General features: G+C 32.7%; 2 protein-coding genes, 1 long non-coding RNA gene and 1 pseudogene across 6 annotated transcripts in view; 1 reads left to right on the top strand and 3 right to left on the bottom strand.

The window, feature by feature from the left end:
• Nucleotides 1-27,451: 27,451 nt before the first annotated feature.
• Nucleotides 27,452-101,246, bottom strand: LOC134265961 (uncharacterized). 4 transcript variants are annotated; one of them, XM_062748158.1, is made up of 8 exons: nucleotides 101,035-101,246; nucleotides 32,663-32,760; nucleotides 32,100-32,509; nucleotides 31,306-31,988; nucleotides 29,760-29,781; nucleotides 29,309-29,545; nucleotides 28,679-28,926; nucleotides 27,452-27,535 (listed from the first exon to the last, which is right to left on the bottom strand). In XM_062748158.1, the coding sequence occupies exons 4-8, from the start codon at nucleotides 31,900-31,902 to the stop codon at nucleotides 27,470-27,472; spliced, it is 1,170 nt and encodes a 389-aa protein (XP_062604142.1). In that variant the 5' UTR covers nucleotides 31,903-31,988; nucleotides 32,100-32,509; nucleotides 32,663-32,760; nucleotides 101,035-101,246; the 3' UTR covers nucleotides 27,452-27,469. The 4 variants fall into 4 exon arrangements, with proteins under 4 accessions (XP_062604142.1, XP_062604140.1, XP_062604141.1 ...); XM_062748156.1 differs by having other exon boundaries at nucleotides 31,306-32,509; XM_062748157.1 differs by lacking the exon at nucleotides 27,452-27,535 and adding an exon at nucleotides 27,615-27,701 and having other exon boundaries at nucleotides 31,306-32,509.
• Nucleotides 45,833-75,835, bottom strand: LOC134265957 (uncharacterized). The gene is made up of 9 exons (XM_062748155.1): nucleotides 75,676-75,835; nucleotides 72,840-73,531; nucleotides 72,056-72,364; nucleotides 69,906-70,178; nucleotides 69,465-69,767; nucleotides 67,381-67,665; nucleotides 64,805-65,089; nucleotides 64,143-64,187; nucleotides 45,833-46,959 (listed from the first exon to the last, which is right to left on the bottom strand). The coding sequence occupies exons 2-9, from the start codon at nucleotides 73,456-73,458 to the stop codon at nucleotides 45,875-45,877; spliced, it is 3,204 nt and encodes a 1,067-aa protein (XP_062604139.1). The 5' UTR covers nucleotides 73,459-73,531; nucleotides 75,676-75,835; the 3' UTR covers nucleotides 45,833-45,874.
• Nucleotides 101,247-138,083: 36,837 nt separating the features above from the next.
• On the top strand, nucleotides 138,084-139,675 carry LOC134265960 (uncharacterized; annotated as a pseudogene).
• A 4,443-nt stretch (nucleotides 139,676-144,118) lies between these two features.
• The window catches only part of LOC134265956 (uncharacterized), a 3,159-nt gene continuing 3,098 nt past the window's right edge, over nucleotides 144,119-144,179 (bottom strand). The window contains exon 3 of the long non-coding RNA XR_009991871.1: nucleotides 144,119-144,179. This exon is cut by the window's right edge and continues 917 nt beyond it. This is a non-coding gene — a long non-coding RNA (uncharacterized LOC134265956).

Here is a 144,179-nt window from a genome sequence, read left to right as displayed (position 1 = left end):
ATTAAGTGTTTAATTTTTAAACATTTTGTGTTTTTAAAGTGTTGAATATTAAACATTATGTGTTTAGAATTTAAACATTCTAACGTGTTTATTTCTTAAACACTTCTTGAGGTGTTTAAATTTTAAACATGTTGAAGTGTTTATTATCTGTTGCAATATGGTGTTTATTTATAAAACACTTATTTTTTACAGTGTATCTAAAGCGAAGGAAATCATGGAATATGCAGACATCAATAAATTTGAAACTCATTCTTCTTCCTTTTAAGAATTTGATTTAATTTGTTATGTGTCTCTAATTTGTAAATATTTCGATTAAATCAATTGCATATAAAGTGGAATTAAAATACAAAAATATAAGGTGGAGATAAAATACAAAAATGAGAAAAAGTGTACTCATCCCCGGCTTAAGCAAGGAAAAAAAATAGAAAAGAGGGAGTGGGTCATGCATATCCTACGTGCCTGTAGTTATTTTCAAGAGGTCAATGCCTCTCAAAAATATTATTAGTTTTTGTTTCATTTGTATCTTAGCAGTTTTTAATTTTTGCCTAAGCTGTATAGATTTTACAAATTTTCCTTTTTTTTAAAATAAAGGTTTAACTTTTAATGTTCCAGTGCATTGGCGATGTTAGATAAAATGACTTCTTATTGATTATGAATGGGGCAAAGAATTTCATTTGCTAAAAATATGTATTTAAAATTACATAGGAACACTCCATGGTGTTTTAATGAAAAATAAGACTTCATAAAATTTTATTTATTCAATGCAATTTTAAAATATGGAGTAGATTTTTTTAAACACGTTCATGTTTCGGGAGTAGACCTATGTTCAATCTCCAATGGACATCACGCATTTAACATGCGCAGTAAATTGTGTTGATTATATAGAGCCGAAAGCGAGGCTACTATGACGAACAACTTACTCTGATGATATTCAACAGAATACATGCATACACATCTGCCACAAATAGTTCATGTTATTTTCTCATGAATTGATCTAATTTTTATAATTTGAAATGTAAGTAAATGTCATGATAAAGTAATCTTATTTTGAATATTAGATTTCGTTCAAAGTAAAAGTAAATTATAGAAAACCTCAAAAGTTTTTCGTAATGGAACTCATTTTTAGTGTAGCGTCATCTAAATACACTGAAAGAGACACGAACGACAACTCTATACATACTGACAGCAAGCGGTTAATCTAGTCTTCTCGACGCCCAACTGCCGACGGTCCAGGGTTTTGGATTTTTAGCAATATTTTTTTTTACCGGTGCACCGGATTTATTCAAACTTTTCATGAACATTTTTTGGTTTCAAATAAATTCATCAATGCATAAAACTTTATAAAAAAAATGAGTATTTATTACTAAATCAGCAGTATCACCCGCCAAAAAGCGGTAAATCTAATGCTTTGTTACAAATGTTAAAACCAAAAACGGACACCGATGTTTTCGTAGAATCGCGATTAAAAACAACAAAATGAAGTATATATTTTTTTTCAAAATAAAAGTAAAAACCTTTGTACGCACACAAACCCTCAAACATTCCACTGTTTTTATGTATGGTCATTTCAAAACATTTGTTACTTAAGCCCTAGAGGGGCTTGAGTTATCTAAAACGATGCTAGGTCATCGATTTAATAAGTTTTAAAACACGAAAAGTTATTATTTTGGTAGATAAAAATATTTCTAGAAACAAAAATGAAGCTTATCTTGAAAACTTTTGTATATTAATAGATATTAAGTGTTTAATGTTGGATTTTTTTTTCTATGGTGTATGAACAACGAGTGAAGCCCCGCAGCTGCAACAGTTTCTATACAGAAATTTCTCGCTTTCCTTTGCGTAGGAATCTCAGGTAACTTTCAGTCGCCGACGTTTCAATCGCCGACGAAGCATCCATGGACGAGTCCACTGGTGACTCTGAAAGGTGACAAAGGTTACCCCATCGTTTACAAATTCTACAATATGCATGGCCAGAAAATGCCCTCCCCCAACTGATATTGTAACTCACTTGCCTGCAAATGATGTGTACTTTGAGTGACAATAAAATAATAGCCCAAATAAATTATTAATGATAAATTTCCCGTTATACATACGTTTGTGTTAATAAAAAATAGCATTATCGTCAGTTTGGTAATGGAACCTATATAATTTCTTTTGGATTCGTACGGAATATTTATTGGACATGCCGCACAGCTGGATGCATCCGTAGTCACGTGGATTATTTGCAGCCCGCCCCCCCCCCCTCTGAAAAAACTTTCCTACAGGCTTGTAACAAGCTATTTGGATTGATGTGTATTAAATGTTGTCATAGGCGTCGGAAGCAAACTGAAAGTGGGTGGAGGCCTAATTGAAAAAAGGGGGGGGGGAGCTAAACCAACAAAATTACGTAAACCCCAATTTTCAATGCCAGTTCCGACGCCTATGGTTGTGATGTATGTTATTAAGCAAAAAATTAAAAAACTGTTTATAGATTCAGCCGCAGATCCAGAATTTTTTCCAGCTCAGTCAAAAAAAAAAATCCTATCCCAGAAATTTATTGACAAGCCCCAAAAAAAGAGTATAACTTGCCTAAACGTCAAAAACCTATTTCGTGGGGGGTTGGGAGTGAGAGTGTAGTACTTTTCAAACCCATTTTACAAATATTGATATTCGTGTTTACTGGGGGGGGGGGGTTCTGCGTTTTCCATAGAAGGTCCTTGGTAATTTTTCTTTGTTTTAGTATATACATTTTTAACCTTGTAAAATTAATTCTAGGGGGAGGGGGTCCTGACCCCCCATCCCCCCTCTAGATCCGCGCATGAGTTTTAAGTATATTAAATGTCTACATAAACAAATATTTCATTGAATTGAGAAACGGCAACTATCCCCTATAAAATATTCCTGAAAGTGTAGAACGTATTCAAGTTCATCTTAAAAATTAGTACGATTAATTATATTCAATATATGAATTTTGTTTTTATTACCTGTATTTTATTCAACAGAAGATTGAACTCAGTAGCCCTCATCTTATACCATTTTAGGATATTAATTAATGACACTTCCTAGCATACTTTCTACAGCTTGAGTATCTCTGACGTTTTGTTGGTATATACTTGTTTATAACTTAGTTCTGACTACTCAATGTATAATGTTTGTGTAATTGATATAGATTTATTTTCACAGAGAAGTTTTATATAACAAACCTGCTAGCTCTTAATTAATAGCTAGGATGCTGTGTGAAAACACACATTTTATCATCATTGATATTATTCCTGTGAAACTGAAATTTTCATAACACAATGAAAAAGGTGCCAAGGAAAAATATATTTCAAACTTGAAGATGAAATAAAGGTACTGTGAGCAGTGAATAATATAAATTATTAACCGACTCTAAAATGAATATAATGGCAGTGTCCATGTTTTGCAACTGGAAACCCAAAATATGTGTAGGATGAAAAAGTAACAGAAGGTGCACAACGCCAATATGTAATAAAGATTCTTTGAAAATTTCATTTAGTGATGTAAGAGAAGTTGCGGATAAGAGATGGGTATATCTAAAGCATAACAAACAGATGGACGGACATCCCCATTAATAAATACCCTCCCGCTTTTCAAGAAGGGGTACAAGAAAAGGACAAATGTAGGCAGGCCAGCATTATTGTTATGAATTTAGGTGGACCTGTACCTTGTGACAGTCATAGTTATTACTTATGATTATTATTTTACCTTAGCATGGATATTTACACATCACTACGGAGTGTAGATACGATAATTCAAGTGATTATATGTGTTTATGCCGATTTATTGATAATCTATTAGCTTTGATTGAAAGCGAAAGTAGAAACATGCCGTTTCACAAGGACTGAATGTGTTGTTTACATTCGTTTGGGATGTTGTTCTCGACCCTTGTGGCATTAAATATGTGTCATTACGCACAGAAGTGCTTACCTGTGTTTATTTCATGTTTTTACAATCCACCATAAGCGATATTTTATCCATAATCCATGTTTACAACCCTAATGTGCTTCGATTTCCCTCCGTATTTGATTACTTCGGCTTGAAGTTTCGCAGGCGCTACCTTGGTTGTTAGACGCTCGCTGATTGGATAATTACGTAACTCTTCTGTGTTTATAAACAGAGAGGCCCGTTGAAGGTGCCAGTTGAGAATTTACATTTACCGAGTTCAGATTATTATACCAAACCCTTAGAATGGCCCAGAATATGTGCTTTTGAATAACCCTTCCCAGTTACAGAAGGTGACTATTTAATTGTAATAGTGTGCACCTTCTCCAGTTACCAGATTTTCCCTTATATACTCCTGACATATATTTGTTTACATTAGCAACGTCTGCTACCGCCCCTTCATTTCCATAACGTTGCACCTTCGCTTTCAGAGTGGTGCACCTTCCATTTTTACACCTTCCCAAAGTATCCTGGAGGTTTCAAAGATCGCGTTTGTTTTATGTACTTTTATACAATATATTATTACATGTTTCTTTTATACAAAGACTTTCTTTTGTTTTGTTGACTGTCTAAAGATACAGAGCCCACGCATTATTAAAACGAAAAGCTGTATAATCATTTATACCGGGTCTTTTACAAATACTTTATGGCACGGCATATTTATTTATAATAATTAATTATATACTTTTCGTTACATTGGTGTCAAAAGTGGGATCCTAGAAAATTGCTTGAATTCTTTTCTGTACTTTGCAGTTGACAAACAAGACTAAGATCACAAGAATATTTTTATAATATACAATTAATTACCCCTTGTGAGGTCAACATGGTGAAATAAGGACCCGAGACCTGGCCCACGAGGTGACCTGCCCTGACCGAGGCCGCGTAGCGGCCGAGGTCAGGGCAGGTCACCGAGTGGGCCAGGTCGAGGGTCCTTTTTTCACCATGTTGAACTCACAAGGGGTAATTAATTGTTTTATTATACCGATATATATTGAAAAGTATGAATCTCTAAACGTCATCAATTCTTCCTTTGATCGGGATCGGGATTCGCTACAGACCGGAGAGTGAAGTTGTTTACATCGACATCTGCAAGTCGTGTAAGTTTTTGCATCATGATTTGCTGATTAAAACAATATCTGCTTGATAGCGACATACATTGTTATAACTAACGATTACTTTTCCTCTGCACAACCAAAATGTAACACAGAATTCAACTTTTAAAAAGCCGCCTCTACATTCTATTGAACTGAATTGTAACGATATAGGCCTATTGAACTGTTGAAACGATATATTGTTACGATAAAATTTTACCGTATTCTGAATGGCAAAACAGATCATGCACAATTTTAAAAACATGTTGTTTTTTTCGAATAATTATTACTTTATGCATTAACTTCACTCAAAAACGAATTTTTGGTTAAGCGGTCATTTTTAGCGGTCATTAAAAATAATGACCGGGTCATTATGTCCCACGTGCGATGATTCCTAGGTCAGTTGCTGTAAACAGTACCATTTGGAGTCATTGTTGTGTTTTAAAGTTTTCTTACCAGCCAATCAAATTCGAGTATTATCAATAGAGGTATAATAAACATTTTTATTATTCCAAACCATTTTTACAATGGATATTTCCAATGAGTCCAATGAAGTGATCTTTAAACCAAATTATGAAAATCATTTTACCATGAATGATAGTGACCCAGAAATCACCCCTGTTGACCGCAGCATCTCTGTTGGTGCTGGAGAAGGTGTCCAATTACCAGTTGACCCTACCAAAAATATTACTAAAGCTTTAGTAAATGAATTTAAAGAAGTGCAATGTGAATTGACAAAGCAATTCAGAAATATTTGTGATGAAACCAACAGAAATATGTTTAAGGTTCAATTTCAAATTACCAGAGATGTAAATCAAATGAAAAATGATTTTGATGAGCAACTCTCAAATATGAAACAACAGAAGGTTGAATCAGAAAATTCCAAACCCCTGTCTTCTCCAATCAGTCCCCAGGTATCTTTAAATAAAAATGCATTGAATCCTCCACCCATTTCTTACCCAGAAATTTCCACTGAACAGACCTTACCACACCATCATAGCCAAGTTGGAGGATTTCCACAAACCAAACCACAATGTTTTGATGGGTCTGAGGACCTAGATAAATATTAAGCCAATTTGAAATTTTGTGCGAATTAAATGGGTGGGATTATCATCAAAAATCATTACACCTAGCTAGCTCCTTAAAAGGTAATGCCCGTGCCACCCTTAGTGAGTTGTCTAGTACAGAGAGACGTGACTATAACCATTTAGTCAAAGCCCTTACAACACGTTTTGGATCCCATTGCAGAGCCGAGATTTATCGTGCTCAACTCCAAACTAGAGTAAGAAATAAAGATGAATCAATCTCTGAACTTGCCTATTAAAAAGTTAACGAGACTCGCGTACCCTGAAGCACTACCCTCACTTACCAAGATTCTCGCTAGGGACCATTTTATTGATTCCATTCCTGACAGTGACATTAGACTGAGAATCAGAAAAGCCAATCCAAATGACATTGATGAGGCAGAGGCCGAAGCCATTAGACTGGAGACACACCGTTTAGCAGACACACAACGAGGTTCAAACCGACCAGTTAGATTTGTCAATGAAAAACCAAACAAGACCAATGACTGTGATTCATCAGACCTTATTAGAAAAGTTTTTTAGATGTTAAAAACGAGATAGGATCTCTAACCAGGGAGATCAGAAAATTAGTAAATGTCAACTCACATTCCCAATACGGAAACCCTTACCAAAACCAAAATGAACAAAGGCCTGTTCAATCCAAATGGAAATCAAATAACAAATACTTTAACAACAACAGACAAAACCAGCCAAGACCTGACACATGAAATCAACAGAATGCAGGAAACGAGATGAGGTCGCATCTGGGGGCCACAGATCGACTTCTTCTAAATGGCCCTCAACAGTGTTAGTAAATGTAACCATGTCCGGGGATGAGGGATTGTTCATTGCTGCCAAAGTGAAGGATACCCCTATGTCATTACTACTGGACACTGGATCCAGTGTTACCATTTTGAGTGAAAGATCATTTAAAACCATAAATCCCTCCAAACTCCCAAAATTACCCCGGTCAATGCAAAATTGGTTACTGCAACTGGGACCACTTCCTATTTCATTGGTTAGACTCGAGTTGAAATACAAATTGACCAGCACAAATTGTCCCATGACGTCCTTTTGGCTGACATAAATAATGATGTCATCCTTGGTATAGATTTTCTGACCTCCAACAAATGTGATATGCTATTAAGCAAAAGTTGTCTTGATGTGCAAGGCGATTAAATTCCATGCTACAGATACTCTAATGAAGTACCTGCCTGTTGCAGAATTACTGTGACAGAAAATGTTGTTGTTCCCCCTGGAACTGAAATGATAGTTCCTGGTAGATCCACTGGTCATGTCAACAAATGTGCTGCCCTATTGGAGCCAACCAATACTTTTGTTGAAAAACAAGGTCTTATGATTGCTAGGTCCTTAGTAAATCCTTGTAAAGGTATTGTACCACTACGAATACTAAACTTGCAAGATGAGCCTTGCAAAATGTAAAAAATACCATTGCTGCCACCTGTGAACCAGTCAATGACAGTGACATACAAGAAAAACCAAATGCTAAAAATTTCGACAATGTGCGTATGTCCTAACTTGAAACAAAAATCCCTGATCTGCCTTCCCAATTGAAAAATTTGTACACCAGAAGTACTGCAAAATTACACGAGAGTGAGTGTGCCTCCCTGAGAAATCTTTTAATAGAATATCAAGATATATTCTCTAAATCTGACAAAGATATAGGTCACATCAGTATTATAGAACATACCATTGAAACTGGAAATGTATATCTAATACGACAAAGACCCCGTCGAGTGCCCTTATCAAAAATGGCTGAAGCCGAAGCTGAAATAAAGAGTATGGCTGATCAAGGTGTCATTGAACCATCCACTAGCCCATGGTCTTCAAACATCGTCCTTGTTAAAAAGAAAGACAACACCTTAAGATTTTGTGTTGACTTCCGTCAACTCAATGACATTACTAAGAAAGGTTCTCACCCCTTGCCCAGAATTGATGATACTCTAGATGCCCTTTCTGGTGCCGAATTTTACAGTACTCTCGATTTAAAGTCCGGGTACTTGCAAGTTGGTATTTCTGAGGCAGACCGCCCAAAAACAGCATTTTCATTCCCAGGCGGAGGACTTTGGCAGTTTACTGTCATGGCCTTTGGCTTATGCAATGCGCCAGCCACATTCGAAAGACTCATGGAGAAAGTTCTCAATGGCCTCTCCTGGAAAGTGTGCCTAGTGTACATAGATGATATTGTTGTATTTTCCAAAGATTTTCAAGGACAATTACAAAACTTGAGAAAAGTTTTTGAGTTCGACTTTCCATCAGCAAGCAGAGTTTTGACGCTGTTTACGGATATAAAAGAACGCAAACACATGCATGCCATATATATATATGACTGCCGTCACGAGAAAAGGGCCCTTAAGATCAAATTTTCATCAATTGACTTTTTGGTAGATTTTGATTGCCGGACTCTTTCTGAATGCAAATACACATAAATTATGAGAATATTTCATTTTTACAGTATTTTATAAGCATTTTAGTAAGGGCACACCAAAATAACTTTGACGTTACTTACGGAAAAAGTAATGACGTCGCCTGTGTCTATTTTAAGGATGTACAACACACCTACCCCCCAAAAATTCCTGTCGTTTAATTTTCGTTATTTTTGTATATTTAGTACATGACTATATTTTCTGAATGTATGCATATTTTTGACAAAATCGTTCGAGTATTTTGGGACAGGAACTTCCGAAAGTTACCCCTTTTATTTGTTTACAAGGAGAGAAAATTAATCAATGAACTACTTAAACCTTGATTTTCAATAAAACCAGGTTAGATATAAATGTCAAATAGCGTTTGACGAAACGTCGTTTACAGTACAAATATACTGGTATTTCGTCAAGGATCCCGGAGGTATGCATTAGTTTTTTAATTCATGAATGCAGAATAAATATGGACTACTCTTTTTTATGTACAGTGTATCAGGAAAAAAATACTGAAAGATTTTAGTGTTTAGTCCATATACGTATGCGTTATGCATTCCATATCACAGGAAATCTGGACACGAATTCAATACAATTTGTTGAACTTGAATACGTTGATTTTAATTTTATTTCTTTACATGTAATTTTATTCATTATAAAAATGCTGTATGTTCAACTCTCATGTGATATAAACAGAATAATTGTAGTTTCTTTCATGTCATATTTTCAAACAAGACAGTATGTGGCCGTGGGGATACATCGACATTTGCATTAGATGTACACCCCTCATGATATTATACGCATTCTTTCAATGTCTTCGCTTCTAAAGTTAAAATGAAAATTCCGTATTTGTCCACATTAACTTCAAAATATCAAACATTAAACCCTTCATCTTTTTCAATTTATATCAAATCCAACGGGTCCACGGCCATGAAAGGTCATCTCTTCATCTTCCTCCGTGACATCGGCTAACCTGACACCTGGGGTTTTCACATTCCGATGCGATTTTATTAAGCGAAAATGGAATATTACATCCAACACACGCTTATGTTTTTTGTACGAGGCGATGCGGTTTAGTATTAACCTACCGCTCTTACACCTTTCTCTTAAATATTTAGGCAAATTATTTCTTCTTAATTATTAATTCAAAACACACTACTTTCTCCATATTTCAAAATTGAAAAAAAAACTTTTTTTCGCCAAGCTGTTCCCACATAGCAAGAGGAGGGATAAGGGATAAACAAGAATAGATATGGGTTACCCCATATCCAAAGATATTCGGCTTTAAGATTTAATATGTTTATTAGTGTTTATAATGACGTTAAAAAACTACACTGTCTAATTATCATGATTATGGAACTGTTGTAAATTTCGTGAGTCCATAGCATTACAGTCACCCAGTATCCTTACAAACAGTACACATAGGCCTGCATGTACCTGTGTCCGCAAGACCAACATTAGCCTTGGTCTACACACTTGCGATGGAGCTGTCAAACGCATCCAGCGAGCTCGGAGAAACACGTTTTGTTTTGCCGAGAAGCTACGGTGGCAGACAAAACTTTTCTTTTCTTAATTAGATCAGATGAATACGAATTCTGTTGAATAAAAATTATACAATCCCTGTTGAACTTTATATAGTTTGTTCTAACATTTACATCTGCAACAAATTGTGTTTAAAATAGCCGGGTTAGGAAAATCAGGAACGGGTCGGAAAATTCTAAACTGGGAACCTTTTTGTTTTGAAAATTACTGAAATATACTAATGTACGTATTAGTCGCAGAAATTACTTACATAATTCAAGTTCTATATACATGTAAAATTGTATGCTGAACTTCAACACGAGCCCGAATCCCCAACCCAGTTCTCGTTCTGACACACATACCCTACAGTTTACAAAGTGTACACACAAGTAAAATGCGGCCAGAGATTGAAAATCCCGTCATTTAATAATACACACATACAGAATGATTAATTTATTCTCAAGCCCTAGAGGGGCTTGAGTTATCTAAAACGATGCTAGGTCATCGATTTATTAAGATTTAAAACACGAAAATTTATTATTTTGGTAGATAAAAATATTTCTAGAGACAAAAATGAAGCTTATTTTGAAAACTTTTGTATATTCATAGATATTAAGTGTTTCATGTCGGATTCTTTTTTATGGCGTATGAACAACTAGTGAAGCCCCGCAGCTGCAACAGTTTCTATACAGAGAATAGCCCAAAATAAATTATTAATGATAAGTTCTCTCTCATACGTACGTTTGTTGTTTCTTAAAAATAGCATTATCGTCAGTTTGGTAATGGAACCAATATAACTTCTTTGGGATTCGTACGGAATATGTATTGGACATGCCGCACAGCTGAATGAATCCTTAGTCACGTGGATTATTTGCAGCCCGCCGCCCCGCCCCCCCCCCCCTTTTGAAAAACTTTTCTACAGGCTTGTAACAAGCTATTTGGATTGATGTGTATTAAATGTTGTCATAGGCGTCGGAAGCAAACTGAAAGTGGGTGGGGGCCTAATTTAATAAGGGGGGAGCTAAACCAACAAAATTACGTAAACCCCAATTTTCAATGCCAGTTCCGACGCCTATGGTTGTGATGTATGTTATTAAGCAAAAAATTCAAAAACTGCTTATAGTTTCAGGCGCGGATCCGGACTTATTTCCAGCTCAGTCAAAAAAAAAATCCTATCCCAGAAATTTCTTGACAAGCTAAAAAAAAGGAGTATAACTTGCCTAAACGTCAAAAACTGATTTCGTGGGGGGTGGGAGTGTAGTACTTTTCAAACCCATTTTACACATATTGATATTCGTGTTTCCTAGGGGGGGGGGTGTCTGCGTTTTCAATGGGAAGTTCATGGTAACTGTTTCCTTGTTTTAGTATATACATTTTTAACTTTGTAAATTCTGACCCCCCCCCCATGATGGGCCCCATCCCCCTCTAGATCCGCGCATGAGCTATAAGTATATTAAATGTCTACATAAACAAATATTTCATGAAATTGAGAAACAGCAACTATCCCCTATAAAGTATTCCCGAAAGTTCAGAACGTAAGTTCATCTTAAAAAGTAGTACGATTAATTATATTCAATATATGAATTTTGTTTCAATTACCTGTATTTTATTCAACAGAAGATTGAACTTAATAGCCCTCATCTTATACTATTTTAGGATTTTGATTTATGACACTTCCTAGCTGACTTTCTACAGCTTGAGTATCTCTGACGTTTTGTCAGTATATATTTGTTTCTTTAAGAAGAAATTGTATGATAATTAACGTACTATAAACATGTACTTAATACAATTGTTGATATAGTATTATCAATTGATCGGTGAAAAGATATGAATCGAAGAATGACCTAAATATTCTCTGTTATCAAACATGTAAAAAAAAAAAGGCTGAGGAGGGAGCGAGCGTAGGAATATTGATATTTTTTATTTGCGTTTCGGGGGGAAAGTGACTTTCTAATAATATTTTGACGTTATTTTTGATTTCTTTAACGTATGACATACACAACTTTAATCTTATCATGAACAATAATGTTGTATCTACACTTGTACTTATCATGATGGAATTATTTTGGTCGGACCAATTTCGTGTGAGCCGCCGCTGAATACAGTAATATATCTTGCATAAATAGTGGGGGTGGGACTGTCTTAACTCGAAAATTCAATTTGGGGGGGGGGGGTTAAGTTCAGACTCTTTATTGTCTTGTCCTGTTGTGCGCGAATTTGAGTATTCTGCAGCAAAAAAGGGGGCAACTAAATTTTAATGTACCCCCTACCCCTGCTACTTTCGTGTGACTATATAATAGACAATATTATTCTTTAACAGTAAGAATATTTGTGTCTGTTTATTAATTCCTTTTCTTAAAGCCATATTAGGATTATGAAATTGTCTTATTATATTTTGATTACAACGGAAGAAATTGATCTCGAGATATGCGGGGTATTTAGATACATGTATCGGAGTTGAGACTCAGCGTCCAAGATTTCATTAAAAATGTTCTTAAGGTTTTATGAGTGTGAGCATTTACATAACAAAAATTGGATCGAAAGTTGTAAACGTTGCATTCAGAATAATGTCAGTAAAAGTGTTTATATCATTAAGTAATTAATAATATTGTACATTCAAATTTACTACTTATTTTTTTCTGATTAAAAATGAGTATTAAAATATCTGCATTATCATCGAATACGTCTCGTATTTTTACGACAACTGACCCGTTTCCGATATCCATAGTAACGACAGCGCTGGATTTCCCAAAATGACGAAGAACGGAAAATGGGACGTGCTGAGGGCGGCTTTGCCACTCGCAAACGGAATTTTTAAATACAGAAACCAGTCAGAAGCAGAAGATGATGAGGGTCTATTCAAACACCGGTAAGAAAAAAAGTATCAGATACATGTAACACACCAAACACGGTTACGGGGGCTCAAAATGACATGTGTCCTGAGACTGTGTGCCGATATTTCGACAGTCTATCGAGAAGTGTCGGTTTAATATATCCCAGAGGCTAGACAATATGCTAAATAAAAAGTTTTTGGAATTAGGCTGCACAGATATAAGGCCTAATATCATCGAGAAATCAACTATATCAAGATATGCTGAGCGATTCAGTAATGTTCATAATATTTTTTCTTCGAGATATTCTTAGAGTTATTCCCCGTTGTGAAATAGAAAGTACATAACCCGGCGTTTTATATGTAAACAAACTGCTCGGAGATTGCAAAGAAACTAACCTGTAATGTAAGTTGAAGCAAAAGTTTGAAGAAATTTAGATTCAGGTATGGATAGGAGAGATTTTCTGTTGGAAAATATGTCTTTAAAATTGAATAAATATAATTCATTATCTTCAAACGAAAACGTGTCAATGCTGCATCTATATTTACGCATTGTGATTATTCAAATAAGGCCATAAGGGACACACATCTACATATAAAAAAAATAATGATAGGGTTGTGGTGGCTGGGGGGAAATATGTTGGTATGCATAAATTTAGTGCACGTTTTTTATGGTAAGGGGTTTTATTTTATTTGATCATTTGATACATAGCACAATTTCTAGTCATGCATTTGATTTTATTCATAAGTAACATGGAAAGTCAAGAAAATTCAATAGAAGTCAATTCCTATTGAGTGTCAAATCACATTCGAGGTCATATCAGTATAATTTCAAGAAACCTGTAGTCACTGTGTTATTTAAAAGTATACACGCTGTAACTTGCGCCAGTTAAAATACTATTGGAAATTGATATTATTTGTTTATCAATAAAAGTTACGAAAATATTGTAAATTACACCATAGAAATTAAACGCGTTACAAAGTTATCAAATTATGATTATTTATTATCCTGCAAGGAAAGAAAAATAGCTATTTTTAAATAAACCCATCACGTGACGCCGTCGCTACTTTTAGTTTGATAAACACACGTGGCGTAAAGAAAACAAGGTAGGCCGTTTGAAATACTACTCACTTTTGACGTGGATGGCAAGGGTCTTACTTAATGGTACTTAGTTTGTTTTAAGTGTTTTCAGTACCAACCATCTTCTCTATTATGATGCATATTAACCATATATTAATAATTGTTGTCAAAATGCAACATACCTCGTTGTCAGTGATTTCCCGTGGACATGTGTTTCTATATATAGGCCTACTGTTTACGCACTTCCTTTATCAATATTCATGAAAATACTGAATTCTGAATTCCTATATATTATTTTATTGTTTTGTTATTACAACATCTATAGTACAATTGTGTGGAAGTATTATTTTTCGTTACACTTCATGTGTTTTAAATTATTTACCATTTTGTTTCACACAAAATTTGGCGTCCATATAGCGTATATGACTTTAATTTAAAATACTTAATTCATTCAATAAGTGATAATTGTGTATGTACAGGTATGATTTTTTTCCGAGATAGGGATATGATATCAGTAACAAGGGAGGGCATACTGCTTTGCAGCTGTCTGTTTACAGCTGTATGTCTGTTGGTCGGTCGGTCCACCACCAGGTTCTGTTTATTGTCCCCCGCTTGAAAAGTGGGGGATATTAATTTGGGTTTGTCCGTCCGTCCGTCCGTCCGTCCGTCCGTCCGTCTGTCCGTCCGTCCGTCCGTCCGTCCGTCTTTCTGTCTGTCTGTAACGCTTTCGTTTCCACACGATATCTCGAGAACCCTTTGAGCTTTTGCAATGAAATTTAGCATAGCAACTCCCTATGGACTAAAGAAGACCCCTATTGATTTTGAGGTCAAAAGGTCAAAGGTCAAGGTCATAAATAAGCAAATTCTGTCTGTTAAAACACTTTCGTTTCCACACGATATCTCTAGAACCATTTGAGCTATCGCAATGAAATTTTGCATAACAACTCCCTGTGGCCTAAAGAAGACCCCTATTGATTTTGAGGTCAAAAGGTCAAAGTTCAAGGTCGTAAATTTATACATTCTGTCTGTGCGTAACACTATCATTTCCGGGCGATATTTCAAGAAGATTTTGAGCTTATGCAATGTAATTTTATACCAAAACTCCCTAGGACGTCTCTCGCCCCTCTCAAAGTGCCCCGCCCCGTTTGTTTTATTAGTATTTATAGTATTACATGTCGCTATTTTTAGCGCAGGGGCATGAGGAGAGTTATTGCGTATAAAACAGGTTCTCGGCGGACTTTATGTTCTTATTACATCTATTAGAACTGTTTAATAAAGGCTAAATAAATCAAACACCATGGAATGTGTAAAATTTTGAGAATACCGAACATGAAAACATGAATATATACATGTATGTGACTTCAGTTCTGCATATACTTACTTCCGCGTAAAGCGACTCCGTGGTCTAGTGGTTATGTCTCTCGCTTCAAGTGTGAGAGGTCCCGGGATCGAATCTCGGTCGAACCTTTCTTTTTTTTTTTTTTTTTAATACTTTTTTTTTTTTTACTAAATGATAGTATTCATCATGTGAAATGAACAATTTATGAGGTTATAAAATCATCATTACAGTGTGATAAATATTTCATATAAAAAGAATCTTCTATACACATAATAAAGAATAAGCAATCAAATCTTTATATGCATATTGACATACATGTATTTTATTTGCTTCAGTATACATGTATACTTTTAATAATTCTACAAATTCAGTCCGGGGGATCCGACTTTTTCCCTAAGCGGGGGACACGAATTCTCTGAATTAGCTTGTTTTCTTTGCAGAGGTTGCATGTATTGAAACGTAATTTGGTATACGGATCTTAAGAATATCTAGGTCAAGGTTTGTTTTGGGTAGGTAAGATCAGGGATTTTTTTACAGAGTTATGTCCAATCGACTAAGAAAAATTCAAATTATCTGGGGTAGTGGGCAATAAGTGTTTTACAAACATATCTTGTTCAAGGACTTGTTAATCTTCAAATATCTTTGTTGTTTCACAGGCAGCAGAATACGTCTACAAATGAAGTTCAGAAAGGAATTTTGCGGGCTTCTGGATGTGCTGTGGAGGAGTTCTCATGATAAAGAGAAATACCAGCAGTGAGAGGTTTTTTATTGGTTAAATCTTTTACCTTCATCGTGGAATTTGTCTAAATCTTGGAATAACTTTAACCCAGGGCATGCTAATTGAATTGATTTTGACATTTGACCTTTTTAAAAAAGTCAAGTCTATAGTGGATAATTTTTAAATGAGAATGATGCATATCTTATATGTATTCTTTTGAATTGTACATGTTTCTGTTGTACCGGAATTTGGTAGGGGAGTATAACGTTTATTTTACCATACATCACTTCTAGTTAAGTTTACCTAAATAAATGAATACATAATTAATATAATTTATTTCATTTTAGCCAGAGCATATGCTACACATATACTACCAATTTTAGCCATCAATGGAGAAAACCACTTCTACCAGTACATATTCACATGTACTACTAAAGACTCCAATTCATCCCAAAGTAAGAGAGATAACTGGAATTAGGAATGGGGGAAAGAAAATGTACCACAATGACAAAGAGTGAGGTTAAAACATGAAACATAAGGACAGGTCCTACAAGTTTTATGGAATTTTTGTCTACCAATGACAGTGTGGTGGAACTTGGTCAAAATATAAGAAATTATGATGTTCCTGTACTTTTCATACATTGATATACTGTCCTGAGAAATTATGGAAAACATGTCACACAGGTTCATTATAACAGGTTTCTAGGACACTTTTCCATTATTCAAACTAGTTAAGTTTTGTCTGAGCTCATAAAACAACAGTCTGAGCTCATAATACAACCTAAAATTATTGTTTTATATGCTTGTAATGAAAGTTCAGGTATAATAATTATAATTTCATAAAAGAGTCATAGCGCATTTGATAGTCACTTTCGCCTACTCTAGTAGTGATTTTTAAATACATTATTTAACCAATTTTTTTGTCATACAATTTTAGTTTATACATACCTTAAAGCAAATCACACAAAAATAATATTCAAATATTGATAGTTCCCTCATATGATAGATATAAAAATCGTTCAGTTTATATGGAGAATATAGTAAATACTGAGGTACCCCCCTTAACAATGTGAATTTGTAGCTAAAGACCACCCTTAACCAGATATACAACTTCTGAATAATTGTATTTGGATATGACTGCACTTCATTACGCTTAGATAATTTTGGTTAAAGGTGGAATTTATATTGAAAATGTTGAAAATATGTTTTTAATTTTTCTTCTAAAATTATTTCAAAATTCAACAATTTGTCTTAATTTTATCCAATTGATTGCCAAGACTTCGTGGCATAGTGGTATGATTGCTGGGTTGAAGATATAATGATCGTTAGTTCGAGTCTCACTGTGCGTGTATTACGATTTTATTTTTTTTTCTCGTGTGCGTTTTCCTATTTTTTCTTTTATTATTTCATAATACATGTATAAATAGTTTTTAAAAGAGAAATATGATGCAGCATTACACATTGAAAGTTTATCTTGGAGAAAAACAGTCTTAATTCAATGATCCAAAATCATACCTGCTAGCCTGTTTTATTTTTAAAATTTCCAAACAATCTTGTTTAAAATAAAAGTATATTGGACAAATAAAATTACTGTCATGCAACAAACTTGCAACTATGAAAATATAACACTGGTTCACAAATGTTTACATACATGTAGATTGATTTTGATTTGAAAAGGTACATGTATCTATAAATAGAAACAGGTGATTTCCTTTTAAATACTTGTGTAGTTCGAGTCGTCGGTAAGGCAGCTATGGCTCTTTGTACAATATTCATTTCAATACATATTGCATAATTGTGTTATGTTATTGGAATAATTCTATCATTAAACATGAAAGTTTTGCAGAAAAAAGATGTTCAGAGGAAATTTGGGCTGAATATTTTCTAAATAATTCCACTCTTTTTTTGAAACTTGGATTCATTGATTGATTGTTATCAATTATGTCATGTAAAAGCTATGCATTTTTTTTTTCAATTACTCTGCATGTAGTAACATATGTGACAAGAATTCATATTTCTCATATCTCGTTGTTGGTCAATGGACGATAATAGCTGGCATTGTAAGGTCGTACACTGTACACTTTAACTTTATTTCTTTTTTATTTTACAAACGAAGGTTGTTCAGGTAATTTATAGATCATAAAATTGTGCCATGTTCATTTTATATTTAGATTGTTTTTGTTGAAATGTAACTGATTTTAGAGAAGTCGTAAGCATGAAAATTTTGCAGAGAAAAGGAATTTTGGGCTAAATATTTTCAAAATGGCTCCACTCTTTTACCTGAAATTTAAACAAATTGATTGATTTTAGGTATTTTTTATAAAAATAAATTGTTTTTTCTGATTCAATTTTTCAATCTATGTTTTATAATTTGATTAAGATCCTCAACTTATGTATTTTGGTCAGAAAAATTAGACGTCATAGGTGGCGCCGCAAGCACTGTTTAGAATTTGTTTAAAAAAAGTGGTTTTAAATTTTAGAACAGATGTTCCTTGTTAAATAAAAATTAACATTTCAAAATTTTGCATAATCTTTGACCTATTTTTTTAAGCTGGTGTGCAGACTATATTTTTAAGGAAAATATCACTAAGGGAGTTAGATCCCTTAGTTTAGCAACCGTAAGAGGGCAAACGGCTACACTCTTTTTCTTTTTATCATAATCATGCATTGCTTATACATATATGTATCCATTAATACCAAAATTTGTTTTCCATTACTTTGATTTGACACTCGTACTACCTTAAATTTCATATCATAATTACAATAGTCAGTAAAATATATTTTACATTCTTGAACGTTTTACACAAACCTTTTTTTCCGCATTTAACATCACCAGTGCTTACATTTATTTTTTAATCTTTCTAAAATTCAGAATGCTTTAATTTGTTGTCAAAGGTTTGATGTTTATGTGGTTTATGATTTAAACGTTTTCACAACTTTCGGAAATTACATCCAGAATCCCTTGTTTTTCGCTTGATATGTACTGTTTTATTTTTCTTCTTGTTATAGATATTCTCATTCATAATATCACTGTCGACGTAAAATTGTTAATTTCTTCAACATTGGGTATATTTGCTTTTGGGAAAAGTCTACGATAGCTGTATTTAATTATTAAATATATTGCAGTTAAGTTTCGAGTGGGATTCCATTGATCGGAACAATTAAAGAAAATTAAAACAATAGCCAATTTTACCGTACGTTTATTTTGCATGTACTTACATGTATTTCGTCATTTCAAATTAGTGTTTGAAACAGAATTTATTTTTAGCAAGCTTTTAATAGCATCCCCACCCTCCGTATTTTTTCTCTATTCTTAGCATATTAGAATATGCTTAGCATTTTCTTTCATTTTTAATTAAATATAGAATTATTTATTGCTTTTGTAGAAGGTTTTAATCTCTCATGTTACAAGTATCCACGAGGGTTGTCCCAAAAAGTCGTAGACAGGTAAAACAGTTTAATTTCCCTTTGCTTTATTAAATTTCTTTCATGTCATAGAAAAGAGTAACATTTTATGAGCATGCACTTTCATGATGATATCACATTTTATAAGTAAATTATGAAAAAATAAAGAAAGAATATAAGTGTACAACGGCGCACGAAAGCAAGCTTAAATTACGTCTCTTATAACGTCATGATCTCTTTGTCTGCGTCAGTAGCGGGTATTAACATTCAATAATGTTTTTTTTAAGTGAAAGACCACTCTTGATCAACGGATATATTTAAATTTACTACTTTCCGTTTGTGTTTTACTTGTTTTTTTATAAGCTGATTTAAAATTTAGTCGAAATTTAGTCGAAAGATTGCCTTACATTGTAGGCAGCATAGAATACAAATTGTTTGACGTCGTTCGCAGTCCAGATTTTCAAACATTACTCTACTTCCTACATGCCGTAATTAACTATTTTAGCTACAAAAGAAAACCCCTCATTGTATATCGTACAATTCAAAAATAACTTCTCTATTAAAATCTGGTGTGTAATGTCACTTATGTACTCTTTTTTTCCGTCTCCTATGTATATTAACCATATCCAACACAATTTATTACATCTCCATGCTCCGACTACACGTTTGACGACTTCATTTTCTTCAAACTCAATTTCAACGATACTATGAAAATCATGACACAAATCGTTTGTTTCTTATGATATTTATATGTAATTTTGACATAATATTAAGATTTTTATTCTGGTTTCAGTGATTAAATTTGAGTTCAATGTATTACAAATTACTAAAGAATTAAAAGCAACTGTAATAGTTATATGCGTAAATAATTCCGAATTTTGTCCGTGCACCGACAGGCCTTATCGGCCTTCATATAAATCGTGCTAATATTCTTAATATGAACGATATGTATTTAAAAATTCACAATTTTAAAGAACATTGACTATATTATGTCTTTGCAAAATATGGAAAGTATTGGTCGCATGATTAGAAAATTATAAACATTGTCTACGACTTTTTGGGACAATCCTCGTATATCAAATCAAAGAGTAGATATGTTTTAGCTTGAAGTTTAAACGCTTGTCTTTTTAATATATTCGATCAGTGCATACTATTTATGCAAGATATATTACTGTATTCAGCGGAGGCTCACACAAAATGGTCCTACCAAAATAGTTCCATCATGATAAGTAGATACAACATTATTGTTCATGATAAGAGTAAAGTTGTGTATGTCATACGTTAAAGAAATCAAAAATAACGTTAAAATATTATTAGAAAGTCACTTTCCCCCCGAAACACAAATAAAAATATCAATATTCCTACACTCGCTCCCTCCTCAGCCTCAGCAGAAGAATATTTCGGTCATTCTTCGATTCATATCTTTTCACCGATGAATTGATAATACTATATCAATAATTGTATTAAGTACATGTTTATAGTCCTTTAATCATCATACAATTTCTTCTTAAAGAAAAAAATTATTATTCTCTGTGTGTGTTTTATTAAATGACGGGATTTTCAATCCCTGGCCGGATTCTGATCGTGGGTACAATTTGTAAACTGTAGGGTATGTGTGACAAAACGAGAACTGGGTTGGAAATTCGGGTTCGTGTTGAAGTTCAGCCTACCATTTTATATAGAACTTGAATAATGTAAGTAATTTTGCGATGAATACGTACATAAGTATATTTCAGTCATTTTCAAAACAAAAAAAGTTCCCAGTTAAGACTTTTCCGACCCGGTCCTGATTTTCCTAACCCGGCAATTTTAAACACAAGTTGTTGCAGATGCAAATGTTAGAACAAACTATATATAGTTCAACAGGAATTGTATAATTTTTATTAATCAGAATTCGTATTCATATGATCTAATTAAGACAAAGAAAAGTTTTGTCTGCCATCGTATCTTCTTGGCAAAACAAAACGTGTTTCTCGGAGCTCGCTGGATGCGTTTGACAGCTCCATAGCACGTGTGTAGACCAAGCTAATGTTGGTCTTGCGGACACAGGTACATGTAAAATTCCCTACACCAGCTTTGCCTCGTCTCACTTCACCAAGATAGTATTGTTGTAAAAATCGGAAAGATAATACAACAGCATCTATTGGTCCTTCCTTCCAGTTGTTAAGATCTTTCATTAACCAGTTAAAACCCTCACTTTGGTTAGATGTAACACCATTTTCGGGATGCATTTTAACAAATTTTTCTACATAGGCTCGGGCAAAATACTGTATTTTGGAGTGTACATGGGACTGGAAATATTCAACAAATCTTTGACTCCAGTTGCCTTTTCTTGATTCAATCTCGTGGTCAATAGCTTTTTTGTTGGGCATTCTAAGAATTTTATAAATTTTTTCCACATAAAAACTGGCATCTGATTTATTTCCACCACATGAGAAAGTGTACCTTTCTATATCTTTCCTTAGATGACGCCAACATCCTACTATTTTCAGGTTTGTCTCTGCCTCAATGGCATTCAGTATGCCCCGTTCCATATCAATCGCTGTCGGGTTATTAGCCAGGTTAGTCTTGCAATATTTCCTTAGGATGTCGAAGACAAGCTCGTGGTGAGACTGAAATTTACGTTCGTGAACCATGAAGAGGGCAGGCAAAACAGGTTTTTCTTCAAAAGCTCGGTGTTTAAACAAAACAACCGAAACATAAAAATTACCCATAGAGAAGGTGGTGCCATAACTCAGGAGTTGTTCATTTTTACTGTTCATTTGGAGACTGTCATTAAGTTCTTTAAGCATTTCCTCCATTCCAATAATTGCAATTAAATCTGGAAATGTGGCAATGAAATGAACAAATCCTTTATCTTCATAGGCAATAGCTTGCAAGTTTATTAAGGCATCTTTTGTTGGCCTTTCATCTGATTTCACTTTTCTTTTATGTAGTGAATTTGCCGAACAATTCTTGGCATGTCCGTGATTTGCGCTTTCTCATCCGTGACAACTGATTCTTTATAAATTTTGTGAGCGCTTTTGTCATTGGTCTTTACATTTTCTTGAATTTTTTTGATCACGGAGGGTTTAATTTTCACGGAAATTTTTGTTTGTTTTGTGCTATTTCCGTGCGCCTTTGGTTTTGAGAAAGATGCATCTCCAAGATAATGTATCACGGCAATGTTTTTAAAGTTTGATGATAAAGGAACATAAACTTCTTTCCGAAAACTTTTGTCTGTAATTCTTTTTCTCCCCTCCGTAGCAATATGCAAATAGTAATAATACTTTTTTAATTCTCCGGAGTTTCCTTTCACTTTCCGGGTTCCTTCACATGAAAAGCTACGTACAAGAAAGGAAAGAAAGAAGATCAGAGATAGCAGATAAAGAAGAGAAAACAGTAGATAGAATTAAAAAAATATAAGAACACTTTTTACAGCTTTATATTTATTAATTATAAATCTTTGAAACATACCTTTGTCCATCTGCAACCCAATCTCTATTCTCCATTTCATTTTCTGGATGAAAAACATAAACTTCGCCACCTTTTGGACGAAACGGCATTTGTGAATTACTGTAAAATCACATATTTTTGTGGGGTCAAATTTTCGTGGTTTGAAGAAAATCTCTTGGTTCGTGGGGATTTGATTTCGTGGATCAAGAATTAATGAGTACTTATGTGTGTGAAATTTTACATTTCGTTGTGGACATGAATTCGTGGGTCTTGTCATACCACGAAAACAACGAAAATTAACCCCCCCAAGAAAATTTGTGATTCCACAGTATGTTCTTTATATAAAATTAAATGTTCGACATCTCTAACACTAAGGCTAGAAAGCCTATTCGAAATTATAGGTTGAACTTCTGTAACTTTATCAAATTATCATCATCCATCTCGCGCCAAATCCTAGCTCTATTTGTGACGTCACCGTTGATACCATTGTTACGTATACAGTAAAGCTATACGGATTTCCGTAAACTCAGAAAGTAAACTGATAATAATTACTGCCGAATAACAGAAAACAATGTTATCCGTAATTTAAAGTTTCCGTATTCTGTACATAAAACTCTATCCGTGATTTTCCGTATTTTGTAAAGTTATTTCCGTATTTCCGTGCATCCGTATTCCGTGACTTATCCGTGTTTTGTCAACCTCCTGTATTGTCTAAAGTAGGTCATATGCCATGTGTTACACAAGAAAAGTTTGCAAAATTATTTAGTAAATGCAGTGAATGACTATCGAATGTGGACGTTATTTTAACTTTTCTTCAAAATTAAATACAAAGAGGTGAAGAAGGGAGTTTTGTCAAATTCCAAATCTTCTAAGTTCACACCTGCATATTGAAAACACCAGAGGAGATGGACCAAGAATTCCCCTCCAAACAGAACATGTGAAAATTTGAAAGCAGGTCATTTGATTGGTCAAGCTGGTGCAACGCTACCAGTGTTATACACAATGCATGTACACGTAAGTACATGTAACTACAATTTCTGATACACAATATAATAATATTTGTTCGTAGAGTTACGAGTAGATGAAATTATTGAAAAAGAATTAAATCGAAATGAATGTAAAAAGGTACAGTCCAAACTCCAAAGACTATATTAAAGCATATCTATCTACATGTGTAGGTCTTAGAAGTGGGTAAAATAGCTACTTTGGGTAGCTTTAACCTACATACATGTACATTGTAGCTATTAATAGCTATGTGGGTAGAATAAGAAATAATCTTTGGACTTGACCTTGTAAATGTCATTTTCCTTGTTCATCTTGAACACTCTATAATGATGTATGCATTTAAAGTTTAACAAGATATTAATTAAAAAGTTTCTCCAATTTGAATTATTTTACACAGTTATTTATTTTAGATCTGTCAACATATAAAACTAAATAAAAAGTACCGTTAAATATGTGGTGAATGCCAAAAAAAATTAACTACTCATTCTTATATAATTGTGCTTTAATTAGTACCTGTATATTGATATAAGAAAGAAATTTTTGAAAAAGTATTATTGTACTAGGCCTAGTGTCTTTAAACTAATTCAGCTGTTAAGTTCTCATAATATTAAAGATCTCGTAAATTTGGGCAAATTTTTAAACGCAGCAACAATGTTAAGAAAAAATAAAATTGATGTATAGAATTATTCCCATGTATGTGTTCTTTACGTTCACTCTCTCTGTATGTTTTTTTATTTTGTTATTATCATGTTTGTTGTATAACTCTGATGGGCCAGTTGGCTTAAAGAAATAAAGAAACTGAAAAAGATCATTCGTGGAGCCTTCAACATCGTATTAAAACCATTTTTTAATCATAAAGAGGTATAGTGTCCATGTACTATAATTTTGACCCAATAGCCTTGACTTCTATATCTTTCAAGAAATTAGACATTGGTAATACATTTTGGAGGATAGAGGATGCAGCTTCCATGTTCCATATATTCATTAACTACTATTATTGACCCACTTTTCAAGGAATGTAAACGTTCTGTGATGTTCCAATTTTTACCCATCTGAAATCATCCTAATTATTCTATACAAATATTTTTTACCTCAAATTCAATTTTTGTGCAATAAGAAATTAAAAAAAACTACACTGTAAAACTTATTCATTTTATTCATTAAAACATGACCCAAGTTGTTATTTTCAAAAATTTTGACAAGAGTTTCTACCACTTTCCTTAAGAAACCTCTCTACACTGAACACTAAAGAGTTACGATTCTGTCCTCAAAAGAGAAAAAAAACAAACTCTACAAAATATACCATATACAATGTATAACGCAGTTTTCCAATCCATATCTGAGGAAATTCGGGATTATGGGTTATTTTCATTTTGATATTTCCCGAGTTATCTAAAAAACACATGTTTGGAATCTATATGAAATGAAAGACTATAGTATATATATTTGGAATAAACAAGAAGTTTAAAAAACCTATCTTGGGATTTAAAGATAAATGTAATTGAAATAAAGGGTAAAATGGGTTTTTCTGCATTTTGAAAAAATCATGAAATTTGATATTTTTAGCTTTCTATCAGCTTGAAACGCCTCAGGCAAAAGATTTAATTCTTAATTATTTTAATTATATAAGAATGCATAAAATAAATTATATAATTGAAAGTTATCATTTTTTTCATGTTTAAAGGAAATATGGGGTTTAAAAATGCTATATTTCATGAAATAGAACCTGTCAAAATGGCCATATTTGTGTTAGTTACGGTTGCCATGGCAACGGACACACCGAAACATGAACTAAGGTGGTTTTCTCAGTTAGACACCTGAGTACACTCTAAATACAAAAAATTATGTATTTCTGAGACATTCGTTTTTACGGCCCCCTTGGATTCTTTGGTTTTTACAGAGAATGACTCTTAAAACTTCTAAACATAAATATGTAAATTGCTCAAAAAACAAATATGCAGCATTTTTTTTAAAGATTTGTTCCTAGTAATGTGCATGTCCAATGTCGCGTATATCAACATCATGTTTCACTTAATTAAATAGAATTATGAATCAGTGAACTCACGTATTAAATAGTTATGATTTAATAATAATATTATATATTTAAAAAATGTCCGAATCAAATACAGATAAAATTTTAATAACACTTTGAAATCCAATTTTATTTTTTGTGTACGAAAGATATTCGACAACATTATTCTACTTCAGTATTTTCAATACCCCGACTTTGACGTCGTTTTATGAGCATTTTGACATCAAAAGATAAGGGCCCTTTTCTCATGACGGCAGTCATATGGTTGGGTATATGAATTATCATAGAAGACAATGGTTATAAAAAAAAATGTTAGTGCATTTCCTCTGAAAATGTAAATGAGTGCGTTTCTTAGGGGGTACCGAGTGTAATGTGGAGTTAAATTCACTGTGTTATAATAATACTAAGGTTTAAAATTTATTCCCGAAACAAATGCATGTGCTGTCAGAAAAGACCAGAGAAGATGCGATTGCTATAATGTACAAATTATGAAACGCTTTCTAATACTTTCAGTGTTAGTCATTCAAATCGAAATTGGCCTTGATTTTTTTAATACTTTCAAAATGTTCTATAAATACTGTTACACAAAACAACCAATTTCAACAAAAGTTATTGCTTAGATAATGCTTACGTTTTATTTTTTTTTAATTACAAAAGGACATTTTAAAGAAATATGTTATATTTGAATATTTTGATCTCGCTGATGGAGTGATCAGATATTAGATAGCATTTTCAATTAAGGTGTCTTGGTTTTGTTCATTGACTTAAAAAAATGTCTGTTGTTGTTTTATGTGAGTTTTTAAACATGGGTCCCAGCAGAAAATATTCTCTGTCGACTGAATCGTTAGATAATTTACCTTTCAATCTCAAAGACTTCTTTTAAAACAAAAAGAAAATAGTCGTTTCGTAAATAATTGAAAAAAAAGACTTTTTGATTAAAAAAAGAATAGAAGCAACACAAAATCCTTATTACACAATGAATTTTATTGTATTAAAATACTCAAGGCATTTATTTTCTTACAGAAATCTAAACGTCGACAAAATGTAACTTACATTTCATAATGTTTCTGTACCAAAAAATCCACTTTATAAAAATGGCGTAAATAAAAAAAATGATAAGCACAATTTACTATTTTACAACAAACAGACATTAGAAATTGCTTTCAATTAAGTTCAAGGAGATTATCAATGGCTACAAATCACTAGACATAACTTTGTTAGATTCATATGTTTACAGGTAAAGAAACTTCAGACATTACATTGCAATCACTCTTGCATGTTGGGCTCTATCAGTGGACTAATTTGGGTATCATCGACAAAGAATTCTCTATCTAGGAATAAAGATGTCCATTGCATGCACCATATATGAAACTGCGTTCCCAATAAACAGCTAACGCTGCTTGTTCATGAAAAGTACTATGATATCAGCAATCAGGAATAGTACCACAGCTTTATCAGTATTTCTTTTTAATACTTTTTTCACTTTCATCACTTTTACTATTCGTCTTCTAAAACATTTTAAATTTTTTTCATCCTTTTTGAAACGCTGAGAGGCCAAACCTGTATTTTTATCTCAGTCGCCTGAGGGACATGATGTCTTGTTTTAATGATCCATTACTAAGTCTAAGAATGGCCTGTTAAAGAAAAACTGTTATGTTAAATAATAAACTCAACCATACTGTTTGCAAACGTCTTTTAAAGTTGTTGCAATAAATGGACATCACACATATAATTCTATCTTAGTCGCCTGAGGGACATGATATCTTGTTTTAATGATCCATGACTAAGTCTTAGTATTGTCTTTTAAAAGAAACACGGTTTTGTAAAAAAAAAAATACGTTAATCGTTTTCTATGCAAAAATGTTATAAGGTTTTGCAGTAATTACACATATGTATTGGTTTCATAGGATTTTACAAACAAAACAATGTTTATTTATTTATTCACTTTATAATAATGGTTTAAAAGAATATATCAACACCAACATCGAAAGTTGTCTCTACAAGAAAATAGCGAACAAAAACCCTTATCCATCATTGCTTGCTACAGTCACCTGGACCACAGTGTTACATAGCCAAAACTTCTGATCATATTCAACTGCTTAAAATCTTATAAATTTAAAGAAATTCTGTCATTTAGATTTTTAAGGTCAATTGCTTACCAACAAGGTTTCCTTCTCAAAAACCATATAGAAATTCAGCTAATGAAGAGTTTAAAGTCCCATACTGAAAATGAGTTTTTATTTAGCAGAATTTTATTTCATTTCCATTTTCTTTTTTGATACAAGAGGATCTGCTCCCTTAAAAACTGTAATTATAAGCTGTAACTTTAAAATTACCAAAATGCACTTGGTCCTGGAAGTTTTATTTTTTACAGTGTCAAAAATAGATCGGAAAGGCCAGTATATGTTTTTAGAAAATTGATACATATAAATAAAATAGATAAGTAATCTTATTTGACCTTAAAAAATTTGTTAGATAAGGCGTTATGTCAAATGTTGTAAAATATTTCTACCATCCTAGTGTAGATTTTGAATTTTCTTGATAAGGTAAACGCAAAATTATCAACTTACAGAAAGCTAAGTTAACAGGTTAATTGGAAAGATTCCGTTACTTCATAGTAATTCAATTCATATATTTCATTTCTTCATGAAATGTATATATTTCTGGTAAAGTAAATGAAACAGAAATGATAGCAACAAATTTAATATATGTCAAATCCTTATTACTTAACATTAACTATATATTGACGTAAGATTAAACAAGGAAAAATTGTTCACCTGAGAAAGGTCTCTCCATTTCAGATCAAAGTCGTCCTTCTCCATGACGTTGGTTGTCTGAGTTTTATGTTCCACTTCATTCCTGTAGATTCGTATTCTTTCTACGTCATCTTTGGGGAGCTTCTGTCCTATTTCAGGTTTCTTCCCCCAGCCATTGGTTGGTGGAAGGAGGTTTTGACCAAAGTTCCTCAACAACTTGTACATTATGGTTACATCAAATGTAGAGGAAGTAGGAATCGAGTTATCAGCTATGTGGCAATTTTAAAGAAAAAAATTAATCGTACTTGAATTATGATAAGAACTAAAACCTCAAATCACAGTAATTTTGTTTTCCAAAAATACATTACATGTGTTTACGCTTTCATATATTTCTGTTCTTTATTACGATTTCTTTTACATATTTATTAAGTTTATAACTAAATTATTTTTAACACGTAATTGTAAAATTGTAGACTACATGTATATCTGCTTTGAAATAATTATAGCGACGTCCTCTTTTGTGTAAAAAAAGAAAGTATGTTAATAGAGGACCACATGCTGTTTTGTACAATTCTTTTGACACTTTATCAAGAAATGAGTAAAATTTAAAAAAATTAAAAGAACATTATTTGTTTCAGTATTGTAGAATACCTGGAAAGAGCAGTGTACACTGATCTTGATTCATTTTATATTGTCCACGTTGTAGATTGTCCTTGTTTGAATTAAGTGTTGTAACCAGGTCTACAGGTGGAAATATTCTGTCAAAATAGAGCTGCAAAGCATCTCTTCCTATCTTCGTGAGTTTCTCGAAAGACTTGAAATTCATTTTTTTCAATTCTGGTTCGGAGAGACGGGTGCATTCATCTTGATCCATCAGGTCATTAAAATCTGATTAAATATTTATTTAAAACCAATTTTTGACAAAGAAGTATCCTTATGTCAACTACAACTCACATTGAATATGTGATACTGATATATCTGCTTCAAAAAGTCGCAATCTTGAGGAAAATGATTTAACTTAAGAAACCAACATTTTAAGAGCAATTTTTAATGTTTTTTATCTTTTTTAAAGTATATCACAATTCACATTCATTTAAATTACCTGAGATCTCAGCTATAACATCCTTAAAGGAAAAAAAATATATGAATATATTTTTTTATGTGTATACAATAATAATGATAAGCAAATAAGTTAAAACTGATATATGATTATGCGTTAAATATATAATAATTAAAAATATATTACGTGATGTCAATACAATTATTTGATGTTTGATTTTAGGCATTCTTTCAATTGTCGCTTTATTTTGGTTTATTGAAAACGTGTTTTAAATATTTACATTTACAAGTACATTGCAAAGCATTAACAATTACTTCACTACGCAGTAATGTTAAGGCTACCCGGAGCTTATTATGCATATAAAAGGTAACACTCTTTTGCAAAGTTGATTTTTAGTTTTATTTTTAAGTTATGTACTTCAATGCGCCAAATGCATACAGAGGATCCCCAAGGCTATATATAAACATATTTGCTACGATGTCACATGACCTTGTTGATCACGTGACGGTCATTTTTCTTTTTTGAAATGTTTCACATAAATTGCTTCGGCGCAGGTTGTTAGCACAATTATTATTTACATTTGTCACATAAATAAACTAGTTGCATCCTTGTGAAACCGAAATGTGCTTGGGAAAAGATATACTATTTCTTTGGAACAATTTATTTTTGATTAACTTCAACTTACCGGCAAATCTGAGGGTATTTTCCACCGAATATCGTCAACTGTTTTAAAACAAAGCCACCATAAATATTTCCCAAGCAAGACTCAGTTAGAATGGAAACTCTTTTACATAATTCCATAAAAAATGTTAAATAAATCCTCATAAACAACCTGCGCCAGGCTATTTTACACACATATTTTGAGTTGTGCCTTTGTCCACGGATATAAAAAAAGGGTAACTGTCAAACGTATATTTTCGTACGGAGTTTGAACACGCTGACTCTTAAACAAGAGAAACAAAGCAAGGTTATCTATATTATTCGGATATGTTACAGTTAAAAAAAAGTGATAAAAACACGTTTATTTTAAACTAGAATTCTGCAGCTTTATATGCAGATTGAAATAAAGGTGTAAAGTTTATGACATTCTCCCCATCATTACAGCTCAAGTATGCAGTGACTTGACGTCATTTTCAATTATGACGTCATAATTTTGTAGTTCAGAGAAGTTCATACACAGAGTACACTACAATATTCTCTGGGAAGCCTTAGCGTACAAGCGTTGTTTCACCGGTCACGGTAGCCTAGTGGTAGAGCGTTGGCTTCCTGATAGGGAGGCCCGGGTTCGATTCTCTTTCGTGGCGCTGTTTCATACCTAAGACGTAAACATAGGTAATGATTGTTCCTTCGCCAAGCGCTCGGCACTAGAAGTGAGAGTAAAGGGTTTTTCGGATGTGACCTTAAAAACGTAGGTTCCGTGTCACGGTAGGCACTGACACGATAAAGAACCCTCACTGCTCAATGGCCCTGAGTGCCAAGTATAGGTCTAAATTTTAAGCCCTTCACCGGCATACAGTGACGTCTCCATATGAGTGAAAAATTCTCAAGAGGGACGTTAAACAATATACAATCAATCATTCAATCTTACTCGTTTCCAGTAAACAAGAAGATCTGATTCACTAAGAACGTGATGATTGACCATCCCATGTCTTGGGCACCTTATTTTCCCTTTTTTGTAAATAGCTTTTTCTTCAACAAAGCAGTCATCGTGTTCGTGAAACACCTCCTGATTTCTACATTGGTACCCAACGATGTACATATCAATTTTCTTGTGGAAATTCTCTAAGTGTTCTTGAAATAGACCTTCAACAGTATCCCGCACATTCAGGGCAACTTCTTTTAAAACAAGGACGTTCGTTGGTTGAAAAATTTGAAGTTGAATTGAGGAATTGTTCACTGCAAGGGCCACAATATGTTCTTTATAAGCAAAACAAGCCACATTTTTGTACAAACAAAGTCCATTGTCTTCTAAAACCGTCCATTCTCCATTGGCTTTAGTCAAGCAAGAAACGATAAGGCGAAAGTAGAAAAACCACGGCAAAAATTGGAATCGATAGACTAATACGGATGTTTTGCTTTGTAGAGACAGGAAATATCTTTCTTCTGTTATTCCAAATGCACGCTTGTTCAAACAAGGAATGTAGTGTGCATAGTTACCAACAGCTATCAGACCAAGACGCTGCATGTACTGAAGAGGGTTAGTTTTTTTCGTGATTGCGATTCCAAAGACTCAAATCAAAATGTCTCTTATTCCATATGCCAGTTAAGAGTCTGTCAAGAATAAAACCCCTTTTGTTAAAATTCTCCCAATCAATTGAATTTTCTGCAATATCTCTAACGTGGTTAGGGTCAGAAATGACATTCTTAAAGGAATCTATAAACCATTGGATATCAATAATGACTGTTCCAGACAGATTGTTTTCATGGTAATACAAAATAATACCGATGTCATGAAAGAATTTTAAAACGTCTCCAATTTGGACATGCTTTTCTTTGTTTCCACCAAAACATTTGTTCAATAAGTCATCGAGCGAAAGCATTCTTTCTTTCCGTCTTCTGTTTTCTCTAACAACAACTTCGCACAAAGCCCAGTCAGTGGGGATAGATTCTTTCCATTTATCTTCTTTGGCAATAGCAATTATACACTTCTCTAGTTCTGAGAGTGAATCATTGCAACATACGCCATCTGTTTGAAATCCCAACACAAAGCACCTCGTCCTGTCCAAGTGTGTCCTCAAATGTTTGTTGAAATGTAGTTGATCCAAAATACTGTTGTAGAACGTATCAGAATTCTACAAAAAACATGTTTTAAGGGAAACGTTTAGTGTGGTAAGGCTATATTTAATATTATTATTAATGAGTGTAAACGTTTGATCTTCTTCAGGAAAATTCTACTTCAGTATTTTAATTCAACATTTTATTAAAAAAAAAGAAAGAAAATATACCTTTACTTCAACTCTGTCCAGATGGGTTCCAACAATGATAACAGGAGCATCACTATCACAATAGGTGTGGATAGACTTCAGCCAAAACAGGAGGTATTCTGTGCAATACACTATTCTGATAAATTTGTAATTACCTCGAGTCAATTCAAGTTCATAAACAGCTGTCATCAAACTTAATTGTAGTAGAAGCAAAATGGTAAGAGTCAGTCTATATGATATTGCTGATTTTTTGTCATTTTGGTTTTCCTAAAAAAGTTCACCTAACTTAGTATATTTCTCTAAATTTTATTTTACACTTTTTCACGAAGGTAGCCTATTCTGAAATTTGTTATCATCTGTTAACCTTTACTGAATGTGATTTTTTTTATATTGAATTATTACTAATGTTTTCTTAGTCAATTTAAATGTCCAGTTCGCAGGAGAAAAAAAAAATCAAAGAATTATTTACATTTTTAATCTTGTGACTGATATTAAGTCTCCTCAAAAATCTAATAAAAAAATTGTATCAGCTGTACTTAATATCGGAACCTTAAATTCATTAGGGACTACCTAAACTTTATGGAATACTATCATTCAAGTTTTGATAAATTTTGATCAAAGTTTCTTTTCTTAACCCCTTTACTTCCGTACCAGTCAAATTGACCGGTGGTGCGTTAAAACACGACTTCGCGAAAATAAGATCTCCGTATCTATTTAATGGAAGCATGAAGGTATATAAACTATATATCATCTTTTTGGAAATTTTCTCTACTTTTAAAATATCTAAAAAGATTATGTCTTGATTTTCGGTATTTAATCGATTTTACGTTGTGAAGAAAAACGTGACCTTTTGAATATGGCGTAATTTTCCAAAGGGATTGCCGATTTTCAAGACGATTGACAATTTTTTCCTGTTTAACTTTATGAAGAAAGCATGGTATATTCTTAAAGCATATTTTTTCTACTTTTAAAATATGTAAAAATTATTGTTATTACTTTAAGGTATATTTTAAAAACAAGAATTTTCTTGCACTTATGTGTTTTTTCTCGGTTTTATTCGTAATGTTTAAACAAAGCTCAGTTTTACGTTTATTTCAGTGTTGAAATAGGGAAAACAAAACAAAGCTGGTAAAAGTGGAGAAAATTTCCTTTCCAACAAGCCCTTACAGGCCTTCTTAAGCTCCGTATTTTCTTAATTACGATAATTTGAATTTGTGACCTTTGCATAGTTTTTATGGAAAAATCGGTCAATATTTACCATGTTACGTCAAGGTCGATATTGTTGCGTCTTACTCGAAACAACAAATTCTTTTAAAAGACTTTTTTGACCATTTAAATATATATTTTTTACTGAAATAAATGCATAATACAAAAATACATTTAAAAAAAAACAACAAATATTTACTATCGTTCTGCCTTTTGTGTGAAATGAAATGTTAATTTATTCATCCTCATGTAATGATGAAAATTTCATGTTGTGATGTACAATGTTGAGAAAAATTGTAGATTCCCTAAACGTCGATCTTTACTAAAAAATCAGATTTTAATATAGTTGTATTTGGTTATATTGTATACTTAATTTGCAAATTAGATCTATATTAGCACGAAATTTTACAAAACAAGAATTCGCATTTATAAATAAATACGACTCATCAATGTATGAGTTGATACGAATTGAAATAACCACGTGTTTCCGCTATGGTAGGAGTAAACAAACAACATGACGGTGATCCGAAATCTGAACGTCAATTTTATTGATTATTTCACGACGAAGATCATCACATCAATGAATCAAATAATACGGACATCCTTTGGTATTAGCAGGTGAGAATACGTGTATATTGACTGCATAGTTTAAGTTTAAAACGCAATTAATTCACGTTCAAAAGAAAACTAAATGTAGACATGTACGAGGGTTGTCCCAAAATTCCGTAGACAAGCGTTGTTTTGTCGGAATCCTAAGTCATACATTAATAAAACTTTGTATATAGATTAAACCAACAGTATATAATAAATTTATGGACAAAAATGGAGTAACTACACAAATCATTCCAATTTAGAAGACACATTTCATTGTCTGGTGTAGGTAGGCGGCGCAATACCCAAGAGTTGCAATTAAAATTTGGTATATTATATTTAAAATCCTACGGAAAAGTAACAACTACCCCTTATTTTTTTTTTATGGAAATGAAAATTCTTAATACTGTTCTATTAACTACATTTCCCCAAATTTTGGTGTTTATGCTTTGATAAATATGATTTTTGTAACGTTTTATATACATGAGGTTGAAATCCGACTTCCTTAAAAATGGCGTCTGCGTTGGCACAGGCGGCGCACTGGACTATGATCAAGTGCTTTGATCCTGAATTCACTCTTACGAAAATGTACCAGTCATAACGGTTTGGTAGAGTAGGAAACTTTTTCTCATCCTGAGTATTTAAAATGATTAAAACGGTTTCTCTCTATATATATAAACAACAGTAGCTAAAATAAAAGACAGGGCTAAGAAATGTGCAAGAGTTGCATTGTGCAACTCCCTTAGAGAAAACAGACGAAAAGCCCGTAGAAATGAAGCGTTTTCAAATTATTATTATTTCATACCTGTACATGCATATACTTTGTTTACATATTTTAATGTTTGATCATATCATAGTACATGTAGTAATTAAGATATTTTACATTTATAACTATAACCGTTTCGTTTAATTTAAGAATTTGATTCTGGTAATTGAAATATTTCTCCAAAAATTTGATCTGTTGGCATTTGTATTTTTTGACGTTGCAGATTGCTCCGGGTGTTGGAGAACGATATCACTTTAAATGTTATTACCCGAAAAGTTTTCAAGTAAAAATCATAAAATTTCGTAATTTATCTGCCAAGAACACGCTTTACTCACCCTGAAAATTTTATCAAGATACATTAATTTCTTTTTAAGATATGAACTCAGTCTACGAAATTTTGGGACAACCCTCGTACATGTACTAGATCTTCATATTTCAGTGTGCGTATTTCGTATTGTTCAGCCAATTTTGCGTTGCTTTTGAACTTTGATGCTTTTGACAAACACTCATAAGTTCAAAGTAAAATCAAAGTTGCCATTATATTAAATAGATAGTTGTTTTCAGTATGTGTATACCAGTGTGTACATCATGTACATTTACCACTTTCACTTTAAATTTTTAGGGTGCTGGCAACATATGCAACAATACTTTCATCTGTGAATACCCACTTGCTAAGCCTACTATGATCTACGAATGCCAAGTAATATGTAAGGACACCAATGAACTGGTAAATGTTTGTTTTGTTGTTGAAATTTTCTGTATTTCTAAAATTTCAAAAAATAAAGTCAAATTTCATTTGTGTTATTCTCATGATAAATCATTCATACGAGTTTATAAACATATGATTTATATTTTGAAAAATAAGTGTTTGAAACACATAATACTTATGATGCTTGATTATTCATACAAACACATTATTTAAACACATAATATTATCTATTTGAATGAATGCCGAGATATGAAACAAGCTGTTTTTATAGACTGCTCTTGTATTTCCAATCTGCATGAAGTTTGTGGTTAGAATTTCCATTTTTCTCATTTTTTCAGACACTTTCCAATTATTGTACATCATATATATGGGTGGTCAAACTCACTGGATGGTTTATAAACACGCCCATGCTCAGGAAAAGCCTTGCCCCAGGAATTTTGCCCTGAAGTAACATTGCAGTCTATTGTCTCCCTTCTTTTTACAACCCTGGCAGCCATGCAGGTATGCAATCTATGAAAGCCATCAAGGGACATAGAATTTTTAAAAAATTATAAAAGTAAACCGAGTTCTCGATTCAAACAATCCATTCTCTCAGACTGACAATCTGTTATAACAAATTGCCAATTCATATTCTCACAGATTATTATCTTCCCTCAAATTACACAATCCATTATCTCAGATTGTATAATTCATTCTCTTAGTTTAAATGACACGTTCCCTCGGAATGTAAACCCTTCCCATGATTTTATTAAAATTATTTATCTGTACATATCGGATATGGTACATGTTTAAAGAAAAGAATATTGTAGTATTTTACATCCAACCTTTTATTACATATTACCATATTACCAAAATGAGAAAAATACATGAACATTTTCAAATCCATATGCTAGTACTGATATTTGTACAACAAAAAATCTTAAAGGTTTTTTGTTACGTGTATATTGAAATAATTGAAAGTCCGATATAGTAAAGTGAATATGGGTCCTGTGTAATTATAATATTTCTAAAATAAATATACGTAAAATTACACTACTGGCTTTTAAAACCCGTGTCCATATGAAAATCCACTGTCTTTCTCTGTATCCTACAGCATTTTCACAGTAATCTACGGTATATTTACAGTATGCTACGGTATGCTAGCTCTGTATATACAGTAAATCTCTGTATGCCACTGTATGTATCCCCAGCATGCCACAGTTACATACAGTATGCCCCGATACGCCTACATTATGCCACTGTATGGCTACTGTTTCCTACAGACAACTACGGTAAACCACAGTATTTTCCACAGTACGCCCCTGTATATGTTCATTGAAGCAAAAAGAAGAAGTTTACACACTCCCAGAGCACTGTACGGTTACCTAAGATGTGGGATTGCCAATTTAGTACTCAGAGTTACTTACCTAAGAACTTTTTGAACATTATTTTAAACACATGGTAGTATTTTTTTTAAGTATTAAGAGACTAATTGTGTTCTTCTATAACTCTGAAATAACTATGAAATATTAATAAATTGTTGCTTCAAAGAATATTTATCTATCAATTTTTAAAATTAATTATTTAAGTATTCTTTGGTTTGATTTATTATTTAATTTATTTATTTTGCAAACATTTATTTAATCCATAAAATACTTGTGTGACTTTGAACTTTAAAACAAAACACGACCGGGGTAATGCTGAATTTTGGAAAATTGTAGTTTTTAAAATTGATATAGTTTCCTTGAAAAAATAAATAAAATTGATAAAATGAAATTAATCATTTTAAAAACGAATCAATCTTTTTCTTGACAAATACAGAGCTGCATAGTAAACTCGGCACAAAATAAATAAGGCGAGGTGGAAAGTGAAAATTAAATACAATAAATTACTTTAAAAATACAAAATTAATAAATGAACTAATTATTTATCTTATGTATTTTTTGTTTATCAATTTATCTACAAATACATAGGTAAACAAAATAGATAAAAATTAATTTATTTTGTAACTGACAAGACAACAAAGTGATTAAATATACAATCCCCCAATCGATTTTTTATTCTACTTCTACTGCACAGGCTTCAAATTCATAAACTGATTGACAATAAAGTATAGACCATTCAAGTTTTAAATACCCCTGGTAGATATTACTTATTTACATGTTTACTATGTATGTCCATACACACCATTAAAACATGAAGTTTAAAACTAAAATAAAATTTATTTTCTAGGCTAAGAATGGTATTGTTGTGTCAAAGCCTGAAATCTGCATGACACATTTGTTAGAGCAGCTCTCTATTTTCTCAAAGTAAGGAGCACTGTGGAACATGGAGACCAGTCCTTTGGATGAGACTGCATAAACTGAGATCCCCTGCTGCAGTAGATGTTGGCATGAAAAAGATCTCTCACTGTCACAGCTCAATGGCCATAAGTACCGAGTATAGGTATGAAGTTGCAGCCCTTCACCAGCAAGTGGTAGCGTCTTCATATGAGTGAAAAAAATTCTTGAGAGGGACATAACACAAAGCAAAGGCCTAAGCATTTGCTTCAGAAAAGACCTACACCTACAGTGATCATTATTTGAACAAAGTATGTGACAAAAAAAGCTTGCAGTTGAAAGGCAAAGAAAAGAATTCATTATGACAGGAAAGCTAGTTTTTATAGAACACACTGTACATGTAGAAACTTTTGTCAAGGTTAAAGAAATAATTCTGTTTGACAAGAACAAACTTCTCTTTTTTGTGTTTTATTTTTAAATGGTGTCCAATATATCCATATGTTGTACATTCTAATATTAATTACATTGGCAATTAGATCTGTGCCAAAATATGTCACTGTAATGTTAGTTTTATTATTGTGTGGCCTTTTTCTAACCATGTAAACCTTAGTGCATATAGACTATAAAAATTTTAGCTCACCTGAGCCGAAGGCTCAAGTGAGCTTTTCTGATCACATTTTGTCCGTCGTCCGTCCGTCTGTCTGTCCGTCCGTCTGTCCGTCTGTCTGTCCGTCTGTAAACTTTTCACATTTTCAACTTCTTCTCAAGAACCACTGAGCCAATTTTGACCAAACTTGGTACAAAGCATCCTTGGGTAAAGGGAAATTCAAATTGTCAAAATGAAGGGACATATCCCCTCGCAAGGGGAGATAATCAAGAAAAGACAAAAATAGGGTGGGGTCATTAAAAAATCTTCTTCTCAAGAACCACTGGGCCAGAAAAACTGAAACTTATGTGGAAGCATCCTGGGGTTGTGTAGATTCTAAATTGTTCAAATCATGACCCCTAGGGGAAGGGCGGGCCACAATGGGGAATCAAAGTTTTACATAGAAATATATAGGAAAATCTTTGAAAATCTTCTTCTCAAGAACCACTGGGCCAGAAAAGCTGAAATTTAAGTGGAAGCATCCTGGTATAGTGTAGATTCTAAATTGTTCAAATCATGACCCCAGGGGAAGGGCGGGGCCACAATGGGGAATCAAAGTTTTACATAGAAATATATTGGAAAATTCTTTGAAAATCTTCTTCTCAAGAACCACTGGGCCAGAAAAGCTGAAACTTATGTGGAAGCATCCTGATATAGTGTAGATTCTCAATTGTTCAAATCATGACCCCCGGGGGATGGATGGGGCCACAATGGGGAATCAAAGTTTTATATAGAAATATATAGGAAAAATCTTTGAAATTTTCTTCTCAAGAACCATTGGACCAGAAAAGCTGAAACTTATGTGGAAGCATCCTGGTATCGTGTAGATTCTAAATTGTTCAAATCATGACCCCCAGGGAAAGGGTGGGGCCACAATAGGGTATCAAATTTTTACATAGAAATATATAGGAAAAATATATGAAAATCTTCTTCTCAAGAACCACTGGGCCAGAAAAGCTGAAACTTATATGGAAGCATCCTGGTATAGTGTAGATTCTAAATTGTTCAAATAATGACCCCCGGGGGATGGATGGGGCCACAATGGGGAATCAAAGTTTTATAGAGAAATATATAGGAAAAATCTTTGAAAATCTTCTTCTGAAGAACCACTGGGCCAGAAAAAGTGAAGCTTATGTGGAAGCATTCTGGGGTAGTGTAAATTCTAAATTGTAGGAATCATGACCCCCGGGGGAAGGGCGCGGCCATTATAGGGAATCAAAGTTTTATATAGAAATATATAGGAAAAATCTTTGAAAATCTTCTTCTCGGGAAACACTGGGCCAAAAAGCTGAAACATATGTGCCCATGGAAGGATCATGGGGTAGTGTAGATTTCAAAATGTCTAAATTAGGATCAGTGGGGTAAGGTGGGGATGCATTATGTATAACAAGGGTGAAATCTGGTAAAGAACAGAATGGTCAAAGCTTCTCAGGTGAGCGATGTGGCCCATGGGCCTCTTGTTTATTATTTCATTTTTTATTTTTTTTTTTAGATATTTATTTAAACATGTTACAGCAAAATTCTATTAGTGCAAACACGGAAATATCAAATCCATGGATATAGCGAACTCTATTTTAGATCCCCATGCAGCTACATATAAATTTAATGAATTTGTTACATGGATAAAGAGAATTATGGTTATAGCGAAGTAATTTTATAGGTCTTAGTGATTTCTTAAAAACCGAGTTTTACTATATATATTTAAAATTAAACTGAATAGTTTCTTTATTGATTTTTTATCAATCATTACACACAAATGTGCTTTAAAAATCAGATTTTGGAAAAAGGTTGGTGGAAATTCAGATTATTTTATCTTTTTTTTTCCAATTCATGTACATACCAATTTTATACCTCATTCACATAGATAGACATCACTTCTTTAAACTGGTATTGAAAAACAAAATTTCTTATTAGATCAAGTGGGATTTTATAAGATTTTTACAGTGAAGGTTGAGAAAAAAAAGATAATATTTAAGAGGCCAGAGGAAATTCAGACTGTAATTATGTGCATACCAGATACTTTATCTATGAAAAAGAATAAGCTTGTATGACTTTTAATTTTATTTGAACACATTTTTTATTTAAAATTAAACTGAATAATTTTTTGATTAATATTTTAGCAATTATTGCCGATAAATGTGCTTTATGGTCAGTTTTTGAAAGAAGGCCAGAGGAAATTCAGATTATCATATCTTATTATCCAAGCGGGCCGTGTCACCGCCAAATTTCAGTTCTTTTCATGGCACTAAAAATTCTCATGTAAACACAGATTAGCACATCCACCACGAAAAGTGTTAATTGCTTTGAAGTAACTCAGGAAAATATGTGTGGCGGGTTTAATTGATCTCTAATGAATTTGTTAAAGAAGTGCATGGGACTAAAATTTATAGGCGGAAGAGACAAAAGTTATGAGTACTCAGAGTTCGGATTAGACAAATTTTACTGTATATTTAGGAAGCATATAATTAATTTCTCGGAAAATTTCAGACTTTTAAAAGAAAATTAAGTTTGATAATATACCAAAAACGCTGATAAAGGTAAATTATAATCAACTATTGCAAAACCATAAAAGAGTGTCTAACGCAAAGATGAGCACAACTACCAACACGGCATCACGTGACTTCTATTAATATTATATGATTTTATTATACAATGTATAATTATTATAATTTCAATAATAACATTTTTATTACGAAGGATATGGAGATAACTAACAGTATTCAATCTCAAAGTCCATAAAACAATACAAAATAAGAGCAGAGGAAATACGGACCTCCAAAACATCAGAGGTGTGATCAGATGCCATAGAGGAGTGAGCATCCCCTGCCAACCGGTCAAAACCGCCATGTGTTCCTTGTCAGGATCAGGAAATAACGGATAAAAAAAATCCGTCGTCAATTCAGTGTTTAAATAATGGACTAACAATTAGTATGAATGAAGTCAGGCAGCATTATTATTATTATTGTCGGTAAATTGAAGTTAATGTGAAATATTTTGTAATCGCATAACATTTCCCAAGAACAGTTTGGGTTCTCGAAAATGCAACGAGTTTATTTACATGATAAAATATTAAAAATAATTGTTTTATGAGGCTGCACCGAAGCGATTTATGTAAAGCATTTTACAAAGGCAAAAGGGACCGCCACATGATTAAATAATGCATTTTCACTAAATAATATATATAGAGCCCCGTCCTAGCACGAGAACCCCTGATCCTGGGGCCATGAATTTTACAAGTTTGTTATGGGACGTAATGATGATAACAATTATACCAACAGTTGAACTGCTGGATGTCGAGGAGTACAGAAGAAGATTTTTAAAGATTGCACTAATTTTAGTGGTTTTGGACCCATCCTTCAGGCCCCCGGGGGGGGGGGGGGCTTGGACCATGGACCATGAAATTCATAATTTATGTTCCCTTTAACCTATAGATGCTTTGTGCAATAATATGCAATAATATCTTGCTTTGTGCAAAAATATCTTGAAATTGATTGAGTTCTTGCAAAGAAGAAGCTGAAAATGTTCGCTTGTAAGCACACGGACGGACGACGGACGAAAACAGATAGAAGTAGGTCATCTGAGTTTACTCAGGTGACTTTAAAGAGCTTGAAGTATCTAGGCTGTGTTTCTTTCCATAGTAAAGATAAAACATATGTAGGTCTGAATTGACACAATAAACACAATAAAAACTAAATGAAAAATATGAATAAGATAGCTATATGGACGCAAAGGAAGGTCACAGGTTCAAAGTGAGAGAGAGCAGAAGAAATGCAGATATATAGAATTTTTTGTTTTAATTTTTTTAAAGTTGTCTACTTTGTTTATCAAGATATTTTGAAATCAGCTTAACAGTAGGAGTAGCATTTTAAACGTATTTCATAGACATTTCTATTTTTGGTAACCATGCCAACACCACTTATCTATTTGAAAATGCAAATATACATCTAGTTCTGCATCTAAATGTATTCTATTTGTGTATTGACTTATATAGAAAACAGGCTAAATCTGTGAGAACATTTTTGAAAAAAAAGATGGACGGCTAATTGGACGGACCACGAACACTTTAACATTAAATGATTTTCATGTTTCCTCACGCTGCACAATCTAACCGCAGCTCTGTTTTTGTTTTGATAAAATCAAATAAAATCAACACAATTGTTGAGATGAAATATGTCACTCTTTAAAATGACGAAAGAAGAAGAAGTATATACATCATATACATGCAAAAATGATAGGGGATCAGATCAAAGGTAATCGCACAAATACATATTTTAAAATATACTGATCCACTAAATTTACAGATAAACAATATTTGCAAAAAATATATAAACAGTAGGTATGCAGCAAAAAGATGGTACCACAAAAATAAATTTGCCACCAAATGTGATTGACGAACGTAGTTTGGCAAACTCATTGTGCCATCCAAGGTGAGGTTGAGCACAGGAATATCATCTCATCATTTACAATATAATGCAGGAAAAAATATGATATGCCAGCATTTAACATTGACCTGGCATCTAGTGTTGATAAATTTACAAGAAAATATTATGACTGTAATAAACATATGAAATGAATACTCATCTGTTTGATGGAACCAGCAGGCAGTGGTTACATTACTTTGAAGAAAAATAAGATGACATGCTTAATATACTACTCAAAATGGGAATAACTAACTAAGTTAACAGGAAAAAATAATCAGCCGCCTTGACAATACAGCAGCTACATATAAACACTATCCTGTATTGTACAAATGAAACTACATCTACATACTGGACTATAGAGCCACATCCCTCTTTAATACTTGCAACCTAAACCTATACTGACCTACACTTAGTAGCAGTTAAAACACTGTCCTGCGTCCTAACCCAATAGCAGCAGTTAAAACACTGTCATGAAAACTAACGTTTAACCCAATAGCAGCAGTTAGAATACTGACCTACAATGGATTGTATTCAGATAGAAAAATTGGGGTTGGGGGTGGGGGGTCATACTCTAATTACAACTGAAAAAAATTAATTCTTATATATCTTTGTAAAACATTTGAGTTTCATCTTCCTAAATGTTGAATGAAAGTTTCAGAATAACCTAGCTGGGTAGCATGTATTGCAGATTTATTCGAAAACTGTGCTTCTTATAGCGCTTTGGATCCAGACCAGCAAATGCTTCGCTTTTGAAAGTTCACTATTGACACAAGATTATGTGGCTGGAGTTCCATTGACAAACTGGAAAAATGGGCCTGAAACATGTGGAAATAATTATTTATATCTATAAGGATTATGCACCGGAAAACATTGTGAACTAGGATTGGCTTGAATTGCTATAATGATGGGCTCATTCTTCTGTTGAGATTTATGATGTCTAAGAACAATTTGAACTGCTGAAAGTTTTCCTTTTCCCCCATAAAATTTATATCATGTATTTGAAAAACTTTGTCTTCTTCTTCTTCTGTCTTAATCGCAGAAAGGCATTAAGGTGATTGACAACGCAGGGTTTCCGGAGAAAAAAGGTTTATACCTAGGTTTTCTTACTTATGAAAAAAAGTCATTGAGAGTGATCTCCTGTATGGAATTCTCTAGGCGCTGAAAACAAATAAAGCATATGCTACAGACTGAGAAGTAAACAAAAGCACGTGTGTTTTTTATCGGATATATTCAACTCTACAGTAATAAAAGAAAAGCAGGGATGTACAATTTAACCTGTTCAAAAAATCTTGAAAAATCCTATACGAAAACCAGAAACGTTGCCAATGTCCTTAAAACATAAAAAAAGGGCTTGCAAAGGAACCCGATTTAAAGCTTGTGGAACAGTAAAGGCTAATGCAGCCAAAAGTTTGTGTATTATATTTTTAGATATTGGTAATATAGCATCCTGAGAGGGTAGAAGCTTGTGACAACCTTTTAGTAGTTTTTGCACGAGTTGGATCTGTCAAATTTATCAATTTGTAAACATAACCCAATGCAGATATATGTGAGGCATGGCTGCTAGAACTATATTACTTCTCAAAGAGAAAACCTTTGAAGTTACGAATATCTGTAATGAGAAATGCTAAAGATGATAGATTTCTTCTGAATTTGAGAAAAAGTTGCCATGAATGCCTAATATGCATAACGAGCAGAAGGTGATAAGGCTGCCACCAGGACGGAACGTGTGGTAGAGGTCAAATCTGCAATAGATGTGCCGGAATGACAGTTGTCTGTAGTTCTACGTATGGCGCTTCTTCCCGTTGTTTCCGAAATTGCAAATGTGACAATCTGTCAGCTACCACATTTTATTTACCCGGGATATGCTTAGCTTTAAAGAAGATATTATTTGATAGACAAACCAGTACCAAACGACAAAGAAGATACATGAGATTTTTCTCTTTGCTCGACTGTTTATTTATAACCTCTACCACGGCTATACTGTCCGACATAAAGAGAATTTTCTTATTTGCCAAATCTGAGCCCCTAATTTCTAGAGTTAATACAAATGGAAACAATTCTTTGACTGCAATTTGCATGGGAAAAAGAGACTCTGTCCATTCTCCCGCAAAACATTTACAAGCAAACACAGCAGCAAATCCCAATGAACCAGGAACAGACAGCATCAAAACACGTGATTACGATGGACACCTCTAATTGGCTGATGGTCTATGTAGGGGTCAGGTTTGACCATGGAAAATTTTGGAGTTGCGTAACAAGCAGCCGAAAACTAAGAACTAGGGAAAACGACATAACATGGAACCAGACACTTTAAAGGCCTGGGAGAATTCCAGCAAAATGGAGAGAAATCAAAACATTCAGTTTGAACAATAAAATAAAACATCTTATACTTACATTTAGACAAAAGAAAATAAACAGCATTCAACACATACATGAAATTATTTACATAATTGTTGTTTAGTGTTTAAAACTTCATTCAACTTAGTATCCAATATTCGGGTACTTGCTGACATGCGTATTTCAATTCGCATCTAGAAAATTTGCATTATTTAAATCATATAGAATGCAAGCATGCCTTAAGGTAACTTTAATCTTCGTGGAAAAAAGAGGCTTTAAGGTGTTTAATTCAATTTCAATTATTCTATCCCGAGTTTATCCATTCCAGAATTCCATACACATTTCCAAGCATTTGCAGCAGCTGATATGAAACCTCGATTTTTTGCAGCTTCTCTTCTAATTTCATCACGAGCGTAGTCATCAATTCTTTCTTCTAAACCTGTTTTCATCCTCAGTAATTCTTCTTCTTGTTTTTTTTTCATTTTCCTTTCATCTTTTGATTTATTTTGTAAGCTTTCTTGAAGTTTTCTTAATTTATTCTCATTTTCTTTGATATTTTGATCTTTTTGGGATTTCATACCCTCAATATACCTCATTTTATTCTGGATTTCAAGCATTTCATCTTCTTTTGCCTTCAACACAGCTTGGAATTTCTGTCGACAATCTTCCTCTATCTTCCGTCTTTCTTCCTCCCATCTCTCCTTTTCTTGCTTTTTAATTTCTGTTTGACACCTTTTTATCAGCTGTTCTGCTTTCTCATACATTTTATTTGTATAGAATTTGCCTCCATTTCGAACTACATTTGTGTTTATAATTTCCAGCAACTCTTTAACCTGCATCTCCTGTTCAGCTCCTTTCAATGTATTGTCAAATGCAAGAACTCTATTTTGGCATTTGTTGAGAATATACTTCAATTCTTCAGGTGCTGTTTTTAGTAAATCTTCAAGGCTCTTCCCAGCACGATTGAGGTCATCTTTTCGAGTAAATAATATAATCAAGTATTCATAAATGTCGTCTCCAAAGTGTTCAATGAAATGTTTAACAGCTTTATGTTCCTCTTTTGTATATCTACTGAGCCCAAGAACTAATATAAAGGCATGAGGACCTGGTGCTGTTATTGCTATACATTGCTGGATTTCTCTTTGTATATCTGCATCCTCTCTGTTTGTATCGCAGACGCCAGGGGTATCAACGATTACAATTTTTTTGTCGAACCGAACTCCACTCGCTTGTAAACACTTGTTTGTTACACTGCATAGCAGTGGTCCTGAGAAAAAAATTTTTTCCCCAAAAATTGTGTTGGCCGTTGCACTCTTACCACTGCCTGTTTTTCCCAGTAATGCAATTCTTATTTCGTTTTTTATTCCGTAGAGAGAGCGTTTTTCTGTCAAAAAAGAAACAATGAGTAAACATTATAAGAAGGGAATATCAAATAAAATTGAATTAGAAACTATTGTCACTACTTCTTATTTTATCCAGACAGTTATGAAAAAGGTTTATATACGATCACAGGTCTATTTGTTCCTCATTAAGAGAATTATATATATTTGAGAGTAAATGTGTTTCTTTACTTCAAAATGTATTTCGCAGGTACGATAAGACTTCCAAGAGAAAATTGCAGTGTACTCTGTGCATATTCTTCTCTGAACTACAGATTTATAATGTCATAATTGAAAATGACGTCAATTCACTGCAAAACTGAGCAATGAGGGGGGGGGGGGGGTGTCATAAACTTTTTTATCTTATTTCAATCAGCATATAAAGATGCAGAAGCTAGTTTAAAATAAACATGTTTTAATTATTTTTTTTAAATATTATATATCCGAATAATTACGATAAGTTTGCTTTATTACTCTTGCGGAAAAGTCAGCATGTTCAAAATACATACGAAAATATACGTTTGACATTTACCATTTTTAATACTCGTGGATAGAGGCAGAATTCATTATATGTGTATAAAAGAGTCTGGCGCAAGTCTATAATGAGGATTAATTTGAGATGTTTGGTAAAAATCTGTAAGAGGAGTCCCCCCTCTAACTGAATCTTACTTGGGAAAAATGTATGATGGCTTTGTTTTAAACCAGATAACGCTATTGAGCGGAAAATACCCTTTGATAAATTTGTCGGCAAGTTGTAGTTAATGTGAAATATTTTGTACTAGAGTAATAGTATAACATTACCAAAGCACATTTTGTGTTCTCAAAAATGCAAGTTTATATACATGACAAAATATTAAAATTAATTGTTTGATAGGGCTGCGGCGAAGCAATTTATGTAAAGCACTTTAAATTTTAAAAAGACTATAAAAATCATATTCAAACTTGAATGCTATAAATATAAAGAAAAAATTATTGTCTTATAAAGCATTATATCGTTCCATAGTGTAGATATATTATCACAGTAGCAAGAAACCATTTTTAAAACTTGAAGCCTCGCTTCCCTCACTATCCATTAGGTCTGAATACCAAGTAAAATTTTCTATTCGAAAGCCCATAATAAGTACAATAATCCCTCAAGAACGTAAAATCTCATGAAGTGAACCACTCTTCCAACGCACTTAAAATCTCAATAGATGAAATAAAACTTCAGAGAACGTAAATTCTCAGTGAGTGAAATTTTTGTTCAAGCAACTTTTGATTTTAATGAGTGAAATAATCCTCCAAGGAACGTTAAATAAAGGGTACTTAATCAATTTTGTATTAATGACATAAAACAACAGGTAATCATTCACTATCCACATTGCAGAATACCATGGGCTGTAAAGGCATCGCCATTACTTTTTATATCAAAGACAAACGCCAGTGATGGCTTGTAGCCAACCTTTTTTTTTGTTCTTGCCAAAAGATACGATGATAATGGTAAGGATGGTTTTGTTGTTAAAATGTTTGATGGGTTGCATATTGAAATGGTAGCTTTCAAACTGCCTGTGGATTTGTTGAAAGGAAGCGGCAAGATCATTAAATTACTGCTTAACATCTGTATAACGTGATAAAAGGGCAGACCAAAAATGCAATGGAACTGGATAATTGCGGTGAAATTGAAATAGATGAACTATATTTTTCTTGGAGTTCAGAACAAAATAAAAAGATTTCACAATTTAAATTTTGGTGAAGAGTTCTTTTAGAACTTTTTGGCTTCTCTTTTGTGAGGTCTTGCAGTGAATCAGATTTTAGTCTTCACAAAGAATCTTTATCAAATCTGATTCCATAGTTTTTGCCATTGGTTCTATCAAATATGCTCGATGGCTACATTTGTACCATTTCACCTTTGGGTGCAAACAAAGCAACCGGATATACATGTAGAATTTGAAAAAGGAATCTTTACTTGAAAAGAATAGTAGTTTTCAAACATTGCCATTGGTCAACCAATAAGCAGAACAATGCTATTGTGAAAGGTGATGGTTAACGGGAGATCCAGCTGAATTAAAGGTGGTAGCTGGTCCAGAAATCAGCATACTTACTAAAGAGTTCACACGAATGTGGAAATGTTTAGGACAAGAGGGAAAACATCACGAAAAAATTCATGTTGCTCAAAAAAGTTTTTTTTTCAAAAGTAAATCGGGCTACGCTTATGTTTTTTTTTCGAAATGGGACGGTCCTTCGGATGAGACCGTATAAACCGAGGCCCCGTGTCGCATTAGGTGTTGGCACGAAAAAGATCCCTCACTGCTCAAAGGCCCTGAGTGCCGAGCATAGGACAAAATTTGTAGCCCTCCACCGACAAGTGGCGGCGTCTCCATATGAGTGAAAGATTCTCGAGAGGGACATTAAACAATATACAATCAATCAATCATTCAATCAATCGAAATGGGAAATCCATTTGAGGAATAGTTGTTGGATCTTTATAGATGTTGTTGAAAAGGAAACTGCAGATGAAATATTTTGAAAAAGGGGACAATTGGAAAGAACAATATAGGAAATCCCTTTTAAAGGTCAAATATCAAGGAAATACATGTAGATATAATTACAATATTCGTTGAATTTTAAACCTCGTTGTTTTCTATATTTACCTGTTCAAATATCGCTAAAAATAACGCTCATCAATAGAGTTACTTCCCTTTTTTGTGACGTCATTAGAGACACTCGACAAAATCTAATTACATAAGTATAGTTAAAAGTGCTCTTGATTATCTAAAATTATGGTAAATTTTGGAGAACAGAAATGTTGCTATATCAGAGTTACCTGTCTGTTAAGAATAGGCTTAGCATATTTAAGTCAAGAAAGCGCAAACTGATTATTCTTCTTCGACCGATTCTGTGGAAATGAGAATAACATAATTGACAAGGGATCATCGCAGAAGATAACGAATGTACATACATGTAATTTGTATTTAATGCCTTTTATCGAGTGTGATCAATATTTCCGCAAAAAATATTTAACTGCAGAAAATTGATTTTATGTGTTGTTTCTTAATCATCATACAGGAACAAGAATTTTACATTGTGAAAAAGTACAGAATTCTTTTTTTTACATTGCAAAGCACACGGCGATTTTGTTTTACATGTTAAGTATACTATAATGAACAATTATCATCCGTGGGAATCGGAAGATGTAGTTTTCACAGGTGCTTGGAAACCCCCTCCTCCCCTCCCCCCCACCCCCAACCCCGGTTCTTCCCTTCCACAGTGGGTTTCATCTGCATTAAAATAATATTTTTCTCTGATATATTCATAAAGTATTACAACCAAAAAATCCAAAATTTAAGGAAAAATAAGGCTTGTTTAAGCCTTTTATAAATTTATACAAACTGTAACTAAAAGAGAAGGTTCTGTTTTTGTGTCATAGGGTATGAATTTTCCCCGTCCCTAAGCACCTGTGGTAACTTAACATTTGCCTGGATCCTTTTTAATTTATGCGTAACAAGTAAGTTTTATTTGCCTCCCCCCTCTCCTTTCGAAGTAACATTTCTTTGTTGTCCCCCTCAACGGATATTTATTGCTTCATACAGGTCTGAAAATCTTTGTCACATAGCGCTTTCATTCTAAAAATATTTTGATATCAATTATTTTACCCTAATTTAGATTAGAAAGAAGAAAACAAAACCATTTTAAGTATACATTCTAATTACATATGCTCTTGTGGTACCTATGTCAATACGCCAGCACAAGAGAGAATAAGACGTTAGTGCAGGAGGAAAACAAAACTGCGGGCAGAAAATTGAGGAACAATCACTTGCATGCACAAACACTGATGTTTTATTGTTTAAATAAATATGTAATGGAAACAATTTTGATATAAATATTTCTAGAAAAGGTACAACTGGAAGTAAATGACCGCATTCTTGAGTAACTTTCTGGGACAGAAACAAGATCTGTGATCTTTTGAGTACTGTAACAAGAATAAAAAAAATTCCCCTAAAAACAGTATTGCAGCTATAAATACCTAAACTGAGAAATTGAAAAATGCAATTTAAATTTGAAATAAAACTAAGAAATTCTTGATATAATGTTATAATTAATTAATTAAAATGTAGCCTTAGCTTGTCTATGTAAAATGTCGCTTATATACTAGTTAACATTTCTAGTTCCCCAGGCAAGTTTTTCCCTTACACCCCTCTTATATTGAATTATTTTAACATTTAATTCAATAAGTATACAGGATAAAAAAAGTAGCAATACAATTTTTTCTCACTTGAAGCACTTTAACACAATATGCAGAAATGTAAAGGCACCCTAGAATTAAAAAATCACAACGTTAGATACTGCATTATCCTCCATTCAAACAAATTCACCGTACGACAACCGTTCCTTAAAGAGTTAACACTACTTAAGAAAAATTCTTTTATTGAATGTTTTCCATGTGGAGACTACCGGTAGGTCGTTCTCTAGTTCAGCTACATTCTGCTGCTGGAAAAGCTGTCTCAAACTCCGATTTATCTTCTTTCGTACATGTTAGTTAGGGTTGAGATTAGGATGACAAGGGGGCTTACCGAAAGTGCGTGTGCCTTGCTAACTAAAGTTACATAATGTATTATTACATGTATATCCCACCCCTCCAGTTTGACATTGAGGGGAGGGCACTTCTGGTTCCGCTTCTATTGATTTTTCCGGATAAACTCTAGGATGATTTTGTGGTGTTTGTTGATAATCTAGCGATTTCTAATGCTTAGAAGGAATTTAGATATGCTTTGTTGGTTTTTCGGACGATAATTATAAAGGTTTTAAGTAAAATAAAGTCATACAATGAAAGGAAACAGAACTCTCGTTAACTACAACAAGTTTTGGCCATTTCAGCTTCACTTTCAGATTGTTGTGGGGATATAGAACGCATATGAATCAATTTTTTTTTCTGTTTTTCTTTATCAATTAAAGATGGAGAAGAGATGGAAGTAAAAAATATGAAGAATATACTTGAAAAAACATATGGAATTCGAACTTCATGCTTTTTAACAAAAACAGTCACAGTCGAGTAATTACACATTCGATTACATTTATTTTGGTCTTGACAGGTACATGTAAGTATTGCAAATTAAAGGTAAAAGTATAAGCAACTAGTACATTGATGTTAAGGTTTTGGACTTTTTGAAAAAAATTAAAGTGGGGACTTAGAAATTTGACAAGTATATAGATAGTGTTTCGTGTTTATTGGGCTCAAGACCATCTCTTTTGAAATCGAATGTCCATATTTTCCTCAATTGCAGGTGCGTAAGAATTCAAATATATACTTAATATGTCTTGCTCCGATTTATTGTTACAGTTAAAAGCCCACATGGCAACTTCTAACAAACAATAATGTTCCAAACACAGCAATAAAACATGCACATCCTATTTCACGATGTCTCTGATGACGTCACGCAACAAGGAAGATAAGCAATTTACAATAAATGGTCGACTTGTCACACAGGTAAGTTTAAACGACTATGAATGATGGAAATTGGTGACATAAAATTAAAAAGAGCTCAGAAGGTCATTCATATTGCTCCAGAGGCTGACAATAATAAATAGTTATGAATTTTCACAAAAATATTATACTTTTTATACTTGACCTTTTAGAAGATGAAAATAAAGATTTTATGAGCTTGCTCAAAAGGATAAATTTCGCCTATTTAATCCCTAACAAAAATCTGATTCTTCAAAGTCAAAGATGGCAAATTTTGAAGATGACTGCACCCACCCGTTTTTCTAGGTTATTTATTTTCAGAGTAGGCTATCCGATGTACAAGGATTTTTTGATTATGAAAACTAATACCCCAGTCTCTCTCTTCCACAGAATGGTTTTTTAATACACATGTGCGGTGTTAAATCTCAATTCATGCCTATTTTGGAAGCAGGTCATTGATTAATTGATTGTATATTGTTTAACGTCCCTCTAGAGAATTTTTCACTCATACGAAGACGTCACCGTATGCTGGTGAAGGGCTTCAAATTTTGACCTTTCCTAGGCACTCAGGGCCATCGAGCAGTGAAGGATCTTTATCGTGCCAACGTCTGCCGAATTAAATGTGGATCAGTTATGGATGACATTTTGAAAAGGCGAGGATTTGCGATGGATACCAATTCATGATGTTATTAGATAACTGAAACGATATCAAATGCATTACCATCAATTTTTCATTCATTCAAGGGTTGTGTTACAGTGTCGGCCTTTGTTTGGAAAGATAAAAAGACAGCAAAACAGGCCATAAATATGTTTGAGAACGCCATAGCAATATTCCAATTCTAAAGCACTCCTTGTGACAATTTGAGAGAACCTCTAATCAATGCACTGGAAGAATTTGCTGTCATCATGTACAACCAGCAATGGCAATAACGTAAATGATACTCGCCCTGATCCCCTTCCTAAATAGCAACTCTAGTAGAGGATAATAGGAGAACTGAATTGCAGGTTGGAAATTTGCAAGTGCCGAACTTTACACTAACCTTCAAGTTGAGGTGTAGCAAAAGTACAAAAAAATTGCAGATATTGGGTCCTACACCGGGCAATCTTGCCAGCAATTGCTGCATCATGTCAAGTCTCAAGAACTACTTAAATGTGGGTGTAATATAACTTCATCTCCTTCAGGTCCAGATTACCTTCCATTGCTTTATGCAGCTATGCACGGTTCGGAAGATTAAGTCTATTATGTCATTAAAACAGCTTTTGTTTGTATTTAAGTGCATGCTCAGTGTATGTAGATATAAAATGGAGCTCAAATTATATCATATATCAAGTTAATTCATTAAAAAAAAAGTATTACCAAGAAACGTTCCAAATATTAGGAAAAATATGAAAACAGACGCCACTTTGAAATAAGTGGCGTCCATCTTGAAAATGGCCGAAACTTGAATGGCCAACGATATTTCTAATTCCAGTAATAGTCAAGGAACCTTCATGCACAATTTGGTGCTTGTATCCGCAAGTGAAATATTTTCACCACTATCCGCTACGCTATATTGAGTCAATTGGCACTATCTTCTTTTTATATAGCCTTATATAAAAACGTGAACCCTAGTAGTAGGTCAACCTACCCAAAGTATTAATTGAAGAACTAAATATCATTCGGGGTCATGATTTGAAAAAAAACTCGAATGTTACGTGAGTATGTTTTTCTATTCATATGACTAATCTTGGCGTTTCTGTTTGATAAGACCCATGTGGAGAGGGGATCGTGATTGGAATAATATTTAATCTAACTGAGATTACTTCTGTATCAATATGATTAATCATGGTTTTGCTGTTCTTAAGAAGAAGATTCTTAAAGATCTGTTTCTATTTATTCCCATGTAAAACTTGATCAACTATTTTGACATTATACTATTCCAAAGGTCATGATCATCATTTGAAATAATTGAATCTTTACAACATGTATATGCTACCAAAACCAACATAACTAACATTACTTTGTTGTTCCTTGGATTATAGAGTAGTTTTTGTCTATATCTTCCTTTATGAAACATTAATATCACAAATCCCATGGTACATTTTAATCCAACTTACCCCTGGGTCACAATTAAGAAAACGCTTCAATTTACAAAAAAGGAAAACGTTGCCCCATTTTCCGAGGGATTCCGGAAAAGGATTTGAAAATGTGAATTGTTTAAAGACGAATGGAGAAGCGCAGGATCGGATTTTAGACAAAATGTAAACAGAAAAGCACAATTTAGCTCACAAAAGATTGCGAATGCATACATAAATCATACGAATCACTTTGATTAAAGGATATCCAATCCTCAGATAAATTAAATATGTTGGCTTAAATTTTCATTGGTAAATGTACTTTTCATCAGGTCAACAGTAAATAACTTGCCTTTGTAAGGTAAATATGATTCATCTTTTTCAAACCTTTTTTTGTAAGTATATCTCTTCCTAAACAAAAAATCAAGGACATAGCATTTTTTAAAAGAAGAAATTCCTTATATATATATATTTTTTTTTCCACTAATACCCATTAGAAAGTATTTCCCATGTAATTCAGATAAAGAGAACCTAATTGGTTTTCTATATAGTCATTCCAGATGACAATTTTGAACAACAAAAAACATTGCCTGAAATTTTCTGACAATTCATTTAATATCAATTATTGTGTTTTAACACAATATTCATACGAAAATCATACAGTACTTTTAAGGCTTCCCGGAGCTTTAAATGCATTTTAAACGTAACACTGCATTGAAAAGTTTTGTGTTTTATTTCTAAGTTATGTACACAAGTACGCCCAATTCATCAAGAGAGTTCTCTAGGCTATATAAATGTATTTGTTACGATATCACACGACCTCATTGATCACGTGGCTGTAATTTCTACTGTTCTGAAGTGATTTACAGAAATCGCTTCAGCGCAGGTAATTAAATTCTTATTAAATTTTGTCACGCAAAATAGTTGCATCCTTGTGAACTCATAATGTGCTTGGGAAAAGTTATACTATTCCTCTGGTACCAAAAAGTTCACATTAAGTTCAACTTAACGACAAATCTGAGGGAATTTTCCGCTCAATATCTTCATCTGTTTTAAAACATAGCCATCATTAATTTTTCCCAAATAAGATTCAGTTATAGGGGAACTCCTCTTACAAATTCTTTACAAATTTCTACAAAAGATATTAAATAAATCCTCAATAATCACCTGTGCCAGGCCTTTTTATACACATTTTTTGAATTCTGTTTCTATCTACGGTATAAAAAAAGTAAACGTCAAGCGTATATTTTCGTACGTATTTTGAACACGCTTGATTTTAAATAAGAGTAATAAAGTAAAGTAATCTAAATTATTGGATATATTACGATTTTTCAGAAAATGACGAAAACACGTTTATTTCAATCTAGCTTTCTGCATCTTTATATGCAGATTAAATACAGTTAATGTAAATGCAGTACAGTTAAGGCAACACATGAAAAAAATATGGTAATGAAGTCATAATGAGGTCTGACGTCATGACAGTTGCTCCGCCCTGAATGATCCATATAAGGAAATGGTGCTCAAAATAACTATTTACCAATATTTGCAAGACTTTGTAATAAACAACAATATCTTCGTGTTTAAATAGAAAATAATTAGTGATTTCTGGTATATAAACAGCATGTCTTAAAAATAATTCTCTTTTTAATGTGTCGTTTGAATGCATTCGGCTTCAGCCAAGCGCTTGCACTCGGTGACACGGAATCTAAAAACGTGGCGACATCATCTGAGATTTGCAGTGGATTTAAATGCAATAACCACACAATAAAATAGGGATAAAGTAAGAGACAAGGCATTGTTTTTCCCATTTACGAGAATATGAGGACATTATTTCGGAAGATAGCACTGCAGATAATTGAGATGATTTACACAAGCTCCGTAGATCCATCACTGCACTGTAATTTCAGGCCAGATATGTATACGCATATGTACATGTAGGTACATGTGTAGATCTACAATATGTAGACATGATTTTGTTAACATAAAAAACCCGAGTGTGTTCATTTAAATGTATTACATCTATCACAGTCAGTGAAAAACTGTAATGCAGTGCCTTATGTGTATCCCCCCCCCCCCTCCCTATACTAAGTTGCACACTTTTTATTACTATTAAATTATTATTAAAAATTAATTGCACTAAATATGTACTGAGTTCCTGTCAATTAGCTCATTTTCTTTGAGACAATATGTGTAGTAATGGAGGTCATCAGTTAAACAAATTTAAACTTAATTAAATGAGATGTTTCAGTGTTTCAGTCAATGATTCACCATTGACTAGGCCATAAAAAGCAATAATGTCTTTTGACATAAAAATATGCTAGGCCTACACAATTTAAAAAAAAAATTATCAGTATCATTTTGTTGAAAACAGAGAACCCCCACTTCAGATCTATGGTTGTAATTTTCTAGAATTTCTAAACTAATAAAAAAAAATAATTATTCATTTTTTTTGTTTACATGTACATTAAAAATATTTTTTATAATTCTTTTCTCATTGTAGCTGTCAAGAGTTTCAGGCTTAAAGAATGAATAAAAAAAATGCATCATTTCCCCACAGGGTATGTATATTTCTAGAGCATTTCACATTTTTAAATTATGCATGTGCTATACATTTTATTTGTTTGTTGTTTTTTTTTATTTTGGTAAAGGAAAAACTCAATTTTTTTTTTTAGAAAATATTCTATCAATAACTATTGTAAATGTCAGAGGTTGCACTTTCCCAGAGAAGTTTTGTAACACAATTTTTTTTTCCATTTATACATGTTATATAAATAATATAAATTCACTACAGTAAACAGTGAGCATAATTTGTTTTGTCAAATGTAATGCCATTTTATTCTACAATATATATTTAGTAATCTTATAGCATATAACTGCATATATATTGTGTTGTAGGCATAGCTATTCCCAAATGTTGGACTAATGGATTCATTCAGGCAGCAAGTTAATCCATCATATAAGGAAAATGGTATGCTCAATATTAGCTATAAACCATACAAAGTTTTGATAACAAAACTAGCAGAAGAATTGAAAACATGTATATATTCTATGTTAAATGTTTCAATTCATTTTTTATTTAATTTTTTTTTAACAAAATTTACTTTCAATAATGGTATTTCCTTATTTTCTCATATTTTCAGAATGAATTTTATCCACAAGAACATGAAGTGAAGGAAATAATTTGCACCTACCCAGCATTCCTAGTCTGTCATTGGATTTTAAAAGAAATGTTTATTAAATAAATTTTCTAGATAAATGATAATTTGACTTTTTCATTATATAATATTTACCGTACATGTGTTGAAAAGACTACATATATTATTAAGATTTGAAAATCTTAACTTGCAAACTATTTTGTGTAGAGGGTACTTATTTCCAGCATGTGCATTGTGTTCATTTATTTTTCAATAATATTACCAAGTTCAAGTTCAAGTTCAATTTATTCTCCCAAACCAAAATATTGGTACATGGGGTACAGTAAAACATATATACATTTTAAACAAACTGGTCAGAGGTACAAAAAATATCATATATACAATACAAAATATGTTACAAAATGACAAAAAATGAAAAAGAGGGAGAAACAGACAGTAAGTATCATATTAAGGAGAGCAGGTAGCGTCATAAATTTTTAGAATAAACATACATAATTTTTTCAGAATTTGTTCGTTTTGAGTTGACATAAGTTCTGTAAATTTAATAATATTCGGTCTAGTAGAATAATATTTACCTAGGTATTTTCTCCTTTCATTTTCCAAAGCTTTGCATTCTAGTATATAGTGAAATTCATCAGCAATTTGACCTTTACTACAAAGTGTACAAAGTCTTTCAGAAAGTGGTATATCACACCACCTTCCAGTTTCTACTGGTAGATGATGATTTGTAGTGCGAAATTTTATTAGAATTTTTCTAAATTTAGGCGATAATTTACAAAGATAGTTTTCGAATCCAAAGTTTTGTTTAAAAAACAGGAGACAAGAGATCACCCTAATTGATTCAAAATAGGATATGGGACCACCATTTGATTCTGAGGGAAGGGGGAGGGGGTTCTGGCGAGTTTTTCCAAGTCAGATTTTTTCATTTCCATGTCAATGAAGGACTGTCACAGATTAATATTGATTTCTGATCAATTAGATGGAGGACAGAGTATTTATCTATTTTCCTCTCCGTTGAAAAGTATACTAAGCAGAAAAAATGTAAAAAAAAAAAACAACAAAAACTGTGGGAGTGGGAGATCACTGATCTGCAAGTATTTATTTTTAAAATCTGCCAGCCCCTCGGACACCTTTAAAATAAAATGGCTGTTCCAATGCCTACATCATGTATATAATTTGCAAATAAGTAGGGAGCTTAAGCCCCCCCCCCCCCAAGCAAAATGAAAGGGGGGGCTAAACAAACAGACAACAGTAATTTCCAAAGCCTACATTATGTATATTTGCAAATAAGTAGGGAGCCTAAGCCCCCCCACCCACGGTTCCGACGTGTATGCGTACAGTACTGACAGAGGGGTATATATATATCTAATTAATTATTAATGGATGCTTTATCTTAATTTACCATTTGTGTTCTACATAAATACATGTATATCGGCAATATTCGACCTATGTGTGTGTCCTACATGTATATATACACATCTTCGAGGAAATGCAAGAGGTTTGAAAGACATTAAATGTATACAATGTATGGAGAACGAATACACTGAATAGAAAGAAATGTCAAGGATTTTTATGAATACCGTCTTGATTTAGTAGAAAAAAGAGTCCAGCCCTCTCCGCATGTATATTTATTTAAATTTTACGAGGTAAACAAACTATATCAAGAACTCAAGAGTTATCTCCCATGCTGGGTCAATGATGCGTTTGAAATCTATAATTAAATTGACCTTTCCAAGATTTAAATTTTTAATCTAAAAGTGCAAGGGCAAGGCGACAATCTAAAAAGTAGGTTTTTATATTAAATTATTTATTTTATTGTATAGTTTTCAAAAAGTGATCCTCATTTCTTTGTAATCCTTTAGTTAATTAATATTTCGCGATGAAATTAGGAAAATATCCTACTTTTAATGCATTACTGTTTGTTTTAGCTGAATAACTTGATTATATCGGAAAACTAACTGAATGAGCATCACTTTTGAGAAAGTATAGATACATAGAGACAAGATAAAACATTGTGCAGTTAATTTTTTTTGTTTACCTTGCCCTTGCACTTTTTGGTTAAATTTGACATCTCATTTTTTGACCTAAAATCAGAGTCCTCGTGACCTGAGGGGTCACATGATGTCCAAAATTCCGATGTGAAAAGCGATGGACATACTCTTCAAGATAACAAATAGCTAATTTTACTAGAGTGTCTTGCTCAAAAATAAAACTATTAAACATTATATGTATCGGATTTCGTGAGTTTTTATAGAAAATGTTGCCTTAACTGTACTGAGACTCTCCCCATCATTACACTCAAGTTTGACGTGACGAGGTGAGTTTCAATTATGACGTCATATAGTCGTTTTTAAAAGCATTTCACAGAAATTTCTATTTTCAGTAATCATGGCAATGCTCAATTATCAAAATCAAAAGCCCATGTAATAAATTAAGTCTATAGTAAAATCTATATATTGAAATCAGACCAAACTTATGAGAGGAGTAACGCTTTTGAAATTATTAGTAGAAATAGAGACAGACATATGAAGTTTTGTCTATAATCAATACACATAAAGAAGCATATACGGTGTTTTTATTTTTTATTATTTAAAAAATTCCGATGAGCATTGATCCCTGCCTTTACTCAGGTTTTTAGCCTGGCTTTGCTGAAAGCAAATTCCTGACTACAGGTATAATGACCGACTGTCTTACTATAAATAGCACAGTAAAGAAAAAAAACTAAAACAGCGTCAAAACAGACGCTTCCGATTAACAAAATAGCCCCACTGCGAGACGATATTCAAACAAATACTTTAAACATACTAATCGTTGGTAAAGTTAATTATCACTATTTTTTCTTGAGATTTTAACTGAAAAAGATTTTTAGATGTTTGCTTTATTGGGATAATCTTGATATAACAATTTGTGCAAATACGCTACCGAATACATATTGTAAGTGAACTACAAGTATTTTCAATAGCGCGGGCTTTTCGAACCGGGAAATATTGTTGAAGAGTTTCAAGTTTCATATCTTTTTCGTCGATGTTATGTTAGAGGTTATTTTCTGTTTTGATTTTTAGTAAATCAATAGTAAAGTGAATTGGAAATTTAAAAACTAACATGCTTAAAGTCGCTTGACAATGTACATGTATCAATGTTCCTACATGTATTTGGCGATAAAAGACCTGTTGGTTTGAAACTTAAAGAATGTCTATAAGGCACACATGAGCATTATTTTAATTATCCAGAGTCTGAAGTTTGAAACTATGAGGAAAAAATCCATATTGAATAGAAAATATGCGAGAATATCCTGGAAATATTATTTATTGAATTTTTAAAGGCAAAATATATCTTAGGGTCTGGGCTGTTAATTTTAATTACTGGTAATGGGATATTTTTTAAATCATAATTATACAAACTCTGTTAAAAATCAATGGCAACACGGAATAACATTAAATATGTACTCTTTTCGGATCAGACAATAAACTCGAGCAATTAAAACCCAGCTTTCAGTTTTTTCAATACTTTAATTGTTCACTGCATTCCCAGTCTTACCAGAATCTTCTTTTATTTAAACCTTTCTCATATAATGTGGTCTGAATTTGCTTACCATACAGTACTCATCAGATGTAGTGAAGTTTTTTCTAAACAGTATTTATTAATAAACTTTCTGTAACAAAAAGGTCGGTGTCATTGTGCATTTACGTTCTATTATGTTTGTGTTTAGTATTCAATTATGGTGGATAGACACGTATGTATATGTATTTGCTAATTAATTTTATAGAAAAAAGATGACTTTTACAATTTTTTTTTATTTGTGTTAGTTTTTATGGCATGTGAATAAAAACATTTGTTTTACCCTGATAGTGTTGCTTCGCAAATTCTGCAAATAGTGTATGGCATACGCTTTGATTGGACCTTAAGAATTGAGTTAATATTTTCTCAATATTTGTAGCTAAGAATATATATTAAATGACTTAATTGATATTAAAACAACACCACTTATACGAGCCTGGTCTCAGATAAGTGAGTTTATTTTAGTAACCCTATGTCCCTCCATTCCCGATATTTTAAGTCTTTTCATATATATAATATTATATTCACCCTTATTCACAACATTTCATTCCGGATAATTTAGGGCCATTCCTATATAGTCTAATATTTAATCGTTTCCTCATCTTCCTTTCTTAATGAATCGATAAAACGGTAAGGTCATGGAAAAGTTTAGGAAGTTGAATTGTTGCAATGTTTTAATTTTTCCCACCCACCCTACTCTTGTTTTAGAACAAATACTGTTGTTCTTGTAATGTCATTATGCTTGGTCATGCATCTGCAAAAGCCTATGTTGCAGTGAAAATCGTGCGCACCAATATTCCCTTAATAGTGTCCTGCTTGGTCTAGCTCTTTCATCAACTTGTGTTGCATTAGTGAATTCTGTATGATTGCGTATTCTGCGAAGAGAGCCTGTGTGGTACAGCGTCCAATCAACCGATGTTGCGGTGATGAGGTCTCTGTTTTACCTATACCATGAATATTGCCTGTTGGGGATAGCGTCCACTTCAGCTTTATTATGGTTGAAATTCTTAGTGTTTGCGTATTCCGTCGCACCTCAACACAGTTGGACGAGTGCAACACATACTTTTGCGCTTATTCCACTTCCACTGTTTATTGATTTAATCGATATTTTAATTGATTGTTTGACCAATCGATTAATAGTTAATTGGTTGAATTTGATTGATTTTTTTTATTGGTGACGTTCATGCACTTGTATGACCTACCCAGTGCATGATCCGCCCGATTTGGTTCGTCACATTTGTTCTATTGATTCTTGATTGGTGGGCAGCCCTGTAGTTACCCCATAAAATTGATCACTGCGACCAAACGCGCCATATCAAGCAAGCAAAATAACATCCATATTGTTTGTTTGATTTATAGGAAATCTGAAATAAATGCATAAGCTTGGAGAATGTTGGTAGATAGGGAAGTTTTATTGCAAGTGTCAGGTACAATTAAAATGCGAAATCCTGATCTCTTAACTGTACATGCAAAAGCCACAAACAATGTTTTTTTTTTACAGAATAGTCAAGCTCATGAATTTGATAATATCCGGAAAAATAATTTTTAGTGGTTATGAGTATGTTTTGTAAGGACCCCTGTCTTTTTAAGTGCTATAGATAAGACATATTACTGAAAAATCACAAATTTTCGTGGGGTTTAATTTTCGTTCTTTCGAGGTATGAAGAGACCCACAAATTCATGCCCACCACGAAATATAAATTGTCAAATATGTAACAACATGTACTGAACAATTCTTCATCCACGATATCACCAAGAGTTTTTACTAAAACCACGAAAATTTGCCCTCATTTGATTTTACAGTATTCACTTCTATCTAGGTAAAGGTCTTGAGGTCAAACTTCAGGAACAATTTCGTAGGTCTTCTTAGTTGCAACTCATATAAAATAAATATAAAAATCCTAACTTCTCTAAGAATTAGTTTCATTCATAATTATTTTTAAAACAAATTAAATTAATAATTACATTCTTAACGTATAGCTAAGTGAATAGTTGAAAGAATAGTGTGACAAGTCTATTTTCATATGATTTTTTTATAAACAAATAATGTTTTTCCCGTAAAAACTAAATTTCTTGTTGTCGACTATGCCCTGGGCATTACCTTCTTGTGTATATGTTCTTATTAATATTCCTTATCATGACCGTACTGTTTTATAAAAAAATATTTTGAACGTCATTTACATCATATACATGTAAAATACCGTGTAAAATTTCTTAAATTTGTAAAAGTACTCTATTTGGATCCTAGACTGTTTGTCGGCGCAATATTTTGGTATTGGCCGTATCTAAGTTCTTGCTTTAAGAACAAGTAAAACAAGCGAAAATTGGATATAGTTTGGTATATATTTTTAACTTAATTTTATTGTTAAAATGTATATATTATACTTTCAAAATATTAACAAATTTTAACTCTCTAAAATTTTCATAATTTATTGAAATAAAATCTATGAATATAACATTGAAATAAAATTATCCTTCATGATTCTATGCTTTTTTTCTTTTATGTAATTATATATTTTTAAATGAAAATTGGTTTGTATAACCTGTCCTGAATATCATTGCCTTTTTTGTTGAAAAAGAAGCTTTTTCACCATTTTTTTAAATTTAAATTTTAGTGATGAATTTTGATCCCCTTCTGTGATTCAATTCTACCCTAAAGAATCAGTGCTTCTCGAGAGGGTGAAATTGTAGAAAGTTTACGATAATAAAAACAACGAGAAAGACAGCAACGAACACATTTTGATTAGTAAGTTCAATGAAGCCACGGAATCAGTTTAGCTAAATTGATTTTGCTCCTCCTTTCCTACTTTCTTATGAAAGAAGTTTCAGGAAATGATCTGTTGCACAAATTTAACACATAAAATATTTTCCAATATTACTTGTTTATCAAGAATGATTAATCTTCTTGATACAATTTTTTTTTATTATTCTGTAAAAGTGTTCTATGTACACCTATGTTATAATGATTCCTTTTCCCTACCTTTTGTATCCGGCGTCTTTTTGGGTGCACACAATCTTCCTATATCTACAAAATATCAATTCTTTCTTCCGTACAATAAATTTAAAACAAATTATTAACCACAGTGATGTGTTTAAACATTTCTTTCTGCAACAATTAATTTATCAACCTTTTTGTCAGTTACCGGGGGTATTTTTAGCAATTCAAAATATAAACAAAACATATCTCAAAATATTCCAACACATTCCAACAAATAATTTACATGTTCTCAGATAAAACTACATCATCCTTATTAAATATGATTATTTAAACTTATCCAAAATAGATCATGTAATGATAAGTTTAATTTCTTTTATTTCTATATGTAACATTGAGCAAAATAAAATACAATTAAAGGGATGTCACTCGTCAGCTCTTCAGAAAAGTTCAATAAGAATCTTTAACTTCAAAACTATATATTACAATTCATTTTTCAGCATAGTCAAATTCCGCAATGCAATTTATTCAATGCTCATTGAAAAAAAAAAACTGCTCACAAATTTATAAAGAAGATTTATCAGGCATTATTTTTTTTTAAGTGGAAGGTTATTGAGAAGAAAATTCTTCAAATCTTCAACAATAATATGATCTGAGAACAGTAAAATTCATATTTATTAAATCTACAATAATTTGGTTAAACACACCTGGTATCTCTTTTACAGTAGTTCCAATAAAGTTCTGAACCTCAATTTGGAATTGTTGATTTTGTAATGGCATCTGTTTGAGACACAACACAGGCTTAGGGACATTGTTTGATGTTCCTTTGTACGCTGCACTATTGATATCTATAGGTGTAAAACTGTCGTTGTCATCGCTTTTTATGCTCCACTTGGCATGTATTGGTTCCGGAATAGATTTTAATAACGCTGCGAATAAATATTTTTCTCCAATTTTGTTGTTTTGCTTCTCTATTTCAATATTAGGGAACCCTATTTTGATAAAATAAATTATGAAAATGAATAACCAAATGCATTTCTTCGTCATTTTGCAAATGCAACAGTTATTACATTCACCTTGTTATCGAATACAATTTACCATTAAGTTAAAGGTTGACTCATATTTCCTTAAAAGAATTTAGGTCATTTATCCAAAACTCAATTGGCTATGAATTATTTCGTTTGCTTGATGACGACAATCATTGGCATGGCAGGTCAATGAGGCATGCAAAACATAATTTTTTTTAAGAAATTTTCTCCAGAAGATATTACAAAACTCGGATAATATGAATCATATCAAATTACTTGAAGCATCCTTGACTCTTCAAATGTTTTAATTATCTTGATAGCTATATGTATTTGTTTTCAGAATCATTCCATATTTAAACAAGAGGCCCAGGGGCCACAGCGCTCACCTGAGCACATCGGGCTTGAATTTACTCCCCCCCCCCCTTCCAGGAGTTCATCATTTGAACAAACTAAAATCTACACTACCTGAGGATGATTCCATATAAATACCCCGAGCATCACTAATCATAGCTTTGAAGTACTTGAAAAGAAGATTTTAAAAATGTTTCCCTATATATCCGTATGTAAAACTTGGGTCGGCCATTTTGGCCCCACCCTTGCCCCGGGGGTCATGATTTGAACAAACTTGAATCTACACTACCTAAGGATGATTCCACATGAGTTTCATCTTTCCTAGCCCAGTGGTTCTGGAGGAGAAGATTTTAAAAGATTTTTCCTATATATTCCTATGTAAAACTAGGGTCGGCCATTTTGGCCCCATCTTTGCCCCGGGGGTCATGATTTGAACAAACTTGAATCTACACTACCTGAGGATGATTCCACATGGGTTTCATCTTTCCTAGCCCAGTGGTTCTGGAGAAGAAGATTTTTAAAGATTTTTCCTATATATTCCTATGTAAAACTTGGGTCGGCCATTTTGGCCCTACCCTTGCCCCGGGGGTCATGATTTGTACAAACTTGAATCTACACTACCTGAGGATGCTTCCACATGAGTTTCATCTTTCCTAGCCCAGTGGTTCTGGAGAAGAAGATTTTTAAAGATTTTTCCTATATATTCCTATGTAAAACTTTGGTCGGCCATTTTGGCCCCAACCTTGCCCCGGGGGTCATGATTTGAACAAATTTGAATCTACACTACCTGAGGATGCTTCCACATGAGTTTCATCTTTCCTAGCCCAGTGGTTCTGGAGAAGAAGATTTTTAAAGATTTTTCCTATATATTCCTATGTAAAACCTGGGTCGGCCATTTTGGCCCCACCCTTGCCCCGGGGGTCATGATTTGAACAAACTTGAATCTACACTACCTAAGGATGATTCCAGATGAGTTTCATCTTTCCTAGCCCAGTGGTTCTGGAGAAGAAGATTTTTAAAGATTTTTCCTATATATTCCTATGTAAAACTTGGGTCGGCCATTTTGGCCCCACCCTTGCCCCGGGGGTTATGATTTGAACAAACTTGAATCTACTCTACCTGAGGATGCTTCCACATGAGTTTCATCTTTCCTGGCCCAGCGGTTCTGGAGAAGAAGATTTTTTAAAAATGCCATTAATTTTTAACAAATTCATGTTTATCTCCCCTTGGAAAAGGGCGTGGCCCTTCATTTGAAGAAAACTTGAATCCCCTTCGTCCAAGGATACTGTGTGCCAAGTTTGGTTGAAATTGGCCCAATGGTTCTTGAGAAGAAGATGAAAATGTGAAAAGTTTACGACGACAACGACAACAACGCCAACAACGACAACGACGACAGACAACGGACAAATTTTGATCAGAAAAGCTCACTTGAGCCTTCGGCTCAGGTGAGCTAAAAACCATTCATGACTTTAAACACAAAAATACCTGTTGCTAGCTATGTCGGAAATCGTACAATGCTATACGTATTCCATTCACATAGAGTGATCTGATAATTTTTCAAAGTTTAACTATAATCGGATTTACTGACGGAAGCAAGGGAGGTTTTACGGAAGTAATTGTATATTACTCGCATTACCATAGTAATATATGAGGACATCTGCTTTCAAGCAAACAAACCAAAAACAATGCAAATGTAACCTTTCTGCGATAATGTCATCTGTTTAACCAGTAGGCATGAATTGTATGGAAATCTTGATTAAATAGTCTCGGGTACAGTCACTTTTTATACATTCCTAGTTACCTTTTCCTAAGAAAAAAGTCGTCTCACTTAAACACATACGTTTAATTGGGATAAGATGAAATGTGATGAGATCTATGAATATGGTATTATATCAGCATCATACCGAGTAAAATCACATTTCCAAACGTTGATCCAACTTTATTGGAGACCTTGCACTGATATGATCCAGCATCAAATTTGTTGACATTGTGAATGACTAATGATGGATCATGAAGTGTTCCGCCGGTATACTTTCCTTCACTTCCGCTTATGTCTATTTCATCCCCATCTTTCTGCCATTCTATTTTAGTTAGTGGTGGAGACTGGTCATAAAGAAATACATCGCATTTCAGTAACACAGAACGGCTGTCTACCCTGGTTTCATGGCTGTTAGTTATGTTTGGAGGGTCTGAAAACAGAAGATAAAGACTCTGATTGGCTGTTGTGAAACGAAGATTCCAAATCAATGCTAAAATATTTGATTTGTAAGAAAGTGGCAAAATCAGATTAAGGAAATCAAACAGAGTTATACTAAAATTAAAAAAGGAAATATTTGTCAAAGATTGACAGAAAATGCGACGTCAGAATACAGAATAGGAGCAGCCTCCAATCATAACATAATGTTTTGATATGGTTGAAACAAAATATTTATTCAAACAACTCAAAATCATTCAAGTATATTTTAAATTTATTTTGGTATTGTTTTGAATTTTAAAAATTTAATCAATTAAGGTAGTCCGATCCTAAGGTTTATAAACTTAGCAATTAAGTAATCAAAACTACTCATAAAAGTATCTCTGAATCCACAAAATTAGGTAAAAAGCATTGGTATCTAAGACTGGATTCAAGAAAATCTTTTTTTTTCTAAAACTGTACTAATTTGTTTTACTTTTATAGGGGTCAAATGTCAACTTTTATAAGATCTTTTTCTAAGACTTCCCAAAACCTTGAATCTAATAAAGATGAATAAAATGAAAACTGTGGCATAAAAAAATTCATTTTTTATCTTTATTTTGATGCATTTCAAATTCAATATTAAGTTTTGGAGTTATCCATCCTGGCTGAGGATCGGATATCCTTAAAACTGTACTTTGGTAGCTAGTTTTAAAAAGAAGTAATAATAATTTTGTGCATCTAGGCTCGTAATGGATTTATCTCTCTCTCTCTCTCTCTCTCTCTCTCTCTCTCTGTGCATTGCGCCCATCGTGTTTCAATACGCGAAATGCTCTTTCTTAGCTTTTAAGTCATCATTTCCTAACTTATCAACAATTTATTTGTTTGTTAAATTCTATCATATCTCACAATTTTACAGCCAATATAATACATGTAATTCATGATTACTTTTCCCAAACTCTATATACATGTCGTTTTAAAGCCTATTTGGATCAATCTATGATTATTTTCTGAACACTTTTTTCTCGCGTCATTACACTTATTCAAAAGGCCTTTTAATTTTTTTTCGCCATAGATTGATCCTAATAGATTTTCATAAGTATATTATATATTTTATTTCATTTTTAATGTATCTCAAAAATTGAAAAAAAGTCCAAGTATATGAACAAATATGCTATCTTGAGTGCGCTATTAGAATCGGTAATCAATATACCCCCCCCCCCCTTTCCTGAAAAGCTGGAACTTATATACAATATATATATTTTTTAATTTCTTTAATGCTTATTAGGAGCAAAGAAATGCTTAACTTCAAGAATTTCAAATTTACTGCTTCTTAATACAATGTAAGTTAACTCTGCTGGCCGTATAAGTTTTGCTAAGATTTTCAAATCTTAGCACGCTTTTAGTTACGTTCTTAAGGGTTACACTGTGCTTACGCCCTACTTGAGCATGATCATAGACTTCAGTACGTTTTCGGTTTTATACTTCGATCCCCAGTTATATAAATGTTTCAATAAACTGATAAAAAAAACTAGTCATTGGGTTGCTATAATTTTCTTTACGTAACAAAACATACAAATTTAAGAAAATTGATGATTGTTACTTTTGCAGTATGTTTAGCAAACTTCCTCCCTGATAATGAATTCTACAATTTTTTTTTTAAAAATCATAATAGGTTTTTCAAAGGCATTCTTGGCAATCTCAAAATCACAGCCATTTTCCGCTCGAAGGCGCTACAAGCTATTTTTGGGGACTTAAAAACAAAATTGTCATCAAAGTTATTTAGTGGCTGATTGAAGTAATATTTCGACTTACGTCCTGTCACATCAAGAAGAACCGATTCACTGACACCCTCTCCAATGCTATTCCATATACGAAGTCGGTAATACAATTTATCATCGAACTTTGCTCTTGTCACCTTGAGTACAGGGTTATTTGGATCTACTGTACTACCAAAATACTTCTGTTCTTCAACGTTGATGGCTTTGAAGATAACAGCGTCATTGCTCTTCTCCCATATCGCCCTTACCGCTGGTGGACAAGATGATATAACTGATTTCATCTCGGTGTTATTCCCGTAACAAACTGGTTTCACTAAAAGTGTGACTTTTGGTACATCTATAAATACATTTATGCATATATTTATATTGCATTTGTCTTATAGAAAGCAATAATGAGGCTAACATTAACATTAGTGCAAGTCTGACGTATAATTATTTGAATGTTTGAACTAAGAGGATACTTAATATAACAAACCTAGGATCAGTGACTCGGAAACAGCACCAACTGCATTGGCTATTGTACAAGTATACTCTCCAATGTCCTGAATAGATGTAGAAGTTATAGTAAGAAAGTTCTGGCTTAGATCCCCACCTACATATTTTTTGTTATCTATACTCATAATTTCGCCATCTTTGGTCCACGTAATGCGATCTACTTTTGGACAGTCCTTTGAGACTTCATACTTGTAATGAAGAATAATATTGCTGTTTTCCGAGGTAACTTCAATTTTTTGAAGAACTGGTTGCTCTGTAATGGTTAATTCATTCAATATTTTGAAAAATATATTATTATTTATTTGTGATTATTCTTGAAAAAAAAAAACACACTATTATACACAAATGAAAATCTGCTTCGGCTGGCTGAACAGAATTAAAAAAAAATAAGGCTAAGTTTCTTTCTACTGTCACATAATCATTTGCATTTATAATAATTGTGAAATTTTTAATTTTTTTCTATTGTCAAAATAATATCTTTAAGATAATAACAAGAGGCCCACGGGCCTTATAGGTCACCTGAGTATCATGTAACAACTTTCAAACAATGGAGTTTGGTTTGAGTTTTAAAACCAGAGGACATGAAATTCACAATTTTGAAAGAGGCACCATTGCTTATCATAATGAATACACTTAGCATGCTCACTCTAGTTACTTTATACCCAGAGGTAGATAAGAGAAACAAAGAGAAAATGCATTTCCATTTTGTAACCAGTTGTGCACCCGACCCCACAGGAACCACATATTTAAAAATTTTATTTCATCATGAATGATTTATTAATATCAAAGAGCAGATTTCAAAACATTAATTTACATTCAGACTATGTAACCCCCCCCCCCTCAACACCCCTGACCCAGGGGGCATGAAATTAACTATTTTGCTAGATGCACCTTTCTTCATCATAAATATATATACTTAGATCATTGGCATAATACCCAGTAGCAAAGAAAAAATATTTTCAAAGAATTCATGCATTTTCAGTAGATAATCATTAAAGGCATTTAGAGCCCCGCTCTTACACCAAAACACCTGACCCAGGGGCCATGAAATTGACGATTTTGGAAGAGGCATCCTTCCTAACTATATACTTAGTTAGTTTGTCTAATACTAAGGAGCAAAGAAGAACATTTTTAAAGAATTAATGTTTTTTCATTATATAATTAACCCACCCACCCCTTTCACCAAAACCCCTGACCCAGGGACCATCCAATTCATACACATGGTTGAAGCACTCTTGTTGATAATAGCTACTGAGTAGATTAATTCATTAATACCCAGGATCAGAGGAGAATGATTTTTGAAGGAATTAATGCCTATTTACTATATGATCAAAGCCCCCTAACACCACAACCCCCAACTCAGGGGTAATAAAATTCACAATTTTGGAAGAATCACTCTTGCTCATCATAATTATATATTCTTAGTTATTTTGTTGAATACCCAGGAGTAAAGAAGACGATTTTTAACATTTGTTTAAAGAATTAATGCATTTTCCTTATATAATCAATAGAGCCCCACCTTAACACCAGAACCCCTGACCCAGGGGCCATGAAATTCACAATTGTCAAAGAGGCACACTTGGTCATCATAACTATGTACTTGGTTAATTAGTTTAATACCAAGGAGCAGAGGAGAAGATTTTCAAAGAAATAATGTAATCTATTTATACCCGCCCTAACACCAGAACCCCTAACCCAGGGGCCATGTAGAATAGTCATTCTACTGAAAAATGAGAACTAATTGCAATAGTATAAATTTTAATGCAGATTTGTAGATAAGCTATTAGTTACTCACATATAAAAGTTTAGAAAAATTCACTCAGGGGAAAGTTGGGAAATCGACTAAATTTAAATTTGAATTCAAAATGAATTTAGAATGACCCATTTGCACACCGTACTTTCTCTATATGAAATTTTTATGACAGACAAGCTGTAAACAATAGCCAATTAGTATCAAAAGTTGTTGTTTTAACCTGTAACTAGGATACCCAGGATACCTCCTAATCTTCGGTTACAAGGGCATAATAAGAATGTATAATAATTATTCTGTTAAGTCATACGTTAAGAATTCGAGGTCCCTTTGATTAAATTGTTTTTTCCTGTTAAATTTGAACAGTATTAAAATAATACCTCCAATGATTTTCAGGGTCAATATATTACTGGCTATATTTATTTGCTGTCCACTTGTATGTCCCCCTGATAGCATTGCCTGGTAGTCACCGTGGTCTTTCATTGATGCATTTGATATCACGAGCCGCATACTCGTGCTTTCTTGGTATTTCTCTGCATTGATATCTAGCCTCTCTGAAAGACCCCCTCTTACTCTGTGCCAAGTGATATGCCAGTTAGGTTTTGATGTTTGCCCTACGTCAGCTTCGATGCATGCTGTTTCCCCACACATGATTGTTGTTTGTCCTCTAATAGCAATTGTTGGTAACTCTAAAGAAATTAGTTTGTACATTTCATAAGATGGATTAAGATTCAATTTTCTAGAATGATTCTCCAAGATTGATACATTTCGAACATATTACAGAAAGATATTTGTGTGGAGCATTATGAAAGCATTTTGATGTGGCAAACCTTTTTCTAAAATATTTGTTATCTTAAGAAGATTCTTTGAAATTTAATTTTCCTAGAATATTATAGTGAAAAGGAAAGGGATTTTTGTCTACTCTATTTAATCTTAGTTAAATGTTTAAAAACATTGAAAACTTGAAAAATTTATCAATGATTTAATAACTATTTTTGAAACCAAGAAGGGATAGACTTACATGCAATAGGATATAAAGAACAAAAAATGTTCACGAATATATACTGATATGACTTTTATAACACATCTTTGATGACCTGTCATATATTCTCTATAAGACAAAACTTGTATAGCGACATACCTTACATGTACAAAGAGACTCACCTTCATTTGGAGCCTGATCAAGAAGCCTCAATGTTCCTTGAAGCAGTAACTTGTAATGTTCCATATGATAATAACCAGAATTACACATCTTGGTATCTGCAAGTTCTCTCTCGTAATTTGTTGGATTAGAGCCCGGATTGGACTTCACGAACCCATACAACCTTTTCATAATATTTTCTAACTCTTCCCAGCGCGATTCAAACATAACATCAGGAATACTAGAAGATTCCAGATGACCATAAATTTCGTTTCGGATTCGCCTGAGGCGTTCGATGTCATCGCCGATGAGATTATCACCACTTTCCGGTTCGTTTCCCCATCCCTTTGTTGTTACTACTTTTTTACACAGGTTCTGTATGAGTTTATATAACAAAGTTACATCGAATTTGGCATAATCAGGGATATCAGGAGGCGATACATAACATAAATCTTTCTGTTCCTCACTTAGTTTGTATTTTCCTTGTAATAGTGCATGGCAAAGGCAAATTTCACTGTATAGGTCACAAGGCTTAATGTAAATTTTAAGAACATCTTTCATTGGTAATTTTATTTTGTCTACCACGGCTATCGCCAGACGGACAAAGTTTTGTTGAGTACTTGTTAAGAATGTTGATGCCATTTTTAATTATGTCTCACGCTTTTCCTTATGACGTGTCATTTTTTCCATAAATCTCATGATTTCCTCCTTTTTTCTGTAAAAAATGTACAATATAGAGCTTTTTTTATTTTTAAAAATCAAAAATCCGAACTTTGAAACGAAAACCTTTTTTTTTTAAGTCATCATACGTATTTGTGTGGGCTCAGAAAAACGGCGATACTTCACGTTATTGTAATATACTATGTAATCTAGATCTATCCAGCAGTTTGAAATAGCAAATGGTTTTACTTTTTGGTAATTTGAAGACCTACTTATTTTTGAGTGACATCATAGTAAACATAAATAGACAACGCAACCTTACTGTAGCCTAAACTGCGCTGCGTAATGAACAACATGTATCAACTTTTCGCTATTTTAATGGAATTGAAGGGGCATAAGGAAAATGATGCATTTAATGATGTCATAGCGCATAGACTAGAGAGAACATTACATTGTCATCTATAGTGAGCAAGAAATTGAGCGGTTTCAACTGTTCGGAAATCCACATGGAGGAAAAAAGGCCCTTAGTGGCCTTGTTCTTTAATTACAGTATACTGTTTAATATAATGTGTATTAATTTGTTTTATGGTCTATTTCCATTACGTTTCTTTTAAAATGTTAACCTCATGTTTACCCCGGGGTGGAATTCCATTTAATGCCGGTAACTTTAGACCTGTGGTAAGCATTTAAACTAACTGAGCAGTGAGTGATCTGGTTTCTGTTGTGTCATAGGACCTTTGCTTATACAGCCTTAACTACACGTGTATGCAGGGTTGATTCCATATATCAATGATACATTTTATGACGTTTTGGTAAGTTAAATAAACCTTTAGTAATATACTAGGAGATAAAAAAAAATGAATTTAAAAACGCCGATTTTTGTGTGAAACGAAATGATTACATGATTTGAGACACAAGTGGTGTAATAAAAAATGATATTTTTCACAAAATTTTACTAAAGATTTCATACTAATAACAAACAATGAAGCAATATCTGCAATTAATAATTTTGTGTTTACATGAATATTAATGAAGGATGTATGTAAACAGTGTATAGACACGCATGTCTACGGGAAATCATTGACAACGAAGTTGTGACTACGATTATAAATGAAAGGTTAGCTTAAGAAAGAATAGTTATTTCTTTTGCAAGTATACAAGCTCATAGAAAGAATGTCATTACCACATAAAAATTCACTCATGCAAATACTATAACGACAAATGTGCCCTAGATGTGTGAACCTATACATGTATAATGCTTGCCTTCAATCTCAGTTTGGAGCTTTTAAACTGACTGCAAAACATAAAAAACGTAAAACATAAAACTTATTGTACAAAAAAATGAACGATGAAGAAGTAAAGAGAAGGATACTTTAAAACCCCACCCGTCAGAAAGGACAGAAAATTGATTCATCTTTAGAATTAAGGACAATGTTAGGTAGGTGGGGCTTCATTCATTCAGGAAATGTTAATCGTATGTCACATCAGGCAATTAAAAAATCTTCACAATACCAGACATTTAAATAGTATGCGATTTGAAACTTCATATTTAGCGTTGAAAACAATCTTTAGTAAATTATACCCATGATATCAAAATTGTTGCCTTTATATCATTTTGAGTCATAACTACAACAAAAAATTAGTGTCAAAATGTGTAACAATAATTTTCCGTAATGTTTATTGTTGAAATTACGTTCTTTGAATTACATATCTTAATAGAAAAGTCGAAAAATTGAAGGAAAAAAAAATTATATTCATGAAATTAGATCATAAAACAAAGATAATGAAAAGTGATCGATACAAACAATCTACATGATCTGTTATCCATAGAATTTGTGTAAAATGGTATAAAATACTGAACCCTGAAAATATCATAGAAAAACTCTTTTCTTAAACGCTTTTACACATAAAAAAAGAAATAATTCAAATATATATATATATATAGTGTTTAGCAATCATTGTTACATGTATGTTTGGGTGGGGACAATTAAATGTTTAAACATTCATATTGGATAACTATTATGCACGAGATAACATAAAATAGAATGAATATTTTTTTTTTCAAATACATGTAGTCTGTTCAAAAGTAGCATCACACAGTTGTCATAGTTCTCCAAATAGATTTTGGATAAGATTAGAAAGCGTTTGACCGTACAACAATAACATAGAGAGGAAATAATAAAGTTGTTATGACGTTACCATGGTTGCTTGTCCTATTTTCTTTGCAGCGTTACACTAGTGTACATCTTCTATTCATCACAATCCAAATATATTTTAATTGAATATCTCTTTTTTTCTCTAGCAAAATGTCAATCCACGTCAAACTTTGAATTTTCGTACTACCATGTCACAGTATTGGTATTTTGCCTTTGTCAATGAAGTTAATTTATTTAATATGCACCTGAGGTCCGACAAAGGTAAATCTCAGTTCAAAATGACTACAGTCCATCATTTATTGACGAATTGTACTATGAACAACTAAAGATTTATTTGCTTTTCAACAATTGAACATTTCCCAGTTTTCTTAACCAAAGGTATGAGGAAAGAATAAAATTTTATCATTAATCAAAACGAAAGTAGACTGTTATTTTACCACAGGGTTGGGGTTTTCGATAGGGTAATTATTCGCAATGTGGTTCAGGTGGCAGACTGAGAGGATAGTTTTTTTTTTTAAATCGAAACGTTTTTTGACTGACGGTTTACTTGATATTGAACTGCTTATTTAAAATGTGCATTGAAAAAAATTAAATTCCCTCGACATGTAATAATAGTATGATGTAGTCCCTTGAGTAATTTGAAGCTTTTAGGAATAAAACATGTACAACTTACACAATGAGCCATAAGGATAGCGCAGGGACAATCTCAAAATTTCATGTGAATGAAGCCTATTTTCACTATTTTGCCGCAGCTGCAACTGCTTCCAGGCCCTTGTTTGTAACCTAGGCTACCATACAAATTGCAGAATGACATTTTTACATACCACTGAACAGCAAGAGATATTGGCTCATCCACCTCGTTTTCAAGCTACAATTTATCCTATGAACCCATCCCGCTTTTCTGGTGAGATACCGGTAGAGCGAGTTTTGAGCTTATTTTCGTATTTCTAGTCCATATCCCATATACAGTAGTAGTGACACTAAAGTGTCATATTTCAATAAAATATACAAGGCCACAAATTCCCTCCAAATGCACCCATAAAATATTCTACCTATAAAATTGCCTATAATATGCATTCAAACCTTAGGTTTCTCTATTATTTTTTCTAGTTTTTGACCGGTACTTTATTCGAAACTATCCTTTGCCATCTCACATTTTTAAAATTTCTCTTAAACAAGTAACAGCTTTTTAAACAGCTTGCCTGAATACATCAATAATATCTGCATGAGGAGGGATAAATCTTTTGAGCAATACTTTTAAATTAGTTTTCGAGAACCTTGCGTATAATGAAATCTTGATTTCATTTAAACTTTAGAAGAATCATCTCTACACTGCATACAAAAGAGTGGTTTTTATGCAAGTAGATTGATCTACCCTTAGATCTAAATGGATTTCTAACTTCTTTGTAACACCTATTAAAAAATCAAAGTACTGAAAGCACTCATGGGAGTTGAACGTGGTGTTAAATAAAATCTTTCATCGGGAGGTTAAGTGAGTGAACAATATTATCATTTCAAATACAGACAACTGTTTCAGAATTTTTGAGTTTTGAAAATTTTTACGCTTTAGGTAATACATCTCTTATACGCAACTCCTCTTACACCGCTGAACGAAATTTTCATAGAATCTTTATTATATATTGCCGTTGTGCACCTTCTATTACTTTTCCATCCTACACATATTTTGGGTTTTCCTTTGCAAAACATGGACACTGCCATTATATTCATATTAGAGGCGGTTGATCATTTATATAATTCACTGCCCACAGTCTTCAAATTTGTAAGATATTTTTCCTTGGCACCTTTACCCATGTGTTATGAAAATTTCAGTTTTGCTGGAATAATATCAATGTTGATAAAATGTGGATTTTAACACAGCATCCTTTTAAAAGCTAACAGGTTTGTTATATAAAACTTCTCTGTGAATATAAATATATTTCAATTAAACGAACATTATACATGGAGTACGTCAGAAATTAATCTTTTTTAACATTGTGAAGAAAAACGCAGCACAGTTTAGGTTACAAATGGAAATAATGGCGATTTTTAAAGATAAAAAATAAATACTTTTTTAAGATGGGCGATTCTTTCTAGGAATTCACTGATATCAAAAAAATGTAATGTGGTTTAAATCTACATGTTTGGGACATTTAGATTTTTTATTTAGACTTGTCATGTAATGTCGACGTCACACGACTTTGGCAATTATACTTACAGTTTAGAGGTCATCTATAAATTTCGATATTGCAAGGGCATAACCAAGTTAAAAATCTTAGTTTATTTTATAATCCTTTTCAACACTATATGCAGTTTGTGAAAAGTGCTGCGAACCTATATAGATTCCCTTTTTTAACTGGTAAAATTTAAACTGTTGGACGGCAGGTTGAATATTTTGCTGGTCAACTACATTAAATATAGCTATAATTAATTTACATGTATTTGCAAAATTTGAAGAGGTTCGCAGCACTTCTCAAATATCTTAATGCCTCTTGAGTTTACGTGTAAAATTTAAACAAGATATATTGAGGGTATGCCCTTGCAATAAACGATTTATTAGGGCCCTTCTATTTCTTTTTCAATGAATCTGCATACAAACACACGACAAATCGCTTGTCTGGAGAATGCACGTACAGTTTATAAATAAAATACTAAAATAGACATCGCATCCAAATTAACGGCTTTTTATTTTACAGCAAATAAAATCTTATTTGAGAACAAAATACATTTTTCATTGAACAAAATGTGACTTGATCAGCCTCTTACTGTGTACAAACTGCGTCATTTTTGCGAGATGATGTCACATTGACAAGTGCATTGCGATCGATGCATCGTTTATAAACTGTTGTGTGGGATCTAACAAACGACAAAACTGCATGTAATAGTAAGTGTGTATGTAGTATACAGCTATCCAGCTGTTTGAAATAGCAAATAATTTCATTTTGTGGTATTTTGAAGACCTTACATACAGTAAGGAGGCGGGGCCTAATTTGTACGGGAAATGTTTACTATGACGTCACACATAACCTTAACTGTGCTGCGAAGCAATATCAAGTTAAAAACAAATATTTAATGACCAAACATAAAAACAGTTGTATATGTGAGAGTTTGTGTGCGTATGAGTTATCTGGTACTGTAAGTAGATGAGATTATCTTTTTTTAAAAAAAAATCTTCATTTTGTTGTTTTTACGAAATGATTTTTACGAAAACATCAGTGTCCGTTTTTTGGTGTTAACATTTATAACAGAGTACTAGATTAACCGCTTTTGGCAGGTGATATTGCTGATTTAGTAATAAATACACATGTTTCCTGAAGTTTTTATGCATTAATGAATTCATTTAAACCAAGAAAATGTTCATGAAAAGTTTGAATAAATTCTGTGCACCGGTAAAAAAAAAATTGCTAAAAATCCTGGACTTTCGGGCGTCGGGACGACTGCATTTACCGCTTGCCGTTAGTATGTAGAGTTGTCGATCGTATCTTTTTCAGTGTATGACGCCACACAAAAAATGAGTTCCATTACGAAAAACTTTTAATGTTCTTTATAATTTAGTTTTTCTTTGAACGAAATATAATATTCAAAATAAGATTACTTTATCATTATTACATTAACTTACATTTCAAAGTATGAAAATTAGATCAATTCAGGAGAAAATGACATGAACTATTTGTGGCGGATGTTTATGCATGTTTTATGTTGAATATCATCGGAGTAAATCAGCCGATACAGTATCCCCTTTCCGGCTTTATATAATCAACACAAATTACTGCGCATATTAAATACGTGATGACCATGGGAGATTGAACATAGTTCAACTCCCAATCATGTACAAAAAAGGAAATGCTTTGTTAACATTCTAAAATATGGATATTATTAAATAAATATTTTAGTGGAGTGTATGTTCTCCACTGAAGTAAAGAGCAGTTATGTGTGGTAATTATTTTTTTTCTTAATGGGGGGGGGGGGGGTTGCCCCACTATCATATATTGAGTTTAAAATATTCACTACTTAGACCTGTGTGGAAAGAAAAATCAAAGATTTGGTACTTGTTTCTTATCCATCATGTTTCCAATGAGCATCTGAACAGAGACATATAATTGTTTATGCATCTGGAGACCATGACTTTGTTTAAATGCGTTGTTTATTATTTTTGGACTAGTCAGAATAAACAACAACGGCAACGGGAAACAAATGGAAAAATCATTTCTGTTTTAGTGTTGACACTGATATAATATTATACGATATGCTGCTTCATAGAATGAGATAAAACATTCAGGTATAGACAGAATTTCTGAAACATTACAGAAGGAGGTTAAAACTCTAATTCCATGTAAGTTAGAACATCCATTCATACAATAGAACAATCCAATGAAAAGGCGCGAAGAAAGCATTGACATTTGGCGCGAAAAAAGCGATTCACCCATTTCGTAGACTATAAATGGACTGATCCAGTAGTATAGAAAAGCAGAAAAAAGGATACGCGGACAAGTTGAAACGTTAAATCACATGGAATAATCGTTCCCTGCAAAAAGATTAAAGAGAGTAAACACTACAGTATTTTGCATCAGTAATATCATTTTTCCCTGAAAACTGTTTCTTTTAAAATGCAGGTAAAGAATTCCAATGTTAATCAGCTGGTACAAAATCTAGCTCTGTAGGTATGATCTAGTGGTTTCGGAATTAGCAAATATCAATCCTTATATAGCCTGACGCCGTGACGTCAGGTGAATATTATGGCAAGTCGAACGTTGCAATATTCGATCTTTTCCATTTGCATTGTAAAATTTTCCATTTGTACTGTATCCGAGGAATTGTTTTTTTTGTTTCGAAGAATTTCATTGGTTTAATCTAATCATATAACGGATTTGGTAATACCCGAGATGTTCCGGGAAGTTTACACGTGTGATCCAGTCTAAGCATATATAGACAGGTGACCAGTAATGTAAAGGGCAGCGCTAATGTCTATATTCTTCAAAACTTATCTTGCGTCGAACAAACTGATGAGCGTGGGTAAAGGAATGTTAAATTACTTTTCAAAATAATATGTTGTCATTTTGAAATTTTTCACTGGCTTGATAATTTCTGCAGATTATTTCATAGGTTGTTTGACGTGTGTGCTTAGTTTATTTCAAATGTACATCATTCTTAATTTTTTTTCTACATTATCATTTGTTTTAATTCCTGTCTTTCCTTTATTGATTCAATAAAAGACAGTTAAAACCTTATCAGTAGCACGAAAGGACCTAAACATAAAATCTCTCTGTCTAGCTGTATTTCTGTGGTCTGTTTGTAACACCTTTTTCATTATCATTTTTCAAATCTAGAAAAACAAAATTTTGCACGCAAGAACCTTATAAGCATTTCTAAAAAAAAAACTATGATAAATTTCATGAACATTATGTATAACAATGGTGTTTATAAGTAATTCAAGCGTGAAAAATCAGCCAATTAAGTATGAAAAAGTTTTTAAACGTCATGGTACTAAACGTGTCTAAAAATAGATTGTATAGTTAAAATGCCACATTCTTATATATGGTTTATATTTGGCTGTTTCCATCATAAACCCAAGTGACGTTTCTTAAATACGGTAGTGACATGTGAAATATATCAAATCTTTTTGCGCTACAACTGAGCTCTTTCTAATTTCATTAGAAGGTATATGCAATGTAAACGTTCGAAAAAGTGGCATGCTCCGTGAACCATGTTTATCAAAATAATATAGATATATATTTCTTTAGATAACCAGAAAAACGCTATGGGAGAACTAAGCGTGCATAAGCTCACTAGCTTCAGATATAAAAAAAAATCACATTCAGCTTGTGAATTTAATATTTAGAGAATAGTTCTCATCATTGATTTTTATAAAATTAAGATAAACAAAAAGTTTGTGAAAAGTTTTTCGCTAAAATAATTTTTTTTTCATATAGCAAAAATGATATGGTATCCATTGGATTCGAACCCTGGCAACACAAATTCTTAGTTGCATCCTCTATTGAGACTAGAACGCTAACCACTACGCTACATAAGTCCTGATAAGGTGTGGCATTAAAATCATGCTTGTGGTATGACCATTGACTTAAGCGACTTCAAGTATTTCTTAATACGAAAGTAATGTTATAAATTATATTTGTAGGGTACAGTGGGTCTTTGGTCCATAATTTTGAAAACCAGAATATGTATGTTTATATACAAACTTTGAGGATAAACTTAAAAAAAATGGAGAGAAGACCCATTGGCATTCATATCGAAAAATAGTGCTATAGTGTGAAGAAATGACTTGTTTTGTCTTCTTTCGTGTGTATAATATTTCATAGGCAAATAAATTTAATCTTCATGAGATTTCTGAAAGTTGTCAATTTATCATTGAGTCAAATGCTGACTGACAATTTTCATACTTATTATTAGTTCATTATTTATACACTGAATTGACGACGGCTTTTCCGTTATTTCCTGACCATGACAAAGAGCATACGGTGGGTGTGACCGGTCAGCAGGGGATGCTCACTCCTCCATGGCACCTGATCCCACCTTTGATGTGTCAGAGGTCTGTGTTTGCTCTGTACCTATTTCGTATTGATTTATGGACTTTGAGATTGAATACTGTTCGTTTTTTCCATATCTTTCCTATAGAGATTTAATATAAAGTATACTTTTATGTAAATAAGATGAAATGGGTTTCAAAGTAGGGAAGTATGGAAATAATTTGGTTACAGACACTTGAAATCATTTTGAAAAGAAAACAATTAAAATAACACCAATTTCTGATAAAGAATTGTATATTTAACATTTCTAAGTAAAACGTAATGCTTCACAGAATAAAATAAATTAAAAAAAAAATAGGTGTGCTACATTCTTTAAGTTTTAACTTTTCTACTTGCGAAAGACACCTGTTTGTATGAAATTACAAGCATATACGAGATACTGAAAGGAAAAAAGAAACGCAGGGTAAATTTTGGAGTGAAGCTGAGGAACCAATCTGGCACAAACATGCGAACTTTTGAAGATTTATTTGCAAGTTACCGACAGTATTCTAACCATCAGTCAATTAACAGTGAATCTTATATCGACGGTCGACAGTAGCAGCGTCTTTTGCTATTACAAAACTTTGACACTTTGAAAAACTTTATCGAAAACGTTGATACTTTGAAAAACTTTGGCGAAAACTTTGACACTTTGAAAAACTTTAGTGAAAACTTTTACACTTTGAAAAACTTTGGTGAAAAGTTTTCGATAAAGTTTTTCAAAGTGTTAAAGTTTGTCAAAGTATCAAAATCTTTGATAAAGTTTTTTTAAGTGTCCACGTTTTCGCCAAAATTCTCAAGTAATATTCAAATCCCCCTTCACCCAACGAGCAAACATTTCAATACTGAGCTGATTTGTGTTTTTATCTAGCCTTTATGCTCGGGTGAGCAGTGTGGGCCATGGGCCTCTTGTTAGTGTATTGAGTTTACCACTTTTTCATTTCAAATGCTCAGTAAACTTCCAAAAATATACCAAGTTTACTTAAAACTTTTTGAGGAGACAACAAAATTGATTAAGGAACCAAATTAGGATAATTTTTATCCCAAACTTATGTATTTTAAACTTTTATTACGAATTAATACATGTACTTTTGTATTCCTTGATTTACCGTGCGCCGTGGAACCGTACCCTATGCACATTAAAACATAACAAAATCTTTATTTTGCTCTAAGTATAATAAAAAAAAAATTCTGATGCACTTATATGAAAAATAAACATTTTTTGAAAGTTTCAGCTTAATGAGTCCATTACGTTTTGAGAAAAATGTTTTGTCCACGATTTCACCACTGTTGTGATCCCGTGCCGGATTGGACAAAGCAAGATGGCGGCGGGAACAAATCGAAACAAGAAGCCCATGGGCCTTATAGGTCATCTGAGCATTATGCAACAACTTACCAGTGATTGAATTTGATTCATGTTTTAAGCCAGATGCTATGGCATTCACAATTTTGAAAGAGGCACCATTGATCATCATAACAATACACTTAGCAGTTGCTTAGTTTGTTTACTTAATACCCATACGCAGGGTAAGGGAACACAAAATGCATTTCAACTAATCAGTAATAATCAGCAATAATCAGTAGTGCCCCTACCATACATGAACCCCCTGATCCTTAGGTCTTGATATTTGATTAATACCAAGGAGCAGATTTCAAACCATTCATTTATTTTCAGTATATAAGTACAACCCCCCCCTCTATGGTACCCCTGGCCCTGGGGCCTTGAAAATCACAATTGTGGAAGATATGGGCCCTTGTCCATCATAAATATATTGGTAGTTCATCTGCTTAATACCCTGGAGCAGAGAAGAAAATTTTCAAAGATTTAATGTATTTTCACTATATAATCAATAGAGCCCCGCCCTAACAGCAGAACCCCTGACCCTGGGGCTATAAAATTCACAATTATGGAAGAGGCATTCTTGCTCATCATAACTATATACTTAGTTAGTTTATTTATTTCGTAGGAGCAGAGGAGAAGATTTTCAAAGAATTCAGGTATTTTCACTATATCCATACAGTCCCACCCTAACACCAGAACCCCTGACCCTGGGGCCATAAAATTCATTAATTTGGTAGAAGCACTCTTGCTCATCATAACTATGCACTTTGTTAGTTTATTTAATACCCAGGAGCAGAAAAGAAGAATTTCAAAGAATTCAGGTATTTTCACTATATAATCTATAGAGCCCTGTCCTAACACTTTATTTAATTAATTTATAATAATTATTTTAAACAATATATCGAAAACAAGAATATAGGGTACGATAAACCCTAAGTCATCATTGCTTGCTATAGTTACCTAGCCCACAATGTTACATAGCCAAAATTTCTGACCAAATTCAACTGCTTAGAATTAAATAAACTTCAAGAGTTTTTTTCATATAGATTTATAAGGTCAACTGCTAACCAACAAGGATTCTTTCTTATAAGCATCACATAGAAATTTAGTTTTTGTAGATTTTAACGCGCTATACTCAGTCTGTAAATCAGTTTTTATTAAGGAGAACCCAATTTCCACTTTATTTTTTAATAAGACAAAATTTGCTCCCAAAAAATATTATTTTTTATGTTACATGTTACATGATTCGCCAATAGCTGTTATTATAAGCTGTAATTTTATAATTACCAAAACACAGTTGGTCCCGAAAGTTTTGTTTCTTGCGGTGTCAATAAGAGATTGGAAAGACCAGTATATGTTTTCAAAAATTGATACATATAAATAAAATAATTAATTAAACTTAATTCATCTCAGAAATTTTGTTAGATAATGCTTTATTTCAATTGTTGTGAAATATTTCTACCATCGGAGTGTGGAATTCTAATTTGCTTGATAAGGGAAAAGAAACATATGAACCTACAGGATACTAAGTTAACTGGTTGATTGCAAAGATTCATTGCATCTTTATTGATTTAATTCATGTTTTTCACTTGTTCAACTGTGTATATTTCTTGTATACTAAATAAGGCAGAAATTGAAGCAACATATACGTCAAATCTTACTCGCTTAAATTAATTTTATATTGATGCAAGATTAAACAAGGAACAATTGTTCACCTCAGAAAGGTCTCTCCATTTCAGATCAAAGTCGTCTTTCTCCATCACGTTGGTTGTCTGAGTTTTATGTTCCACTTCATTCCTGTATATTCGTATTCTTTCTACGTCATCAGTTGGGAGCTTCTGCCCTATTTCTGGTTTCTTCCCCCACTCGTTGGTTGGTGGAACGAGATTTGGACCATAGTTCCTCAACAACTTGTACATTATGGTTATATCAAATGTGGAGGAAGTGGGAATCGATTTATCAGCTGGGTGGTCATTTAAAAGAAAAAAAATATCGAATTTAATTTATGAAAATAACTATAACACGTCAAATCACAGTAATTTGGCTTATTAAATATGCAAATGTGTTGTATATGCTTATATTTGCTTCTGATCTTTGTTATATCTTTTACATAAGAATAATTTAATTCTGGTTGTAACGCTGTATTTGATTGGATGAAAAATTATTTTATATTGTATAAAATGGGTTGCCTACGTCATAATGACTTGCGTCAAAAACGTATTAATCCGCCTGACGTTACATTCAAATTTTGTACAAATTGAAGTCATTTTGTTGGAACAATCGTCTTTTTTTCTTACATCAAATGAATGAAAATTAAATTATAAGCAATGAATTTCATAGCTACCCATTTTATACGGTATAAACTGGGTTGGAACAGTTTACGCTTTTTTATAAACCGCTTCGCGGTTTATAAAGCGTAAACTGCCCCAACCCAGTTTATACCGTATAAAATGGGTAGCTATTAAATTCATTCCTTAATTATAACTAAATCAGATTTTTTAGCTTTAACGTCCAATTGAAAAATTGTAGACTACAGTTTTATTACGTATTGGAAGTTTTATAGTGACGTCTGTTTTGAGTATTAAAAAAGATATAGGTGAATAGAGAACAATACATGCATAAGGTTTAAAACTTGTGTCCAATCCTTTGACACGCTGACAAAAATGTGTACAAAACAGAAAAGTGAAGAAAAATCGGGCGTCACTACATTTATAGAATACCTGGAGAAAGCAGAGTACATTGGTCTTGATTCATTTTATATTGTCCTCGTTGTAAATTGTCCTTGTTTGTTGTAAGTGTTGTAACCAGGTCTACAGGTGGAAATATTCTGTCAAAATAGAGCTGCAAAGCGTCTCTTCCTATCTTCTTCAGTTTCTCGAAAGACTTGAAATTCATTTTTTTTTTCAATTCCGGTTCGGAGAGACGAGTGCATTCATCTTGATCCATAATATCATCCAAATCTGATTAAATATTTATTTTAAACCAATTTATCCTCATGTTAACTACAACTCACATTGAATGTGATACTTATATCTCTGCTACATGTACAAAAAATCGTAATCTGGAGGAAAATCATTTAACTTAAGAAAACATAGTTTAAAGAGCAATCTTTAATGTTTCTTTTTTAAACTTTACCACAATTCATATGCCTTTAAGATACTTGAAATCTCAACTATAACATCCTGAAAAAAAACAAAATATAATAAATATATTTTTTTATGAATATATATTAACGATGATAACGAAATACGCTTAAACTGATTTATGATTATGCGTTCATTAAATGATAATTAAACATATCTCGCGTGATTCAATAAAATTATTCGATATTTTCAATAATCGCTTTCGTTTCGTTTTTTGAAAACGTGTATTATACATATACATATACAAGTTCATTGCAAAACATTTACAATTCCACCTACAAGTCTCTAGTAAACAAGAAGAGCTCATTCACTAAGTATGTGATGGTTGGAAATCCCATGTCTTGGACACCTTATTTTCCCCTTTTTGTAAATATCTTTCTCTCCAACAAAGCAGTCATCGTGTTCTCGAAACACCTCCTGATTTCTACATTGATACCCAACAGTGTACATGTCAATTTTCTTATGGAAAGTACCAAGGAGTTCTTGTAATAGCCTTTCAACAGTATCCCGCACATTAAGGGCAACTTCTTTTATGACAAGGACGTTGGTGGGTTGAAAAATATGAAGTTGAATTGAGGAATTGTTTACTGCTAGGGCCACGATATGTTCTTTATAAGCAAAACAAGCAACATTTTTGTACAAACAAAGTCCATTGTCTTCCAATAACGTCCATTCGCCATTGGTTCTCGTCAAACAAGCAACAATAAGACGATAATAGACACTTTGACAACTACATACACAATAAACCTTAAAAAAATATAACACAAGTATACCTGTTTGCATTGTCCCACAGTCCTGTTGTTCTCAAGTCCAGTACTTTGGTTAGTAATGCTGCAATTGAGAAACTGATTGCGAGCAGGGAATAATTTTTAGCTACTGTATACTTCTGTACGTGACACACATCAACAAAATGTACCACAATGACATGAACAACAGACCCAAAAAAAAATATTGACAGTCAACGAAACAAACACGACTGTAGACAATGCAGTACATATAAGAACATCAAACACAGTTCTCATACATTTGGCAGTCTAACGTCTGAAATGTGCCTTTTCAAGCACAGATAAACACGAAATTTACCATCTCAAAACACGTTTTCTAAACTTTCGGAAGTTTACCACCAAAACAAGGAAAAATAATATCGAGCTCGATCCCAATCAAAATTCATACACGCACTTCTTACACACAACCGGCATCTTTGAATAAAATCAACACTAAGAACATAAATCACAATAATACACAAAACAAACAAATGACTCATAAAAATATAAATACAAGTGCGCACAAATATTTTTCTTTAAATTTAATTCAAAGAAATCAATAAACTGTTGAGTTGTAGCTTTAGGTTTCAAAACACTTCACACGGAATAGAAAAACAAACCTGAACACAATTCATGGGGAAATAATTGGCATTGGACATTTGCACACGGGCGTCGTGGACAATCCTCTCGTCCCTTAGTGTACCCTGGTCATCATCCATTGGAAAACTTGAAGTTGACGATAATTCATCGTGGAAATCAAACAAAATACTCATCACTGTAGTATTCACTTCAAGTTGAAAATTCACGTGGGCGCCATTTGTAGCAGGATCACAGTCTTGTTCGAAGGATTCAAAACAAAACTTGTTTGGTCGTTTTACAATTTGTTAATGGATGTAACGAAAAGCCTAGAAAATAGAAAAACACACTCACAATACTCATACAAAACAATACACATAGACAAACACGAAACAAAAAGACATTTCAACATTTACGAAAAATAATAATTAATAGAAATTTAAAGGTCTGCCATTAATTCGTTACATAAAGTAAACGATTTAACGATTTAAACGATTTTAAAAGTTACTGAATTACAAGATTAATGAACATCTTACCAGGCATCCAGTATTAAATCAGAAATATATTATTCTGTACATCGATTTCATAGATCTGTGATGATATGTATATATAAGCAATTTGCTACCGTAAAGGCTGAAGAGCTTGGGGTTGGGAATTCGGCGGGATTCTTACTTTATATAGTGCATGGGTTAGAAAAGCATGCATATAAATTAGTATAACGAAATCCATTGGTCCATGGTAGGTTACTGGTCAGTCAAACGTAAAGGAAATGCTAAAAATAGAAATTCACCTGCATAAAACAAAACACTCGCACATGGCTCTCACATACCTGCAAAACCGATTGTATTCGTTTTGCTATGCTCACGAATCGGAAAACGTACTAAATATTGCGCAAAGCATTAAAGCAAATATTTAATAATAATTATTATTTAATTACAACCGTGAAATACATATTCATTTAATGTTCACGCCGAAATAGGTACCCTCCGAAATTAGTCAACTTTGTCTTGTACATTCCGGAATTTACTTCCAAAATATTGTGATAAAAAAAGAAATAGGAAATACATCATTTGCACGCATGGACAAAATGTATGTACATGTTTCCGTGATCATTTTATGATGATTTCTGACTAACTTGATGTCAAGACTTTAAATGATTGTGCGAACATGACAATCAAAGATATAAACACATTTCTATTTTATCTGAGAATGCTTTAAAAATGCATGCTTTGAGCCTAATATATATCACACAATTAAAGAAAATATGTCAGATAGTACACCGCACAGTTTAAGCTACGATAAAGAGAAAAAGCGAAAGGTCTTATTTATATGGGGATGTTTTCTATGACGTCACAGAAAATTATCAAGTTTTTCACATAATTAGAAAATGAAATCAATTAACGTGTTTGTGATGCCCATTTTACTAATATATTTATGTACTTTTTGTATATTGTAAAGAAAAGTTATACTGTAATATATTTGTATATCGTTATTGAAAAAAAGTTATGGAAGTGTCCTAATTAATCAATTAATTAAACGGGCATATCCTATACTTTATACATAAAATCAAGAACCATTAGGGTATTTAAATGTTGAGAATCTGATGCAATCTTCTAAATAAATTCTATATGTAATGTAATTGACCATCAAAATATTCAACGTGCAATTTAACAATTCTTTTTTTTAAATCTTAGGCCATCTTTAATGAATACTTGGTTGACCTTTCCCAATCGATTGGCTAAATAATTAACCCATAGGAAGCTTATTTGGTTTTTTATACACTATGGAAAATAGTATTTAAAAGATTAAAATGTAATTGAACAATTGTGGCAATAAAAATATTTTACTTAGTTACCAAATAATTTTAGACCAAATCGGGAGAGGACAAATAAACATTATTCAAATGTTTGTTTAAGCAATGCTTTCATATTTTTATCCTTTTTTCTGTGATAACTCTTTGATTAGTTTTTTTTCATATTTTTATTATCCATTGTATTACAGACAGAATCAATTTAAAATAACAGCAAAATAACAATGGATATGAAACAATCATACACTCATCCATACATCCATTAAAATTTTAAATTAATATAAGGTTCCTATATAATTATCAGTTGTCTCTATCATGCAAACTAATTTAACAAACATCAAATATATAATCTTACATTTGTTCAAATATATTTTTCGAAAGAATTCATTGTTCTTCAAAATAATGTAGATTTGAATTATTGATAGAAATGTATTTTTCAATATTGTTTTTTTATTTTCAAATAACTTATTAAACCAAAAAGTTAAGGTATTTTTGGTTGCAATAAACAAGGAAAAATATTTAGTTTTTTGTATAATATCATAAAGTATTCAATTCTATTAACCTTAGTAAGTGGTAATTCACCTAAAATAATATTTATTGGTCACAATAAACAAATACATGCAGTACAGTTTCAGTTTCTTGGGAACAAAACTTACAAACATCAGTAGTTTTTATATTGGTTTTCTTAAGATAAGAATGTACAGAGAGGATCCTATGTAAAATTCTATATCGTAACCACTGTACAGAAGAATCAGAAGTAGTCTTAAAACAAACTTTAGAAACATCTTTAATTTATACAAATATCTGTGACTCCAAAGAGAGATAAGTCTTGATTCCATTTTGGAATTGCTGTAGGAATTATATCATTTTTGTGTATATAATTATAAATTCTCTTTGTACATTTTTCTTAGTGAAAAATATTTTCAAAATAAAATAATAAATAAAGCTGACAAGGCTTTCACTCTTTTATAAGTTGGTTTCTTGATAATTTTATCAGAATGTAACGCCGAGCAAAAGGCCAAGAGCGTAGGAGATAAAATATATAAATATCGCGCAACTTCTTTGTGTCTGATGACAGTAGACGGAAACTTTTACTGACATTGAAATCTTCGTGGACTATAAATCTATTTGACAACGTTTTAAAATCCATATTTATAAATTTATTTCACAATTCATATCTTGAGTATGTTTTATGTTTTACGTCTCTCTCCTTTTTTCACTCAAATGGAAACGTCAACAATTAAATGTAAATATGAGGAATAATTTTTTTGATTAGTTGAGTATTTCCCATGGACATCAACAACATTTGGAAACGTAGTATAATTTGCTCGATGGGCAAGATTATCCCATGTTTCCAGCTTTTGTAGATACACTGGCTTTCCCAACAAACTAGAAAGTGAATCCTTAGAAATAGTCGTATATATCAACGTTTGCATCATTTTTCGCAAGAAAAACATATAGTTTTAAAAACGACTTACACATTTGACAATTTGATAAAAAGGTTTTAGACTTGTTATTACATTTCAGTAATGGAATTTATAGATGTCCTCATTACTGAAAGCTTAATCTACTATATTGCTCAATTATTTATTTTTCCTTCATTTATTTCATGTATCTTATTTTTCAATTTACCGTTTACTGTAGCTCAGTCGATAGAGCGCTCGCTCCGTGATCGGGAGGTCGTGAGTTCGTATCTCGGCCGCGACTGACCTAGTCGTTAAAATTGGTAGCAACTGTTCTTTCGCTATGCGCTTGGCATTTGAAGTGAAATGTGCGGGTCCTTCGGATGAGACCTTCAAAACCGAAGCCCCGTGTCAGCGGCAGGCATTGGCACGATAAAGATCCCTAACTGCTCAATGGCCTTGAATGTCGAGTAAAGGTCAAAATTTGAAGCCCTTCACCGGCATACGGTGACGTCTCCATATCAGTGAAAAATTCTCGAGAGAGACGTTAAACAATATACAATCAATCAATCATATTTTTCAACTTTTCGCTCTGCGGTCATGTCATCCAATGAAAGTCCAGAGATTAGGTGCAATAATTTCTTTTCGTCTATTCAGATGAAGTAATCGTAAATGAGTCAATAAACAAACAAAACTTGAAGTATCTACGCTGTATTTCTTTCCATAGTAAAGATAAAAAATAAGTAGGGTTGAATTGACACAATAAACACAAAACCTGACAATTGCAGAACACATTAGAAAAGGCAACACCTGAAAAACAAAAGACACGAGACGATCACATACTTTTAATAGAATACAAGTACAACACGCAAAAGACGGCCACGATACGATAGGATAAACAAACGATAGGACTCGAAAGAATTTTAATACCATCATGCAATATGATACAGCAAAACCTGCTCTTAAGATATTGTTTAATACATATTAAACAAAAATTTAATGATTTTTTTAATTTTATTTTGCGCAAAACATCGGCATCCAACTCTCATAGCTTAAGGAGGCCGACTATAGTTTCCATTGGCCAATATTTCGCGCATCATAGTAAAATGAAGCGTATTTACTGTTTTAATGCAACTTTTTTACGCTTAATAATTCAAATTAAACAAAATGAAGAAATCATAGGTATGAAAATGTAAGTACAATTTGATATAACTGATTTTTCAACGGATTTTGCAATTGATAGGTAGGTTGACGTCGTTGCAGTGTGTTTTTGACGTTATGATAATCTATAGCTCTTAAAGAAAGGGGTAATAAAAATAGTATTGAAGAAAAAGTAATAAACGTACGCTCTTGAAATTTAAAACATAGAAATTTGAGAATATCTCCAATATTTTTATTATGTTTTGATATGAATCCATTGTGTATGTCATATTTAGTAATACTCTTTAAAGATAGTAAAATTTGCTAATTTTTTGGAATTTCAGATCCCCCCTTTGGTAACAAGACGGTAGAATTTTGTGTTTCTTAAATATATTGTATAATATAGTATTACCCATCAAATATTATAGTTTGAACAAAATGTCTATTGTAGTATTTGTATATTTGCTTTAAAGTGCTAAAAATTGGCATTTTCCTATATAATTCTATAGTAAATGTATCTGTATTTTGAGATAGTCCCTCAAATTACCTGGACGGTAGATTTCTCCCAAACATTGCATGTTCACTGAAGGTAATGTAAGCTATATATGATGTAAAAATGAAGATGCTGTTTTAGTTTTCACACAATAAAGTAATAGTTGTCCCCCTTAAGTGCACTCATTCTTTCAAATTCAAGTTGATCGTTGGCTTTTATACATTTTCTTGTTTTGAATCTGAAATTTTAAAGAGTTAGACATTCCACATTACTGCTCCCGAATGTTGAAAAGAATTTGGAAATGTTTTAGTTTTGTGTTTTGGAACGCACAAGTCAAAATAAGATTCAGATCTTATATGGTAGGAAATGGATGATTGGTAATTCAACATTTCAGAAAGGTTGTTCGGACTTGCACCTTAAAGCATTTTATACAAAAACACTAATTTATTTACAGCCAATTGTTCATGTACTGACAGCCAATCAGGTTTTTTTTTCAAATAAAGGTTTTGATGGCGTGTCACACGCAGCATTTAGAATACAGCAAGCTACACATTTCTGTAACTTATTAATCGTGTCAAGGCTTCAGGTTGACGCTATATTGTTATACAATATTCAACTGATGGTATTACATAAGCATCATAGAATAATAACTCTCTTGTATTTAATGGAAGATATTTCTTAATTTTGCATCATAAAGATATCTTTCTAGATACTAATTTACAGACATCATTGATATCTGTATTAAAATTGAGTGAATTATCAATATTAATTTCAAGTAGTTTCTTGTGTGTAACACTTTTAAGAAAATGATCCGAAATTTGTAAATTTAGATTTTGGCACGTCAGTTTTGACCGTCTTTGATTTGTGCCTAACAACATGCATTTTGTTTTAATAGTGTTCACAATCATCTGATTCTGAGAGCACCATGTTTCTATATTGTTCAAATCGGAGGAATACATAAATTGAATCGAAGAAACGTAATTGTCAGAAATGTGTAGAGTACATGTAGCATCATTGGCAAAAAAGTCAATGCTTGATTTTTCAATGAACAACGGGAGATCATAAATGTATAATAAAAAGAAAAGTAGACCTAAAATTGATCCCTGTGACTAACCGTTTTTCTTATGTTTCCAAATTGGAACATTTAAGTAAAACAGTTATGGGTATCATTCAGCTCCTTTTTTATGTTCATGATTTTTTTCGAAAAATGAGATTAAAAGCTAATTAATCAACGTATTCCACTACTTATTTACAAATCGTTATATGTAAGACATAACTTTCTTTCGTATACAGTTATCGAAAATTCAAAAAGTACTATGGAAATATCACTTTTGTAGGGGACCAGTATTCCTGGACTACTTTGGTCACCCTCAGTATAAAAATCAGTACTCTCATGAAGAAGTCAACTTTGATTGTCTGCTAACGGTGACTCCACTAAATAGAAATATGTCCAAAGTTTTATCTTTCTAATATTTTTTATCACTGTGATCGTAATTACTATCTAGTCTCAAGAGAAACACAATCATTTCAAATTTGTGATCTGCTGATGAGTTTTTTCACTCGATTTTTAGACTATGGGAGCATTGTTAAATAAACTCCACGAACGTCATATATAAAGTGTTATCTCTGTCGTCTGAGGAAGATGATTTCTTGTTTTAATGATCCATTACTTAGTCTCAGTATTGCCTGTAAAATACAATGTTATAGATCAATAAGCTTATTTTCAATGAAAGAATGACTGGGTGGGATTAGGATGGACCTTTCTCTATACATTTTTAAATATATGTGTTTTAAAATCTCGAAGTTTGATAGTACTTTACTTATCGGAAATGAAATGCTACAATGACTAGCCTCTACATGGAAATCTACTATAGCATATACCGTATTTATAAAAATTATAGGTGCGGGCAAATTTGACCCCCCTCTCTCTATGCCTTCTACATGCCTTTTCAGTGTTTAGAGATGCTGCAATAGGGGTTGCAATGAATTAACCTGCTTAATGTAAATCTAAAGCTTTTATTGTTAACCAGTTGATGTTAAAATTCCAATAAGTTTTGGGTGTGCATATTCATGTATGTTATGATATAAAAAGCACACATTAGTGAGATTGAAATGAAAAAAAAAACCGCTTAAAACGTTTATTAAATAACAAGTGATGACAAGATTGATGTTTAACCTGAGAAAGATCTCTCCTTTTCAGATCAAAGTCATCCTTTTCCATGATGTTGGTTGTCTGAGTTTTATGTTCCACTTCATTCCTGTAGATTCGTATTCTTTCTACGTCATCGGTGGGAAGCTTCTGTCCTATTTCAGGTTTCTTCCCCCAGCCATTGGTTGATGGAAGAAGGTTTGGACCATAGTTCCTCAACAACTTGTACATTATGGTTACATCAAATGTGGAGGAGGTGGGAATCGATTTGTCAGCTGTGTAGACATATGAAAGAAGATAATGATCGCATTATAAGATGAAAATAACTATAAAATTAAATGACATTAATTTGGTTTATCAAATATGCCAATTTGCTGCATATGCTCATATATGCTACTGCCCTTTGTTATGATATCTTTTACATAAGATTATAACTAAATCAGAATTATTTAACATCGACTTTTGACTGAAAGATCGAGCATTACAGATATATCTGCGTCGAAAGTATAATAGTTACGCCCTGCTTTGTTTAAAACAAAAAACAAAAACACAGGTGAAGAGAGGAAAATATAAGGTTTTGAATTTTTGTGTAAAGTACAATCCCTTTGACATACTGTCCAAAATGTGTCCAAAACAAAAGTAAAGAGAATATTGGGCGCCTCTATATTTATAGAATACCTGGAAAAAGCAGGGTACATTGATCTTGATTCATTTTATATTGTCCACGTTGTAAATTGTCCTTGTTTGTAGCAAGGGTTGTAACCAGGTCTACAGGTGGAAATATTCTGTCAAAATAGAGCTGCAAAGCGTCTCTTCCTGTCTTCGTGAGTTTTTCGAACGACTTGAAATTCCTTTTTTTCAATTCCAGTTCGGACAGACGGGTGCATTTATCTTGATCCGTCATGTCATCCAAATCTGATTGCATATTATAAACCAAGAAAGTTATAAAACTGAAGCAACAAATCATTTAAAATCAATTATTTTTGGAAAAATAGTATAGTATGTTTACTGGAATGCAAATTGAATCAATATTTGATACCTGATATCTCCGTTTAAACAGATCCTAATCTGATTAAAATTAGTTTAACTTAAGAAACACACAATTTTAAGAGCAATGTCTCGTTTTTTATTTATTTTTTAACTTTTAATATGCATTCCTTTAAGATACCTGAAATCTCAGCTATAACATCCTAAAAATAAAGATAATAATTTTTTTTTAAGAATATGCAATATCAATGATGAAAAATGAGACAAATATGTATAACTGTTTTTTGATTATGCGTTCATTAATACAATATAATAATATAATATTTAATATATCTCACGTGATCTTAAAAAAATATATTTATTTTTACGCATTCTTTCCATTTAGCAAAACATATATTTTCGCTTTCATTTTTTTTTCATTGAAAACGTGTATTATACATATACAAGTCTTGTACATGTTTATTACAAAGCATTTACAATGCTGTTTACCTTTTTCCAATAAACAAGAAGAGCCGATTCACTTAATATGTGATGATTGACCATACCATGTCTTGGGCACCTTATTTTGCCTTTTTTGTAAATAGCTTTCTCTTCAACAAAGCAGTCATCGTGTTCACAAAACATCTCCTGATTACTACATTGGTACCCAACAGTGTACATGTCAATTTTCTTGTGGAAATTCCCTAGGAGTTCTTGCAATAGCCTTTCAACAGTATCCCGAACAGTCAGGGCAACTTCTTTTGTAACAAGGACGTTGGTGGGTTGAAAAATTTGAAGCTGAATTGAAGAATGTTAACTGCTAGGGACACAACGTGTTCTTTGTAAGCAAAACAAGCCACGTTTTTGTACAAACAAAGTCCATTGTCTTCCAATACCGTCCATTCTCCATTGGTCCTCGTCAAACAAGCAACGATAAGACGATAGTAGAAAAACCACGGCAAAAATTGGAATCGAAAGACTAATACGGATGTTTTGCTATGTAGAGATAAAAAATATCTTTCCTCAGAAATTCCAAATGCACGCTTGTTCATGCAGGGAATGTAGTGTGCATAATTTCCAACAGCTACCAGACCAAGGCGCTGCATATACTGGAGAAGGTTTTTTTTTTCGTGATTCCTGTTCCAAAGATCCATTTTAAAATGTCTATTACTCCATATGCCAGTTAAAAGTCTGTCAGGAATAAAACCACTTTTGTTAAAATTCTCCCAATCAATTGAATTTTCTGCAATGTCCCTAACATGGTTAGGGTCAGTAATGACATTCTTGAAGGAATCTATAAACCACTGGATATCAATAATGACCGTTTCAGACAGATTGGTGTCATCGAAGTAAAGACTAACCCCGATGTCATGAAAGAATTTTAAAACATCTCCTATTTGAACATATTTTTCTTTGTTTTCACCAAAACATTTGCTTAATAAGTCATTACGCGAAAGCATTCTTCTTTCTCGTCTTCTGTTTTCTCGAACAACAACTTCGCACAGAGCCCAGTCAGTGGGGACAGATTCCTTCCATTTATCTTCTTTGGCTATAGCAACAATACACTTCTCCAGTTCTGAGAGTGAATCATTGCAACATGCGCCATCTGTCTGATATCCTAAAACAAAGCATCTCGTTCTGTCCAAGTGTGTTCTCAAATGTTTGTTGAAATGGAGTTGATCCAAAACTCTGTTGTAGAACGTATCAGAATTCTACAAGATATGTATTACAGAAATAGTTAAGTGAAGTATGGCGATGAGTTTTGACTTTAAAACCAAGGAGTGTAAATGTTTCATCTTCTAAATGATAATTCCTATTCAAGTAGTTCAATTCATTATATAATTTGAAAAAAAATACCTGTTCTTTAACTCTATCCAGATGCGTTCCAACAATCATTACAGGAGCATCACTATCACAATAGGTGTGGACGGACTTCAGCCAAAACAGAAGGTATTCTGTGCAATAAACAATTCTGACAGAAGTTAACAAAGGTTTCATACTAACGTAAAGAATCTACAATAGAGATATTTATTTCATTTGAAAATGTGGAATTGAAAATGTGTATTCATCAGTTTATTTAAGAATTAATTAACAAGTTTATAAACTTCAATAGGAAATATATATATAGTTGTGGTATCTATCTATTTTATAAACATACGGAGAACAAATATCGTCAATTCTGTATGAAGTTTGTCTGAGGTCAGAGTTCAATACGTGACCTAATCACACGGCGCACTCATATCTACCTGTGCATAGATATAAAATGACTTGCTCTACTTACATTTCATGTATAAAAATGAACAAAATATGCAAGTGAAAAAATAATTATTTTATTAACAACATTAACAAGTATTTTATACAGTTTTTTTTTTGGCTATCTAATTAACCAGTGTATACATAAAGAATATACTGATAGAACTATAGCTTTTGTTGATAGGTTTTATGTCATTTTTTTCAGCTGTACAGTCTCTAACGATTATCCTTGTTTTTTTTTTTTTGGTAGTCTTCTGGTTAAATCTTCATGATAAACTATAATTTCTTCATCAAATTCTACTCACGAAAAATGTGTAAATCTGTCGGAAAATATCAAAGCATTGCAATCAAGCAACGAACAGCTGACAAACACCTCGGCGCTGTCGTAGTTCAATGCAAGTTTTCGCTAGTGTCCCCGTGTCTTGTTTACATCATGAATATGCCTTTAGTCATTGATATCGTAGGTTAAATGTTTTAGATCTTAAATACTTGATTGCAAATTAAATGGCACTGTCAAGTGTTTCCATCCATCGGATCATCCATCCTTTTCTGGCGACCGAATTTTTTCCAACTTTTTATCATCGATCTTCGGACGTGTTTCTTGTGTCTTTTGTTTTCAGCATCAATTATCAACTTTCACGAATGGAAATATTCCTAGACAACAGTTTGTTCACTATTACTGATCACAGGTAGCCATTAACAAGATATTCCCTTAGAAATAAAATCCTTAGCCTGCTGAATTCGAAGCGTAATCGCCATTCAAGCCGATTTACACCTTGCGTCATTTTTGAAAGTCTACGACGGAAGGTTAGTGCAATAATTTATGTTCGAAAGTATTCAATCGTTTGTCTCAAATGCATATATAAGTAATAAAAAGCAAGTTTATAAACTTCAAAGGGAATTGAAATTGGTCGGTACTTTATCAAATCTTCTGAGAAGGCCGAAGGCAAGACATTGGCTGATGGCCTTCTCAGAAGATTTGATTACGTACCGACCCACTTCAATTCCCATTGAAGTTTATAAACTTGTTATTTATTACTTATATATACATTTGAGATTGACAATTAAATATGTGCGGATATAAATATTGCACTTATAAATTACCGGTCGCCGTAGATTTCCAACAAAAGTACTAAAGGTGTAAATCGGCTTGAATCGCGGTTACGCTTCGAATTCGTCATACTAAGGATACTATTTCGAAGAGAATGTTTTGTTAAAGGCTTTTTGTGATCAGTAATAATGAACAAATTGTTGTCTGGGAATATTTTTATTTGTGAAAATTGATAATTAATGCTGTAAAGACACAAGAAACAGATTTACACATTTATCGTGTGTAGAATTTTATTAAAAAATTATAGTTTAGGCTATCTTATGAAGATTTAACTTAAGGTCTACCAAAAAATAAAGATAAACGTTAGAGACTGTGCAGCTGACAAAACTTCAAAGGTGAAAAAAAAACTTATAAACAAAGGCTAGGGCTAATGTTTATCGGTATGCAAATGTATTCTCTATGTACACAGGTGAAATCGACCGAGAAAATTGTATAAATTACTAGTTAATGTTTTAAATTAAACAATTATATTACATGCTTATAATATGTTGTTCATTTTTGTATACATGAAAAGCAAGTAGAGCAAGTCATTTGATATATATGTATCGGTAGATATTATTGCACCGTGTGATTTGGAAATGCAATGACCACTGACTTTCGACAAACTTCATAAAAATTGAAGATAGTATTCTCTATGTACACAGGTTAAATCGACCGAGAAAAATGTATAAATTATTTGTTAACGTTTTAAATTAAACAATTATTACTTGCTTATGTTGTTCATTTTTTTTATACATGAAAAGCAAGTAGAGCAAGCCATTTGATATTTATGTACCGGTAGATATTATTGCACCGTGTGATTCGGAAATGTAATGACCACTGACCTCCGACAAACTTCATAAAAATTGAAGATAGTTGCTCTCTGTGTGTTTATATAATGGAAAGATACCACAAATGTATATATATTTTATTGATGACTTAGGTTCAAAAAATGATTGACAAAAAAACTTAAGTGTCTCTGGGTTTTATAAGCACACTATTTGAGGAAGTTCTCATTTTTTGTGTGTCGTACATGTATGCTGATATGCATATAGTGCATGCTTTGTGTAGACTCTAAAGGCCTATTAATGGACTTTCTTTTCTACTCTCATTCAGAAAAGTCTGCTGATTATGACCGGTCTCAATCTCCTGCAGTGGTATTCGAACCAACGACGAGATCAACTTCTTAATATGCTACTCTAGATCTAACCACGCGAAACCAAAACTTTTTGCAAGGTTTTTCAAATATTGATGAGTCAATATTTTTCTATGTCCTTTTTAATCCTTGGCGATTGGCATTATTGTGACTTGTAAATCCACAATTGTCATTTATTCGCTAGGAAAACATGTAGAAAGTTCTATGTGTATCAAGCAAAGGGTATTGAAAATTTTGAGTGCTCATTTTTTTGCTATTCGTCAAACTTGACTTTTGCACATTCACTTATGACCGAACAATCTACAGTGGTCATTTACTTCTCAATCGAAACCAACAAACCTGCCTGTCAAGCAAAGGGTTCGTCAGATGATAAGCAATTAGTGTCTTGATATTTCCACTTTGACTTTTACCCTTGTGACCTCAAACTCCTTAGTACAAGTGTTCAAGTTTTGATGTCTGTCAACCGAAGGTTTATCAAAATATCAAGTGGATAATACTTGATCTACCGACCGAAATACCCACCGACAAGTGCAAAGCACTGTGTTTTCTTTTTCAATGGGGTCATAAATTTGATTGGAGAAATATTTGTCTCTTACCTCCATATGTCCAATCAGCAAACATAGTTCCCTCTTGTTCACACAGTGCTGGGTCAACTTTTCCACCAAATGATTTTGACATATCTATCACCAGCAGATAGAAAGCCCTCCTGCTGAGATACACCTGATGGCAGGCGTAGTAGGCACACTGGCCTCCGAAATCCATGACACTCAACAGTTGTTTCCCTTCTTTATCTGCTTCTTCTGTAACGGCTAAATTTTGTAGAAATGTTTGTAGAAAACATTTGCATCATACATTTCAGCAAATTTCTGGTTTATTCTAACATAAAATTTATTGCGTATATTGAAAAGCAATAGATTGATTTTTTTTGCATTTCATAATTTATTAGAAAATAATAAAACATTAAAAATGCGGAGACATGTAAAAGTTATATGTTAATAAGGAGAATGGATTAACATGCCCTCATTGTAACAATACTAAAATGAAATACTCAGAGAGGGTTCCTTCACTTTCTTAGAGTTGTTACATGAATTACAAGATATTTATTCAAGCAAATATTCATACAGAAAACCTGACCCTAGGAGAAAAAAGTTCTGTTGTGTAACATTCTTAAATTCTGGTTGAAACCTCAACTCACATTGAAAGTTTCCATCATATAGTTAGGAAATATATTTGTGATTATGATAGAAAGATTGTGATTGTGATAGAAAGAATTTTTTATTATTCGTCATTGATAGATAGTCTATTATTTGTAATTTGTCAGTAGTATATCATTTAAGAAATAAACAACAATGTTAAAAAGTTCTCAGGGAAATGAACTTTTAGTTGGTCACGTGATCAAATCCTGTGAAGCTCGAAGGGCTTCTCAGTAGATTTGATCACGTACCAACTAAAAGATCATTTCCCAGTGAACTTTTTAACATTGTGGTTTATTATTTATATTTTTTACATTTGAAACGAATAAATTTCGAGTTTAATTGTATTTATTACACGAACGCGCCAACGTATTGCTCTGTGGCCAAAATATCTCATCGCTCTGTGATCCGGTCGCGCTATGACTTCTGACCCCAAAATGAAATTCAATCAGAATTGAACGTATTTTCTCTTCAATATGTTTTTCTAAGTAAGATATTTGCAAATGTAAATATTTTAATTGATCAATAGTATTGTTTCTTCATCGAATGATATATAAAAGTTTTGATAAAATATATTCAAAGTTTGTACGTCTTTCCTTATGTTATCTTGTGTCAATTTAATTTATATATCTGATATTTATTAATTTATGATTTTATATAAAGGGTTCAATATCTCTAGATATTGGAATGGAAAGATCTGAACCCAAATCAATATTCAAAATTCCAGACATCAATAGCTATACCAAAATTGACAAATAAAGTAATTATGCTATATCGGTAGATCTTAAAAAGATGTATGTAGATCATATTATGATATAATAGACCATTTTAAAAATAATAATTGCTTGCCCTCCTGGAGATTAATATTTATCAGAAATTTCAAGATATTTGTTGACTGGATGAGAGGAATCGAAAGAAAAAATATCCCATAATGTAAAAACGTTTTTTTTTTTGGAACCAGGAGAGGGCCAAAGAATATTATTTAAATTTACATTTTTCTTCTTCATTTTGAATGAAGATAATACATATTTATATTAAATTACCCTTTAGAAAATATTTCTCTTCAAAAATTCCAAATAAATCTTCATGCACTTCTAGGCCTATTGTACTTTGAACCTGTCGTAATTCATCAAGAGATCTCTTCTGTAGTCGTTTTAGCAGGGTAGTTTTTCCAGCACCAGCACAACCTACAATCATAGCACGGGCCCTGTGGATCGTTTGCGTCCCTTTCTTTGCACATTCTACATACCTGCACCTTGCATCGTAGTCCCATCTAAGAATTTCCCTTGGAATATTTACTGAAAGAATGAAAACAAAAGTGTTTCTGTCAATAGCCTTTAAGAACTTAAACATTAAATCACTTAAAATAAAGCATAAAGTAATTAAGACGTAAAAGTAAAGAAAAAAAATGAACAGAAATTAAACTTACCAGCATAAAGAATTTATTTGTTTTTATTGATTATATCTTCTGAAAAGATCATTTAAGGACAAACAAACTTCTGTCAAACAAATTTACAATTTGAATCCTGTTTTCTATGATTAAAAAAAAAATTAACGGCGTAGTATTTAATTTTTCATTCAGAGTTTCACAATAATGAAATTCCAGTGATAAAAATTTATCGAGATCAATAACGATGGCTACAAATACTTCTGAACACCAAAGAAGATTTATAATTACATAATATCTTAGAAAATCATAATTTTAATCAGTTATAACACAAATAGGCAAAAAATGTATACTATTCCAGACATTTTTTTCTTATATATATACGCAAGAGCTTGCTCTGCGTATGAACAATTTCTAAATCGAGGTAAATTATTGACAAACAAGTTGATAAAACAAGAATAACGATCAGCAGCAGTCTCGTTTAAAGTCATCATTTCAAAAGTTCTATGTCAGCACATACAATTTATCATTGAGTCAAATGCTGACTGACGTTTTTCATACCAATTGTTAGTCCATTATTTATACGAGGGTTGTCATGAAAATTCGCGGACACATTGAATTACGATAACTCTATTGTGTACTGTGAAGTATGACATATGTCTGTATGAATTCCTACATTTTGGTTATTAGTATGTAAAAAATCAGATCCCTTTACTAAAATTATGAAAATTTACAAGGACTTTTACTATGATGTTATGGGATTCACGGAGCAATCACATGGCGTAAGGCGTGGTGACAACGAGATTTCTACCCGTTAAGCTTTGTTGCAGTTCATTAAGTCTTTCATTTTTTTCGGATTTTCCTTATTTGTTTTCTACTTTATAATTGAATATCCATATCAAGACATGTTACTTTTCTACTAAAATGTCTTTTGTACTGATTCGAATATTATTGAGATCTTTTTTTTAAAAAGTCTAATAGAGGCAGTTAATCGATCAGGTATGGAAACTATGCAAAACCATATAGGCACAACGTCCAAGCAATAAGGGGTATTGAGGTATCGATGGAATTAATCATTCAAAATTTTAATCCTAACATTCTCATGAAGCTACAGGCATTTGAAAACTTTTGTCATTTGTATGTGTAGGAAATTCCCGGCAGCATCTTGAACATTTTAATCTCATTTTAGACATTTTCCTGTCTCCACACATATTTTTACCTAGTGTAGTGTTCCATGATGCTCAATAACGTTCCGAATTTTGGCTGTGTTTTTACGCATTGATCATTTATAAATGGCTCTTAAACAGTCATACACTGTATACCCTCCAATTTAATTCAAAATTTCTCCTAAAGACGATTCATAAATACTTTTGCGACAGGTAAAATATCACAAATTTCTTTTCTAACTTTTCGAGCGCGAACTTTTCTAACACCCCTCGTACACTGAATTGACGACGGATTTTCCCGTTGTTTCCCAATCGTGACGGGGAGCACACAGCGGGTGTGACCGGTCAGCAGGGGATGCTCACTCCTCCATGGCACCTGATCCCACCTCTGATGTTTTGGAGGTCCCTGTTTGCTCTTCTCCTGTTTTTGTATTGTTTTATCTCCTTATTTTTTCATTGCATCAAATGACATTTCAACATATGTCTATATTTGTCAAAAGCAAACATAGAACAAAGTAGGGTATGTATGAATCGTTTCTTTTGTGACAGATAGAATTCTTTAGGAATAATTTTAATCATTTGAAGAATTTTGCTAAGAAATCGAAACCTTTTTATAAAAGCTTCTATGAAAAACTTACACATATTAAGCACCAAATCTTTTATCCTTTCTTCTGCTACTGTGACGTGTCGTAAGATGTCAATTCCAGACTCTCTTACAAAGGTCTCCTCCATTTCTGTTGGTAAGTATAAGCATCTTTCTCCTTTACCTCTATATTTTCTTCCAGACTCTCTTACAAAGGAATCCTTCATTTCCTTATGTAAGTATGAAAATCTTCTTACTTTTACCCCCTCGACCTGTACATAGTCTATGGTACGGACATAATCAAACACCGAGTCAAATGATGATAATTTGAAATAGTTCTTGTAATCCTCATTAGATTTTAAACAGTTCAGAACAAAGTATCCCATCACCTGATGGCGGATATCCTCTGATATAAACTCTAGTGTATTCTCTCTATTTATTGTCAGTATTTTATCCTTGTCTATGAATTCTTGTATACACAACGTATAATCAGATATTATATCATGTGAACCACTCGGTGTCAAAAAGTTCTGTTGTATTCGTTCGACTTTCTCTTTCAACAATTTCTCTTCACATAAAATGCTATACTTCTCAGACAGCAAAATGAGTATAAGTATGCTCCATTTTGACTTGTTTAAAGGCAATTGCAAAACTTCTAAAATTAAATGGAATGATGCATATTTAAATTAATTTAAATAAAAGACAATGAATACAGTTTACTTCAGTTCTTATAAGTTAAAAGCTTGTTGAAAAGTATTTAATTCATGATATTTAGGTACATCCTTCTAAATATTTTTTTTAGAATCGGTAAGAGAAGAAAGCAGTGCAGAAAAAATTACAAGTTCCTTAATTTGCAGACTTGCATAAAAATTGTGAAGATGTACTAAACTGAGACTCATACTTGTTATAAGGAGTATCTTTCTTAACAAAATAGCTTGTCAATTGAAATTTATCAAGAAGATAAATTTTGTGTATTATAAAGCCAGTAAGAAGTCTGAAATCCCCATACTTTCGCTATAATTTTCATGTATAGAAAGACGCATTTTGCCGAAAACGAATCTGACATGCATCTTGGGATTTTAACCCAATTAAAGTCAACTTGATTGCTTTGATTTGAGGGGTCACTCAATGCTGAAAAAAAACTAGAGGTACTGTGAGCAATGTGCTCACTAAGTGATACCCCCGCCTCCCATATGTGTTTAAATGGCAGTGTCCATGTTTTGCTATGGAAAACCCAAAATATGTGTCGGATCAAAAAGTAAAATAGAAGGTGCACAATGGCAATATGTAGTAAAGATTCTGTGAAAGTTTAATCAAATTTCATACAGTGGTATAAGAGGAAAATGTAAAACGATGCGGAAAAGAGATGTTTTTTTTTTAATTAACCCGGTAAAAGCCCAAAAGCGTTTCTTTAACAGACGGACGGATATTACGGATTATAATTTGTGCAATGACGGCATCCCTTTATTTACGGTTTTCCGCATACACAGAATCAGATACATTTAGTGATTTACAGCAAGACCTGATAAATCCGAGAATTGAATACCTATAGACGTCATACACACAATGTAAGTATAGAATTGAAAAGAATTGTTTACTAGTATTGAAATTATCTGAATTTATGAATATCCTATTGCAGCAAATCGTTTGACTTTTCTGTCACTGTCAACAGTTCGCATTTCCTCGAATCAGAACAAAACGTTGCCTACAAGATTGTTAAAAATATCAATGTGCGATTTGATATAAATTAAAATAGAATAGACGAAGAGTTTAATGTTTGATATTTCGAAGTTAATGTGGACGAGTACGGAATTTTCATTTTAACTTTAGAAGCAACGACATTGAAAAAATGCCTACTTTGTAATATCGTGAGGGGTGTACATACATATTAAAATGTCGATGTATCCCCACGGCCACATACTGTCTCGTTTGAAATAATGACATGAAAGAAACTATAATTATTCCATTTACATCACAGGAGAGTCGAACATACCCAATTTTTTTTATTAAGAAAATAGAGAAATAAAATTAAAAATCAATAATTCAACGTATACGTAAATTGAATTCGTATCCAGGTTTCATGTAATATTTAATGCATAACGCATACATATATGGGCTAAACGCTAAAATCCCTTATATTTTTCCCCCTGATATATATAAAACCAGTAGTCAATATTTATTCTGCATTTATGAGTTTAAAAACTAATTCATACCTCCGGAATTCAAATCATAATGACGAAATACTAGTATATTTGCACTGTAAGCGACTTCTCGTCAAATGCTAATGGTCTGCGACGAAAAATGAAGGGGTGGGGATGGTAGGGGTATTAAAAAATTGCCTAGAAGTCTACATTAAAATACGCTTTACATAGAACTTTTAAATATGTAAGTTAATACATTTTTTAAGCAAAATCAATCTTCGAATTTGTTTTTTTTTTAAATGACAATTGTATATTTGTACATTCATAGCAAGGTAATCGATCCCCGTCTGAAAGACGCGCGGGAACGTGATTTATTGAGAAATGAGGAGGGGGTAATTTTCCGCTATTAAATCAAAACTGGTCGTACAAAAATTATACAAATAATTATGAAGATTATTTTTACTACCTCCTAGAAAGTTTTTTTACCAAAATTAAATGACAGGTTTTTTCACCAAAAAATTTTGAATTTGAAAAATACACAATTCACAAGGCTTAGATAATTCATAGTTTTTTCAGTTTAAGGTCTTTAATATGTATATCAAAAAGATGTTTTTGTGTTAAATGGTTAAAGGAATAAGTCAATGAAATTTGACAGTTATATCTAACCTGGCTTTTTTGTAAATCAAGGTTTAAGTAGTTCATTGATTAAAAATTTTCTCTCCTTGTAAACAACTAAAGGGGGATAACTTTTGGAATTTCCTGTCCAAAAACCACTCGAACGATTTTGTCCAAAATGTGCATACATGCAGTAGATATAGTCATGTACTAAATATACAAAAATAACGAAAATTAAACGACAGGAATATTTGGGGATAGGTGTGTTGTACATCCTTAAAATAATCCATTATGTAAAATATACTCTTGTCTACCTTTCTTGTATCCCGAAAGAATTGTATACGCTGAGAAATAGCGTCTGACTTCTTCATCACAGACTCCATTAGACCAGTCAGTAGGATGTATGTTTCTCTGCTTACAATGGTTTTTCCAAAATTGAACAAATTCTTCAGATTCATTTAAGATTCGCTTTAGCACTAATCTGTCATTTGTGTCTGTGTGTTATACGGAAAATAAAAAAAATTGGGTCAATACGATTACTTATAAATAACAAAAGAAAAAAGGAGAGTAAGAGAAAATAATCTGTATTTTAAACAAAAAAAAAAACCTGTAGGGAACACAATATATATTGGAATAATCCATGTCCTGATGTACTTCGTATTTTACAAGTTTCATATCCTTTATTTCTTCATGTTTATGTACATGTATCACAATATTGTAGCCAAACAACTCTTAATAGTTATAGAATCTACATACATGTACTTCTAACATTTGGATGTGTCAATAGTAGTATGTTGAAAATGAAATGTTTTATTTCCTGTATCAGTCATGTCATTCAAGAAAAAAAGTTTCCGGTTTTTTGGAAAATGTTATTCCTTTGTTTAAGAAAGATGACCTCCTTAGTTTCTAATTATACATGTACATGCACTATGTAGAGCATGATTTCTGATTTTTTTTACAACCTTAACCACAAGGTTTATCAATACAGGATGTTTACAGAATCTGTGCAACATTGAAATGCCACGATAAAAGTAGAATTAACACAACTTCCTGTCACGAAAAATAAAGTTTTTTTATCCTATCATTCCTTCCTGTTCATGTACATGTATCCCAATATTGTATCCCAACAACTCTAACTCCGAGGAATTCCTGAATCTACATACATGTCCTTGTAACATAGAAATGTTTCAACATTAGTACATGTACATGTTTGACTCAATTGATTCTGAGAATCAGATTTTAAGACTTTTATCCTATGCATACATAAAAAATTTGTTATCCATTATCAGGGCTTAAGACTTCCTTTAACGACACTTTCCCTATATAGTCCCAGGATCTGAAAAATTTAAAATCTGCATATAATATATATATATATATATATATATATATATATATATATATATATATATATATATATATATATATATATATAATATATATATATATATATATATATATATATATATATATATATATATATATATATATATATATATATATATAGTAAAGCTTAATTTTAGCTTGTTGCACTCTACCACATAAAGCCATGATTTCCATCATTAGATCCTACATGTAAATGATGGTCACTTAATTGATTAATTAATTGGTACAGTGATATTTTTTAAAAAGGGGTAATTTAATTGGCCATGCTTTTTTCTACTAGATTTTCCCTTTCTAATACCAATCGTGACCCAACCCTACCCCAGGAGCCATATTTTTGAGAATGTAAAATCTTGCTTCAACATAATTAATAACAACTTCTCTGGTTCCTACATGTACATATTTCAATTAAAAAATTGGATTTTATTGTGGCCCCGTCCTTCTCCCGGGGTCATGATTTTAACAATTTAGAATTTACACTATATCCCAGGGTGAACTCACTTAAGTTTCAGCTTTTCTGGCCTAAAGTTTCTTGAGATGAAGATTTTTTTTAATCGCTATATAGTTTAATGAAAAAAAGTGGATTCCCGGTTGTGGACCTGTGCTACTCCCGGGGTAATTTTTTAACAATCTAAAGTATACCTTACCCCAAGATGATTCCACAAAAGTATAAGATTTTCTGGCCCGTTGGTTCTTGAATTTTTTAAATATTTTCAAGATATATTTCAATGTAAGAAAAGGATTCATTTTTGTGGTCCCGCCCTATCCCCGGGGGTCATGATTTCAACAATTTAGAATTTAAACTACCACTGGTTGTCTCAACATAAGTTTCAGCTTCTCTGGCCCAGAGATTCTTCAAAAGATTTTTAAAGATATCCCCTATATATTTCAATAGAAATATTTGATTCTCAATTGCTACCTCACCCTACTTCTTGGATCATAATTTTAACAATCCAAAATCTACACTATCTCAGAATGCTTCCACATAAGTTTCAGCTTTTCTGGCTCATTCGTTCTTGAGAACATATTTTTTTTTTTGACTCCATCTTATTTTTTTTCCTTTTCTTGATTATCTTCCCTTGTAAATTTTAAACTTCCCTTAACGCAATGAGGCTTAATACCAAGTTTGTTCAAAATTGGCCGAGTGGGTCCTGAGAAGAAGAAGGGTATGGAGTTAACAAACAATATTAAATCTCAAAGTCGTCCAAAAAACAAAACAAACAGTTTTCTTGGATATTTTACTTGAAAAGACACTAATGGTAAATTAACAACCAAGCTATATGACAAACGTGATAACTTCCCTGACTTATACAGCAATATACCTTCATCACCTGCATACGGAGTATATATATCTCAGTTGATTCGATACGCAAGAGCATGCTCTACGTATGAACAATTTCTAAAACGAGGTAAATTATTGACAAGCAAGTTGACGAAACAAGAATATCAGCAGTCTCGTTTAAAGTCATCATTTCGTAAGTTCTATGGGCGATGCAATGACCTTGTCAGAAAATACTGTTTATCATTGAGTCTAATACCAATTGTTTGTCCATTATTTATACACTGAATTGACGACGGATTTTTCCCGTTATTTCCTGATTATGACAAGGAGCACACGTCGGGTGTGACCGGTCGGCAGGGGATGCTTTTCTCCTCCATGGCACCTGATCCAGCCTCTGATGTTTCGGGGGTCCGTGTTTGCTCTGCTCTTATTTTGTATTGTTTTAAGGACTTTAAGATTGAAAAGTGTTCGTTATCTCCGTATCCTTCTCATGAACTTTACATTTTATTTTAATCTGCATATAAAGTTTCAGAATACTAGTTTAAAATAAACGTTTTTTATTAATGTTTTAGAAGTCTAATATATCCGAATAATTTAGATAACTTTGATTTATCAATCTTGTTTAAGAGTCAGCGTGTTCAAACTACGTACGAAAATATACGTCTGACATTTACCCCTTTTTTTACCCGTGCACAGAGGCAGAATTCATAATATGTGTGTAAAAGAGTCTGGCTTAGGTTGTTAATGAGGATTTATTTAATATCTTTTGAGGAAATATGCAAGAGGAGTTTCCCATCTAACTGAATCCTGCTTGGGAAAAATGTATGATGGCTTTTGTTTTAAAACGGATGACGATATTCAGCAGAAAATACCCTCAGATTTATCGGTAAGTTGATGTAAATATGAAATAAATTGTTCCAAGGAAATACTATAACTTTTCCCAAGCATATTTCGGTTTCACAAGGATGAAACGAGTATGCGGGTATGTTACGGAAGCATATAAGTAATTTCTCGGGAAATTTAGACTATTTGAAGAAAATTTTGTTTAATAAATTACCAAAACGACTGATAAACGTAAACTGTTATTTACTATTGCATACAGATAAAAGCGTGTCTAACGCAAAGACGGGCATCACCACCACGCCATCACGTGACTTCTATTAATAGCAAAACTTTCCTTGATAAAAAGGCTTACAGAACAACAATACCCCGGAGTTTGATAATTTTTTTGAGTATGTAATATAGCTGAAAAATATCTATTTTGTCAAAAAAGTGCTGCTAGAATCCAACTATCTTGTCCGTAAAATATTTATTCCACACATTCGCACGAAACCTTACCCTTTGTTTTGAATTTTATACATATGAATCGAGAATTTTCGTAAACCATGCTTAACTCGGGATTCTAGCAGCACTTTCCAAGTTTGTCAAAACGCAAATTTTCAATCTGTACAAAATGTATATTTTGAAATAATCAGCTTTTTTGTTGTTCTGTTGCATTTTTTGGTCAAGAATGACGGACGATAGGCCGACCGGCATACGGAATATAGCTGACTGTCTTCGGAAGAGAATATAATCGATGAAAATAAATTAGCATACCTGTTTAATTAATTGAACTCCATATGAATTTAACACAATATTTCTGAAATTTCCTTTTAAACTTCATTTTACGTATCTTTGAACATGCCGTCTTAGCAAAATTCTCTTTACACGACATGATCAATTTCCAAGTTACTCAATGTACACATATGACGTCATCGGTGGTAGATTTCAATCAAAATGACTGTTACAGCATAACAAAATAAAAACATTTTATTTTTGTTATTGTTTACATGTTTCTAATCATTTTCTAGAGTTAAATTACATTGCTAAATACCAATATAACGAAAACCTGATTTCTAAAATTGACGTCATCTTGCCTACTATGACGTCATAATGCAGCATTGATTTAGCCACGGTAGAACATTTTGTATGCTTTCTTATTCCCCCTGCGTTTATTTATGTGACAAAATGTTAATAATAATTGTGTTAATTAATAACCTGCGCCTAAGCGATTTAAGTGAAACATTTTAAACAAGAAGAAATTACCCTTACGTGATCAACAGGGTCATGTGACATCGTAACAAGTATGTTTATATATATTCTAGAGGATTCTCCATATGATTTTGGCGTACCGAAGTACATACCTTAAAAATAAAACTCAAATTCATCTTTGCAATGCAGTGCTACGTTTGAAATGTATTTTAAACTCTGGGAAGCCTTAACAGTACTGCATACCAAGAACTATCGTATTTTAATGATTTTTTATTTGTTTGAGCTATTCATCTTCCATGAAAGAAAAAATCACTTTGATTATCGACAGTTAAACATTGTCACGTGATATATAAAATCAGCATATCATTCTACTGTATTAAGGCCTACCCATTTTTTTGTCTTTTCTCATAAAACAACCGATTGTCACAAACCAAAACTCTCGAGTTTTGTTGAAAGAGGGTATGGAACATATTGATAGTGTGGTATTTCTTTCAATTACACATTATCCAAACTGTTGATTACTTTTCAATAGGTATAGTTTCATTCACTCTTGTTCGAAACTATCGAATTTATTGTAGATTTATATAGAAATCAAAATAGAAAGGGGTCCTTCGAAAAAGATATGGCAAATCAATCTTAAACCACGTTTCTTAGCATGCCTATATCAATATCAATATGCTTAATCAATTAAAATGTTGATAAATAACCAAATATTATAAGTGTTGCAGATTTACATGTCGTTACTTTTTATTACATCTAGTTTTACATAAGTAGGTGAAGGATACCTTCTATAAGATGTTCTATTGCGTCCGTCCTCCCTTGCATCATCAATCTCATTATGGTAGGATTCTTCTCTGGTTTCTGACTAGATGGAATATTCAAAGTACATTTGTTGATATGTCTTATATATTTAGAAATAAGAAAGAAATTTGAAAGAACATATTTTTCTTTCCTTATCACAATTATACAACTTTAAATAGAAAAGGTAAACTGCGTTTGGAAACTAACAGGGACTATATTTTTGGCGGAAAAGTGGCGTATGAAAATTTCTTCTTTTCTGCCTCTCAAAATTATTATAGAACATTGAATTTAGTTATAATTTTTACGCATCAAAGACTAGACGAAATTTTCAAATGTAAGTTAAATTAATAATAAGGGATTAAAGTTTCAAAATATATCAAATAAATAGGATTTTTCACACATACTGTATGTTGGCTTTTAAATCTTTCAATACCGATTCTTTTCTGCCTCTCAAAATTATTATAGAACATTGAATTTAGTTAAATTTTTTACGCATCAAAGACTAGACGAAATTTTCAAATGTAAGTTAAATTAATAATAAGGGATTAAAGTTTCAAAATATATCAAATAAATAAGATTTTTCACACATACTAGAACTATGTTGGCTTTTAAATCTTTCAAATCTAAGTACCGATTTGAGCAAAAAAATCCGTAAAGTTTTTGTATCATTTTGTACTTTTATATGACAACTTTACTTTATGTGAAAATTGAAAAAAGTTAAATTTAGGAAGCATATAAAAATAATAATTAATCCTAAAAATTTTTTAAAAAGTAGAGGAAATTCGGATAAGCAAATATCCATTTTATTTAAATTATCCATGTCAACTTGGAAATGTCATCTTTTTGGCCCTATGCGGTAGTATCTTTTTATGCAAAAAGAAAAACATTCAATTTTTGAATTACAAGTAGGGATCACATGATTGGAAACACTAATTTCTTTTATTCTTAATGTCCAGGAAAAAGGTACTGACCTTGACCTAACTTGCCTTTAATATTAAACGGTCAAATTTAATCTCACTGATACCATCGCTAAGTGATTTTGTCCTCTTGATTCTATGAAAATTTCATTAATTTTTAAATACAAGAAATGTGAGAATTCTACCTTAATGTTATTGAGCAACCGTATTGTGGACTCCAGATTTCACGATTAGGGTACTCCGGCATACACCAGCATAAGGATTGTGCTGAGGCCACATCTATGAAGAAGTCTTTGTCCACGTCACTCAGCAGACAGTTATCTGTGTAAGATTTTATTATTGCATTTAGTTTGCTATGTGGGATTTCATACACATGTCTGTTTCTGTCATACGAGTCTCTGTCATGATCCACCAGTCCTCTGTCCTCAAGCTCCTCCAATGTATTCCTGACATCAATGTCTCCCATGGTGACGTCATCAACATCCAGAAAAATAAAACCATAATCTTCATGACACAGGAGCAGGGTGTAGAGAACAACACGCTGATTCTCTGTTAAATCTGGTAACGGATCTGTGCAAAACATTATCTTTGTTATCAATAAAGAACACAAAATATCAAAGAGATATTGAAACATTTCATTAAGGCAATACATATAAACCTTATTTTATATATATGAAAAAAATTATATATGATCTAATGAGTTACATAATAATGTAATCATACAGAGATAATTTTTTGTTGTTGTCCATATTGGCATGTATGAAAGATTGAAATAAAGGAATTTATTCAGTAGTTTCATATTACTGTATTCATATATTCTACGGTCATCAATGTTCAAAATGTCTGTCATTTCTAAATTTGAATTTATGTAAGGTGAAACAAAAAACCTACCCCATATTTGACACTTTTTGTATATACAATATGCCAAATTATCCTTTCATAACTTTAGGTTTATTCTAGTCTAAAGACATGTGCATGACTTTTTTTATATATATACTTTATTTATAGGGTTGTGGTATTTTTGGAATGTTTAAAATGCCACAACTCGCTTTATTAAATTATGGTATTGTGCTCTAAGTTTGTTGTATTTTTAATTCTTAAATGATTTTTCCATTTCCTCAACAATAAGATTTGTTTCTTGTGTCAAACTGATCACTGTCATAGCAGTTATCCACGAATCCTATTTTATAATGTTTATTAGCATATACTACTTTAAGTGATTGAAGTCTAATAAATGTAATTTTATCTCAAATATTGAAGGTCTATCTGTCTCCATTTTAGCGCGATACAAAGCGCCCTCTGTTGAAAACTCTACTCAGACCTGATAAATAAATACCTCTCCCTTCTAAACAGTCTATAATTGTATAATGTTTCACTCTACCTGTAACATCAGGAGTCTCGTTACTAGTACCAGCAAAGGTGCCGGTCTTCCATCGATTTCTGTCAAGCTCCTGTTGATATATTATTTTATTGTAGTTTTGTTTCACACAAAACTGAATCGTACTAGAAATTGTAACATTATGACTGGAAGACACTTTGTAGAATCCTTAGTTATTTTAAAACGTCATGCATTTAAATTCTGAGTCTTGATACATGAAACATGGATTCAGAAATATGTTTATTCATTTAAGCATATATTGAAATGCAAAATATTTCTGTCAATTTAAAAACAAAATTGTATATTTTCCCCTATGCATTTTCATGCATATGAGAAATATACTTACACTTCCGTCATCTTCCGTCCTTCCTTCACAATCTGTCTTCTCTGCCATCTTTAATCTTTACACGGTAAAATCTGATGTCAAAACAATAAGCCTATAGTGTGACCTTATACATGACATTAAAAGGAAATATATATTTATATATGTAGGATATTTTATTTTACATTTTTATTTACAATGCATGTTTATCGTGTTCTTTAATCCTTTGTGATTACTGTATGTATTTTTATGCTTTGAACATAGATTTAAAATTAAAAAAAAACATAGCATATACTTTTTTACTCATTCTAATTTTTTCCATTCTTGTGGTACTCATGTACAGCGCAGTGGTCATCTGAAAAAAAAATCCATTAATACAACAAGTGACAGATTTAACCTTGTGTTTTCCAGTACCTTGAAAGTTTGAAATGAACATCATTTATATAATTTTTTGAGGATCGTTAACAATTATTGTACAATAAACTTTTCATTTATCTTATTTCTCTTGTCAGAAACCGAAAAAAAACCTAGTTGTGATCTGAATATTTTTCTCTGCGTTTCGTATGGATTAGTCGGGCCGGCACTGAATGTTTGCAATAAAATCTGTTTGAAAAAAGAGACGATTATAATTTAATATTGATAATAATTTATAATAGACAATATCTTATTTCCACTCAAGGGCCCCCAGAGAGGCATGGCAGACTTTCTTCACTTGTAATGCTCTTAAAATAATAAAGTACAGGTTCTTTTTTATGTTTCAATAGTTGTAAATTTATTAAAGTGACTCCCATACAACGTACAGTATATAAGTAATATTTTATAGTCTTTTAGAACATATAGTCTTCTAGACACCCTATGTTTTACACACAAATATGTAAAAGGTGTAAAAATAGATGGAAGAATAATTTTCAATCGTAATTTAAAACCATATATCTTTTTATTAGGGGGAGGTGGGGAGTTGCATGGGTTTGGGTGATTAGACTTTTAATTTACTTTTTAACTCAAACTCCATTCACCCAACCCCATCCCAAAATAATCACCACCGGCAATCTCTGTGATTTATAAATAATGCATGGATGTGAACTATAAATCATTTAACCACTCTGTTTTATAAGTAAATAATAAAAAATTGTCCTATGCAAAACAAAGGTATTTAGTTTAATTTTTTTTTTTGAATATTGCTTGAACATACTTTGTAGCTCCAGTTTATCAACTTTAAAATGTCCTTAAAATTGTTGAATTTTAGTAAATAATTGTATTTCATGTATGTTATGTCTTTATCAGGTTTATATTTAGGGAAAAAACAAGAATATTTTACACTCCCCGGTAGCATCTAGATTGCAACCCGGTGACATTTTTTCACAATCTGGAAGATATATTAGATTTATATTTATTTCAAACAACAAAAAAAATGACATCTTGTACCATCCAATAAAAAGCTATATCTGAAATGAACTGACTTTCGAGTAAATTTTATATATTTCCTATATATTAGAAAAAAAATTCTTGCTCGGAAGACACACGCCTTAGTGATCTAAATTTCCAGTTGTTTCCACATGAGCAAAATGTACAACGAACAACTCAGACATCTATAATTCTATACCGTCGATGTACCAATTTTTACAACTTTAAAGATTAACAAAAAAATAGTCATGTTCCCTCCGAGAACGTTTGACGTTGGTGCAAAATTAAAACGACGTCATGTTTTCACTGTTGAACTATAATTGAAACAAATGAAGAAATAACATACTTATAGTTGGAGTAGGACCATAAAAACTCATATTTGACAACTCCTAACTTTGTTCTGTCAAAATCCATGAAAAACTCAAAATGTGTCAAATTGCCATAAGCATCTTTTTCTCAAGGGCGCAATCGTATTATGTATATTTTTAAAGTAATGTGTTCTCCACTTTGCATGCTTATGTATATACTATTGTGTAGCGCACTAGTGTGTCTATTATAATGCGCTATAGAAATTGTTGCATTGTATACAATATTTTCGAGAACTATATAAGCTTTTAAAATTTTTATACTTCTATGCTTCATTTAGAAATCTGGTTCCTTTGTCTTTGTAAAATTGACAATCTATGGTAAAATGTATTTCAGCTTCCAATACATTCAAATTACATTATCCACATATTATTTTATCTTTTTAAAATCCAATGTCTCTACCAGTTTCAGTTTTAAGTCTGTTAAATGATATTCTTTATCTTGTTATCCCCTTTCTAAAGTCAAAATTGTTATAGGATAAAACGTTTTTATAACGAATTTTTAAGATTATTCAAATTATTTTTCTTTGAGGAATCAATACAATCTGTTATTTATGTACGGCGTAGGAATGCTTTATACCGCAAAGGAACGTAATCGAGGTGAATTTTGATAGAGTTCAACTTAAAAACTTATCGAAAGCTGGTTAAATCAAGAAATATCGTAATTACGAGTTTACTTCTTTAGAGTTCGTCCTTGACCATGGCCATGTTGACGACAACGCCCAGAAGGAAAGTTAGAACCGACGACGCATTCGATTTGCACTGGTTTGTTCAAAGATTGAGCAAAAATACAGAGCGTAAATTATGAGGCGCGTAACCAGGCGTACGTTTATACGCAAAAACGTCCACATCATTTTAGGGAAAATAGGAGAGAGGGAGAGTCAGGCGAAATTTTTATGCTCTTAAATCATTTTGCAATAAATAAATAAATACTTTTGAAAATAAAAGAAATGTTTAGAAACAATTTAATAAACCATAAATAATAATTGAAAATTAACAGAATCAGTTGTAGGAGAAAATATGATAGTAGACATCTTTATTTCTGAAATCATTAGATTTTCCTTGAATCTGGTTTACGTATTGCTATTCATAAAAACGCTTTGTACAAAAGTAATATTTTATGTGGTTGAGAAAGTAAATTAAAAAGTTCTAATTATGGGCACAATATTTATCAGAATCAAATCAAGTAATTTACTTTATTAATTAAATTCTGTTATTTCAGCCTTAGTGCGTTTGCCTCTAAATACACACTCCTTCATATTGAGCTTTCCAAAGAAAAGTCAAAATAATTCTATAGTTATCACCGTACATGACGTCGCGCACAGAATTGTAATTTTGTAACGTCAAAATATACATTTCCGACGTTATTGTACTCGTATACGTAATTTCAGCGTAAAAAACGTCAAAAATTTAAGGCGTAACAAAATAGACTAGACATCTAATTTTGGCTCCTGTTTTCTTAAAAATGTCTTACTTTTCAGTGTTTCTTAAAATGCAAAACTGTATTTATTTGCACATTTTAAAGATAAGATTTTAACTGTTATATTTTTTTCTGGTAAATAGAAAATACAGCTTACATTGATACTATACGTCCGGTTATATACCATCTTCCGCATATTTGTATCGTAGTAACAAAACCGACTAGACATCGAAATGGCTCTATTTATCTCTTCTACTACTTGCTTATAATTTTTAAAGACACATTTGACTACTTCTTGATTTGCACATTTCATTTATCAACTTAGTTTTACGAAAAGAATCTTTTATATTGTAAAAAATCTTTACCAAAAGTTCTATCTTTTCTTGTTACTTGTCAAAATCATGGCATATTACGGAATTCTTCCAATCTTACGAACAGTCGGAATCGGCCAGTAAATTAGAAATTTATTAATGAATTTGTGTGACATCATCATAGGACATTATAGAAGCATCGTAGAAATTAGCAAAAAAATCTATGCAGCCATTATGATAAAATGACCAAAAATACTAACGCCTGTCGTTTATACTGTTACAGGTTACGCAATTTCAAACCCCAATACTATGCGCGACGTCATATGTATTCGTCAAATTGAGCATAAAACTTTCAGGTCACCATGTGATCTCATATATGTATTTTGTACACTTGATTCATTACCAGGCTGAAATAACAGAATTTAATTAATAAAGTAAATTACTTGATATGATTCTGATAAATATTGTGCCCATAATTAGAAATTTTTTATTTACTTTATCAACCATATAAAATAATATTTTTGTACAAAGCGTTTTGATGAATTTGTCAAAATGTGCAAACTCTTTTTTAGTATTTGGTAAGTCAAAAAACCCATTGAAAATACAACCTAATCAATTTGTCAATGACATCCCCCCGCCCCCACCACACCACACCACACACATTTTTGAAATAGGCCTAGTTTGCAAAATTACGTTAAAACATCGCTTATTATGATAGTTTGAAATTTGCTTCTGTACTAGACATGTTTTCGTGTGAACATCTTGTTGAATATTTCTACATTCACATTAGGTTTGCGTCACCCATTATCATATTTTAAGATATCACCACTCGGCACACCTCGGCCGATTCGTACTTCATTTAATGAAGGAGACGGAATCAGCAAAGGTTTGTCGAATGAGATTAGCATATATATGCTGACAGTGAAGTGTGGATCAGTTAAAATCATTTGTGATTTAATTGGATTATATGGATTATATTTTATGAAGTTGACAGGACCTATAACAGTCGGTTCGTACAAGACTTAATATAGATTGGGTAAAAAGAATCGAAATGCAAATGGTTAGGTTGAAGTTCAAACAGGGTCAAAGATCATCGCATGCCACAGTAGACGATTTTCATATCGTCAAGTTATCTCCCGTTGTGGACGTGACATTCAGTATACAGGCGCAGATCCAGAATTTTTTTTTCGGAAAGGGGTGAGGGTGGGGGGGGGGGGTCAAACCTATTCCAGGTCAAAAATATTCCAGCCCAATATTTCATGAGAAGCAAAAATAAAATTAAAAACAATTATGGTGGGGTTCATTGTTTTCTAAGGGGAAGGATGTCCAAAGTCAGGTTTTTTTTTTATTTACTTGAGTAAATAGTCTTATTTAAATAATTCTGCAAATTCCAAGGAGACGGGGGGGGGGGGGGGAGGGCTATCTCCCTTGCCACTCCCTGTACCTAAATTGACAATCAATCTTGTGACTCCAAAAAAGTAGAAAATTTTTCCATTTGACTATAAATACATATTTTGTTTCTTGTGTTTATGTCTGTTTGTTTGTCCACAGAAACTTGAACCTTGCCTATTAGTTTTAAGTGGATTGGGCTACACACAGGCTTCCACATTTCCACACAGGTAAATTCCTTTTGACAAAACCTTTTATTTGGGTACCATCAATTTTGACCACTTGATCTCTTGACCTTGGAGTTTGGCTCACTTTTACAATAAAAATAATTAAATGTGGCCTTAGTTTTTGGTGTTTGGGCTTTTATGTGTATTCATTGTAAACTTTAAAAACAGGTACATGTATAAATATTTTTGACCTTGACCCTAGAGTTAAACCTAATTTTACTAAAAGTTTAACCTTGACAATAACTTTTGAAAGGTGAGGAAGTACTAGGGATTTCTCTTTTATTCCACATGTGTATTCCTTGTGACAAGATTTTAATTCCCTTTGATACCAACAAATTTGACCCTTTTACCTTGACCTTGCAGTTTGACTTACATTAGAGAAACTTCAACCTCTGCCAAAAGCTGCCATAACAGTTGCTGTCACAAGAAACAAACAAATTGCTAAAAAAACACAATGTACTTTTACATATTTTATATTCAACAGATATACTTCTGGTCACATCTCTAGTTCTCCCTTGAATCAGACATGGTGATATAGATATTTTAAAAATAATTAATTATTATAAGAGCTGAAAAGGTTGTGCAAATCAATATTAACTAAGCTCTGCGGATGAATTAGATATACCAGTTTAGCTATATTTTCCTACCCAAAGCACCTTGATTAACTATTTTCAATCATACTGTTTTCTGAAATGTGCAGACTTTAAAAAAATGCATGAAAAAACATTTTCAGAAATTGTAAAATTTTTCAAATACTTGTGAATCATACGTTTTAGCTCATTTAAGCTTTAATTTTTCTAGTTTTCTGACCACATTTTGTTTGTCGTTCATCTGCTTGTCCGCAAACTTTTTGCATTCTTAACTTCTTTAGAGCTACTGGGCCAATTTCAACCAATTTACATACATGTTAATATGCATGAGACTTTTTTTCCAACATAAATCTTCTTCTCAAGAACAATAAGGGGATTTATTGTTCCCACATTTTCGCTAAAGTTAAGGGACATTAAATCTCACTTGTTCGTCAGTCTGTCCGTATGTCACAATAAATTTTACCTTGGTCTTCATGGTGATATATTTTGAATAAGAGACATTATTTTCACAGTAAACATGTGAATTAGTATTTACCTGGGACAATACCATTCTAAATACACTATGATTTTTATAATCCATGACCTTGAAGTTTGATCTACTGTCAAAAAAAATTAATTGTTTTAAATTTACCATTTTGAAAGAGAAGAGAGAGGGCATTCATATTATACATGCATGTAATTATTACCTGTGATAACACCTTTCCAAATGTATCATGACTTTTGACTCTGTAACCCTGACCTTGAAGTTTATCCTACTTTTTAAAAATGTTGTATTTCCTTTTGATTGAGAAGAGATATGACTTTCACATTTGACGTGTACAATACCCATAACAAGATGTTTCCAAAAATGCTATGATTTATTACCCCTTGACCTTGATGTTTTATCAAAATTTCAAAAGATTGAATTTTCCGAACAGAAGATTAGGCTACTGAGATAATTGTAAGGTAATTCGGGGAAGACGGGGCTTTTTGCATTAAAAACCGTCATTTTACGACCTCCATTTGCCCCCCCCCCTCCACCCCGGGGCAAACTCAACATATCAAAACCTTACTGCACATCTACATGACACCACTAACCATTTCGAAAAAGATGATTAGGCTACTGAGTAAAATGTAGGAGGAGTTCGGGGAAGACGAGGCTTTTTGCATAAAAAAACGTAATTTTTCGACCCCCATTTGACCCCCAGGGGCTACTCTTCAGAAACATTTCTATCATTTACTAGATGCATATTTAAGATCAGAAGTTACGCTCTATATTATATATTTAAAACAATCTTTAAAAAATGGGTCGTTTTGTCAACTTTTTTCAGAATGTGAGGAAACTGAAGCATTTCATGACGTCATAATGCATTGACTTTCCAGAATATTACGTCGTTATTGACAGATACGCAGTCACCATGGACCTAAGTGATATTCAATGCATTGTTGACTAAAACTATGCAGTTTCAGTTTTTCCGAAACCCACAAGGCCAAATAAGGCAAAAGTGAATCTTGTTCTTTCGTAAATGGGTTATTGTATGAGGGTTGTCGAAAACGTTTGTCCATAAGTGCTTTTTTTTTTATAAAGTCAACAATGGTAAACGTGTACCATAAAATCTTAATATAAACCATGATTGAGTAAATATACAAAAAAGCCACTATATAATGAACATTATAGGTGCCATTACTTTGTATATGCAAAGCGCATAGCCAATCTGGTGGAATGCAAATTTCAGAGTGACGTCAAAATTATGGATTTTATATTTTGAAATTAAAAACAAAACAAAATTATTTACAAGCAATATAAACACTTTAAGGTCATACGCAATGTAGTTTGAACTTTATTGGATTCTTTCCTGGAGTTGAAGACTTCCACTTAATGAAGGATCAGTGTGTAATACTTTTAATGTCGATATATGGATTTTTACAACTCTTCTAAAACAATTTTTGATGAAAAAAAAAATCTGTAATTTATGTTTTGTAATTTTTTTACATTTTTCTTTGAATAATGCAAAAGTTTTCACTATTTGATATCTTTTCAAAACCCCTGGTAATGCATGCTGATTTTTCGTCTAGAAACATGTAATGGTATTATAAGTTTATATTTAGAATATCTTGATAAATTATCAGTAGGTAAGGTACCTTGCGTATGTCCTTAAATATATAGGCTGCACAGCCGGCGGCGCTAGACTTATAAAAACGTCATGAAGAGAATTTCCTATTTTCATCAAACAAAAGTGGTTTTTCACGTCTTGTAGTGTATCCGAAATTTTATACACCGTTGTAAAAATCATATAAACCTCTTACAAATCACTAGGCTAAATATGTTTCAAAAATATTTGGTGTTTGATGACGTTTAAATCATATTAAACCATAATTGTTTGATTGTACGCTGTCCCGTTCGGATGCTTGACGTCGCTTTTTTGTTAATTTTTGAAACCCACTTCCTGCAGTTTTCGAGTAATATTTCATGGTAAATTTAGTAAGCAACAATACTAATCTCTCAGAAAATGGCGAAACCCGCTTTATTTGTGATATATTCAACTTTTTATACTAGTAAGCTTTAAAAAGTTTTATTAAAAAAAATAATTGATTTAATCAGATCATTTTATTATCTTTTTTCAACCAGGTAGAGTTAATGAGGCAACACAGATAACTTAAAAATCAATACTAATCATAAAAATTATATACAAAGAAGTTGGATGAGGTATTTAAAAATGTGTTAACTTCTTACTACGTTTATATCAAAAACAAAAACCAACTTCTATGTCTATAATTTTAATGATTAGTATTGATTTTTAAGTTTGGTAGCATTTCAGAAAAAAAAAAACGGCGAAGAAATGCATGGATTCGGCCGCCTGAAAGGGATGGAGGGATCCGATGGATTGAGACACTTGTCCGAGGCATTTAATTTGCAATCAAGTATTAATATTGTTCAAAAACATTTAATCTACATTTTCAGTAACTAAAGGTATATTTATGATGTTAACACGGAGACACTGGCGACAGTTTACATTATTGAAGTACGACAGCGCCGATCGAGGTGTTTCTCAGCCGTTCGTGGCGTGATTGCAATGCTTTGATATTTTCCAATAGATTAACACATTTATCGTAAGCAGATTTAATAAAAAATATAGTTTTAGCCTATATCATGAAGATTTAAAAATCAATCCAAATATACAGAGGAGTTTGTTAAGGCATTTAGAAATATACTGACTTATTCCTAAATTTATATAAAAACCAAAATATTAAGATTTTTCAAAACTATAGCATTTCCACACCTAATTTGCAACAGAAAACTATTTTAACTCATTTTCTTGGCCAAAATAAATGTCTGGGGACAACAGGAGGAAGACAGTCTAGACAGGGACAAGGACAGGGGACGACAGGGACTGGACAGGAAGAGCAGAGACAACACCAGGGGGTCATAGGAGAAAGTCAGGGAGATACAGAAAAATGTCAGGGACTTACAGCGGGACGACAGGGGATTTATTGGAATCTAAGGGGATATTTAATTCAGTAGTAAAAAGTCAGTGTCAAAAGCTCTAAGCAAATCGACAAAATATGCATATAGTTTTTCTCTTTGATGCCAATATTTCTCAGCAAGAGCTTTTAGAATGAAAATCTGATCAACTATTCTACATGCTTTAGAAAAACCAATTTTGTATTTGCTGATGATATTGTTTTCTTTTTAAAAAAATTACCAATCTGGAGTTTAAGATAGAATTGAATAATTTACCTATGTTACTTGTTATTGTGATTCCTCTATAGTTTGTAGGATTACTTGGATCACCTCCTTTGTGAAGGGGTACTATATATGCATTGATCCAAGAGCTAGGGTATATATCCTAATAAGGCAGATTTTAAACAATTATAATAGACCCATAATCCTATTTTCTTTCCTCAATGAATCATGGTATATCTCTCTACATTATATATCACAAAATCAGTATGAAAGTAAATGTTAAAATCCCAATCTTTCTATATGTAGAAGTGCATCTGAATCATATCACCCCGAGATATTATTTTCGCATAGAAGGAAGTTTTTTTTTTTTCATTGCAATCCAGAAGGCCTGCAAAGGGAAATTCTAATTTAAAAATGTTCACACCGGTTGTAATTGTCGATTTTAATGATGAACAACCAATTCTATTTTTTATTCTTCAAATGAACATTGTCCGATTCTCTTGCTCACATGTAGGGTAACATAAATATACATTTAGATCCTTAACTTAAACGAAAAAAGACAATTATTTTACTACGATATCGAGGCCTCTGATAGGCACTTATAGAAAAAAAAATAATCTCTACATCGGTCTTCTAACTCAATATTGCTTGGGGATCGTATGTAATTTATCCGTTTTTGTATAGATCGCGAAAAAGAGTGGAAAATACACCTTCTTACGTTGGTTAGAAGACATACTTACCTTTTAGATTCACGCAGAATATCTTTAATCTATCCTTGTCTTTCACTTGTGCAAATCCAATATAAACACGAATTATAAATTCTAACTCCGTCTACGGAAGTGTAAGGGGAGCGTTTCAAACATATTTTTTGCTATTGGTTGAATATATGCATATCGGACATGCAAAAGACATAGAGATGTTTAAATATCAAATGTTAAACATTATTACAGCACACACAAGCTTAAAAACACAAGCCTTACTCTTGAATTAAACACAAATCCCCATAATAAATCTACAGGCCGTTTAATAATTATGTCACTTTCCCCGTCATGTCAGCTCACGTATGCAGTGACTTGACGTCAAATTCTATTATGACGTCATATCTAGGTAGTTCAGAGAAGTAACTACAGTCGGTAAGAACAATTGTTGTCTGGTTTAGTTGATCATGTGAATTACAAGTTTATTTTTAGACTTAGTCTAGAGCTTTATGTGTAATATGCGCCAGTGGCGTATTTCCATATATAGACATAAAGTTTGAAGCCTACAATCATTTTCTCAGGTATAAAAATTTGGCTGACAAAAGGGGCGAAGAGCTGAATATAAATCGTACTTATAAATCTTTTTTGGTTGCAATTGCCAGCAAAAGGCCCATGGGCCTTATAGGTCAGCTGGGTATAATTTAACAACTTTCCATCAATTGAAATTGGTTCGTGTTTTTAAAATTTTGAAAGTAGTACCATTGCTGATCCTGGGGCCATAAACATGTATTTCAAAATTTTGAAAATTTCATCATATATTTTATTTTATCTTTATTTGATTAATAACGAAGAGCAGATTTCAAAGCATTTATTTCTTTTCTTCATTATGAGATGCACTTAGATCATTGGCAGTCAACCCAGGAGTCCATGAAATTCACAATTTTGAAAACAGTACCAAGCCTCAGGGGACAGGGATCGTGAAATTCAATTTTTTGTTTCCATTCACCCATAGATGCTTTATGACAAAATTGGTTGAAATTGGTTGAGTGGTTGTGGAAAAGAAGCTGAAAATATTCAAATGTCATCACACGACACACTCTGCCTTAGTTTACTCAGGTGAGCTAAAAAGCATTCTAAGCAATCCGCAATTTTATACCTTTCTGATTTACGTGTAGTTTACAGTTTTTCTTTATATTCAAGAACAAAACTCTTGCTCTTAACTTGATTTTTTAGGCTAAAGTTCAAGTGTTATTTATATTAACTCTGTATAAGAAATATTCATCAAAGCAGAAAACGAAATTGATAACTAGAATTTTATTTGTTTCCATATTTTTAAGCAGATATCTAGTAAAAGGATACATTAAGAGTTCCCAGTTTTGTTAAGTGGTCTAAACCTCACGGTATAAACTGTAAATACGTCGACAAAAGGAAGAGCCCCTTGTCTATCCACATTTTAGATTATTTGGGCGTCTTTATTATCGTGATAGTATGGCATTATTCTGTTGTTAGCGTCGCAAGGCTAGGGATTTTTTAACGTTATTGTTTGTCGTTAAAATGCATTCATCGAATGAGCTTAATTTGATGTTTTTAAAAGGTAAAAAATCAACAACAAAATATAGAAGCATCACGATGCTAATACGTGTAACAGGATTATGCTGATACATGAACCATTCATATCTAATATGGAAATGTATGTTTATTAAAACTTGTCTCTATCCGTGTATGTTCAGGTACAGGCGCTTGCTCCAGGCCTGTAATAAATATTTATTTTTAAAAAATCAAATACGACAATAATCAAACAACACTTGTTGTTTTATTGTTATACCGGACTGAAAAAGTTAACAGCTAATGAACAAATTCGAAAAATTGAAACATTCTGAACGAGTAACAGACCACAATCTAGAGTGAAATAAACTTTCAGTTTAATTCCATACTGTAAAACATAAAAAAACACTCTTATTGTCATCAGTATTAACACAGGTTACTATTCCCCTCAAGAAAACATGGCGGGGGGGGGGTAGATTGTTAAAATGATAAAATATATAACAAATAAATTTTGAAATGAACCTAAAAAGCGTAATCTTTGAGATACTGCTAGGATATCATGCATAAAACATGATGAAGTGTCATTCGTCAGGATTACTAGTCCAGGCATGTCAATAAGAAGTCTTGTTTAAATCTGCATGATATAAATTCTTAATGATGATATGACTTAAATAAATACAAAGAATGACAAAATGTGTGAGTTAATACAACTATTTGTAAAGAATTGTAGAACAAAAAAAGTATCACAATCCCCATTCAAGGCATTTTTTCAGGTGAGTGGCGGGGTGGATGGTTTGTTACAACGCACTTTGAAAAATTACGCACTTTGAAAAAAATTCAAACAGCGTTAAATTTGGGACCAACTTAACGCACTTTGAAAAAAACAAAATTTCTTTTCAAAGTGCGTTAATATCGACCATAATAACGCACTTTTAAAAAATGTGTATGGCTTGGTCAATATTCTTTCAAATCGTAGGTATGATAAATAATGAATCTTTTTTATAACTCTTCGGTGACGAGGCTACTTCAAGATGTGAAAGTGAGTGATTTTGATTTTTCTATGCTCTGAAAATTCTTTTTCTCTTAAATGATTTACTGTAATTTTTTTTTCCTGTTTGCATCCATTTTATATAAACTAAATTTATTGAAAGTTTTTTCCATCATATGAGTTATGCTAATACATATATATGTGTGTAACATAGGCATCGATACCGGGAAGGTGAGGGGGATAGACACACAAATATTTTGCAAAGATATAAATATTATCGTATTGAAAATTGGGCTAACCTTGGGGAGGGTGAAGGGGGGGGGGTCACTTTCAATTTGCTACCAACGGCTTTGTACAATTTATAAGAAAAAAGAGTTGGGCTAATACACCTTCTACTCTTCTTCTCCTTGTTTTCAATGAGGTTAAATGAATACATGTAAATTAAAAATGTTTTCGAAAGATAAAATTATTACAAAGTGATTCTCTCAATTACTAAATTCTAAGTTTAGAATTTTTGTTTGATACCGCTTTTTTTAGAGTGGATAATAAGTAAATAAGTAATAAGTAAATTCATAACGCACATTGAAAAAAAAAAATTCAAAGTGCGCCGAGTGTGTCCGAAATTTAATGCACTTTTAAATGTTTTTTCAAAGTGCGTTGATTTTGTCTCAATTTTTTACGCACTTTAAAAAAATTCAAAGTGCGTAATTTTTTAAAATGCGTTGCCACAATAGTGTAATCTGAGAACACAAAGCAATGACTAATGACGCTGAGAGTGAACTGAAAGCGAGGCTGTCTTAAAATAACAGATGAAAAGAGAGGTACCAAAAGGGAAATTACGAAATTCTAGCCTATATATAGTAATAAAACATTTTTTATTAAATAAATAATTTAAAAAACTAATATTATTAACATAACCAACAGAATACTCGCGTGCGAGAAATATTCTCGAGTTCTGTGATCTTCTTTTAGTCGCTAATATTAATCACCACGAATTATCTATTTTGCTTTGTTTTGTAGAAAATGTTTCCTTATTCGTGAAAATAAATGGTCGCAAATTGATTCCAAACTGACGAATCGCGAATAAAAGATGACACATATAATAGTCGGTTTACAGCTTATGATTTTTTAAATAGTAATTTTAACACACCGAGAGCAGGCCCTTGTGATCAGGTCCAGCACAAATTAAAACGAGACTTTGTGATTATGACACTTTTGAATTATGTAAAACTACACTTGAGAATAGTTAACAAGGCACTTCAGAAAAAGATACTGTTTTAATTTTTAGGATTTGAAAGGGATTATGTGTCACCTGTATATGAGGGTTTATAAATGACAAATTATTAATAACCAATCTATTTCCATATAAGTGTTTTATTATTTTTCGGCCTTCTTTAACATTTGTAGTTGAAGGTTTTTTGATTTCATTTGATGTTTAGAAAGCATTTTAGCAAGTAGCAGCAATATCTTACTCTTGACATGTCTTTGCTGTCTCACGATATTGAAGTTATTTACTCATACTTGTTATTAACTTTATTTTTAAATGGCTTTTTTTTTTATTTTTCAAAATAAATTTCTCTGCTGAATTTTTAAAATCTATTTACTCAAGAACACATAAAAAAATTTTTTTTGTTTCCTCAAGGAAAAAGAAAACTTTTGACTCGGGCTATTTCGAGCCAGTTGCTCGGAAGAGGACAATCAAACTATTTTTTTCCTGCTTTATAATAAATATTAATGTTGAAAGACCGAAGCTAATATCAGTTAGAAAATATGTCGAAATTATTAATATTAAGTATTTAGAAAGGTCAAACTTGAACATTAACGTCACGTGGTCAAAATTCATATAATATATTCAGAAAGGTCGTATCACAGGTAATACATATGTTTAATAAGAAAAGGCATATTTCTTCTCACTGATTGATTGATTGATTGTATACTGTTTAACGTCCCTCTCCAGAATATTTCACTGATATGGAGACGTCACCATTGCCGGAGAAGGGCTGAAAATTTAGGCCTATGCTCGGCACTTAGGGCCTTTGATCAGGGAGGGATCTTTATCGTGCCACACCTGATGTGACACGGAACCTCGGTTTATACGGTCTCATCCGAAGGACCGCCCCATTTAGTCGCCTTTTACGACAAGCAAGGAGGTACTGCGGACCTATTCTAACCCGGATCCCCACGGGGTTCTTCTCATTGAAAAGTTATTGCAAATGTTTCAATGTAATGTTTTTTTTTCAAGTAGGTCAAACTTCAAGGTCCAGGTCACGGGATCAAAAGTTATATCGTACTTGTCACAGGTAACATACAGGTATAGCATAAAATATCTATTTCTTTTTATTCAAAAGGTGTGATGGGACAAATGTTTAAGTTTCTGTGACGGGCGGACAGACGGACAGCTAGACAGACAAACAAACAGCGAATTCACTAAAGCGGGGAACAACAAACTGTAAATGTTGAGATAATATTTGTACAGCCAAACTCTCATTTTAAAGAATTATGCACATTTAAGCTATATATTTTCATCAATACAGAAATCAGCCTATAACAGAATCGATGTCTCTCTACATGATTTCACGCAAGAACAATAAAAAACTAATTGTTAAAATCCCTATCTAACCACACATATTAATTTGAAGAGAAATGAATCTTAATCATATTACCTCAAAACATTTTTTTTCGCCCAGGAGGAAGCTTGTCTTATGAAATCCAGGAGGCCTGCAAAGGGAAATTCCAATTAAAAATATTCACATCGGTCTCTGTAATTGCCGAATTTTATGATGAACAACACATTAAATTTTTTATACTACATATCAATAAGGTTTGCTTCTCTTGCTCACATATAAATCAGAAATGTTAATTCAAATCCTTAACTTAAACGGAAGTAAACAGTAATTGTACAACAATGTCGGAGCTTCGGCTCTTAACCTTATGTTCATTGGTAAAATTGCACCGATTTAAGACAACGTCAAGTTCCTGTGCTCTCCATCTAAAAATCTATAATTATGCACTTAACAAAACATCTCAGTGTTCCATCTAATGAATGTATTTATTTAAAAACTGCACGACGGAATTGTTTGATATTTTCAAATAAGGAAAGAATAAGAAATCAGAATGGCAGTATCTGTCGTGGCTTTATTTTGTTAAAGATGGGGTCATTACCTAATAAAATAATGGTATTAAAATAATGGACAATGATCAAGTATAATTGCAAGTGTCAATGAATAAGCGCCGATTCTCAATCTGGCATTTGCAGAAAAGAAGAGCCATATGGTGCTGACAACCCTGGAGGGAAAACAGAAGATTCTGCCAAGTGGATTGCTGTACGTGAATTTCAAGACAGCAATCCATCCGCCAACAAGTGCCGGACAATTTTGCAAGCAAGACATCGTGTCTTATGCAACGCAGTGATTCTCAAAGCAATTCAAAACAATATGCAGGGTAACCACAATGATTAATTTGGCAAAGCAATACAATACAACATATCAATGAATCATCAAGCATGAACTGAGGGAGGGTTATTATAGAGGATAATGGGTAATGCAGTTCAACTCAATGCAATTGTAACAACTATCAAAAGATGGGATGGTGAGCGGGGTCCTTAACGAGCCATGCACAGATACTGTGTTTTAGGGGAAGATGGGGAAAACTTTGTGACTGGAATTCAGAAACTTGGACAATGCCGTTTGAATTGTAGTTGTAAAAATAGAATTTCCAAGAGCTTATCAATTCTAATATCCGGGTGACGTATGAGGGCCCCATTTAACTTTTGCACGACAAAGCAACCAATAGAATTAATTCTTTTTCTAGATTTCTCTGCAGCTTCGCTTGAAATCCTGTAACGACAGTATTAGTGAGGAAGTATATTTGATCATACAAGAAGAGTGTTTTGTAATTTTTATGAAGGGAGACTAATAAGGCTTCATGGATATTTGTATTTTTTGTATTGGGACTGAACGCCAATACTTTTTCCACCACAGTCAACTATTAGTACTTGGGACATGATTTCATTCTGGCGATTTAACAAACTAGCAATGTTTTGATCAAGTTGCTCCCATTTTAGTCCCCCAGATCCTAACCAGATTACATGTATCTTAAGGTGCTCAAGAGACAAGTCTTGGCCAATTGTTGAACGTGTGCAGTAATCTTCAGCTAGTCTGATAATGGAAAATCCAACCATCCATATCTTGCAGCGAGTTCCTCAAACTAAGCTTTCAGTTAGTAAAACAAACAATTAAAAGTTTGGTTCAGTGTATAAATAAAGGTCTATTTCTGGTGATCAAAGTTAATACAAAATCGATGAATATGCTTTTCGGTATATGAATCTACGTCTTGTATTATATAGAAGCAGATGATTATAAAAATTAGGTCCAGACATGTAGCTTCAGAGGTGGAAGGGAATAGGGATTATTTTAGACAATGCGCATTAAAAGTTCGGTTGCCTCCCTCCCGAATTCTTGTTGCAGCCCCCACCCTCCCAAAAATGGAGATAAGAGTTTGTACAATTTCAATTCCTTTTGTTTTCTTTTGATTTTTTTTGGTTGATATTTTTTGGTAGGTTGCCTCTCCCCCTGTTACGAAAGCTCTGCTACGTTACTGAGGTCTATATGCTTGCATGGAATGACCATGATAAAAGTTTCAAGAAGTTGTTTTAATTTTACAAAAATTAAGGGCATTTTAACAGAGGAGTTGATAAGCATGCAGAATACCCGGCGAATGGGGTATAAGAAGACCGCCCGCCACTTCAGCTTTCCTTGAGCCCCATCCTTAACCCCCCTACCCACCCCTTCACCCAAATGATTTCTACCCATTCCTCACATTCGGTAAGAATAATTGGTGTCTGCTTGAATTGGTCAACTGAATTAAAAGTTTATTCCAAAGACTAGACCTTTATGTGAAAAAGGCGCCAGTGGCGTATATAGCATATATAGACAGAAAGGTTGTATCCTACACATCATTTCTCCAGAATAAAAATTTGTTTGAATAAAGGGTCAAAGAGTTCATAATGAATCATACCTATTATTTTTTTTGTTGCAAATGCCAACAAAAGGCCCATGGGTCTTATAGGACACATGAGTATGTGCACTGAGATCATTGGCATTTAACCCAGGAGCAAAGGAAACGATTTTCGAAGATTTATTGTATCCGGTATTTTCATCACATAACTAATAGAGTTCCGCCCTAACACCAGAACCCCCGACCCAGGGTCCATGAAGTTAACAATATTAAAAGAGATATACTGCTCATCATAACTATGTACAAGGTTAATTCGTTTAATACCCAAGAGCAGAATTTTCAAAGAAATTACACATTTCACTGTATAATCCTATAACCCCGACCTAGCACTAGAACCCCCAACCCTGGGACCTTGATATTTATTTTTTTGTAGAAGACTCTATACTGATTAAATTCAATATTAACAGTTTTACATGTACTGCTTGATGTCCTGGAGAAAAAAAGAATATTTTTAAAGATTATTTTCATTTTAGTGGTTTTTGCCCTACCCCTCAGTCAGGCCCCAGGAAGACAGTGACCATGAAATTTGCAACTCTTGTTTACCCATATATGCTTCATGAAAAAATTGGTTGAAATTTAGTTGAGTGTTTGCAAAGAAAATGCTCAAATGTTAACGCACAAAGAACACCGCAAGACGGCGGTTAAAGTTTAAGGTTATTAATATTAAGTCTGAGTAAATTTGATCAAAAGCAACAGAAGTCCATTATATGTGCAGGATACGAAATTAATAACTTGATTTATATTTTGTTAGTTGGAAATTAAACGTTTTGATAGAATTTTGATTATTTAGAAAGGAAGTTTACATATTTTCTAAGCAGAAATTGAATAAAAGGATGAATTGCGAGTTCACCGTTTTGTTAAGTGCTCTTTACATAACGATATAAATTGTAAATACATCATTTGCACATGTCAAATTAAAATTTTAGATGTCTGATTTTGCAAAATGCTTCTACTTATACCCATACCTATCGAGGGGAATCTTCTGGTCTACCCACACTTAACACCTAAGGTTAAATCTGTGAATTCACGCTTGTCTATACATTAGTAGAAAGGAATATACGCCACAGTGTGCATATATAAAAAAAACAGTTGAATGTATCTGAAATAAAACTTATTACGAGTATACATTTGTACGACTTACTATTGTCTTAATATGTTAAACCAGAACTCCTCGTCGGGACTGAAGCTTTACTCGTTTGTACATAGGAAGAGAAATGTGCAGTTGGGACTGAAAAGTTTACAACAGCAATAGATAGAATGATGATCCCAGATTAAGTCTCTTTTTCTGGTAATATATTCAAAGAGACTACATCTGTAGGAGTAGTTTCTAGTAAAATTTTACAGTATTTTTTATTTTAGTTACCATGGCCACATCATTCATCAAAATAAATGAAAAACAAGATGTGTTTGTAAAACACTGATGCTCCCGTATGGCAACATAGCGAAGATCAAACTTTTCTGAAATGCAAACTCTCTAAAAATACAATTCTGAAATATAAAAGTAGGTTTAAGTTTTTCCATAGTATGGAAATCTCCAAAGTCAAAGTCAAAAGATAAAGGTAATTGGTATCCAATGAAAGGTCTTGCCAAAAATTACATATGTGAAGTATAGAAGCCCTAGCCCTAACTTTTCAAAAGTTATGGCCAAGGTTAAAAATTTTAAAAAGAAAGTCAAACTCTAAGTTCCAGGTCAAAGGTCTTGCTTTAAAATGAAAGGTCTTGTCACAAAGATTACATATGTAAAGTATGAGTGCACCAGCCCTTAAATATTTTGGCGAAGGTTAAAATTTTGTCATAAGTAATAAATTCTTCAAGGTCAGAAGGTCAGAAGATCAAAGTAATTGGTATCCATTGAAAGATCTTGCCACGAAGAATACATATTTAAAGTATGAAAACCCTAGTCCTAAATAACCTTTCAGAAATTATTGCTAAGGTTTAAACTTTTAAAAAGTAAGTCAAATTTTAAGGTCAAAGTCAAAGGGTAAAAGTCTTACTTTTAAATAAAAGGTCTTGATACAAGAATTAATTATGTAAAATATGAAAGCACTAACCCAAACCCTTTAAAATTTATGGTCAAGGTTTTTTTTTTAAAGTTGGTCAAACAAGGTCAAAGGGTCAAAGTTATTGGTATTCAATGAAATATCTTCTCACAAGGATTAAATATTCGAAGAAAGAAAACCCTATCAATTAGCGTTCAAAAGTTAAATAATCCTTACAATTCAAAGCTTATTGCTAAGGTTAATTTTATATATATATATATATAAATACGGAATTATCCAAGGCTAAAGTTAAAAGATCAAGGTTTTTGGTCTTCTTACAAGAATTACATACGTGAAGTATGAAAGCACTATCACCTTTGCTTTGAAAAGTAATGGCCAAGTTTAGTATTTTCATTAGTAAGGAAACCACCAAGGTCAAAATGTAAAAGGTCGTGGTATCCAATGAAATGTATTTCAACAAATAAGACATGTGTGAAGAATAGATGTCCTGAAATCTACTGTTCAAAAGATATGAACAAAGTAAAAGTTTGGATTTTTGTGTTAAAGTGGGTCAAACTCTAAGGCCAAGGTCAAAATGTCAAATTTGGTGGTACCCAAACAAAGGTCATATCTCAAGAAATACACACGTGAAATATGAAAGTCATAGCTCCACTAATTCAAAAGTTATGGGCTAGGTTAAAGTTTTTGCGGACAGAGAGACAGCTAGACAGACAGACGGACACGACAAAAACTATATACCCAAGAAAGTTCGTTTACGAGGGCATAAAAATTAATAAAAACACTAATATATCTCAGTGGAGTATACTTGAATGCCATGTTATATTATAATCAGATTAAAACTGTATTTGGAGAAGCATTTTGGAGTATTTTACAGAAATGTCTAGATTTATTAATCACGGAAACATCATTCACCTAGCTCAATAAACGATAAACAGAATTATGTGACTGCTGTCATGAGAAAAGGGCCCTTATCGTACGACGTCACAATGCTCAGAAAACGACGTCAAAGTCGCGGTATTGTAAACACGGAAGTGATTTTTGTCGGCTGCGTTTGATGTTTTGATGATCAATGAGAATGAAAAAGATATGGATTTCCAGGTAATAGAAAGATTTTTTCCGAATTTCTAGTATGTATAAATTGACTTAGAATATATTATTGATAACAATATAATTATGTAGAGAATGTATTTTCTTTATTAGAATTATTTATATCATATAGACGTATCGCGACATTCTTCAACACACACGAGTCGCGATGTCAACTCTAAGATAGGCATGTAATACATTGATGCATAATGATAACATATTTATGTATTTTGAAATGCCCCTTGGGGCCCTTGATTGGTAAATAAAATATCTTGTATCTTATAGAGAAAGATACAAGTTTCCCAATGCTATTTTATACGTTTTAACTATGACCGAGTGCTATTTTGTATTCGATGTCTGAGAGAGAAAGAGAGAGAGAGAGAGAGAGATGACTGCATATCTTTTTTCAGTAGTACATTCTTTTCTTTAAAAAATGTAAATATTGCCTAAATCATTTCCCTTTTATTTCCTCTTACACAAACACTTGCTTTACACTTAAATGTAAATAACTTATGTTACAAGGATTTTTTTAAGTACGCGTACATGGCATGGACTGCGCTGTGAAAATGTGTGAGATTACGGTGAAGATTATGGAAATGTACCATTAATATTTTTCATAAGTATATAGTACGTAAACAAAAACTTGATATGAAATCAAAATCTTTATAACTCTGGAAACTATTTAAAAAATTAATATATATAGTGATTCGCTTCGGTTCCAGAAAGTTTATGTAATTTATTTTTAGATTGTTTATCGTAGCTATAGTGTTGCGAACGCTCTAATAAAAAACTATTGAACGGTGTGATTTAATGATCCCGGACTGTGTACGCGTTCAAAGCTTATAAGTAAATAATTTATAAAATAAAAGAAACTGATACATAAGAATTATTTTTTCTGATAAAAATTTATTTCGTCTTAATTTTACTTAGTTCAGAAAATATTTTCCAACTTTTACCGTGTTTGTGTTTTTGTTTAGGAATTAGATCAAGTTAATGCAGAATATTTTCCAAGAGTTTTACAAAATTTAGAAGATAATGACACCGAAAACGATGTGGTACTTGAAAATATAAATGAAACAGAAGAAGAAACAATTAATAGACTTTCAAGGAATTACGATCTCTCTGAAGACAATGATACAGACACAGTTTTTGAGGAAGACTTTTTGATGAAAGAAAAGATTAAAACCGGTTGCGGCTGCCAATCAAGGTGTTATGAAAAGTTTCAATTTGAGGACATCATCAACCACATTTATACAATGAGAGAACTTACCAAAGATGAACAAGAAATGTATATAATGGGGAAGCTAAAAAGTAAAAGTATCGGCGATGACTTGAGGGGAAAAAAAGAGGCAAAGATTCGAATACAATTATGACGATCGTGAAATATGCAAGGAAGCATTTTTGTTTATACACGGCATTGGGGAAAAGCGATTGAAAAACATTGTTCAGCATTTAAAGAAAAATGGTCCTGTTCCAAGGCTACATGGCAACAAAGGCAAAAAACCTAAGCATGCTTTGAAATTCGAAGATATTAAGAGGGTAGTTAATTTTATTTTGAGATTTGGCGAGGAAAATGGCATACCATTGCCTGCTATACCGCATGCTAATGATGCTACGGAGACACCTATTTTACTTCCAGCTTCTTCAACGAAAGCAGACATCCATTTTAATTATAAGGCAGCTTGTGAAGAAAGTCAGGTAAGAGCGGTAGAACTGTCCACCTTCAAGGGGATCTGGCTTACCTGCATGTCACATATAAAAATAGCTTCACCAAGATCAGACGTATGTTCCAAATGTGAGAAGCTAAGGTGTCAGGTGACAGCTGCTGTCACAGAAGAAGATAAACTGATGGCCTTAGAAGCATTTAAATACCATATTGAAGTTTCGCAAGGTAGAATTCATATATATTTCTTTATTTTATTTCATAATCTTGTTTATACTTTTGAAAATTATGTTATAAATCAGTATTTTTTTTCAAATGAAAAGAGGATTTAACAATAATTAAATCAAAAGTATTTTCCACATTACGAGCAGGTGAACACGTTATATACAGAGAAAGTGTTCAGGCTGCACGGAGTGAATTGGAAGAATATGGACATCGCCCAGTAGGTTGTCAGTCATCGTCAACTCCTTTGTACAACGTGCACTATACCTTCGACTTTGCCCAGCAGCTCACGATTCCACACCATGCCAGACAAGAGGGCCCGCTTTATTTTACCTCCCCTAGAAAGGTCCAGCTCTTTGGGGTGTGTATGGAAGGGAGCAAAGAGCAGTATTAACTATCTTTTTGACGAGGACCAGACTATTGGAGTGGATGGTACAAAGGCACACGGTCCTGACACAGTGATTACTCTCTTGCACCATGCATTGCAACATTACGGATGTGGAGAGATGTCCTGTAAAATACACTGTGATAACTGTGCAGGTGATCAATTCTTCTTAAGTTTAAAGCGCTTTTCACTTTCACTTATTCTTTACGTCTGCAACATCAATTTCGATAACGGTCATTTTATAAAAATGTTATTTACGTTTAACAATGATCTTAATATTGTAGGACAGAACAAGAATCGTTACATGTTGGGTTATCTTGCATGGAGAATTCTTACTGGGCTTCATAGAGAAATAACCCTTTCAATGCAAATACCTGGGCATACAAAGTGCCTAGTAGACGCGGGATTTGCGTACATTAAGAAATTGTATCGTAGGTCAGTAAAATTTATTCATACAGTATTAATTATAAGTGTTTATTTTTCTTTTAATATGAATTCTTACACAGACACGATTTCTTACACAGACACAGATAAGAAATGTTTGTTTGGATAAAATCTACTAATAGATACAGGTTTTATTATAGGACTGACAATGACTCGCTCGAAGATTTAAACAGAACTGTTACTAAATCTGCCGTGGGAAACCAGGCCATAGTGGTAGACAATGACGTCCAATGGTATGACTGGAAGTCATTTTTATCTGCAAACTTTTCAGCAATTCCAGGGATTCGACAATTCCATCATTTTAGATTCAGTGCAATGCAACCAGGAATTGTTTTTGTGAAGGAAAAGTCAACAGATGTTGAGAAACCAATCAAGCTTCTTCGGGACCAGGATGCTAGTTTTTCTGCCACGAATCTACCAATGACTTTTGTAAAAGGTATTAAAATTAGAACTTTCTTTAGATCCTTACACTTGTATTTTACAAAAGGAATATTGATCAGTGCATTTTTTTCTCTTACAGGTGGGCTTTCTGCTGAGAGAAAATTGTATCTATTTAAGCACATCAGACCTTTCGTAAAAGACCACGCAAAGGATCTTACCTGTCCGGCTCCTGATGAGGAATAACGATGAAGAAATTATTGTATGGGCAAAACTAATTATAAGTGCTCTTGTTACAGACGCATGTAGATTAAAATGCTTAAAATAAGAAGTTTCAAAAAGAATCAATATCATTTACGGAATAAAATGTTCATTAAAGGTTCTGATCATTATTGTTTAACTCTGTTTTGTTTTCTGTACTATATGATCATAAAGGCAGAACAATTAAAACTGAATGAATAAAGGGATTTTTTTTTTACAGGAAAGAAATATATTTGCTTTAGTGCATGCACGATTCCAGGAATTTTTCCAAAGTTGTGTGTGTGGGATGGTCCACTCGATTTTTTAAAAATCGAATAGAATATCTTTTTACAACAACAACAACAAAAAACTAACTAATACCCGAGAAAATACTATTTCATGTGTGTCCAGGGTTGGGGGTGAACACCCCCCCCTTTTTTTGTTTTACAATCGACTCACACTCTATAGATCCACATGGAATGTATAGAATTAATTGAAAATAGTAATAAAGTCTTGTTGCTGATTTTTGCAAATGGAAACAATTGTCATTAAAGTGAATGCTAGAAAGGAAATTCGATGCTACGCAACGTTATTTTTCTTCTTCAGTGTGCAACGTTACTTAACGACGGCCGTATAGAGGCGCCTTATTAAAATGCTTGTATAATCCGTAAAAAACGTGACATCTTTAAAACCTTTATATATTTGAACTCAGAAAATGTCAGACTATTAAAATTTACCAAAAAGTCAATTTGTGAAAATTTGACCTTAAGGGCCCTTTTCTCGTGACGGCAGTCATGTATCTTGGTGTAGTGTACTTGTGTGCCAAATTATATTGAAATCAGACCAACATTGTACGAGGAAAAGTATTTTTACAGTATTTCACAGATAATTTTTATATTTTGTAACCAAGGAAACCAAAAACCTATATTTTAAAGAATCATGTATCTAAGTGTTGACTACTTGTGTGCCAAGTTTAATTGAAATCAGACAAAAATTGGATGAGGAAAAACATTTTTTACGTATTTCACAGAAATTTCTATTTTTAGAAACCAAGGCAACATCATTCATTGAAAGCAAAAACCGATAAACAGAATTATGTACCTAAGTGTAGTCTAGATGTGTGCCATATTGAAATTCATTATTAACTAAACCTATAATGCAAAATATGTACAATTACCACGGCATCATGTGATTTTTAATATCAAACATTAAAACTATAATCCAGAAAATTCAGAATAAAAATGTCGAAAGTAAAACACACACGCAGTATACTGTCAGTCCGTGCAGTTGTGGTGAGCAATACTCAATTGAACACACCCGGTGAATCGTAAACCTTCACAATAACAGATTTCGTGCCTTTTTAAAAAAAATCTACAGTAACCGAGGAATATTTTGGAATATTTCTTCAATTTGCTGCTTTAACTGTCAACTGGCTCTGTCAGGGTTGGCCGGGAAATTTACGGATGGTGGGAATTACTAGTGGTAAATAACGGTAAATTCCAGTCCCGGTAAATACTGTAAAATGTATCAAAACTGGGAAACACTTGGAATTGAAGAATTTATTTCTTTTCATTCATTTAATCTAATACAAATTCAAAAATAAAATGAACAAAGAAACATAAGATTAATTAAATTCCTCTATAAACACCGCAGATACATGCATTACAATCAGTTACGACGTTTTAACAAATTTACTCTGGACAGTTTTGTATTCCAGTTTGAGAGATATAATAACCTTGAGTAGAACTGAAAGACTTCTTCTTAGGTTTGGTATTTACACTATATTCTACACTTCTTTAGATACTTCTTCATACCATAAATCAACGTAAAATGAATACCTATATGGACCGATAAACGTGTAAACCATTTTATGATTATTTAAAATGAAACATTAGAAAATCAATTTTGTTTAAGCAAGAACAGTGATACATGTGCAACGTTATTATCTTATCTAAGACATTAATGTGTACTGTAAACCAACTTTTATTCGCGTGCGAGAAATATTAGCGAGTTTTGTGACTGCCTTAAACTCGCGAATATTAATCGCCGCGAATCAATAATTTTGCGTAGTATTTGTAGGGAATTTTTTCCTCGGTCGCCAAAATTAGTCTTCGCGGTTTGATTTCAAACGAACGAATCGCGAAAAAAAGAAGACGCGAATAATAGTTGGTTTACAGTATTTTATGTTTTTAGCCAAGCAAGATGATTAAATATATAAATATGTAGCATGTCTTGCCTCCCAGTATTTCCCGGGAAATACCTATAGAATTCCTGGGAATAAGCAGTACTTCAAACCGTCGTGAGAAATAGGAGTATTTCCCGTTTTTTGCCAACCCAAGGCTGTAAAGTTTCCTAACTCCATGAGTTTAAATTCTTGGTAAAGTATTTCATTAATTTTTTCCATGATAGTTTTCAGTTTCAGTTCTAAGCTGATAAGAAAGCAAAAATATTTTTTTTCAATTTATCCTCCTAGCTGACTTCTCCTCTTGTCTAACATGACTTAAAATAATTGTTCAAATTGTCTTTAAAGTTGTCTTCTTGTGACAGATGTTGCAGTTGCTTACGTTTAGCAACATTCGAGTACGATGTAATTGTATCTCTATCTCTGACGTCTTCATATGAGTGAAAAATTCTCAAGAGGGACGTTAAACAATATACAATCAATCGATCAATCAATCTAGAAACTCTGACTTTCAAATAGTTGTGTTTCAGGAGGCATTTCTAAATGTTTATATCTATTTATTCACAAATAAATGTGAATTGGATTGGGCAGCAGGCAAAGTCTATTTAATCCCTCTCTGAGCAATGTAACTAAACAAATATCTATAAAACAGTTGTTCTAGATGAGATTTCCACAAGAGAAGGAAATGGCATTGGTACAACTACTGACTCGATGAATTTCAAAACCTATATTATACTTTCTATTGACAGTTTTATAAAATATTTTTTTATGGAATAGCATATTATGTAATAACATAATTATTCCTCCGTTTCTATTTTCATGATAAAAAAATTAACAAGAGGCCCATGGGCCTTATAGGTCACCTGGATATCATGCAACAACTTTTCAGTAATTGAATTTGCTTTATTTTTTAAGCCTGGTGCTATGGCATTCACAATTTTGAAAGAGGCACCATTATATTAATCATCATAACTATACACTTAGCAATTGCTTTGTTTGGTTACTTAATACCAATAGGCAGGGTAGGGGAACAAAAACTTCATTTCAACCTAATCTGTAATATTCAGCAATAATCAGTAGTCACCTTCCACACATAAACCCCTGACCCTAGGTCTACACATTGCACAATTTTTGAAAAAGCACCCTTGCTGACCCTGGGGCTTTGGAATTGGAATTCACAATTCTGGAAGATTAAGGTCCTTGCTCATCATAACTATATAGTTAGTTCATCTGCTTAATACCCAGAAGCAGAGAAGAAAATTTTCAAAGAATTAATGTTTTTTCGCCATATAATCAATAGAGTCCCACCATAACACGAGAACCCCTGGCCCTGGGGACATAAAATTCACAATTTTAGTAGAAGCACTCTTGCTTATCATAACTATTTTCATAGTTAGTTAATTTAGTACCCAGAAGCAAAGAAGAAGATCTTTAAAGAATTAATGCATTTTCACTAAATAATCAGAAGAGCCCTGCCCTTAAACTTGAAACCTTGACCCTGGGGCCCTAAAATTCACAATTCTAGTAGAGGCACTCTTGCTCATCACTAATATGTACTTAGTTTATTTAATGCCCAAGAGCAGAGAAAATGTTTTAAGAATTAATGTATTTTCACTATATAATCAATAGAGCCCTGCCCTAACATTAGAATCCTGACCCTGGGGCCAATAAATTCACAATTCTGGTAGAGGCATACTTGCTTATTATAACTATGTACATAGTTTGTTTATTTGATACCCAGAAGCAGAGAAGAAGATTTTCAAAGAATTCATGCATTTTCACCATATAATCAATAGAGTCTCGCCCTAAAACTAGAACCCAAGACCCTGGGGTCATAAAATTTACAATTGTGGTAGAGGCACTCTTGCTTATCATAAATAAGTACTTAGTAACTGTAAGATCACATCTTTTCGTGGGGTCAAACTTTCGTGGTTTGAGAAAAAAAAGTTAGTTCGTTGGGTTCGATTTCGTGGGTGAAGTAGTTTTTAGAAGTTGTGCATATGAAAATTTACATTTCGTGGTGGTCATAAATTCGTGAGTCTCTTCATACCCCGAAAACAACGAAAGATTAACCCCCACGAAAATTAGTGATTTCACAGTAGTTTATTATATTCCAAGAGTAGAGAAAAAGGTTTTCAAAGAATTAATGTATTTTTACTACATAAACAATAAAGCCCCGTCCTAACACTAGAACCCGTGACCCAAGGGCCATGAATTTCATAATTTTGGTAGAGGACTCAATGTTGATTACAATCATGCAAACAGTTTGACTACTTGATGTTCAGGAGTAAAGAAGAAGATTTTTAAATATTGCATTAATTTTACTGG

The sequence above is a fragment of the Saccostrea cucullata genome, unplaced genomic scaffold, assembly GCF_032062105.1.
Source record: "Saccostrea cucullata isolate Sc308-1 unplaced genomic scaffold, CSIRO_AGI_Scuc_v1 ctg1694, whole genome shotgun sequence".
NCBI classification, from domain to species: domain Eukaryota; kingdom Metazoa; phylum Mollusca; class Bivalvia; order Ostreida; family Ostreidae; genus Saccostrea; species Saccostrea cuccullata.
This window is presented reverse-complemented; position numbering and strand designations above follow the sequence as displayed.

Coding starts and splice junctions, on each gene's coding strand:
- LOC134265961 (XM_062748156.1), bottom strand. CDS start 31,902: ATGCAGCGTCTTGGTCTGATAGCTGTTGGTAACTATGCACACTACATT. Junction 29,782..31,305: donor TTCTTGTTTACTGGAAACGA/GTAAGATTGAAT, acceptor TTTTCCTTTAAG/GATGTTATAGCTGAGATCTC. Junction 27,536..28,678: donor AATGGAGAGACCTTTCTCAG/GTGAACAATTTT, acceptor TTTCTTTAACAG/GCCATTCTTAGACTTAGTAA.
- LOC134265957 (XM_062748155.1), bottom strand. CDS start 73,458: ATGGCATCAACATTCTTAACAAGTACTCAACAAAACTTTGTCCGTCTG. Junction 69,768..69,905: donor TTCCGAGTCACTGATCCTAG/GTTTGTTATATT, acceptor ATGTATTTATAG/ATGTACCAAAAGTCACACTT. Junction 65,090..67,380: donor TGGAAATGTGATTTTACTCG/GTATGATGCTGA, acceptor TTATCAAAATAG/GGTTCCCTAATATTGAAATA.